Raw genomic sequence first — 128,327 nt, forward strand, 5'->3', positions numbered from 1 at the left:
TTGCTCACTATCCCCCTTCCCAGATAGATTCTGTACTCCAGAGCCTCACTTTTTTGTACTGGATAGAGCAGAGATGGGCAGCCTGTGACTATGGGTGGCATCCAGCCCCGAACCTTTAATCCAGCCCTCATGCTTCTGCTGTGGGGGAAGAATTTGGAGCAGGTCCCACTCCAATGCTCCAAATTGGGGAGCGAGGATCAAGGGCTTGGTTTTCCCTGCTCTGCACAGCTCCTGGAATCAGGAGCAACCAGGCGGCTCCGCACACTGCCCTTGACCCAAGTGCTGGCCAATGGGAGCTACGGGGTGGTACCTGTGGATGGAGCAGCATGCAGAGCCACATGGCCCCTTTCTGGGTGGGAGCTGGAGCAGGGGTAGATTACTGTTTCCTGCACCGCTGAGCATTCCCATGCCCAGGGGCGGCCCATGGCTATAGGCCGACTTGGCCGTCGCCTAGAGCGCCGCCTTCAATGGCACCCGATGATGACATCACGGGGCGTCTGGGGCGCCTGATGATGACATCACACCATTGACGGCCATGCAGGCGGGGGCGCTGATTGTGTGTTTGGCCTGGGGCACCAGCTGCCACAGCCGGCCTTGGGCCACTCCTGCCCATGCCCCAACCTCCTGCCCAGCCCTAATCCCCATCCTGCCCTCCAAGCCCGTTGATCCCAGTCCAGTGCTCCCTCCTTCATCCCCAAATCTCTCATCTCCTGACACCAGAGCTTGCACCCCCAGCTGGAGCTTCATCCTTCCTGTACAGCCCAATCGCCTGACCTACCCAGGAGACCTCTTGTGCCCTTTAAGCCCATTGGTTCCATTCCGGAGCACCATCCCACACTCTGAACTCCTCATTTCTGACCCTACCCTAAAGTTGGCATCCCCAGTCAGAGCCTTCATCCCCTCCTGCACTCCAACCCCCAATGTTGTAAGCACTCATGGTCCTCCATGCAATTTCCCTGCTGAGATGTGGCCCGCAGGCCTAAAAGTTTGCCTACCCCGGGTTAGAGGTACAGAAGGCCAGCCTAAGGATCCCACAGCCTGAGAGCCTCTCTGGGGGTATGAATTGCAAGAGAATATGTGATAGTAGCCAAAAGTTCCTGTATGTTCCAAGGCTTGAGAGAAATCTTAGGTCTGATTCTTCTCTCTATTTGTACATTGTAACTTCATGAATTAAATGAAGCCCCCAAAACAATGTAAAGAGATAATAATAGAGATGTAGCCGTGTTAGTCTGGTCTTGCTGAAACAAAAGACAGGACTATGCAGCACTTTAAAGACTTGTTAACATCTTGTTAGTCTGCTGCATAGTCCTGTCTTTTGTTTTGTAAAGGGATAATGATTCTGTAGTCTCTGTGTGCACATCTCATCACTGTATAGCTTTTGTGATATGCTCCAAACTGGTCAAGGCCTAGCAAAGGGGCTCGTTTAAAAAAATGCTAACATAATTGATTCATTTTCTTTCTACAGGCCAATCACCTTAACTCATAAAACAAGTCACCCACTTGGCTTGAGGTCTGCTAACCACTCTACAGTGATATTAATTTTGATGCTGAGGGCATGTGCATTTCTTTGAGACTATTTCTATCACATCAGTCTCTCTTACAGCTAAATTCTGCTTGGTGTATGAGGGCCACAGGTGGAGCTGGTTGCTCAGTTAACAATAAGCATACATTATTAAGGCTTTTCTGTGCCAAGTGCAAAACCTCAAAATTAATCTATTTTCTTACTGGCAACTGGTGCAGATTGCAATGTGGGCACTTGCCTCTCTGCCAAGGACACTTACAGTGTATTTCATCATCTGATAATGCACCGTCCTTTTTGTGCTTAATAATTTGGCCTTTTAGACTCTCTTGGTCACTGGACATACTTATTGTTCTGTCAAATGGCCACATTCAAAGCCCGTTGTTGGAGTGAACATTATACAAGAGTTACAAAGGCATAGCTACGCTGGGCAGTATCATAAAGTTCTGTATAATTCCTTAGCGAAAGGTTAATAGGAAGGACTGATAACAGATATGGCTCTCTAATGAGAACTGATCATATAGCTGCCATCCTGAAAATTCGCCAAATTTCTCCCCAGAAGTGTTTGGAAGAGTTGACAAGGCTGCTCCATCATAGATACCCAAAACAGCTGCAAAGTTAAGAGCAAAATGTCAGACTCTGGAATTAATGAGTCCTTATGCAAACACTCAAGAACGGCTTGGCGACCGATGGATTTTCAGGGCAGTCTGCAGAAGCCTATTATCAAATGCCCTCTGGCAGTGAAGACTGAGGCATCTGCAATTCCTGACCCTTTTTTCCTGCTGGCTTGGTAACTAGATAATTGATGAACCAATGTGGAAGCAAAATAGAGAGAGAGAGGCACCAAATTTCCATGAGCAAGAAATGCTGATGCACGAAGAGACACCTAGAAAGAATGGTAGTGTATTGCATACACTGGTTGCCTGGTATGCTGTTATTATTTAAGCGCCAAACTCTCTGGGTTGCTGCTAGAGTGATGTGAAAAGTGAAGGTTTCATTTTGCCATGCTGTATGCGAACCTTTATCTTGTTTTTATTTTGCATTTATTTGCATTCTTCTGGGGTGGCCAACCCGTGGCTTATGCGGCTCTTCTCCCCCATAAGTGCAGCTTGCGAAGCTGCTCCTGCGCCCATTCCCCCCTCCAATGGCCCCTGGCTCCCCTGTGCTCACCAGAGCGGCGATTAAAAATAGTGCCCAAGATGGTGGCCGTTGACCAAAAAGCCTAAGCTTGTTTCTTAAAGGGGCAGACTCCTTTTTTTTTTTTTTTTTTTTTTTTTTGCTTGACAATTCTGGTGTGGCCTTCGCATTTTTTCCGACGCTGTTTCGGCTCTCTTTGTTAAATGGGTTGGCCATCCCTGCTATAGTATATGCTTGAAAAAAATTCAAGTTAAAAGAAACCGAAAAGCAAATATCAAAACTCCATCAAAGCTGCCAAGTTTTCCTTGGTTAAACCATAAAACTCTCCTTGGCATCCTCTCCTCTGGCCTCAGCATAGAGGGAAGATCCCCACAATGCTGATCTCTGGACCAGGCTTTGCAACAGGATCTCTGATCTACAGAATTCAGCCTAATAGCCCTTCATTTTCTTCTGAGGTAGGAAATGCCCAATGGTCCTTATTTTTCCCACCCCCCATAGCTTCCCACACTCCCTGGGTCAGACAAGATGCCTTCTAAGTTTCCAGCACAGTAAAATGGAGGCAATAGTTAGCAGAATTGCTGGTGTGTGTGTGCACTTTTTTGTAAATGTGGACTGCAAGGGTGTGGATGCACCCTCCATAGTCTCCCCAAGTAAGTGAGGAAATCAGCCCCAGCCTTCCCCTGGCTGACCAGAGAATGGGAGAGGGAGGCTCAGGCAGTGCACCAGTGCTTTCCCCTGGCCAGCCGGAGCATGCTTACTTGGGGAACCATGGGTGGGTGCTTTCGCACTCTTCACAGCCCTTGCATACAGGCCTGGTTAGTATCTTGTTAGGTGTCTCTATAAACTGCATGACTCTAGCTATTATGGCGACACTTTATTTAGGAGTCTAACTTCAGGGACTCGTGTTTTTATAATGTATACTGCTGAATCCACGTGTAGACACTTAAATATAGGTAGCCTGACTTAAAAGTGCTGAATCTTCACACACTGCATTGAACTCAATGTAAGCTACAGGTGCGCAGAACATTTTAATATCAGGAAACTTATATTTAGCTGTCTAGATCTGGGTTTAAGAAGTTTTAACATTGGTTTGAAAATGTATCCTATATGCTATGTAATGGAATCTTGAAAGGAATCTAGCATGAAGGTGATCATGGAGTCTGAGCCAGAGTATATGAAGTAATGAGTCCTGCAGAAAGCAGTACCTACCTGCTCCTTTCCAAGGATCCAGACTTTTGAATTCATGATACATGCTGTCCTAAATTCTTTGTTTGTAAAGTGCTTTGAGAACCTCAGAGGGAAGGCACTATAGAAGTAAAAGAGATTCTGAGTTATTGCTAGTATTATTTTATTACCTTGGGCTTCTTTTTTCCAAACATAGAATCCCATCGACGGTTAATAATAAACAGCACTTAGGCCCCAGTTCAGGAAAGCATTTAAATACAGTATGTGCTTAAGTGCTTTCCTGGTTAGGGATGAACTTAAGCTCATGCTTAAGTGCTTTCCTTGATGACACACTTGTCTAGGACATTAGAACTTACTTTACAGACAAGGGGAATGTTGACTAAGCCCAGTGCTGTTTGAACAATATTGTCAAATAGTTTATTTGACCACTTTCTTCTGTATATTTTCAAATAAATCATTCGCAAATATTTTCTTCACGATTTGGCTAAGTTCAGATTGTTGAACAATATTTAGCAAACAAATTACTCATACATTTTTTTCTGTCAGTTAGCAAATAACATACTCAAAAACATTTTTATACACTACTTGGCTGGCTCTAGCCAGGACAAACCAAGGTAATTCCCTGTCCTTTTTATCAAATGCCAAGATGACTTTATCATTGATAGCTCAGTATAATGAGTCAGCTGAGTTTTTTCACAATCCTTTGTGAGCTGTTTTCTGTTCCCCATATTTTTATCTAGCTTGTGAGAGCACATGCATTTTTTCATCTAAATGGATACCCAAGCATTTTACAAAACTATAGAGTGTACAATATGTAGGAATCCACCACTGAAATGTAACAGCCTTTGGGGTGGAACATGGAAGCTATTTAATACACCATGGCAACATTATCTAACAATTTAGGACAGCAAGTGAAGATTATTTTACCAATTGAAACTACAAGGCAGAGGTGAAAGTAAGTGGGTGCACCCAAGTGGATAGTTCTGACAAGAGCTGGCTGAACTGCACCAAAAGCCAGCAGGGAGCTATTTAAAGAACGAGCAGGGACCTGGGTTGCAATAGGACAGTACCAGTAAGAAATTGTAAGTTACTTTCACTATTGCTACAAAGGGAACTGGAGGCTGAATGCGATCAATCATAATGGAATTTGGTTGGTCAGGTGGGGCTCACTCTTCCAGCTCTTGAGAAAAATGCCAAAGAATCTTTAATGATCATACATGGTCAAGACCAAGACAGCACTTTTACCTGTAATGTCTCCTTGTATAATGCTAGGGCACTGTTCAGTATGGAGTCTGTGTGAAGAGTGGCAACTAATAAATTGCTATCTCCACTTCCTATAGAACCCTGGATTTGCCACAGAGGTGTGTGCTAACAAAGACTTGGCCCTACCATGCTTAGGTGATGAGTAGCTTTTTTTTTTTTTTTTTTTAAAAGTCATCCTAAACTAGAGTAAAATGTTTCAAACAAATAGAAAAGCCCACCCAAAATATTAACTTTTTTTACAGGTTGCTTTCAAGAAAAATTGCATTTTGAAAGCAATTCCATCGACTACTCCATTAGTTGATAAAGGGGCACCTGCTATCCTGCTGCACCTCTCCCTTTGAAATGTACAAGAGCTGCCCATGAGACCCATGGCAGCTCTTGTACATTTCAAAGGGAGAAGTGCAGCAGAAGGGATGCCTTTTTCATCCCCCAGCACCAGCTTCTGCTCCCCCATACTTGCTGCCTGTCCATAAAGGCAGCAAGGAATGGAAGTGAAGCGACTAGTTGAGAGATTACTCACCTATGATAAGTTTATGCTTATCGGATAGTCGACTAGTCACTTACATCCCCACTCTGGAACAGAATTTTTGAGCTGCCTGGCTGGAAGGTTCTTATCACTTTCATGGGCTGACTGCTGCTGTAGCCTCAGACCATTAGGGGGAGGGTAAGAGCCAGCAAGGCACCAACCAGGAAAGCTTTTGTCAATTTCTCTCAAGTAAAATTGACAGGACCCTTCAAGTTAGATAGTTGAACTGCCATTTTTATTTTCCCAGCTGAAACTTTCCTGTAGAAAATTTTAGTTTTGCAATAAGTGTATTTTTGTTAGAAAATCATTTTGACAAAAAAAAAATAGTATTGAGCTCCAAAAGGTTTATGCTGAGGTAATAGACTAGTGGGCACTTACTGTGGGCAATAGCTCCTTCATTTTTATTTTTTTACTTGAGTTGCCTCTATGAGCTCCTACCGAAAGGAGATTCCAGGGAGAGGGAGTTGTTCCTATGTCACTGAAGGTGAATGAGTGCTGTTTCTGCTAGCTGGGAGTACAAAGGGCTTGGCTTAAAGTGCAGTACTGCATTCAAAAACCATGAGTCAGACCCTAAGACGTCATGAGGCTTGCTTACAAATCATAAGACTTTTTATTTGTTCTCTGAGGCCCTGATCCTCAATTGGAATTAGGTGCCTACCTACCTTGGAGGACCTGGGCCTGAACCTTTAGGCTATGTCTACTGATTGGTACATGGATTTAATTACATCTAATTTTCCTACCTATTTCATTTTGCAGCATCTTAAGGTTCAGTCCTGAGTGCCAGATTGATATCTAGTAGGTGATGCTACACTTGCCAACCCCCACCAGGGGGTTGGGCTGGGCTGAGGCCATGGCAGGGGACACCTCACGGCTCCCGGATCCTCCCTCACCCCCCACACACACCTTGGAGCCTCAAACAAACTCAGTCTCTACCCTCTCACATGCAACATTTTGGGGAGTCAAATGATAACATAAGTAAGTGTTTAGCCCTTCTGGTTGTGGAGAAAAGTTAGAAAACATGACTCAAATGCCCTCCAAGGCTGTGTCTACACTGACGCGATCTTGCGCCAGAGCTATGCAAGTGAGGATAAGCGAGGAATATCACCGAGCCTCATTTGTATCTCTAATGAGCCACCATTTTTGCGGAAGAGGCTCTTGCGCCAGAAGGAGCTGTCTACACTGCCCCTTCTTGCGCAAGAAAAACCCTCTTGTGCAATGCTGTTATTCCTGAAAATAATCAGCGTAGTGGCATTGCGCAAGAGGGTTTTTCTTGCGCAAGAAGGGGCAGTGTAGACAGCTCCTTCTGGCGCAAGAGCCTCTTCTGCAAAAATGGCGGCTCATTAGATACGCAAATGAGGCTCAGTGATATTCCACGCTTATCCTCATTTGCATAGCTCTGGCGCAAGATCGCGTCAGTGTAGACACAGCCTTGGAGGGCATTTGAGTCATGTTTTCTAACTTTTCTCCACAACCAGAAGGGCTAAACACTTACTTATGTTATCATTTGACTCCCCAAAATGTTGCATGTGAGAGGGTAGAGACTGAGTTTGTTTGAGGCTCCAAGGTGTGTGTGTGGGGGGGGGGGGTGAGGGAAGATCCGGGAGCCGTGAGGTGTCCCCTGCCATGGCCTCAGCCCAGCCCAACCCCCTGGCGGGGGTTGGCAAGTGTAGCACCACCTACTAGATATCAATCTGGCACTCAGGACTGAACCTTAAGATGCTGCAAAATGAAATAGGTAGGAAAATTAGATGTAATTAAATCCATGTACCAATCCATCATAAGAACATACTGGGTCAGACCAAAGGTCAATCTAGCCCAGTATCTTGTCTTCCAACAGTGGCCAATGCCGGATGTAAATCATGAATTGATGCCCTCCTGTCATCCATTTCCAGCCTCTGACAGAGACTAGTGACACCATTCCTACCCATCCTGGCTAAGAGCCATAAATGTGAGAGAAAAATAAACAAGCAAACAATCTTTCAAGAATGAAAGAATAAACCAGGGAAAAACAACCTCAGCCACGCTCTTTGCAATGTGTACATCAATGAATTATCAACCTCATGGAAACAGTTTCCAAATTCAGGGTTCCCACTAAATGCAAAATTAAAGGAACTGCATCTTCAATGTCTTGCACCTGGTGCAGTCTTTTACACCTATGCAACATGAATGCAATATACTAATATCAGAATGGTAGTGTTTTCACTTCCTTTGCACTGGTGTCCATGACTACACAAGAGATAGGGCAGTTCTGAGTTGGGCCATTGTATCTGGGCCTTATAATGTATGCCTTTTGAAGCTTCAGACTAACTCACTTGGAAAAGCTATTCAGGCCTCCCATGACATAATGAAACTACAAGTCCAATAAAACTACTTTTAAAACTATTCAGCAGTTATGAATTCAAGTTACAAATCAGTGTTCATCAGCTAGAGATAGAAACAGACACAAAGTGCCATGCAAACTGAGATTCTGATCCTGCAGATACCGGCACAGGAAAGTAATGCTATGCACATGGCAAATCTCATTGAATCAGTGTGACTGCACATGCAAATAAAGTTAAGCACATGGGTAAGTACTTGCAGGACTGATGCATGAGAGAGGAACACATGTTAAACCAATGTGACAGAGGACTGTAGTGGTGGTAGAGAGATTTTCTAGTGTTTTCCAAATTACAGGAGTCCACAAATTAAAAAATAACCCTGAGAGAAATGATAGCTAGAACAGAGCTAGCAGGAGCAGGCAGAAATGACAGATGATCATGAGATAATAGCTTAAACATCTTGTGAAGTCCTATCCTGGAGAGCCCTTCTTCAGACAGATGTTTGCGGCTTCTGTCTGATTTACACTTTGAAGCACTGGTTTAGCTTGTCATGTCAATGAAGCAATGTCCAGTTGTACTGAAAAATTCTCTTACACAGACACAAAGTCTGGAGCCCAACTTTGCCAAGCAAATTCTCTAACTGGCACTAAAAGTTTGACAGAAATTGGACATGTACCATTCTGAAAATAAAATCTGCATGTGTGGAAGCACCCAAGTGATGCTGGTGGCAGGGAAGAAACAGGAGAATTCCCTTTCCTAATCAGTTTAACAAGAACCCATTTCAGCCAAGACAGCAAATGCTCCTTTCACTGCAAAGCACTAGGATTAAAAATGAATCCAAACTACAACAAAATCCATTCCTATAATAACACCTAGGTATTAACTTCCCCAGCAGAGAAACACCCTGCCACCAAATGAAAGAATGCTCAAATCCTAAAACACCTATTTATTCTACAAATCACCTGGAAGAAAAGAGCAACCCCAACAAGCTAGGCTCCTGGAGATCTTTGCACTGTAAAACTTGCAAACCAGAGGTAGGTTCTTACCAAACAAATGATAATCAGTTTGGGAGACACAAAGCAAGAAACTAGAAGAGAGAAACAACTTGTAACGTGGCAAAGGAACTGAAACAGAAGATTGTGTCCAAAATACCTAGAGTCCAAGAAAATTTTTTCTCAGTTAGGTTTCCTCAATCATCCAAAATGATTGGTGGTTTTTCATATACAAACAAAACCAAAACAAACGTTTGAAAAGAAGTGAGCTAGCACTAGGCTATGCAAAAGCCTGCCTATCAAACTCCCAAAAGATTGTAGAAGCTCATCCTGGAGAAATGCTTGGTGTGCTGCATGGTGTTGGGGAATAACCCTCTCCCCCACCTCCCAACAGCGCCTGTGACGCCCTATGGCGGGCAGATTCTTGACAACCCCGACAGAGAGCTGAGATTTCCTGGCGGGGACACTTCCTGTGACTCAAGTATTGTGGAAGGGACCTGAATTGTTTCCGATACGGCCATGTACTGCGAGAGAAGAGCGGATGGGGATCCCCTGTGAGACTAGCGGGTGCCACGGGGGTAGTGTGCCTTGGGAAGAGGAGGGAAGCAAGTCTCCCAGAGAAGCAGGGGGAGGAGGAGTGTTTTCCACTGACCAAGGTACACTGTGCACACACCATGTGAGAGACCCAGGGGTCCCTCTCCTCTGTGCCTGTCCCTTACATGGGAGACCCCCCCCCATTATGTTACAGGATGTGGGGCGGGGGGGGGGGATTTCCCTTCCAATGGAGCAGGGTTTCCCTTCCGCTCACTGTGACCTGGGCATCTCCCTAGGCAGGGATGATCCCAGGCTGGGAATCTCCTGCCTGGCCAGGGCATCCCCTCCTCAGGGCAGGCTCCGGGTGTGTGTGTGGGGGGGGGGGGAGGTCTGTTGTGAGCGGGCAGTCGCAGGGCAGGCCGGTGGCCGTCTGTCTCCTCCCCTTTGCAGAGGCGGGGCCGGAGCCCAGCGCCTCCCCCTCGGTACCTGCGGGAGGGGGAGCGAGGCGGGGGCTGGCAAAGTTTGTGTCTGTGGTTGGCTGCGCCGCGCGGCCGGGCGGCTCCCAGCCAGGGCAGCGAGCGGGCGGGCGCCGGGGCTGCTGGTGCGCGGCTCTCCCGGGGCGGCGGCGGGTCCGGCACCTTCCCGGCGCTGGGCGGGGGCTCCGGCTCGGAGCAGCATCGTGCGCCCCGCACGCAGCCCGGCCAGCATGGGGCACTGCGCGGGGAGCGCGCCCCTCCTGCTGCTGCTGCTGCTGCTGGGTGAGCCCTGCGCGGGGGAGCGGGGTTGCTGGGGCGGGAGGGGGCGGTGGGAATATTGCGCCTCTCTCCCGTCACCCCGCCAGCGGCTGGGGAGGGGGCGCCCAGCCTGGGGAACCCCACTCCTGGCTGTGGCCCTGCCCGGGCTCCGGGGTGCGAGGCAGCCCATTGGCAGCGCGGAGGCGCTTGCTGCTCGCCGCTGCCTCCTCCCCTGGCCAGACCAGCGCCCGGCCCGGAGAAGTGAATCCAGCCTCACTTTGTGTGGAGCCCTGGGACTGCTGAGCGCGCCGCTCGCTTCCTCGCCTGCTTGGCTTGGGGCCGGGAAGCTCACCTCGAGCCGCCCGCTTGGGGCTGGGCGCCTGGCACAGGTACCCCCCCCCCTCCAGCTGCTCAGAGGGGCGTTTGTGGCTCTTGGACGGGGGTGGGGTGTGTGCTAGGGAGCCGCTGAACTTCCCACTCGCTTGCGAGTCTCAGCCTTGCAGTGCAAAGTAAAGCTGCCGCGTTCCGTGCCCTGTGCACATGGCTGTGACTCAGCCCGCCTAAGCCCTGCCAGGTTCCCCCCTCGCAGTGCTCGGTTAGTGACTCTGCCGTGGCAATGTCCCCGGTTCTTGGTTTTACGCCGCGTTCTTTGCTGTGACAGCTGGACTAGCAGAAGTGCAGGATCCTTCCATTGGGACCGGTCAAGGTAACAGGAGTGGAGGACAGATTCCAGCTCCCACCCTGGCATTCAGAGGCTCTCTGGCACTTATCTGAAGCTTGTTCACAACCATTCTGCGTCTGCCACAGTGATTAACGCTTGGCACGTCTCCAGTGACTTACTAAAGTATAAATCTGCTGAGTAGCTGTGGTAGGTATGGGTGATAGTGCTAGACAAGACAGGAGGTGTACTCTGTGTTTGTGCCCTGATCTCTAAATGCTGTGCGGTTTTTACCCTGTAGATTTGACATCTTTTTAATTGCCAAGGTGTGTGAGAGCAAATAACCCCAGAGCAATTAACTGGGGTCAGTAATCTCTAGCTGTATTGGCATTTTAAAGACTAGACAAAATGTTCCCTATGACTCTGACAACTTCAATAAAAATAACTGAGGCGCAACATACTGCTCCCCACCTTCTTTTTAAAAAGAGAATGTGAAATACTACTTCACACAGTGTAGAGTCAGCTTGTGAAATTCATTTCCATAGGACGGAAGGGGCATAGCATGTAGCTGAATTTATAAGGAGGTAGGATTATTTTGACATAAGAGTAATACTTACCAACTCTCCTAGGCCTTATAACAGCATTATCTGTTTAAGATAAGGGTAATGAAATCTTGTACTTCAATGTCAGGAAGAGATTTCTCTCATGTATAAGTACAGCTGGCAAGGAAGATTTCTAGGTTTGTTTAGAGTCCTTGGAAATATTGGGTACTGGACACTATCAGAGCCAGAATAATGGACTTGACAGTCCAGAGGTTTTCTCTGATACATTACAGATAAACACAGGAACATATGTAACAACATATGAGCTGCCTGGGTAATTGGTTAACTTACATTTTGTAGTACAGTACTGTTTATTTTTTGACCGTCTATCACTGACAATGGGCAAAAATGAAGATAATTCCTGCCTTGAAGCACATACAATCTAAAAGCATTTTTCTGCAGATGTATTAAATATGTATTTTGCAGCTGACAGTAGATTGGAGTAGGAATATATTTAAATGGAGAGCGAAGATGGTTCAAGTCAGAACAGAATGGCATGCAATATTTAAATGATGCATTATATGCATTTAATTGGATAGTGGTACTAGAAGTGTTGCTGCATTGTTATAGGCAAGGCTTGAGGAGGCTACTTTATTAATTGCTAGTGGCAGATGGGTGCTAAACTATCATTTTTTAACAGAATTTGACCTTTCATTTAAACATAACAAATGTTCTAGCCTTTGTGGTTGCTGAGTTAACCTCCTGAATGTTAGCTTTTAATTTCATCTTCCTGAGGGTGCAGACAGAGTACCCTGTGACTTACAAGCAGATGAGTGTGAGCTGTGCTTCTCGGCAGGTTATTGTTTGGGGGCCCCATGAGGTCCAGAATCTTGGGTGGGTGGGTGGGAGGGGGAATATTGCTTGATGGAGTCTGTTTTTTAAAAAATCCTGGTGTGTAGCACTGAATTTACATTGTGCTTTTGAAACTAAATCTTAGGTTAAGACAAGCCCCAAAGGCTTTCTAAGGGTAGTGCTATCCTTGTACAAGATAAAAGGTGACTGAAACTTCTCTTTAAAGTATGACACAGTAGGCAGCAAGCTGTCTAGGAATCTTTGTTTGTAGCATGGTTTGTTTGAGTGAGTACTCTTTGTGGTCATAGTTGTCTCTTGATCTTTCCCCTTTATGTGAGAGTGGACTAGAAATGCTGCTGTTACCCAGAAGTTCCTGAGCCTACCAGCATTGCCTGGTGAAAGGGGTATAAATGTTTAGCCTTGGTTTTCCTGTGGTGTAAACTTCTCAGACCGGAGGTACCTTTTAAAACAACCTAAAATCTGTTGTGCAGAGGGAGGCTTCACTTGGGGAAGTATTTCTCTTCTTACTGGAATGAAAGTCTTTGCTTTCATGAACCAGTGGTGCATTTTCAATCAGTTAAATGTGTAACAAATGCAGGTAACAGAATCTTTCTCCTGCACCAATCATCTGCACCAATCATCACCATTTTTAAAAACCATTTTTTGGCTTTCAGTTTTTTCAGTGAGAGTTTTTGTCTAAGTGGGATGAGGAAATGATTTTGGGGCTTAGAAAAGTTGTTCTTTGTTCATGTGCCTTCCATAGATGTTTGTGCTATGCACAGCAGCATGGTGTAGCTCAAGATGCATGTGGCTGAAGCACTTGTCTACCAGAGTGGGAATAACTTTTACTTTCTTAGCAGAGCCAATGAAAACAACCACCATCACAGCTGCCAGCAAGGGACCTATTAGTGTCAGTCTCAAAAGAAATGTTGAGAGGTCTGAACTCTCCTCTCACCTGGCTAAGGTCTCTCTGGGACAGTGTGAGGGGAAACTTGCTTTGGTGTTGCCCAGGTCTTCAGTCCATCTGGCTATCTGTGTCAACATCTGTAGTCAGTATGAAAATCACTTGGAAAACAAAAAACATCCAGGACAGTGCTCTGTTTTAAAAGAATGATGTTGTGATTATTGTATTATTGCTGGCATTTGGTGTGTGTTTAATCAGCAAGCTGAATAACTGCCAGCTTTTTCATACCTAATTAAAAGAATCACATAAGATATTTAAACTTAAATTTAAAAAAACAAAAAACAAAGCTTTCTCTTATTTGTTTGAGAAGGAACTTTGGGTAAACAGAGGGAGACACTAATGTGGTCCCATTACTGACACATCTGTTCTGCCCCTAAGTGTATGATGTTCTTCATTGCCAAGGAAGCCCTTGCAACAACTCCCCTCCTCCATAATTCCAGAGCTCTGTCCAGCGTTACTGATCCTGACAGAAACCTTTGATATGGACTTTTTGGGTTATTTGTTATTACTTTCATCTGTTGTTATGGTTTCTCAGATGCTCCGGCAATTAATAATTTGAATAAAGGTTTAATTCAAACATGGCTATTAAAAGCTTCCAGTTAGTTGCTTGTGTATTGTTATAATTGTCACACGTTTTCTATTCATTCTTGGCAACTGCAGTTATATTACAGATAGGATCAGAAACAAAACAGAGACTGGTGGAGTCTTGACGTTCTAGGAGATGGGATGGCAGAAATAAGAGAGATTCGGTGGGGTGAGGCTTACCAGAACTAGTACAGTGAAACCAGCCCTGAGCTCCCTAATTCTCTTCCACTTGAATGGTACACTTCTGTTGGCAGGCCTTGCATTCTCCCAATTGGTGCAAGAAAGGGAGAAGAGCTGTCTGTTCACTGATGTTTGGAGGGGTTGGAGACATTGGTTCAGTTTTCTTTTCTTTTTTTCCCAGAAATAGATGAAAACCCCACCAGGAGGGGAATATCCAGACCAGTTCTGTCATTTTTCGGAAGGGGAAGTATTTTCTACACAATCTTGTCAGTCTGATTTATATTCTTGGAGGGTGCAGTTAGGGAAGCAGAGATGGAAGAGGTGGGAGGCACAGCTGCTTATTCTCATCCCCCTTCCACAAGCTGCCCCTGCCATGATTGTAAAATGTTTCTTCCCCTACATTTCAGGCTGACTTTCACCGGGGAGACCCGCTCTCTCCCATATCTGTTTGTACCCTTCTACTCCCCTCCTCTGACACACTGGCAACTTGTAGGTTAGCCTCATCCTTTCTTCAGCACTTTTCTGTCTTTGGTGTGATGTTTCAGAAGCCTGTGCAAAATTTCCCCAGGGAAGTAGGTAGCACAGGTATTTTGTTTCTAAAATTCTGCCCCCCAACCCCATCCCATCCTCACTTGATTGCTGCTCTTTGAAGCAGCGCACTGTGGTTGGCCCAGTCCCCTGTCGCTGATGTATAAGCCTGCCTGAGCAGAGTGTGGCATAAAAAATGAGGGTCAGTTTAAAAAAAATTGCAGCCATACCAGTCTAAACAGAGAGGAACCACTTTAAAAAGGGGTTATTACAAAACCTCCATTTTTTGTGATGATTTCTTTAATGGATTTACAGAACTCTGTAAATACTGTTGCAATGCTATACTTACTTCAGTACCACCTTAAGGTTCATTGACGGAGATTCTGAAGGTTTCAGATCTAATATCTCTATTTTTTCCCCTCTGAAATCAAATCAAATAGTCCTGTTCCAGACTACTTGTTAACTACTAATGTATGAAACAAATTTGGGAGTTATCCTTCAGCGATAATTACAAGTTCTGATTGTTAGAAAGTGGAAAATTCAGTAGTCTTTACAGTCTTTGAGAAGTCTTTTAGTGCTTTTGATAAAATCACATGTTGGGGAAGGGAACAGATTATTTGCAAATGTGAGATTATTCTGATATGTCCAACAATTAGATATTAGAAATTCCAGGCAGAAAGGACTTTATTAAGCTAGCCGGGTGAGAATCATGTTTATAATGGAGTATTTCACAGTCTTAAGAGCGACTACTTCTGGCTCAATAATTCCCCTCCAAAACCAAAAGGGTAACCCCCCCCAAACTAAACAACCCAACCTCATCCATTAAGATGGAGTTAAATTACTGCTACATATCCCTAGTCTTAAGGATAAAAAAAATCGAGGGGGCTCCACCAGTGTGGAGGTGATGTCTGATGCATCACCTTCACAGAGGTACACATAACAAAATTCAGGTGACAGGAGTGGGACCCATGTATTCGGAGTGTGGGAGGGCTGAGGATGAGGGTGTTGGGGTGCCAAAGAGTGCTCTGGGCTAAGGGGCTCACAGTGGGGCAGGGAGCTGGGGATTGTGCTTATCTGGGCAGCTCCCTGCTGGGGCTGGCATTGAGGGGCTCCCCTCTGCCAGGGGCAGCAGCTCTCTGCCAGGGTTGGCAGGGAGAGGCTCCTCCCCACCATCCCAGGCAGGTTCAGGGCTTGGGGAGAGAAATCTTTCACCACTACAGCCCTGATCCCCTGCGCAGGGAGAAATGGGAAGCTGCACAACCCCAGAGTTTATGGGGCACGTAGGTTGTCTTCTACACTTTATCACCATTCCAGCAGTACCAGGCCTTTTGCCAATATGTGTGGCACAGTTCTAGTCCTGAAGAAAATACACTTACAGAAAGACACACCAGAATCAACTTCTTGGATATTACAATCAGCTTCAACAATGGAACTTTACAGATAACTATATATAACAGTGGTCCCCAACCTTTTTATGCCCAAAATCACTTTCAGAATTTCAGTGCAACCCAAGATCTATCCTTCCCCAAGGCCCTTCCCTGCTCATTTCCCCACCCCTCCCCCCCGTCCCCAGTCACTCCCTCTCCTCTCTCACTTTTACTGGGTTGGGGCAGTGCTGGAGGTCATGGGCAGTGGGTGAAAGCCCAGGTGGGGAAGGCAAGTCCCAGCCCACCTCTGGAACCAAGTCCCGCCCACCCCAGCCTGATGCTTCCTGGTCACATGGAGAGCCAGGGCTGTTGTGCCATGGACCCAGCCTTCTCTGGTGGCCGGAGGAAGCTGGGTTGCCATGCCATGGCCCCAGCCTTCGACGCTCGAAGTTTTGGGAAGGCTGTGCCTTCCCTTGCCTACATTACCTACCAACCAACCAACCATGCTGGGGGTACAGCCAAACGGCCAGGAGGAGCTGCCAGGGAGGGATGCTGGCTCCTGGGAGTGGTGTAAGCATGTTCCTCTCCATTGGCCACAGGGGCTCTTGAGCAGATACCCTCAGTCGGTGAGTAGACATTTGTATCTGTGCAGGGCGCCACATGCTGCTCCCAGAACGGGGCAACACACCCCCATGTGGCCCCAGGAACTAGGAAGAGGGGGGCACATGGCTCTGTGTGCTCTCCATGTCTGCCGGCACTGCTCCCGTCAACACCTAATGGCCACAGTTTCCTATTCCCAGCCAATGGGAGCTGCGGGAAGCAGTGCTTGCTGGCAGGAGCAACATGTCAAGATTCCTGCCCGCCTTCCCCCTCTTTCCCAGTGGTGGGAGCCTGCCTATTGCAATCAACTAGGAGATTCTTCAGGCTTGACTGGTTGGTGACCACTGATGTATAAGAAACCCAGGGATCACCACACTTATTTATTTCAGAAGTCTAGCAACCACTCCAGACATAGTGGTTCTCCACTATTCCAGACTACTGTATCCCTTTTAGGAGTCTGATTTGTGTTGCATATCCTCAAGTTTCATCTCCCTTAAACTACTTTCTTACAAAACTGGCCATTAAAATAAAGTGTCTAAGGCACATTATTACTGCGAAATTGCTTACTTTTTCACTTTTACCATATAGTTACAAAATAAACCAATTAGAATTATACTTACTTTTCAGGCTGTATAGAGACACAATGACTTGTTTATTGCTACTCTAAAATTTTAGTTTGTACTGACTTTGCTAGTTTTGTTTTATGTAGCCTCTTGTAAAACTAGGCATATATCTAGATGAGTTAATTTCTATTCCCCAGAAGAACTGTGTTCCTTCCCATCCCCCCAGGGATATGCGTATCCCTGTTTGAGAACCACTGAAGTATGCATGGGCACTCAGAAACCATGTAATATGTTCTAAGGAGAAAGTCTGGTATTCATGTTTAAAACACTCACCAAACAAGCCTGCTTCACTGGAGAAGTAGATCACATCATGGAACGAAAGAACCCACTTCAAGTATAGAAATAAAATCCACTTCTACTGCTTCCCTGCTGCTTGTCACCTATGTCCCCACCTTGGAACCTATATGGAGAATCATTAAACAGTTAAATTCCAGGCATAATGGGGGCCACAAACAGTAAGAATTCTGTCTCCATACCTCTCTTCTAATAATTCCCCCCACCTCACCAATCTCACCATCAAAAGCAAGCTCCCTGCAGACTAGGACCCTCAACTCAAAGCAGCACCAATCCTTGCCACAACAACAGATGCAGAATCTGCAGACACCTCTCCATTGGTACAATGATTAATATTTCCTACAACATACCTTTCAAGATCCATGGGTTCTACCCTGCCTATCACAGTATGTGGTGTACCTCAACCAGGGCATTAGATACCCCAGTAACAACTATGTGTGTGAAACGGGACAATCATTATGCTTTCAAATAGGGATATTAAATATTGTGTAATTGAGTAGTCATGTAACCACATGAAATCGTAGGGCTAGCACCCAGTGTGCTCCTGGCCCCACTCCTGGGGAGCCCCCTGCCAGCCCAGGCTGCTGCCTCTGATACCAGCTCCTTATTCAGACTGGCTCCTGCCTGCTGCCTCTGATAGAAGCAGCAGCCCCTGTCCGTGGAGGGTCTGAGCTCCATGCCCCCTCCTTTCAGAGCACAAGGTATTTGCCCATATTGGTGTTCACTAACAAGTTATTTCAGTCCCAAAGTTCCAAGTTTTCAGACACCTCCTGAGGTTCATATATTTGCAGAGAATAACTCTAAAGGAAAGCCTGGATGCATCAGGTTATGTTGAGGTCAACAGAGTAAAACAAACTATTAGTTTCTAGACAAAAATTCCTTTTGAGATAGGATTTTCTAAATAACAATGCGAGGCCACCTAGAACCTTGGATACATAGCTATCTCTTATCAATCTTAAAAGATAAACATTCAGATATTTGAAAAATGAGAAATTGCTGTGTTTTAGAAGTTCTATATCTCAAAGCTTCATTAATTCTACTTGGACTTATTTTTTTAATCTTCTCTGATCTGAGTAAGCAGGACAATCAGACAGGATAGAACTGTTTACAGAGTTACACGAGGTTTCAAAATGTGGACTTGTACTGGAAATCATTTCACAACTTTAAGTGTGGAGTCACTACCATGGTGCTATAATTAAGTTTAATATTCCTTAAAGAAGATTTGACTAAGAGGTGGGGCAATGGCACTAAACTTCAAGAAGGTGCTATTTTTTAAAAAGATAGGTAGTCCATCAGAGCCAGAAAAGGGATGTTAGTAAATCAGAATCAATATAGTTATCACGAAGGCTACCTAAGACATATTGTAGAGCATCGTGGAAGATGTTCCAGAACATAAAAAGGAAACAAATGGCAGGAAGAATCCTACCATGGTAGTGTTAATGAATAGGAGTTTGTTGAGATCCTAAAATGTTCCTTTAACAGATGGAGTAATTCTAATAGAACAGAATAATTGTTCTATATGCAGTGTTGTAACCCAATTGGTCCCACAATATTAGAAAGATTAGCTGTCGAGGTGGTATTTTTACTGGACCTATTTCTTTTGATGAGAGAAGCTTTCAAGATCAAGAAGAGTTATGTTTGGAAGCTTATCTCTTTCACTGCGGAAGCTGGTTCAGTAAAAGATATTACTACTCCCACCTTGTCCTCCAGAATAACTGTTGACAAATTAACTGGTGATGAATAATTAGGGATGTTAAAAAGCATTTTGTGTGGGTTTGTTTTTATAAACATGCAACTACTGACATTTTCAGCGGTCACACATTTACATGCAGCTCCATAAGAGCCAGTGTGCTTGGGGAACCGGCTCTCTGTGAGCACCAGCTCTCATGGAGCCTGCCCCCGTGCTGCTGCCTCTGATACAGAGGCAATCTCAGTACAAATTAAAATTTCATACAAACACTTGTTTATACTGCTCTACATACTATACACTGAAATGCAAGTATAATATTTATATTTAATTGATTTATTTTATAGTTACATAGTAACAATGAGACAGTAAGCAATTTTCAATAGTGTGCTGCACCACTTTTGTATTTTTATGACTGATTTTGTAAGCAAGTAGTTTTTAAGTGAGGTAAAACTGGGCGGTACCCAAGACAAATCAGACTCCTGAAAGGTACGGTAGTCTCAAGAGGTTGAAAGCCACTGGACCCTTGTGGTCTCTTCTATCCCTATGATTTTATGTTTTAGTTGTTTATAACTATGCTTGGTAGAATTTGATTTTTCAGTTTTTTCATAATTTTGATGGATAATATCTACATTTTAAGCATTCCTTTAGATTTGTATCAATTTAAATTTTCACAGTTGTGGGAAATTATGAAAGGGAGAGTCAGAATATTTAATGACAGTAAATGTTGAGATTTATAAAGCTTTAACATTTCACTATTAGAACACAAGTGATCAAAGACACATGTCAAAATATAAAAGTAAATATTCTCAAGTTCTCAAAGTATATATCCTCAACCTGTAAGTTCTCAAGCAGCATTTTTTGTATTTTACTTTTCTGTATTTTCAGTGATTATAGAGGGAAAGATCCTTTTTGTTTGGCTGTGTATAGAGAAATTGAGTTTATTGATTATCAGTCCACCCTGTAGTGTAGTCAAGCCCTAAACTGAGAAGTAGTGTACCTTCATGCTTTGGAGCAAGGGCTTGAAATTTGGCTCAAGAATTATCTTTGTGTCAAAAAAGTGCCATTTGCCTTTGCTGAAAAAAATGCCCCAGTTGGCCAAATGTATAAGCCTTAGAAATATCATTTCACACATGCTCAGTAGAGACTTATTAGAATTTGTTAGCAGTTAGAATTCTGTGGCAGAGCCAAGAATGTAATCCAGTTCTCCATGTTGGCATTCCCCCTCCTTAACCCTGAGACTATCCTTTCTCCTCCTGCAACCTCATGCCTCATATACTAAAGACCTCCCACCTTTTGCACTAAAGGGAGCTGGCTGGGGTCCTTTGGACAACAGCCTCCTTTATGACACAACCCTTCTCAACTCCCAGAAAAGGTCCATCCCCTGAACTGAATGAGATGGGTCATGTGGAAAAATAGCCTGTAATTGTACATAATGCATACACACAGAGTGAGCCAAATTAAGTTTGCTCATGCAGTTTGAATCTGGCAGTTCCTGGATTTTGAATGCTTGACAATACAACCTTAACATCCTTAACTTTTGTGTGTTTTGCTAAGATGAGTTGTGCTATCTAACTTCTTAGGTATTAAAGGGGTAAGTAAAGGAAAGCAATTGGACATGCTTTTAGGCTTTTGCAGGAGTTTCTATAAAAACTTGGTAAGCATGAAGTTAGTGGTAAAGTCCTGTCACGGGGTGGAGATGCTTCTCAAGAAGTGAGATGTAGAAAGGGGAGACGAGTGGCTAATTTTTTAGGAAGAGGATCAGTTTTGCGGATGTTGACATAGTCCTCTTGCAAGCTATCAGTGAAGGATGTGAATAATGAGCAGTTGAAACTTGATTAAAATAAATGCGTCAAAACTAGAAAATACTTTGAGGGATTCTGAAAGAATGTAGCAAAAGTAGGAAATTGGGGAACAGGTGGTGATGTGCTTAAAGCTTTTATGACACTGGCTTAGGTACTGAAGCATTGACTCATCAGTTAGTCTCCCCATTTTACAAGGAAAGAAACACAAACACAGGAAGACAACGTGCATGACTTATCCAAGCCAACAGTGAGAATCTGGGCTGGGTATCTCTGCTGGATCTAGACTTTTGGCCTTATGATTGTTCTTCCATAGCATGCTGCCTCTGAATGAAGACACATAAAGAGCTTTCCATTGGCTGTGTTGCAAGTGGAGACTGAAAGGAGCATTACAAACTAATTTTAGACAATGATGCATTCTGAATTAGTTGTAAATCTTTAGGGAAAAGAACTTAGTGTCAGTGTGACCAACTCAATGAAGAAGTATGTGGCATCCAGGCACGTTGAAGATGTAAAACTTTTGAGAAGGAATAGAGAATAATATGAAATATTATGTCACTTATATACATCCATGTTCTTTCCTTAAAACTTCCTTTCAGGTTTAGGCTTTTTGAATAAAAGAATTTCAAAAAGTGATTAATAACGGTGGGTGCCCATCCGGAGACTCCTTAAAGGAGTCTGATTTTTAGAAAGTACTAAGTACCCAGCATTTGAAAATCAGGCTCCCTTAAAAATGTCAAGTTGATGACCCAAAATCACTAGTCACATTTGAAGATATTGATGATCTTCTCTAAAAAAATACATCGGAATCAGGTCCATGGAATATTTTGGAAGTTTTGTGCAGGGAAGATTCAGTATGAGGAGAAATGAAGCTTGGAACTACTTGATTAATTTTTCAGTCTATGTTAGACATATAGTAAATTAATGAATGCTATAGACAAGGCTAACCGACCATTCCTGTTTATTCTTTCCTATAAGCATAAAAGGACAATGAGGGTGAAAAGGGTGAAATTAAAAGACAATGTGCTTAAAGCAGAGACAAGCAAATAATTATGCTCTATGAAATTAACAAGGACATCTACAAACCTATTATTGAGTCAAATGGCTTGGTAAAACTTTAAAAAAGTACACAATGAAATATGCATGGAAGAGCATCTTGATCTGGCTACTGAAATATCTTCAGTAATCACTTAATGAATTCCCATTATGAAGTAAAATGTGTATCCTTTAAAGCCATGTTTCTCAAACTGTGGGTTCCGACCCCCTAGGGAGTTGCGAGCAACTTAGAAGAGAGTTGCGGTATCACAAGTTTGAGAACCCCTGCTTTAAAGACTACTAGCGCTAAGTTAGTTGATTTTAATTTCTCCCTTTGATGGTTGCAATAGGACATGTTTTTTTGGTGGTGGATATGTAATCTCCATTTAAACTAGCTAGAGTAGCTATAGAAGGTCTTACCAGTTCTTATGCTTTAAGGCAGTGGTTCTCAAACTTTTTGGTGTATGGCCCACCCTGTTCAACACAGACCTTTCCACAGACCATCAGCCACCAACCCATGATGATGATCATGATCATAATAATAAAATTAATAATAATCACACTTATCTACATTTGCCAGAGTGCGTTACTTTTTGCAGCACTCAGCAACTCCTAATCTTGTTGTTCAGAGATGAAAAAATAAGGGACAACCCTTGTAATGAGGAACTGTTGGAAACCACACTTAGGACCATCCATAACCCAGCTGCCTTGGCGGGAGGAGCTTCGCTTATAGACAAGCTAGCTCTTGCTAACTTTGCCTGTCTCAAAAGATCAGTCAGTAAAGTAGACGGCCTAAAGCAGACTGAGTGTACATTCCACTCTTGGCTCAAACTGCGGGGATATAGCTTACTGGTTACCCATTTGCATCCCTAGCCCAAACTTTGGCCAGTAGAAGACTGCAGTGGCAACTTACAGGAGCGTTACAAGTTCTCCAGAACCACATAACACGGAACACATGCAATTCAGATATATTGTTGTGGTCCATGGAGACTATGGGTTCCTACCTATAACTGTCACTTGGATCAAGGTTGCATGTTGAGATCTGTTTCTCTAGATCATTGTATGGCTGTACTTCAGCAGCCTCTGCAATAAATGCTTCAGAGTGTGGCTCTGCTCTAGTCTGGTTGTACTGAAATTGCTGTACTGTTTGTGAAAAAGATGTTACAAGTGTGCTGAACTTGAGTTTATAAAGAGCTGAAAATGCCTACTGAAAAATTTGAATAGCTTTCTATTTAGAGTGATAATTTTGCTTATCTGGCACATATAGTCTGTCTTTTGGAAACTTCATCTGTTTCCTCTTTGTTATTAGCCGCTTGTAGGGAAAATGGTATCTCATCTGGCTTTTTTAGAATTTATCTATTTCTACATTTGAAATCATAATCCTCTTGTCTTTTCTGGTTTTCCTTTCTTTCTCCCATTGATTCTATTGCTTCCGTCCAAAGTGTTTTCTTCACAATGTCAGAATTGCGAAGGTGAGGGGGTCTGACACTTATTGGCCTCTTTTTGGTGCGACTTATTGGCCTCTTTTTCTCCTGAGAAATTGCTATGGGCAGCAGAGTTATAGGCTGACTTGAAAGCACGAGAGGTGAGAAATCATGAGATGCCCACAGTCCTGTGCTGAATTTAAACTGCCTACTGGATGGAGGTTTGATACACCATGTCTTTTGTACTGTCTCACCAGACTTTAATTTCGCCATAATTATGTTTTGATTAGCATGATAATTTTTGCCATATACTTGTCAAAATAGCACATAGAAGTGTCTCCGGAAACCAGTAAACTCAAAACCAGAGTTTTTAAATGTAATTAGCCATGAAAAAGGGTAATATTACAAGTATAACTTTTATTTATTTTGATATGCAGTTTGCTCAAAATCTCCATATTTAGAATATCTCAATTTAATGCTTGAGTTTTCAATCTGTGGCATAAATTTGTATTTCTGATGTGAACTCCAGAAGCTGATGATGGAGGTGAAGGCTTTGGTTGAGAGGGGGCGGTTGACACCCAAGAAGGGATTGGGTAATGCATGGGATGCTGCCATGAGGGTTGCCAACAGTTGCTTATTTTTTTCATCTATTCACAACAGGGTCAGGAGTTGCTGAGTACTGCAAAAAGCAGCAAGAGATACCCCAGGCAAATGTAGGGACGTGCTGCTTGTTTTTGTTTTGTTTTATTTAGTAATAATATAAATATCAAGGGAGGAGTGGGGCAGGGTGCTAAGAAAACAGTCCCTTATTTTGGAAAACCAGTGGTAGCCACCCTACTGCCATCCAGGTTCAGCTAAGGCTTGTGGCACTGGGAGGTCGCTCCTCCTGCTCCGTCCCTCTTTCTCCGTCCCTCTTTCTGGGCAAAGGTGGGAGTTCAATTTCCCTTCAGAACTTCCCCATTCCCTGTTCTAGCAACCTTTGATCCCATCCAGCTACTTCACTCCACTCTTACATCTGCATCTCACAAAAGCAAATAAGTGCACTTGTTGGATATTTCTGCTAAAGCTAGCAATGAAATAATTGACTGCGGGGATACTATGTCTGCCATCTTCAGCCTTAGTATTCAGATCCACTAGAACTGACTGAGGCTCAGATCTGTTGCCACTGGCTATGCACAGGTTTAGGACTGAATTGGTTTACATTAGGTCTATATTCGGGAGGTATTCTCACCAACCAGAGGAAGTGAAATATTAACTAGACTCTGGAGCATAGTTCTGTCAGAGGGTGGATCCTGTAATAATTCTGCAGCTGCATAAACATTGGAATCAGATTATCACTTCAAGTTGAGAATCAACCCTGTAAGCTACTTCATTAAGGCCAAAGATCTTTTCTTACAAACTGTTTATAAGTAGTGGCAACCAGATCCAGTCACAATTAGGGCCCTGGTGTGCTCAACACTGCACAAATGCATAGAAGCATGTAGTTCTTGCTATAAAGGACTAATAAACTTGAGTGGAAAGTGTAGTTGGTGACTCACAAACATTTAAACACAGCCTGTTCTGAAGATCTTATAGTCTAACTCTGACTAATGCAGTGTGATATTAGCTTTATTAGAGACTTATAAACACTCATAACCATGGGAGAGAGGCTGATATATCTGCTAGATAGAGCACTAACAAGTGAATTCATTACATGTATATGGGGGTTTCCTGATTTAGAGCAGAGCTAGGGCAAGTCAGGCAGAGCTGGGAAGCTCTAGTCAGGCAAGCGCCCAGGCTGTAGGGCCTGAAGCAAGGCCTCAGGGTACTAGGGCTGCAGGGAAGCAGCCAGGATAGGCAAAAGCAGCAGGTTCACACCTCTTTGCCAATGATGAGTGGCCATTTCAGCCGGCAGTTTTCTCGAGGCAGGGGCTAGATGAAGACTGGTAATGGGACATTGAGGCAAGGTGGGTATGGGGGGGTTGAGGGTCTCCAGACGGGGAGGACTCGAGTGCAGGGGCAGTGCCCTGGTTGGAGGACGCTATGGTCTGGGAGAGACATGGGTCCTGGCCTAGAGTAATGGAGAATAACAGTAACCGTGGGTGAGACATCAGCCAGAAGGGGGCGTTCCAGCACCAAAACTGCTAATTCCCCGAGTGACCAGCAGGAGGCGCCCTTGGTGGTGCAGCCTGCCCTGTTACACGGTTCTGTAGGAAAGTGCAGCTCTTGACCATTTACCAAAATCTTGGAGTGGCGCCACCATAAAAAATTATTGCCCACCCCTGCTATATATGGACTGCATCTTCTGTAATGCATCCACCAATATGATGAAATGATTTAGGACAGTGCAGAAAGTGATGAATATCCTAACCAAATGAAACTATAGGCAATTGCACTTGTAATCTGAATAAACACAAACTGTGTGTCTTGACAGGCTAAAGAGTCATTTTAAAAAAGTTTAATGATGTTTTAAGCTAACACGATTGAAATACATCCTCCCTCCCCCCCTTTGTCTGTCAGTGCAGGACTAAGGGGGAGCACTTTTACTCTTTAGATGCAATGAACACATATTTAGTATACAGATTTAGTTAAACCTGCCCACTAGTAAATTGCAAAGTGTGCAACTTGCATAAAATATTTTACATTATGAGGCCTGCATTTAAGTTCTTTGAAATGCCTTAATCTGATGGCAGTATTATCTCCTGGGATATGTTGTTCAGATCATTTATCTTTTTTTTTAATTCAATTCCTTTTGCTGAGAAATTAGGGAATAAAAAATGGCTTGTTAATTAGGACCCCACAAATATAGCTCTTCTGCAGGTTCTCAAGTGGCAAGATAAGTGCCCATTAGTTACTTTTTTTGGTTGCTCTTATAAGAGTAATAACTGATTACTGTTTAATAATTAACTAAACAAACTTTATTGCAAGGGAGTGCTGTTAACATGTCAGATTCTGGTTTACAAACATGGAGATGAGATAAGATAGAATAAAAAAATCATTTACCAGAGGAAATGAACAGAAATCTTACTTTCAAACTTCAAAGCAGAAATTGCAAACAATGAAGAATTAGTAAATATCTGTTTGTAATAGGTTTACATAGGAAGGACCTGTCAGCCTTTTAGTTGAGGCTTTTGAATCTATCAACATGCATCTTGTTTTCTTAGACATCTTGGCTTAGATGCAAAGTTGGCTTTTTGAAAACATCTTTATTTTTAAACAATGTTCTAAAGACTGTGATAACATCATAGTTTTTCTGTTGCTGCTGTTTCTAAGAGATAAAGAAATCATAGCTTCTTACTCTCAAAATCCAGCAAGCAGTAGGAATCTCGGACACTATCATGGGACATGAGTGAGGGGGCCATTTTCTCAAATCATGTGGATTTCAGTGCCTCTCTTTTTTTTTTTCTTAATCTTTTTTTTTTCTTAATCTTTTTTTTTTTTGTTAATGTTTTTGGTCAGAGCTTTCAACTCTTTGCATGGGAGGTCAAAGGATAAGAAGCAACTAGGAAACTCTTGGGTTTAAGTTGGTGCTGCACAAACACTATGGCAAATCAGTATTCTTTTTCCTTTTTTTGCAGGATGGGAGGTTGTTTGTCTCATGTTTTGAAAGGCAAGTTAACTCCTCTTCTCTTTGTCACAAAGACCAGAGTGGGAATTTCTGACTTGGTACAACTGTTACAATATTCTGATAAGGAACTGAAACGAGCCCTGGGATTTGATAGTACTGATGCATGCTTTCGTTTAATCAAAAACACCTTTCTGAAACACCTGGCTCCAATAGAACTGTGCAACTCCTTTGTAACCTGAGCACTACCCATAGTCAGATTGGCCGGCTTGAAGAGCTGATTATAATGGCTGTATATTGGCTTTTTAGATTGCATCTTTCATTCAGAAGGGTCTCAAAGAGCTTTACAGTGTATATATTTTAAAATTTTCATAGTATCTTTTATAAGAGTAGGATCATTAAAATAAATTTGGGGCCCTAGGTCATTGGGTGCCCTGTCTCCCTCCCATTTCACTTTATTTTTATAGAGGGCTCTGAGGGCTCCAGTTTATTTTCCCCTCTTTTATTTCTTCTTTTTTTGTTTTTGTTTTGTTAATGTTTTCGGTAACAGCTTTCAACCCTTTCTGCATAGAAGGTCAAGGGATAACAAGCAACTAGGCAATTCTTGGGTTTATTTTTCCCTCCTTCTGCTTTTCTCATAAATTCTGGTGTGTTTGGGGGGTGGAGATGGTTCTAATCTTGATATCCTTTTCAAATTCTGCTATAAATACAGCAGAAAAAGACTCCGCCACACATACACTCTTTCTGTCTTGAGCTACTGTTAGTGTTGTGGTACACTGTAAAGCAGCTGCCACGCTGGCCAGAAGTGACTGCTTTTCAGTGATGGATGAAGTGATTCCTTTATAGAAATGTATATAGTGATTAGCATAAAGCTGCTATGGTCAGAAATATTCACAGCTCACACCCTCGTAGGGGTGATGAGACAGACTGTCGTTGATTTTTCTTAATTTTTAGGCAAATGAGGTGCATCCCTTCTAAGAATGTAAAATCCCGTTTAATGAGTTAACCAGTTAAACATAACCTCTTAAATGGGGGTAGGGCGCTCAGGCCTGGCTGTGCTGGAGCGGCTTCCCTGCCCATGGTGTACAGTAGGGCCATCTGGGCTGAAGCAACCCCCTGCCCGTTAACCATAACTGGTAAGCATCATCTGGTAAGTTTGATACTTATCGGTTAACCATTCACATCCCTTATCCCTTCAGGCTCATGCACAGTTGGTAGTAGGGATGTTAAAATGTGTGTAATTGAGTAATCGTGTAACTGGTGAAAACTTCAGTAGTTACATGTGGGGGCCCCCAGGAGCCACTGCATGCTGGGAGCCGGCTTTTAAACTGGCTCCCTGTGCATACCGGCTCCTACCTACTGCTCCATACTGCTGCCTCTGATACAGAAGGGGGGCAACAGGTGGCTTTCCAGGAGCCGGCTTTTAAGTCGACTCCCAGCGTGCATTGTCTCCCTCCTGCCACCCCCCTATTGCCACACGCTGCAGCAATGTGAGGTGGCATCTGGCTCCCCAGGAGCAGGGCTGGAGCCTGTGTGTAACCATGAATGTTAGTCATCAGCCCAGGCTTATCGGTTAACCATTTACACCAGTAGTCACCAGCCAGTAGATCAGATCTACTGGTAGATCTTGGAACCTTTGACAGGTGATCCTGAGAGGTTTGGCCCAGAGGCTGTCAAGTGCTGGCACTTCATCTGCACCTCTCAGCACTGCTGTGCTGCTCCTGCCCTCTGCCTTGGAAATGCCCCTCATCCCTGGGAGCCTCCTGCTTGCTGTGCAGGGCACAGGAAGAAGAGGAAGGGACGTGCTGATGTTAGGGTGCTCCTCCCCCCACTCTATACCCCATCTCCACAGAGCAGAGGGGGGCAGGGATGAAGAGAGTTTGTTGGCTGCTTTTGGGACTGATACAGGGCCAGGATAGGGGTGAGCCTGCCTTAGCCCCCTGCACCACTACCTGGAAGCTTCCCATGGTAAGTGGTGCCCAGCTGGAGCCTGCATTCCAAACCCCGGCCCCAGTCCTGCACCCCAAACCCCTTCCCCCTGCCTGATAAAAATGATTGAGGACTGTTTGGGCTAGTGTATCAAGCCTAGTTAGGTTTGATCTCTTTCCATGTCTAAATAAAGTAATGATCACGTTTTAAGACATTGAGTCATACATTTTAACCAATGTGATTTTACAAAGGACTCTGCACTTACCATAGAGCAGGGAAGTTACATTTAGAAACAAATGAGCTGGCAACCCCTGGCTCTCCCATTACCCAATCTATTCTGTGTTTAAGGTATCAAACAGTAGAATCTAATAGTTGTGAACTGGCCAGTGAACTACATCCCTTACCTGGAACGGGAAGAATGCAATCAGGCAAACAGCAGAAACAGAAAAAGCAATTACAATACTGTGTTAAACTACTAAAAAATTAAGGAAAAGCAGCGTTTTTCTTCTGCATAGTAAAGTTTCAAAGCTGTATTAAGTCAATGTTCAGCTGTAAACTTTTAAAAGAACAACCGTAATGTTTTGTTCAGTTATGAGCTTGTCAGAATTTTGAACAATCTCCATTCCTGAGGTGTTCATAATTCTGAGTGTCTACCGTAAAGTTATGCTAATGAAAATGTGTCAGCTAACATGTTGGGGGGGGGGGGGGGGAAATACTACCCATTTTCTTGGCCTAGGCATGCCCATAATCTCACCTTCCCCCTTTTCTTTTTTAATAAGATTGCAATCCTCTTTTGAAAAAACATTCATAATTAAGTCTCTTCTAGCAGGCTGCACTGTGGGTGACAGATATTGGCATTATAACAAAACAGAACCATCCAGCAGAGCCAGAGTATTGGCAACAGCAGCCACGACACAGTGCCACCTAAAACATGCATGTTAGGCTCTAACCTTTCCAGTGCACCTTGCATCCTGATTCTCTTGAGCAGCACTTTCTTCTCCAATCATCACCACAGATTATGTAAATGGGGGGTGGTGATAGACTGGGCAATGAGGCTGGTGGAGGACACAGTGGCTACGTCTAGACTACAAGCCTCTTTTGAAAGAGGCTTTTTCAAAAGAATCTTTAGAAAAAGCTTCTTTAGAAAGAGCGTCTAGATTGCAACCACTTATTTCAACAAAGCAAGCTGCTTTTTTGAAAGAGAGCACCCAGGCAGTCTGGATGCTCTCTTTTGAAAAAACCCTGTTGGCATTCAAGAACGCCTTTTTTTGAAAGAGCACTTTCGAAAAAAGGCGTTATTCCTCATTAAAATGAGGTTTACCGCGGTCGAAAAAATCATTGTGTTCTTTTGATTTAATTTCGAAAGAACACTGTGGCAGTCTAGACGCAGGGGAAGTTTTTTCAAAGAAGGCCACTTTTTTCAAAAAACCCTGTAGTTTAGACACACCCGAAGTGAGACAGATGGTGCAGGACCACCCCCATACCAAATTTGACAGTGCACTTGCAAACTATTTTCCATGCGGCAAAACTGTAGGGACAAGCTGGTGCTGAACTAGCATGCAGATCATAAATTTCTAGAAAAGATTTTATTGTCTAAGGTTCCATCTTCACTGAATTATTTAGGGGTCCATTTTCAATGAAAAAACAACCATGCTAAGATCCAAGTTAAGGCACAAACAATGAAATCAGAGCATGGCTCTTATGGCATGATAAAAATTTCCTGAGCCATCTCCCCACAAGCAGTTCAGTACCGGTTCAGATACACCATTACTAACAACTGATACAGTATGGATATTTTGCTACCCAGAGATATTAACTGACTTGCTTAAGGCCATGTAATAAATCAGTGACAGCCTGGAACAGGAAACAAGAAATTCCAGTGTTTATTCCACCACATCATGCTGCTTCTTCACAGACCAAGAAGAGGCCTGAAAGCCAGGCATTCTGTCAAAGAAAGAAGCAAAATGTTTTATCCCTAATTTTAGTTTAGCTCTTATCAGATGACGTTCCTGTAATTTAATAGCCCTTATTGAAAGGCATTTGGGCATCTTCCTAGTGGAAAGCAACGTGCCACCCACCTGTGTGTGTGACAAGCCTGAAAAACCAATGAAAGACCACTGGTTTCAAATACATTCTCTCACAACCAGTGGAACCTAATCAGCACTCAAGAGCCAATTTCAGGTCATGCAGAGCGAAGCAACACTACTTAGTATGCTAATCTCCACAGTCTGGATGTCAGGAGCACAGATAACTCTCTTTGTCCCCCAACTCCAGGCACCACAGAATCAATCTCAATCTCTCTCTCTCTCTCACACACACACACATACACACAGAGAGCATGATTTGAGAGACATGCTCGAGCTCTTACTGCTTTAATCTAAAAAAACTTTAAAAACAATGAATGGGCCATTAGTTGTCCACAGACTAACATGGCTACCCCCTGAGTGCTTTAATCTCAGATTTACATAGGCATTCTGTAATTGAAAAGGGGGGAGCAAGATATTTACCATCATCTTTGCCAAGCCTTTCATTTTTGATATGATTTTGACCAGAAAAGGAACCCTCTCTGTCCCAGTATGGATGCCTAGGTCAGTCTCTGGGAAAACGGATACTAAAGTACCACCAGATGTTTTTGCAAACCAGCCTGTTTTAGGCTGACTATACCTCAATATTCTTTGGCGTGCTCAAAGGACATGGGAACACAACATTAACTCAGAGAGATAGAACAGAGTTCTCGGTGACCCACCCAAACCCCAGGTAAACAAAAGCTTGGTTCAGTCTGGTTGGTTGTGTTAGATTACTAAAGCTTGAGAGTAAAGCTATTTAAATCAATGGGTATACGTTAACCCAAGACAACATTCTTCCTTACCTCCCTACAGGACCAGAAATAGAAGTCTTTCACCTTTATGCACAAGATGTGACTCGCTAGTGTATTATTTATGGAGGCTTAATGATTCAGGCTCACATTTTAACTCTAGAAACATGGATTAACATGTAAATTCTTTCTTAAATCACAAAGGTGAGTTTAGTCCTGAGGGGGCTATATGTCCACATCACAAAATTCACCATGCAGTTGGGTATAATTAGCCCTCTCTTTCCAAGAAACTGTATGACTAAGTGAAAGTGTGCTGGCATACAAAGCCTCCAAAGCTTATAGCCAACATAGATTTATTGTTAACTGCCTCCATACCTGAATTAAACTGATGGAAGGCTGGACCAATGGTCAAAAGGAATGCCTGGCGTGAGCTGTTAATTTATTAAAACAGACAGAAAGAAGAATCGGGAGACATGGAAAATGCACAAGTCCTGGAAGACGGTGCTAAAGTTTAAATGCATAATTCTTACATGTAGCACACTCCAGCTCACTGCAATTTCAGTTTGGGAAACAAAAATACCAATATGCACAGGGCCAGAGTTTCAAAAATGAATGACTAGTGATTTAAGACTACACAACCTGAGACACCACAAGGCCTGATTTTCAGAAAAAACTGAACACTAATCCTCTCAAAAATTAGGCTTTTTTAAAGATGTCAGATCGAGCACTCAAAATCATTAGTGCTTTGTTATATTTTATCTGTACTAATGTATTTTTTATGTCAGGATTAATGCTCGCTCTCTCACACTCTCTCTCACACTTGCAGATATTACACATGATTATATGTGTTGTTGAGAAAAAACTATGTATGAGAAAAACAGTAAAGGACAGGGGTGGGCAATAATTTTTGGCCGATGGCCACTTAAAAAATTTCTGATGGCTCCTGGGCTGCCTGTAAGGGGCGGGGCCTAAACTGAAAGAGGCAGGGCCAATATGCTTCTGGGCTATGCCACCAACAGACTGATTGGTCTGGGGGTGGGGAAGCCCCTTTGCCCCCCCCTTCCCACTAGGCACCCACGCTGGGCCCTGCTGCGTGCTCCTCGCAGGGCGGGGGTAGGGCTGGAGGAGGCTTTGGGTGCTCCCCTAGCCCCCAGGCTAATCAGGGCCTGGGGTCAGGGGAGTTCTACAAAGTTTCCTTTGCCCTGCCCCTGCCCTGCATGAGCGTACGGCATTTTGAATTTCCGTGCACTCCTTGCGGGGGAGAGAGGGTGGGTGGAGGAAATCAGGGCTTGGGGGCGGGGGAGCGTGCAACGTTTCCACCTGCCTTGCAAGGAGCGCGTAGCACTTTGAAGTGCAGCATGCTCCTCGCAGAGCGGGAGGAAGTTTTGCATGCTCTCCCTCCCTCGGACCCCAATTGGCTTGGGGTTGGGAGCACGACAGGGCCTCTGCGGGCTGGATCAACCCGCTTGGCAGGCCCCCACAGAGGCCCTTTTGCCCACCCCTGGTATGGGACCGGGGCTTAGTAAAAGTTGGATGTTCTACTTTATATTAGTAAAGTGTCAACTTGTGTGCTTAAATATGCAGCACCTGGTGGTCTTAAAGTTATATATCCAAGTTGGATTTCTCTCAACCTATTTTGGCAACTTAGCCCATTATTCCCTGAAGGTAGGTAGACTGGGTGCCATGCAAATTGCTATGTGAGGGTCTTTCAGATAGGAAAACAAAGTTATTTTTTTGAATTGTACAGAGTTCTTCACCACTTTCTACAGCCCTTTATTACCTTTAACTATTAGTGGCAATGAAAGGAAATACAAAGCCAACGCTTAATAGGGTTGTATTTGATGCTATGAGAAAACTAAAGGCACAACCTTCAGTGCTGTAAACATCTAATAGTCCGTGATCTGTTTAGAACAAGAGCTGCTTTAACAATTTATAATAAACTACAGTTGTCTTCTCCCTTGTGAATTCATCTTTAATATGAGGTCTACTATCTTCCTCTGATATGTTTTGTGCAGTGAACAAGACAGGCCCATATGCAGGAATTTCTGTGGGGGGTGCATTAATTTTTTTTAAATGTGGACTGCAAGGATGTGAATGGTGCCCCAAGTAAGCGTGGGAAATCAGCTCCAGCCTTCCACCGGCCGGCCAGAGCATTGGGGGTAGGTGGCTCGGGCAGCATGTTGCTCATACCTTTCCCTGACCAGCTGGAGCATGCTTACTTGAGGGACTGGGGGGGGGGGGGGGGGAGGGTGCTTTCGCACCCTTTGCACCCACCTGCAAGATGCTGCACTTTGGGACCTGTGCTCTCATCAGGCTGTGATACAAAACACTGAGCCATACATGGTGTTCCATTTTACAAACTCCCACTTAGCTTACCAGATGTGATGAAATGGGGATTGTATGCACTCTGTTTGCTTTATGTTGCATGTGTATGTGTGTGCACGCGCGCGTGCCGCAGTTTCCCTGGACACTGAATAGGTGCCGGTATGGGAATTTCAGGTGTGACTCTTGCTGAGGGACCTCTGCCATAGCCCAGCACATACACACTGGCCCAGGCTCTCTGTAACCTGAGCCGGGTGTGTGTATAATCAGGTGACACCTTTTGACCAGGAAGCTGGACAAAGGAGGAGGCGGGGCTTCCTGCAGGGCTGGGACTGGTTGCTGAGTGTGAGAGTTAATCTCAGCTGGTTTAGGATACAAGGAGGGAGTCCAGGGCCCTGGCTCTGGATCCCACTCCAAGATGGGTTGTACTGACTGCTTCTGGTTCCTTTGCTAACAAGTCTGTTCTACACTGTATCCCTGTGAACTAATAAACCTTCTGTTCTACCTGCTGGCTTACTCACATCTGGCTGTGGATGGGGGCGCAGGGCCTGGAGGCTCCCCAAACCTCGGTGACACCAGTCTTTGCTTCTTGATTGATGCAAGAAGCATACTTCCTATTTCTGTTCCTCCAAGTCTTGATCTTCTCCATCCTCCATGCACGTCTCAGATGGTGGCAGCATACAGGCACTTGTATGGGACAGGTGGAACTCTGTTTCCTGTGGAAAGGCACTTTCCACTTTCTCCAGGTATTAATATTGGGGCCCAATAGTTCTCCTGATCTGAATTTTTTCTCGGGACCTCAAGTCTCTTATTGCCTACTTAAGAGGAGCTGGGTTACAAGTTGCTTAGGTGAGTTGAAACTTCATTGCTGGGAAGGGGAGATGGATGAGATAACAAGTCAATGTTGTATAGAAAGAAAAGAGGGATTTTTACTCCTTGGTTGCCTATTATGTAGAGCAGGACATTAGAGCTTCTGGGTGGAGCATGGATTGGGGCACTTGGAGTGGAGTCCTTGGGCGTTTTCTGCATGCTGAGCAGAGGGGACTTGCAAGTCTCTGTTCTGATCTCGGTAACATCCGGTTACCCAAAAATCTAATGCAGTTAGTCTCTGATCACATGTTTTGAGGCTGCCCTTAAGATGCAATATGCATTGCCTCAGCCCAATGGAGATAATGGGTTTTAAGCAATTACACCCAGGCTTAATTCCTTTAAATAAGCTCTCTGCATTATCTAAAAAAAGAACCCCAACAGACTGGGAAAGAACAATACATGTGTGTCTCTTGTGCACTCTCCCAGTCACTCCGTACTGATGTCTTGAGATGATAATGCTGCACATCTGTAGAGTCATAACAATCTGCATGTTACACTTTATCTCGATGGTTCCACAATCAGGGAGGTATAACGGGGCTGTTAGGATACCTGGTATAGAGCTCTGCATGTTTCAGACACACTAGTGCTTGTAGGATGATTACAGCTTAGCCATAAAGACTCACATTTGGTCTCCCTGTGGTCTCTGATGATGAGCTGGCAGGTGCTCTACTGATCAGAGCAGTCAGAGTGTTGTCGCTTAGAAAGAGTGATGAGTGCCTACCATTTCATTGAGTATAAACCCCCAGCTCTCCAGCCCTTTGTGTACATCTGCATTAGGGAGAAGGGTCTGGTGTTGGGGTGAGTGGGAGTGCGAATGAAAGAGATTTCCCTTAATTAGATATAAGCTGAGTAAAGTAATTTATTTAAAGTAGCTAGCTGAATTTCTGACACTCAGAGAAATTCCTTTCAATCTGCCTAACCTACTTCTTGCCAGACTGCAAAGCACAGTATGAGATAAAGGTTATAATTGGATGGATCTTTTAAAAAAAAATTACAGTGTTGGTGTAAACATGTCACTTTTAGAGACGTATTATAAAATAAAATGTATGTAGCAGCAATAATATCAGAGGATTTTGACACAAGTATGGATGCATTCAGGTTTTTTTCCCTTTCCTTCTCTTACTAGAGGTGGTTCTGTCATTCAGTGCATTTGTTTCTTGGTTGAAGCTGTGTAATGGCAATCCAGCATGCAGGGATCAGAGACAAGGACCAAATTCTTCCACTCCTTGAGGAGGGAGATCTGTAGCGCGACTGAGGCGAGCCAATAGAGGAATCTCCTGTCTCTTCAGTCAGTGTTCCTTCCCCAGATGACAGGCAGGTGAATAGTTTCTGACAGTGGTCTGACCAGCCTTCCTCCGGAAGAAAGGCTGTTCTGATGTCTTTGTATGGGTGTTTCCTTGGCAGTGCAAAAGGGATGTATGGAACAGGACTTTTTACCACTGTGTGCGGCACTGTTATGCACATCACAAGGTTAGTGCATTTTCAGTGTAGCATGGAAACGGGAGATCTGTCTCTGCTAGAAATAGGAGACACGTCAGCAGGTGGAAGTAATTCCTGGATGTTTGGAGCTGATGACACATTGGCACATTGAGGAGACTCTTGCCCTTGATACAATACTCCACTGAATCACAATCCAGATTGCAGCTGTGGTAATGATTCTTCCATCTTAAATACCTCCATTCATTTTCATAGTTGGCTGCCCTGTTCTTCCTGTCATAAATTGTTGTTCTCTGTTAAAGAGATGCTTTGTTCCACCCCAGACATGGTTGCATTTTATTGGCAAATCCAGCTTTCGTTGTGTATCTGCTTGAAAGGTACTTTAGTGTGTTCATCCCTGAAGGATCTCAGACATGTATCATTGTATCATATGGCTGCCTTAGTTGAAAGAAATCACCTGGATGTTTCAACTGTCCTTGCTTTTCTGGGGCATAGACATACGGTGCTTAGTCTCAACCAATTTGCTCACCTTTCAGTTCTCCTTTTCAGCTATTGAATGGCTCTCTAATTGGCATCCCGCTGCTTATCACATCACACTTACCTTTGAGCAGCTGACATGGAGAGTTGACCTTCTCCCTCCTGCCTGTTGAAACCATGTGCTCTTACTTTTATTAGGTGAATGTGTGTAGACCACAGAAGGAACTTCATGCCAGAGAATGGTCTCCAAAACAGTGGTCTGTTCTGATGTGACTCTACAAGGGGCAAGCTTTAAAAGTCTCAACAGCAAGACATGAATGGATTAGCTAGGTGGTAGGAAAGCTAAAAAAGATTCCCTTATTGCCTTTACCACATACGTTTTCACCCTCAGAGTAATATGCAACATTACAGCAGCTTCATCCTCATCTGGAAACTGACATTAGTGTACAGTCCCATGGTGCTAGCAAACTAGAGTGCTCTCCCAGTGGGGTCTGTTGTGCTCTAGAAATAAATACACTCTGCCTGTGTCATAAGAGAGAGGACTATTTACAGAATTCCAGGTTTCTGTGCCTTGTAGGTGATTCTACAGATTTTCTGCTTTCTTCTCCTATACGTAAAGCATGAGCAATCAAGAAGTATCTAAAATATTTTAGTATCAGGTGCTCATCACTTCCTACCACAGGACTTTCCTATTGATTGAGGCAAGAGCTGCAAACTGGAAGGGATAATTGGATTGGGAATTTCCTTCCTTATTTGTGGTGGTGCGTACTTTATCACTAAGAATAAATGTGTACAAAATTTATAAGGCATGATACTTTTAAAACTTCACTTCATCTGTCCCTCACCACCCTAAAACAGTGAGCAGCTCTGCAGCTAATATGGTTAACATCGGCCTGTCCAAACTCTTTCCTCTCCCCCGCCTCTCTTTCTTCCCTTTGCCTCCTGTCTCCACTCTGGCATTTGTTTAATCATCGGATATTCCATAAACAGCATATACAGGTGACTAAGAAAAAGGCCAGAGGCGCAGGTAAATGTGTGTATTGTGTGTGTATAGCAGAAACAGGGAAGAGAGCAGTAATGGGAACCATGCAACTATGGATTAGAGTGGGGGAATAGGCACTAGTCTAGGGGTGGCCAAAATGAGTGCTTAAACATAGCAATGAGGCTTGTGGAGTCTACCCATTTCAATAGGCAGCATTGCATCTGGATGCAAGCTGCTTGCCATGCAGATGAAAATGAAGCATTTGTATGCTGGGACTTACGGATTCCAAGCGGATTATAAAGTGTGGGCAACTGAAATGTGCTCCATTTAAATGTTTCTGATAAGCGGTTAACATGGTTCTTTGGTTTTCCTCCATTCTCGCATGTAATCCCCCTAGAGTGAAGGGAGCACTGGTATTATTATTTGTATCACAAGGCTGAGCAATGTTTACATGTATCTATTGTACATGTGTTGACCTCACTACAGAGATCCTATTGTTTTTGTTTTGAAAAGTAACCCCAGTTCTTCCGTGTGTGGCTTGGTATGCTTTGAAAGGAGGCAGCATTTATGCAGTTTCATTTCAACCATGTTCAGTGTCTTAATTCTAGTTTTTTATATAAGGCCACACTACATAAACATTGTTGGTGGTCTTTAATAGTATAAAATACTAAACTTAAAGTATCCTTCCAGCTTTTCTGCCACTAGCATATACAGTGTCTTGCCTTCTCCCCCATCTGTTTCTACAATTAAATGGGATTCAAGTGAATTCGTTATGAACATGCCATCCTGCATTAATGATGAAATATATTAGATGTCTTGGGAGACAAATGATGCCAGTAAACCCAACAGTGTGCGTTGGTACATCACAAAATTTGAACTCTGGCTACTCTGGGGAATTAGGGATGTGTATGACCACTTCACTAGTCAACTTATCAAGTAGTTGCATCATTACTTGACTACTTGCCCCCCCCCCCCCCCGCTGTGTCTGTATCAGAGGCATCAAAGTGGGGGAGCAGCATCCAGTTCCCCCCAGCACTATCTCCAGTGCCAGGAGAGGGGAATGGGGGGACAGAACTGCAGTGGTCCTGGAGCCAGAGCGAGCCAGGACTGCTGGAGCCGGAGCGAGCCAGGACGGCTTAGTCCTGGCTTTCGCTGTCCCCTGGAGCTAAACCTGCTGCAGCTCTGCAGCTTAAATATAGTAGAAGCTGAGCTGCCTGCACACCTGGCTCCTACTACATTTAAACTGCAGAGCCACAGTGGGGTAGCAAATGACCCCCCCCCCCCCAACTAATTAAGTAATCAATAGAAATTCCATTTAATACTTGATTAGCTAATTAACCACTGTTTAACATCTCTAATGGGAATGGGGGAAATATGGGTTTTTAATAGGGACGTTAAAATGTTTATTCAAGTAAACATGTAACTGCTGAAAACTTCATCGGTTACATGCGGGGGACAGATGACTTTGTGGGAGCCAGTTTGCCTGCTATCCCCTTTGCCTCTGATACACACAACCCCCTGCTCTGCTGCCTCTGATACAGACAGTGGTGTGTGTGTGCGGGGGGGAGGGAGGGAGCCGAGGCGAGGCAGGTGGGAGCTGGTATGCACAGGGAACTGGCTTTTAAGAACCCTAAATTCAAGGGGTCACCTGTAACATCCCGGAATGTGATCTGTCACAGGAGTCACCCAGTAATGGGTATCTTGGGCAGCGTGAGCCACATCAAATGCCCCGATGAGGTGAAGCTGTGCTCTAGTGTGATAGCTGGTCAGAAAATGAGGTTAAAATCCCCAGACTGAGAGTCTCAATTTATATGCTTCAGAGGAGTAGCCGAGTTAGTCTGTACCAGGAAAAATTTAAAAAACAACAAATAGACTAGTAGAACCTTAAAGACTAACAAAACATGTACATTTGAAGAAGTGCGCTGTGCCCACAAAAGCTCATGGTACCATCTACATGTTTTGTTAGTCTTTAAGGTGCTACTAGTCTATTTGTTGTTTTTTAAATTTTTCCCGGTACAGACTAACTCGACTGCAGTGGTCCTGGAGCCGGAGGGGCTTTTTCAATATGAGCAGCCACAAATGGTGTTTTCAGAAAATAAACCTGTAGAAAATTCGCACAGGCTATTTCTCCTCCAGGTCTTTTCTACCCTCTCTCCTCCTCCTTCCTCTCCTCCCTGCCCGCAGTAAGAATGAAACAATTCCCTGTTGCCAGAACTGGGCCTGAAAGAGGGGAGGGTTGTTCAGGATGCATGTCCAACAAATTCAGCAGAGTGCTTTAGACCTGTTTTTTCAGAGGTGCTAAATGTCTATGTCTTCAGTGCAAGTTGGTGGGATCTGTGGTGACTGGAAAAATGAGGATGTGAGCTGGCTTTGTCTATCCCAGTGTAAATGGGTAGACCTCCCCACATTAGTTATGCCTTTGTCACCACTAGATTGGGTTGCTACAGTACATATGTGGAGCTACACCTGAAGACTAGTGGAGAAGATGAGTACTCATTTATTTAGGCCATATCTACGTTAAGTTTTTAACGTAGTACGTATCCCAGTGTGCCAAGTACTGCTATGTGAGGCAATGCATTCGGGGGCATTTCTGTAATTTTTTTTTAATAATAATGAGGTGCCTAGAGGTTGCTCAGAGCTAGAGGTCATTTTCCCAGGAGGTCACTTTCTCCATCCCATAATGACATCTATATCCCATAATTTTCACGCCTTAAGCCACATGGTACTTAGTCTGCAGTCTCTGATTGAAGCAGAGGTTTTCATGGAGGTTGCAAATACAAGGCACGTGACTGTCCTGAATTTGCAGACTAACAGGAAGTAATGCAACAACAGAGGACAGAAGGCTAAATATGCTCTAAACCACCAAACTAGTCCCTCTAGCTTCTTCTGTCTTTGGAAATCTGTAAGAGCACATCTTCATGCTTACATTCATTTCCTTCCTTACATTGCAGACAGTAAACTCTGCCTCTCACTGGGTGGGCTCCTGCATTAAAACTGAATTAGAGAAAATGGAAGAAATATATCTGAGTGGTGCAAAAGAAGTCCAGTTTCCTTAACAGCTAAGTGACTTGATCTATCACAATTGTATGTCTCCCTGCTGTTATTTCATCTGGTTTGTTATAGTGCTTTTTTTCCTTAAAGGTGTTAAAAGTAAAAAACCTACATTTAATGAAGCACTAAGGTTGGAAACTTAATAGCATGAAAGTCAGGAAATTAGCGAGGCTTACTACAGTGTTAACTTTGCTGTATGAGGCATATGCCCAGTTGAAATTATTGTATTTCAAAATGAAGAGCTGAATCTGGGCTGTGATTCTGTGGGAAAATACACAATCAGAGTTAACAGCCAGGGTGATGAAGACCACCTATCAAAGCTTCGTTCATTTGTTAACTAAATTGCTATGGGAAAATCATGCTGCCTATAATCAGAAAACAAAAAACAATCATATCAGATCATTTACTTTAATGTTCGTGGCACAAAACTGTTTAAAATGATTGTGGAAGCTTTATTTGTTACTTGCAGAAATACCCAGTGTCGCCCGGGGAAAATATAGTAAAAGATGTGATGAATGAACTACATCAATGACATTAAGAGAGCATATTTTATTGGAAATAATTTTCTCTCATATATTACTGTAAGAAATTAACATAGCTCGTACTTTCTCTGTTATCATAGGGAAAGGATCTCATAGTTGCAGTTTGTGACACGCTTCAAAGAAGAGTCCAGCAAATGCCTATGATCAGGTGCTACTAAAAGCTATTTAGTGACACAAGGCTCTGGGGGCCCAATTGGGGTTCTGGGGGAACCGATTTTGATATATAAGCAATCCAGTGATTGAAGTTAGGAAATCAGGAGTATCTGTGCAAAATTTTGTGTTTCTATGATCAGGTGCTACTAAAAGCTAATTATCAGTGGGCCCAGTTGGGGCTATGGGGGAATCAGGGAACCTATTCCAAGATCTGAACAATCCAGTTATTGAAGTTAGGAAATCAGTAGTATCCATGCAAAATTTGGTGTTTGTAGCTCTTACTGTTTCGTGAGATCTTTTGGGACAAACAAACTTTCAGAAATATAAGAATAATTAATGTTGTACTGAAGTAAGTACTCATGTGGCCAACTGGTGCAGGCTGTGGGAAAGAAGTGTGGATGGATAAGACAAGTGTGATGTGGGGCCCCTCCCTGAGAGAGAAGTTCCTGTTGATGGATCCTGGTATTTTTGGTAATTCTATAGCTAAATTTGGATATGACCCGAATCTCACGTTAGGCCTCCTAGATCTGATGTAATTAATTGATCTGCAGATAGAGATATAATTGAATATAATGGATCTTTTCACTATTGAATCCTGTTCTCAGACAAATAAGTTGTTTTTCAAGGTCTATAACAGGTGGCTTCCGTTGTATGGATGGTGAAGCACAGTGGTTAAAAGTTGTTAAACTTTATTTTGTAAATCTGAGCTGAGAGTTCCCATGTGAGTGCTCTCCAAGGACTCTGGATATTAGCTCCACTACCTTGCTTTGTGGTCTTAGAAACCAGGGTGGTCTCGGGAAGACAGATCCTTTCAGCATCCTGGCTGCCCTTCGGCATTCCCAAGCACTATCCCAATATGTCTTGTGATGGATGTATAGGTTGGGGTGATGGAGCAGGACTGCAGATTTCTGTAAGTGATTTCGTTGAAAGACTGAATCTGAAAGATTTGCGTCGGTTGCTGAAGAAGTATTTTCCTTTCATGGAAAGGCTGGGGTTGTGAATGAAGGCAGCACTCATTTTCTCTTGGGAAGTGTGCTAACCTGCCAAAGCCAGCCTGCAGCTGCAGACATTATTCTCTCAGCAACAGAGCCAAACCCACCGGAAAAGTCTCTGTGCTGTTTCTTTGCCAGGTCATCTGGCTAAATTGAGCAGTTTGCATTTGGTCCTAGCATAATGTATTGCTTCTCCAGTCTTCCGCAGGGAATTAACTTTGCCTGCATGGTCAAGGGGTTTAAGGAATACTGTCTGGCACCGTGTCTTTCTCTGTCTTCTGCACAACTCTGAGCACTCTTGGTTTTCCAATAAATAGTTGTAATATTATCCAGACTTCTGGTACATCACCATCTGGTGGTACAGGAATTACTAGCTATCAACCTAAAGCATTCGTGCCATGGTATTCACTGGGGGTGTGTCTAGACTACATGCCTCCTTCGACGGAGGCATGTAGATTAGCCAGATCGGAAGAGGGAAATGAAGCCGCGATTAAAATAATCGCGGCTTCATTTAAATTTAAATGGCTGCCCCGATCTGCCGATCAGCTGTTTGTCGGCAGATCGGGGGAGTCTGGACGCGATGCCCCGACAAAGAAGCCTTTCTTCATCGACACAGGTAAGCCTGGTTTCACGAGGCTTACCTGTGTCGATGAAGAAAGGCTTCTTTGTCGGGGCATCGCGTCCAGACTCCCCCGATCTGCCGACAAACAGCTGATCGGCAGATCGGGGCAGCCATTTAAATTTAAATGAAGCCGCGATTATTTTAATCGCGGCTTCATTTCCCTCTTCCGATCTGGCTAATCTACATGCCTCCGTCGAAGGAGGCATGTAGTCTAGACACACCCTGGGTTTTGGAGTGTCGGGTGCGGAATGAATTCTGAGTTCTATGCTTGTATTTTATGCTGCTGTTTTTTCCTGAACTGTAGGCTCTTCCTTTTATTTGTTTTGGAATTTGTCAGTCAGCAGTTCAGGCTGGACAGTTCAATCTTGATCACTCTTTTTCTTCTGATGTAGAAAGGAAAGACAACATTCTTTGCTGAACTGCTCTGTGGCAGTAATGGGGTAGAGCCCAAACTTATTTTTAAAATGCAGTGGACAAGGAGAGACAGGACCTTGCTCTTTGGAACCTTAAATGTGTGACTGCTTGGCCAGCAAATGATGACCCATGCCGATTTTCTACAGACTGGCTAGAGAAATTAAATGTGTACAAAAGATTTGCAAGATGCACGCTTTTTATATTGCACTAAATGCCGTTTTACTACAATTGTAGCATGTGTTGCCTATCATGGATAGAAACCTTGGCATATCAGGGTTTCTAACAGAAGACGTTCGAGGAGGAATGAGTAGTCAATAAGTGGTCTTAACATGTGCTCCAGAAGTGGGAGAAGTTGGGGATCTTTCGAGTAAATAAAAAGTTTGTTTCATTTAAATTTTATTGTGGGAAGAAGGAATGCATGGGGTTACAGAAGGTTTAGAATCATTAGCCTTTAGAGCAGGGATGCTGAATTCCCAAAGGGGGCTCTTGTACATTTCAAAAGCAAAGCACGCACAGAGAGCATGGGGCAGAGGCGGCCTTATGGACTAATTGAATAGTTGATGCAAATTGCATTGACTGTTTGATTAGTTGATCTAAATTTAATATCCTTAGTTAGCTGTGGACTTTCACTTTGGGATGGCTGGGCCAAATACTCTTTTCTCTTGTGCAGTCACCCCACTGTCTTCATACAAACTGTTGTGTCTTAATTGAAATTCTCAGAAGGTGGAACCATTATGGCAATAAGAATGGATGGAAAAGTAGAAACATCTAATTCTTGGTTCAGTTCTTAGTCATGTTATGTAAAGCCATTGTGTCTAGTCTAGTGGAAAAGGGGACTGGGAAAAATCTAAGTTTGAAAGAAATGGATTTGGTGGGATACCTTTATCTGATCTTAATGAACAAACCTCAGTTGGCACCCGAGAGGAAGGTAGAAACTCCCTTAATAGACAGTATGTCACTAAGCAAACAATGCTAGAATGAATACAGAATGGGATGGGAAATAATGCTCAAAATATTACCAAGTGTTTATGTAAAGCAGTGATGCAACCCGACCTGGAACACTGTGACTTATGGCCAGCCTATCTCAAATATTTTATCAGGCATGGAAACAGTGGGTGACAAATGACTAGAGACATGAGAAGACTTCCAGTCTTTTCAGAATCTCTTCATACAGAGCTGTTAGAAAGAGGAGTGAATGAGAAAATATACTAATGGCAAACTTCATGGGTAGAAAAGGTAAATAGAGTACATGGGGACATTCAATGAAAATAGAAAGGCAACAAACTTCATTTTTTTTACACAACAGATAGTGAACATGCAGAACTTGTTTTCAGTAATGTCTTGTGATAGCTTTGGAGGGTTCAAAGGAATAGAGATTTATGTGGCTCTTCATGATCCATAGTTCTATTAGACAGGGAAAGCAGATAGAGGGAAAAGCACTTGGGGTGCAGGACAGAGTGCAATTGACATGGGTTAGAAGGAAAACTTGTAAGGTCAGGGGATTCTATAATTTTCCATCTCTCCACTTCTCATGCCACGCCCTGTAGCGTTTGATACTTGGCACAGTCGGAAGATAAATACTGGCCTAGCTGGACATTGGATCCAGCATGGTATTTCCTATGTTAATTGTCTGTTTTCTCTTCTCTCATCTAGCTCTTTGCAAAGGGCGAATCGTGAGGGTGCCCAAAAGCCCACTCATTCGAGTTGAAGGTACAGAGACGGTGATCCCCTGCAATGTTACTGACTATGATGGACCCAGCGAACAGAACTTTGACTGGGAATTTTCCCAGGGAACTGACTTTGTGCGTATAGTGAGCACCTGGGACTTGTCATTCACCTCCCAGCAATACCAGAAGAGGGTTGATGATAAGGAAATTGTGCTGAGGCGGAGCAGTAATAATGCTGTGGAACTCCTGATCAGAAATATCCAGCCAGTTGACCAAGGAGAATACAAGTGCATCACCCCTAGCACAGATGCCACTGTTCAGGGAAATTATGATGCTACGGTCCAAGTGAAAGGTATGACCACAGGGTGGGGGTGGGGGGTGTTCATAATCCATACAAAACATTGTTGTGCATCTGTACCAGGGGCGGGCAAACTTTTTGGCCCAAGGGCCACAGCAGGGTATGGAAATTGTATGGGGGAGCCTTGAGTACTCCAAAATGGGGGTTGGGGTGAAAGGGTGGGGGGGTAAGGGCTCTGGCTGCGGGGATGAGTTCTTGCGTGGAGCTAGAAATTCGGTGATCAGGGTGTGTGTGGGGCTCTGGGTTGGGATAGGGGGCTGGAGTGCAGGGGGGTTGTGGGTTCAGGCTGGGATTGCAGGCTCTGGAGTAGGACTGGGGATGAGAAGTTTGAGGTGCAGGAGAAGCCACCGGACTGGGACAGAGGGATTCAGAGGGCAGGAGGGGTTGGGATGCTGGGAGGGCATGCTCTCAGGGGTCCCAGCCTCTGGCCTGCACTTAACCTCCTCACGCAGCTCATGGGAGCAGCAGCATGTCCCCCTTCTGGCTGGCTCCTATACAGAGGCATAGCCAGCAGGCTCTGTGTGCTGCTTCACATCTGTATGTGCCTCCCCTGCAGCTCCCATTGGTCATGGTTCCAAACCAATGGGAGTTGTGTGGGGGCGTTGGGGTTGAGACAGCATCACATGGAGCCTTGTGGCTGCCCCATGCATAGGAGCTGGAGGTAGGGATGTTAGATATCGTGTAATTCAATAGTCGTGTAACTGTGTGAAATCTTATCAGTTACATGACTATTCGATAAACTCTGGGGGAAGGGCTGGCAGCCAGTGCACTTCGGCCCCACTCTCGGGGAGCCCCCTGCCACCCCACACTGTTACCTCTGTATCAGAAGCCTCTGTATCAGAGGCAGCAGCGTGGGGTGGCAGGCGGGAGCCAGTCTTCCAGGAGAGCCTGTTTAAAAACCAGCTGGTCCCACACTGCTGCTTCTGTATCAGAAGCAGCAGTGTGGAGTGACAGCAGCCCCTGTCTGCAGAAGGGCTGAGCTCCCTGTGAGGAGAGGCTGCTCCGTGGGATGCTGCCATGGATCAGCCTGTGTCTGCGTCAAGCCTGGGTTGCTGCGGACAGAGGCTGCTTTGCAGCAGCCTCCCCTGACCCTCTTCCCCCCACCACGCTGCTGCTCATAGACACAGCAGCGTGGTGGAGGTGTGGGGGAGGGAGCGCAGGCGGCACCGTAGAGCTTGTGCTGGAGGAACTGGTTTTTAAGCGTGTAGTAAGTTGAGAGTCTGTAACATAATATCAGCAGGCCTAAAATCTAGTGAGCAAGACTTTGGCTCAGTGAAACTGCAGGCAGGAAAGAGGCTTGGCTAAAGAGAAATAATATAAGCCAGGTCAAGCATAAAGAACTCCAAAAGGTACCAGGTACAGGATGCAAGCACATGCCAGAGGGGTTGTAACAGAGCACCTTGCTGAGAAACATTTTGGTACCAACTGCTACTCCACAAATAACGTACATAATGACCTAAGTTCAGGACCGGGTTGAAGTTGACAGCATGATGAATAGTAAGTAAACTCTACTTCTGCAAGGTAAGGGAAGGTAACTAAATAACAGAGGATGGCAACCTGATATATCAGTAATGTGTAACTTGTTTGTGCCTGTGTATAAAAGTGCATCCCACAGGGTGATCACTGACTGACCGCGGGAGGGTGGGGTGGGGCTGGAAATCCAGGGCACTTAATGGGTGTTAGTCCATTGCCACGGCTTACATAAGGTGTAGTGGTGCAGCGGTGAGTCTGTTCACTGACAGACAGCTATTATTGTTTGTTTGGCAATGAACCTGCTCAGGTGATTTCAATCTTTATCAGATTTGTGGTCTCTGGGGGCTCTCTCGGGAGTCTGTCAAGTTGACTCATTGTACACGGGTAACGTGCTAGACAGGAGCAAACGCATGCATGCAGCTGAAAGTTTATCATCGACGGAGTACAGGACCTGTCAGGAACCCATTGGGACTAACCCTGAAACCTGACTGATGACAAAGCTGGCTCTTCCCAGCACCGGCTCCTGCCTGCCCCTTTCACTGCCTCTGTAGTAAGCAGAGGGGGTGGTGATGGGAGGAGAGGGCCGGTGGGTTCGTTGAGCCAACGTGCACAGGGAGCCTGATTGAAAGCTGGCTCCCTGCGTGTATCAACTCCAGCCTGCCCCTTTCACTCTCTGCACTGCTGCGCCTCTATCAGAGGCTGCAGCACGGCAGAAGGGGTGCGGGGGGACGACAGAGCCAGTGCTTCTGGGGAGCTCAAAGCCAGCTCCTCATGGGTGCTAGCTTTCGCTCCCCTCCTCCCTTGCTGCCTATGGCGAGTGGGAGTGCGTGTAGTCAACACATGTAGCCCAGGCTTATCGGTTAATCAGGTAGTCGACAACACATTGACTTCCATAGCTGGAGAGTGGACATGCTGCTGCTTCTAGGAGCCACATAGAGCCATGGCATACGCAGAGCAGGGCAAACCTCTGAACTTGCTTCCCAGCAGGACCTTGAAGCCTGAATTAAAACTGCTTGATGGGCCAGATGCTATTCAAGGTCCATAGTTTGCCCCACTCTGGTCTGGCCTGAAAATAAGCATATCCCCATTTTTTTCCTGAATTCCTGTTACTGGTTATCTCTGTCATCCCTCTTCCCCCAAATCCTTTCCTAAAGCCTCCCTTCAAAAATATGCTCTTCAAAGGGTGGCAACGGCAGAGGGAAGTGAGATAAGAAGGTGAAGGAGGCACGTTATTGTAAATATTACCGAAGTTGTCATGTTACCAACTGCCAAAACTAATAACAAACTACAAATTGTTTGTTCTTAAGAGTCCAGGGAGCTGCAAATTTACAGCCTTTCCAGGACCATTGTGGTTGTTTAGTCTGATCACCTGTACAAAACGAGCCAGAGGACTTCTCTAAAATAATTCCTAGAGCAGAGCTTTTAGAACATCCTATCCTGCTTTTAAAGTTCAGTGGAGGAGAATCCACCACAACCCTTGGTAAAATATCAAATGCTATTGAGGCAGAGAGGATAGGAGAGGGAGAACTGGAATAAAAGAGGGGAGGCAGAGAATGTTTTGTAGCTAAGGTCATGTCACCTAGGGGTTTCCCGGTGAGGTAGGAATAGTTTCCCGCTTTCTAGACAGCATCATCATCCTGGTTTATTTTCTTTGATTACAAAAAAGAATCTTTTTTCCCTTGGTGTTGCTTCTCTGAATACCATAGAAACAGGTCCCTCCCTGCAGGCATAGAGTAGGCTGGAATGGGGTTGCCTTGGTCTTGCCCTCGATAGCAGAACTAGAGAAAAAGGGGTGAGGAATAAAATAAAGGACTTCATTCCACTTTCCTGAAGTGAGTGATTCACTTTGATAAAACACCTGGGTTTAATGTGACTTTTTTTTGGAGGGAACTGGAAGGTTGTGGAGGAGATGAGCATTGTTCCCTCTGATTTTTCCCTGCCCTGAGTGGAATGAATTTTGCTATGTGCACCAATATGGAGAGCCCAGCAAATCTGTGGATATCTGCTTTATGTTCATGGATTTCCACATCTGCATGCAGAGATCCACAGTTCATTTTTGCGGATACAGATGTGGATGCGGACACAGATTTTGTATCCACGCAGACCTCTAGTAATATGGAGGTGATGTGTGACACATCATCATCTTCCTATTGGTGCACCTGACAAAATTCATGTGGCGGAGTAGTGTCCAGGTGTTCTGAGTGTGGGAGAGGGCTCAGATCTGGAACAGAACATTGGGTGTGAAGGCTCTGGCTGGGAGTGCAGGCTTTGGGGTGGAGCTCTGGAGTGGACCAGGGATGAGGGTACTGTGGCTGGGGCAGAGGGTTAGGGTGCAGGGCTGTGAGGGTTCTGGAGGGGGGATGCAGGCTATAGGTTGGGGCTGAGTTGAGGGATTTGGAGTGAAGGAGGAGGGTGCTCCGGGGCTCCTACTTCTAGCTCTCTCCCCTTGCAGCAGTACCTGCTCTGGGAAAGGCAAGGCATCTCCCTCTCCACAGTGGCAGCTCTGGGCTTGCTGCGGCAGGACAGGCACCCTTACAGGTTTCAGCCGGGTTCTGGCTGGGTTGGAGCTGGGGGAGGGCTGTCATGGCTGCGGCACAGACCCAGGGCTGGGCCACGCAGGCCATGGCTGGGTTGGGGCCAGGGGAGAGGTGCCAGGTTCAGGCCATCCCTCCCTTGGCCATAGCAGGCTAGTGACACGTCTAAGTTGGGGCCGGGGAAGGGGTTCCCAGCTATGGCTATGGGGGTCCTGGGTGAGGTCCTTGAGTGCCTGTGTGGCAGTAAATAGGCAGCTGTGCAGCTTATAGAGAACTTAGGAGATGAGGGAGTATCTAAGCCCAGCTGTGGGAAGTCAGTGTGATTGCCCGGTTGATTTTCAGCCAGCTACATTTCCCATCTCTCTACCATTTCCATAAACTCACGTGCATTACTCTGTGTTTCTTCTTTCAATAGTGATTGCCGATGGCTTAACTGTGCGTGGTTCTAAAGCCCGGTCCTCAATCTCTCGCAAACTCTCTGAGGGAGACTCGTTTGAATTGTACTGCTCTGCATCCACCACCTCCTCAGAACACACTCACCTGCAAGTTACCTGGGAGCTCAAGAATGGCACAGCCTGGCAGGAGATCCTCTCTCTGACGCACGAGGGCAAGTTCTGGTCCAGCCCAGAGTATGAAGAGCGCTACCTGAGCGGAGAAGTGCGCTTGGACACTGTGGGGAATGACACTTACCGACTGTCTGTCTCCCAGGCGCTGCCAATGGATGGGGGCAACTACAGGTGTCTTGTGAGTGAGTGGGTGAAAGGTGCCGATAGTTCCTGGCAGAAGATCCAGGAGAAGAATGTGGAAGTAGCAAGCGTGGTAGTTCAGCAGACGGGTGAGTTTCAGGTGCAGAAGTCTCCTACTTTACCACTTGCAGAAATGCCACATCTAAGCCCTGGCAACTTGTGAGAGCAGATGTGAAGCAGGGATAGGCTGCATCCGTACCCCTGGGAGAATCGAGAGTGCTGCAGGAGGTGATACTGATGGCTCTCTTCTCAGTGATGAGACAGGACCTCAGCATAGTGCTGGGGAGAGATGTGCTGTTGAGGGCTCTGTCCTCTAAAAGAAGTGTAAAATCCAGGTTCAGCTCATTTACCCAGCTAACTTGGGTTCATAGGGCTGTCAAATTATGTGGACATTTGGGCTTGGGTTGGCACCTAGATTCTAGGTTCTTTCTCCTTCTTGGGGTCCCAGAGCTTAGGCCCAAATATCTGCACAGCAGTTTTTAGCCCTGTATGCTAAGCCCAATGAGCCTGAGCCTGCTGACCTGAGCCAGCTGTTGCTTTGCCGCAGTTTTTTTATGCCATTGGAGACGTACCCTTATGGTCATTTTATTTCCTATCACACCTCCCAAGAGTAGGATTGTTACTTTGTGTTGGTGACGTTCCTACTTGGGTACTTGTATTTATTTCTCCCCAAATTCCTCTCTCCTTTTACTCTGTGTTCTGTCCTTTGGTGTTAAAACAGCTGCCCCATTCCTCCCCAGAGGTACCTGTGCTTCCGTGGCAAGTGTGTAATGTTTGCTGTGTGTAGCTTTTCAGGACAAAGAGAGAGAGAATTTCAAAGTGTCATAATTTAGCTCTGTTTTTGTTCATTTTGATGCCCCCTGCCCATTGAACTGCTTGCTCTATCACAGGGGTGGGGAACCTAAGGCCCGGGGACCAGATGTGGCACCCAGCTTGCCAGGATCCAACCCCTGAGGCTCAGGGCTCCCCCGCCATGGGCCATGTTAGTGAGAATTTGGTTGCTTCTCATTTGTGTGCGCCCCCCCCCCCCCCGCAACTGATTTTTCTGTGGGTCAGCGGCCTCCAACCCAAAAAAAGTTTCCCCACCCCTGCTCTATCATGTTGGCAGCTGTTTAGGGAAAGAGCTCTTTAAGCACTGTGGCACACCTGAATAAGACCCTAAAAATTATATGTGCTTAGGAAACAAAATTACTCCCAGTGTTGGGTTATGAGTATCCAGATCTCTTACCCACAGACTTCATGAGCAGATAAACTGAACATATAATTGTGCTAGCCCTGCCAAAATGTGGAGTGGGGTATTGTAATAGTGGTGCCATCTTATCATGTAGTTGGCAGAAGAACATGTATAATGTCCCTTCAGAAATATGAGAGTGATAGTATTTTAGGGCGTGTGAGAGACAGACTAACAGTGTCCTGAACAAACTTTATAAAATTAAGACAAACTTCACTGTATTAAGTTAAAGCTTATTGAATTGGGTTTGGGGCGTTTGGGTTGGGGAGGGGTATTGTATTGAAGATGCAACTATTTGTTACACTGTAGAATTGTATGTAACATTTCTAGAGTCTTGACCAATGTAAATGTTAGGAACTTCAAAAGACTTTTCTGGACAAGGCATGTAAAGTAGACGATAGAAAATGTGTGGCAGGAAAGGAAAAGTGACAGTGTGAAGAGAATGCAAATTACCCTTGTGAATCCTCTCTTTTGAAGCTTCACCCGGGGGAGGAAACCCATTGTCTGCTAATGATCTGCCTCTGGAAATCCTAGTTCTAAGACCCATGAACCATATAAAGGATGGATTAAATCTGTTATGAGGGTGCTGATTGTGAGCTGAAGCTGAGATGGACTTGTGACCATAAAGGAGATCTGGACAGGGTGTGGAAAGACTGCACCTGGTAGAGGTTATGTTACATGGGAGAGTCTCCGGTGTGCACTCTTAGTGTTTTCTCTGTAGTGCTTTCTACCTTAAGAATAAAATAAGCTTGCATAATGGTATGGTCATTGATATCTCTGTTCTCAGTCTCTGAAGAGAAAACAAATAGGTGAGTTTGGGTAGCCTGTTTATGCTGGGAATAACATTGTCAGATGGAAGTGAGAGGTGTGTCTCCACCCAAGAAAGGCAACAGCTGGAAAGCTGGAAGCCTGAGAGTGGGTGACCTTTCTGGATTGCTGAGAGAAAATACAGGTGCAGATGCCCTGAACTGTGGTGGTGTGTTCAGAGACAATAAAAGCATCAGCCATTTGAAATCCTCGAGTCACAGGCACAACCCAGAACTTTGGTCTTTGGTTAGATAAGTAATTCTGACTGATAGGGGCTTAGACATGAGCTCTGCTGGATCAGTCTGCTCCCTTGGAAAGGTCTCAGATGCTCTCCCCAGAGTCGGGGTACTAAGTGAGGGCTCTAATTCTGGCATTGCCTTGTCAAGCTTTTAAATTTTTGAGAAACTGACTCATGTAGATGGGGCTTTAATCAGTGACCGAATGAAGGAGGGAATCCTAGGGACCAGCAACGGGGGCTAAAGTTGTGATGATTTTTATTTTGTTATAGGCTTCTAAATTCAGCCTAATCACCTCTTCCTCCCCATATACAAAATGGAGTGTGTGGCCTGTACGTGCTGTGTATACCGTCATGCAACATGGCCTGACTGCTTGCCCTTCTGGAGAGCAGTGTGTGCTGGGTCCTGTCGGCTCTGTACGTTGTGCCTCTCTATTAAAGGCAAAGGTGTACACAACATATTTTAGCCATCCAAGGTGCTACAGCCTTATGTAGTACCATTGCTTTGTACATAGGCTAGCTATATAACTTAATGAACTTGTTAATTTTGTCCTCTTGCTACCTTCCATTCTGCTGTTTGTCAGATTTGCTTGCCTTGTGTTGAATTTGATTGCAAAATCTTCTTGTACCCAAGGACTTTTTTTTCTTACTATGGTTTAGTGCACAGCCTAGCATGATGGGCCTGTAATCCTGAATGGGGGGCTCAGGCGCTTTGGTGATAATAGGAGAAAAGAAGCTTAGGAATTTGGGGATGGGTGAGATTCTTACAAAAATATCTCTTGGTTTATAAATCCAGTATTTGAGTTCCCTTTGCTTGAAGATATTTGTTTCTTGGAGGATCTCTTAGCCTTCACCTTGTAGTGGAGTTATAATCTTCTGTTAATGCCAATTTATTACAGCCCTGCAGAATTACGCTGAAGGCTTTAGCCCTCTTTACCCATAAAATTATTATCATTACAGGAAAAATCGATGAGGCTTTAGTCAACTGTGGGGAGGTCCTTGGGACATGTAGTTGACTGAAATGCTGCAAGTATGGTGTACCGTGGTGTATTACCTCTTTCTGACTTTTCTGTGCTGTGAGATGCAATGGTGAGAGAGAGAAGTACTTCTTGGTTTGCAAGGCAACAGCTTTGATAATTGTGAAGAAATGTATAGAGTCTTGCATTTATATAGTACTTTTCCCAAAAGTTCTTTACTAACTTATAGACAATGTATACAGGAATGAGCATATAGAGAGAAATTACTTCACTTACCAGAGAAATGCCCAGCCACCTTCTAAAGTGAGCACATGGTCACTGTTAAGGAGCAACCCTGTTTGTATAGTGTCTTGTAGAATTGGGCTCTCATCTTTTATTGTGGTCCTTGGTATCCTCCGGTGCCTGGGGATGCCAGTCAGGGAATAGAGCCAGTTCTACCAGACAGTATACAAATAGCTCAAACAGTTTTGGACAATGTTTATGCACAATGCAGGTAAACAAATTGGCAAATGAAAGAGAAGGGGATAAGGTAACAGGCACCTGACCTGTTTTGCAGCTGGAGGTAATTGTAGGAGACAAAAAGTGTGGGTTTTTTTTTGTCTGATTATAATACAAAAAAATTGAATATGGAAGTGTCTCCTAATAAACACTTTTTAATTATTTCAGCTAACATAATTATTTAAACTAATCTAAATTGATGTCAACTGCTTTGCAAACTACTGCTCGTAAAGGTCCTTTCTGAATGCTGGCTGTGGCCATGTGTTCTGTGAATTGAGTACAACCACTAGGGATGTCTCTGTGTTATTCACTACACGATTAAACAGTATGCCTGGGCTTATTGGTTAATCCTGTCATCTACATGCACTTCCCTTCCCCTTCACCCAAGGCTGCCTCTGTATCAGAGGCAGCAAGCAGGGAGAGGCAGGAGCCCGTGCCTGTGGGGAGCTGGCTTAAAAGCCAGCCCCCCATAAGCACTGGATCCCACAGAGCTGCCTGCCACCCACACTCCTGTGCTGCTGCCTCTCTATTAGAGGCAGCAGTGGGAGGCGGTGGGACAAGGGAGGCTGCCGCGGTACAGCCTTTGTCCACAGTGGGCCAGCTTGCCACGGACAGAGGCCTTCTGTAGCTCCTGCCGCTGCTGCTTGTGTGTCGGGGGGGGGGGCGGGGGGGGGGGGAGAAGGGTGTTGCATAGGAGCTCAAAATTCTTTAGACAAAGACCAAATTTAGCTGTGATATAAATGGGTGCATGCCAGTAGAAGTTCTACCTTTTGTGAATTAGGTTCTAAATGTCTCGGTGCCACTGTAAAATGAAATATTATCCCTGTTTTTCTCATGGGGGAAATCAGTGCAGAGGCAATTACTTGCCTAGACACACACAGGAGGTCTGTGGCAAAGCTGGGAATAAAACCCTCTAATCTTGAGTCTCCGTCCCATGTTCTGACTGCTACACACACTTGTAGTTTGTAACAAACCTGTAGTCAAATCATTAAACAACCAAGCACTGAAAGTAAAGGGCTGAAATTACTTGAACTTGCAGTCACAGAGCAGCAAGCACTAAATAGTTTGTGACAAACTCTTGAAAATAACATTTTTTTTTGGTCCTGTTTTTGAATTTCCAAGCTCTGGATGTGCTTATTACCACGAGCAACATGTCTGTGACTGAAAGGGACTCCCTGGACCTCACCTGCAACATCACAACAGACAGAAATGGCATCTTCCAAGCTGAGGTTACGTGGTATTTCAGTCAATCACCTGATACTACATTGTTGGATGCCAAGGTTTTGTTGAGTGTGGACCATGATTCATTGGTCAGTGACTCTTCCCTCATCAGCCTGAGTTACATGGATAGCAAGTCCTACCGCATGTTGGTGCGAGATGTGGGTGTGGACGAATCTGGCTACTATTTCTGCCGAGCAGCTGTCTGGGCACCACAGAACAATAGAGGCTGGCACAAGGTGGTGGAAAAGACATCTTCCCCCGTCAACGTGGTGGTGACAACATTAGGTGAGTGTCTCCATCCTGAGGTTGTAGAGGTAATGAGTCATTTTTTCCCAATGTTCAGTTCCGCCATAGAATATTCAGGACAAAGACATTGGAGTCTGAACAAGGGCCCCCATCTATCCCATTTAGTACAGCCATGGAGAAATGTTCTTTTACCAGGCTCTTTTGATCCATGTCCCTTGGGATACAGATCCACTTGTGCCCGCTCTTCTGGCTTCTGTTGTCAGTATATAGTTTAGAGGAGAGAGACATGCTGGAAACTTGCCAGGAGCCTAAGGGCCTTGTACTACACCCTGTGTAAACTGGTGAAGTTTGGAATTTCTATACCTGGGATAGCCTGATGACAGTCCCAGTGGGACTCTTGTATTTATTCTTTTATGTCTGGTTGTTGCAAAAGTCTGATTTAGTAATCTATTCTCTAAAGGTTTTTAAATCTGCACTCACTGAATGCCTCAAAATTAAGACCGAAGGTATTTATTTGCAGGTGACCGTTAATGTAAGTTTACCTGGACTCGCAGAATTTTCCGTTCACTGTAAATGTTTTAAAATGTTGGAAATCAGTGACTTTTTCTAATTTAACCTTACAAATACTGTATACAAAATGTCTGTTTGCTGTGCATAGACTATCAAGCCAGGCAGTCTTAGTACAGTAACATTTCATGGCTCCACTCACTAACCATGAGTGTCTGATCCAGTGGTAATTTTACTGACCTTGTATTTACTTTTTAGTAGCCTCCCCTTTGTTACGTTATGAAGAGATCTTTAATACCGTATGACCTCAAAGGACTTGTTTTACAAGTTAAGGGTCATGTTATATGTCACTATAAAACTTAGGAATATGTCATGTCCTCCAGTTCATATGGTATGTTAAAAATCCATAAATTACATATGTGGTATCAGTTTACTCTTGTGTACAGGGCTATGATGTAGAATTATAGAAGATGGAGACCGAATAGACTTAGTAGACTCATCTAGCCCACCTTAGCTGCAAGAGCAGGATAGCTTTCTCCCCACACTGAGAAGTGAATGTGTTACTGGATTGCTATTCCATTGTGTCTTGTCTACACCAAAGATTGTGAGTTAACCAGCTTTTGCTCTGCATTACCCTGGCTGAACTCTTAAGCTATAAAGATCCTGTTTTCATGCAAATATCTTGAGACTCAAACAGTCACACCGGGTGATCCAGAAAATCAAACCTAAGCAGAATTTCTCAAGAGCTGTATTTTTTTAGTTTGCCGTGACATGTCAGCCTCTCTCAAAGAACGATTAAAACAATTTCTTTATTTGACTTCTGCATTTAAGAGCTAAATTACTTTTGACAGCATTTCAAATCTGAGGGGCAGAGAAGGACATTACTTCCCACTCTCTATGCTAAAATACAGAAAGTACTGATTATCTTTTAGAGCTGGCGGAGCCTATTACCAGTTTAGTGCCTAGGTTGGTGTGCAAGGTACCCCCTGCCCCATGCACTCAGTTGTGGCTTGGCACCTTCTCTACTATTCCAGTTCAGAATCTCTCCTGCTCAGACACTGGCAGTAATGCCACACTGGTGGTGGTAGTCTGAGGATTAGAACGGAGGCCAAACCTAAGTTACTTAGAAGTGAATGGACAAGCCATTAAGTTGAATGTCCCACTTACACCCCTTTAGATTACTCTTTTCTCCCCCATATGCGTTGTAGGACAAATAGATGCACTTTATTTCCTTCTCCAAGACAGTAAATGGCCATTAACATTTTAAATGATGTTCCCTGTATGCTTTACGGGATGGAGGCCTTTGCTGTCCCGTGCTGGTCCTCTTCTTCCTTCCAGACCATCATCTGGCCATTCCAATTGCCTGTTATGTTTCTGGGCTTGAAAATCTGAGGAAATGGATCTGGCCCACAAAAGCCCATCACCTAATAAACCATCTTGTTAGTCTTTAAAGTGCTGCATGCTCCTGTCTTTTGTTTCAGCTAGACCAGACTAACACAGCTGCATCTCTATCACTGTCTGCAGTAGGTCACCTGGTTGCTGCTTTGGAGCATCCCTTATGATGCTAGTGAAATTTCTGGTCCTTTTTCTCACCAGTTGGCTGAGGTGCAGGAATGTATAAAAGCTACTCTTCCGATGAGTGTTGCCTGGGGCTGTGAGGGAATGGGAAAAGAGTTCTCAGCATGTGAGGTTACAAACTGCATCCTAAATTCACCACTAACCCCCTCCTCCTTGAAGTTCAGTGTTAACATGGTATTAAGTCATTGAACTGTCAGTGAGACTGTTCGTTGACAGCTGACAGAGTGGAGGAATGAGGCTTATCCAGGGAACCTTTTATTCCTTTTAAATCCTCTGTCTGAGTGTGTCTGTCAGTGTGACGTGTCTAGCTGGAGTGATACTTTCAAAGTCAAAACTCCCCCTAGCAATCCTTCCTCCTCCCCAATATTACTACTACTACTAATAAACCCAAAGTGATTAGTAGAAAACTTGTTTTCTTTCAGCTCTTTTCTCAGTCTGAGAAGAACTTCAACCTTCAAATGCTCCCATGCTTGTACCAAGATGCTAAAGCAGTCACAGGACAGCATCTTTTGTAACTACCACTCTTGAATGTTAACACCTCTGGGTTTGGGAGGGGTCAGAATAATGCAGTATTTTGCTTTGAGTAACTTGTCCTTTGGTTTCAAGTCTTAAAGACTGTGGCTGTGTCTAAAAGAGAGGTGAGGCATATTATTGCTGTCTAGGATCTGTTGTAATTTAGTTCTCATGAGGATTGTGGTGTTGATTCCTGTGGTCTCCCATGTAGACCTGTTACTTGGCTGTGGAATTCTGTGCATTTTTTTAGGTCTTGTTTCTACTGGAAATGTTAGGGAAATTTCTCACTGTTACCAGCGCTAGCAACCACTGAAACCATAGTGTAAACTAGCTTCTTTCATTTTTACCCTTGTCATCTATTCCTGTAAAAAACAATGATTAAAGCCACTGAAGTCTAGTCTACACCTAGCGATTTGTAGCTCTGATGAAGTTGTGCCAATGACAGCAATTGCAAGAAATTCCCTTAAAATTGCCAAAGTAGGTATAGCCAGATTAAGTTGAATTGTGCTACTAAATGTACTCCGAGACTGTTAGTGTACCTAGAGAGAAAAAGGGCTAGGGTTTACCTCTCAGTATTTCCACTAAAATATTCTAGTGCCATGTGTCAGAGGCGGTTTCTATTTTACACTTGCATTTCCTTCTGTCTCTATAGACAATCAGTGTTTGAGATTAGTGCATCAGCCACAAGATAAAGGGATAAGGAATTGAAAACATGAGCAAAATGTTGGGGTATTTAGTCATAAAACCATAGGGAGTTCAGTGGTGTTTTTCAAATAATTAAAATAATACAGAAAAAATAAGTTTTATCCATGATAGGCAAGCACTTATTTCCATAACCAAATTTTAGTGCTGAGAGAGACTTATCATAACTACTTTGTTCATAAGTCTGTAGTCGGCTGTCTCTGAAATCTAACAGAGTTCAAAGTCCTGCAACCTCTCATTTCCTGGATCAGCTATTCCAACCTCAGTTTCAGCTGCTCAGCTCTGAAACTGTGAACCTTGAGAGATTCCAGTTCTACACAGGTAGTACCACTTCAAAATTCAAACCCAATGGGCTTTTGATATGTGCATCCTTGGTTGTCATGTTAACCAGCTAAACATTTGGTGATGCTTTGTTGACACAGTGTTGGAGTTGTCCAGGGCCAAAGCAGAAGCTGGTACTGGAGGTCGGTGAGGTGTAGAACAGTAAGTGGGAAAGGATGGTGTCTGGGGATGGCCCTTTTTATCTGTCAGAGGAGATAGGGTGACACTAACTAGAGTTTCAACTGATCTGTTTGAAACTTCAGAAAACGAATGTCAAGCTGTACATTCATCCTGAGTACTCTAGAGATGATTTAAAATCTGACACTGCACATTTGGATGTCAGAGAATAGGCCAGGGAAAAAACCCTTTATTTCTCAGATGCTTTGTCATCTTGAGAGGCTTTAGAGCTGATTTTCTTAAGCGTGGGACTCTGGTAACTCCAGCTACAGTCCGTGACCACTGAAAATCAAGCTCAGTAAGCTGGGTGTCTAAAATAAAAGGTCACTTATGAAAATTTTGGTCTCTGGGACTTCCCAGTCTCTTGGTTTTACAAGTCCTCTATATTTAGCCCATATGCTTTTATGTGTAATGTTGGATAGTTCCAGATGCTAGGCCTACATTTGGTTTCACTGTTACTTTGGTGTTTGCTTTTTACTTGCCACTTTTAACATGTTCTCCTGGCTTTCTTCCCACTTTCCCAATTCCCTTGCAGAGCTGGACTACCAGGTATTTCTGAGTGCTTCAAAAATGCCTACATTTTCAGATGACCCCACAGAACTGGAATGCAGGATTACGAATGTGCAGAACACAGAAGCAAACACACGTTTTACAGTCTCCTGGTACTACAGAATGCTCCTGCTCAGCGATGATGTTGCAACGGACCAACTTCTTGCCACGATGGATGCAGACTGGACGTTGATGGTTGGGAATAGGAGCAGACAGAGGACCCAGAATGGGGAAATAATTTTCTTTAAACAGGCCATGGATATTTTCAGTTTACGAATCCAGTCGACCTCTGAAGCAGACAAAGGGGATTATTACTGTGTTGTCTCTGCCTGGAGAAGGCACCACAACAACAGCTGGGTAAAGAGCAAAGATGTGACTTCCATTCCTGTCAGAGTTTTCTGGGAGAATCAAGGTAGGGGCTTCACACTTACCTCATGTTTAAACCTCATGTTGCTGATGGCTGCTGATTTCATAGCTTTCTCTTCTATAGCACCTGTCAGCCAGAAATATTGCAAAGAATTATAGCCCCTTCTAGAGTGAAAGGAAGCAACTACATAATGATACTAACAAGTATGCAGTGTTTTGGAAAGGAAGTAAAGAATAACAGTATATCCATCAAATTGCAGAGGGAATTTAGGGAGGTAGAATGCAACTTTCGAAGCTGGAATCAAACCAGGACATTGAGGTTATTGTGCCTCCTATTAAGAAAAATGTCATGGTACACAAAGCACAAATAGTCAGGATCTCTCTCCCCCACGTAAGGACTTTTCCAGGATGCATCTCGTTGCCAACAACTGGGACGTTCTCTCTGCCTCTGTAATGCTTTTATTGTTCAGCAAGTAACCTGTACTTGGTACTTCGCAAGGCCCACAATGAAGTCAGTCCAGGCCCCGATAAGTTTACAACCTGGAAGCTGTAGTCTCCCTCCCATGCTGTAAACGCTGGCTTTAAGAAGGCATCACAGGGACTTGCAAGCGTGCAAGGAACTCAGCCAATTCTTAAAACTAGTTTTAAATAGGTTCCGACTGATTCAGTCTAGCTGGGTACTTTTGAGCCACTCCACAATATGTTTAAAACAGTTGAACAGTGTTCCAATTTAGATGCAGGGTCACTGAGTTGGGAGATAGAACATAGCATTTAGGCAAAAGACTTCATATATTTTTTTTTTTGGTTTAATGTGTGCATCTTCCAAAATAAAACCCAGCTAGCTGTTTTAAACTGCTCCCATTATAGCATCAGAGTAGAGAGGGACGAAAGGGAATCCCTCCCATGATTCAGCTCCAGCAGAGAGAGGATCTGTAAGAAACATGCATAACGTTCAAAGCGGCCTGTCTCTGTAATGTGGCCTGGGAATGACGTTTTAGCCCTGCAAGATCAAACAAGTTACAGGTTGTACCTCCCTTAACTAGGACTCCCTGGTCCGGCAACATCCGTGGTCTGGCGGGGTCCACGGATGTTCCTGGACCACAGAGCCCAGGTACAAGGAGGTCTGGCAGCGGGGCAGGGGCACTTGAGGGGGCACCGGCAACTCAGCCGAGAGCTCCATGTGGTAGTGGGTGTTGGCGGGGGAAAAGGAGGACAACGGCACAGTAGAGAGTTCTAGCCCCAGCAACAGCCAGGGAGCTCCGGCCCAGCTGTGGAGTTCTGGCCGAGGTGCTCCAGCCCTGGGGGACTGGAGCCCTAATGCATGGGAGCATGGGCCAAGAGATGAGGGACCTCCCCAGTCCAGCAAATCCTCTCGTTCGGGGAAAGTCCACTCCCAAGAGTGCCAGACCAGCAAGGTCCAGCCTATATCACGTTTCTGTGCAGCGTGCTTTTCCTGCAGCAATGTGATCTCACTCATAGGGTAGATCTCACACGACAGTCCAGTTGCTAATACAGTAGGCACTCACCCTGATCACTAGTAGGTGCAAACAGAGGTACCTAGCACCATGTTACTAGAAACTAGGCCTGCCGACCAGGGGGCACAGGGGGAAAGGGACAAAGGGGGCCTGGTGGAATTAAGGGGGCCTGGTGCTGCAACCCTGATTCGGTCCTTTTAAACAGTACTGCTGTTGTAGCAGGGCAGCAGCTGTAAGGAGCCCTGGAGCTTGGATTGCGAAGCAGTAGGGTGGAAGTGGGGGCAAAAGGTCCCTGCAGCTTTAAGCCCTGTGCTCAGAGTGATAGCGGCAGTGTGTTGGCAGGGGACAGGAGGTTCCTACCTCTTTGAACCCCTGCCCAGGTCTGTGGAGCGGCAGGGCAGGTGGAGGAGGTCAGAATGAGTGGGGTGTGGAGAGCTGGGTTGAGAACGGAGTAAGGGAGCCAAGCTGAGAAGAGGAGGAAGGAGATGAGTTCTGGGGGTAGAGCCAGGTACAGGACTGCAGAAAGCGAGGGCCAAGAAGGGGTGGAGGAACCAGCTTGAGAAGACACAAGAGCAGAGGGATGCAAGCAGGGGTAGACCGGGATGACTGGGAGAAAAGAGCTAAGGGGGGCGGGGAGCGGGGGGCACAGGAATGTTGGGATGCAGAGTTGGGTTGGGGGGGCGGAGAGGGGAAGAAGGGCAGGAGGGGCACTGCAGGGCAGGTGACAGGGCAGTGATCCACCAGAGGGTCCTCTATTTAAGAGGTGGTGCTCAGAGTTTCTCTGAGTGGGGAGGCAAGTGGCTTGTGGCTCCTTCCAAGGGAGGAGGATGGGGGCCCATTGATATGTTGTCCTGGGGCCCAGAATTCCTGTCAGCAGCCCTGCTAGAAACGTCTGATGGAAAGAACCTGTGGATGTTACAAGTGATGTTGCCCCTAGGAAACAAAGCTGTATGCCACAACATGCAGGGTTATGCCTGACATGTGTAACCGGCTTCTTTGCAGCTGGTACAAACTGCACAGATGACACATATTTGCCCATGTTTACTGCTGTGGAAAAAGTGGTGACATGCGAATATTCCTGTTTCTGGTACTCTTCTAAAATGTGTGGTTGTTTCACTACATTAATTTATATGCAACTGTAAATATTATAGCCCCAGTGCCAGAGGGTATTCTAAGAGACATGGACTGGAAAGGAGCAGAGCACTTTCCTGACACAAAAGGCAAACCTCTCTCTCTTTCTCTCCCTCCCTCCCCTCACCTGCCCCTGTGGTCAGAAGTTGAGGAATGTGATGTGAACGTACTAGGACCAACTTAAGTCCTTCCACACTTTCTTTCAGCAATTTGGCTAAAAGTTTTTTATCCTCTTTCTCCACCCAGTCAGCTTTGCAAGTGGCGAGGTTCTCCTAATTTCCCTACCCCAAAGCTTCAGGACCTGGTGTGTACCAAAATTGCAGCCAGCAGCCATGAAAGAGTTAAATTGCTGCCAGCTTTTCTGTTGCTTGTGATTATTGGGTTAACAAGAGTCTCTCTGGGTGATTTCAGTTACTCACTGCTCCCAACCCTAATAAAAAAAAAAGGCAGGCAGCCTCCCACATGCTTGTTTATGGAGAGAATCTTTTGCATGTCCTCTTGGAAGCCAAAAGTTTTCCTCAGAGTCTCTCCCTGTTAACAATACTATGCAGGTCCTAGTACAACATTGGGAGAATTTGACAGAAACCTCCATTTGGGCAAAGCCGGTATCCAACCAGGCTTCACAGAGAAGCGATACAATTTTGTATTGTATTCATTGCTCCACTAGGATACATAGGTATTCAGGTCTTTGCTTGAAGTGTAAATGCCACATGAAGAGATTGAGAACTCTTCTTTTGGCTTCTATTACTTAGTAACTGTATTCTTTGTCCATTAATGCGAGACTGTTAATCTACCTTGTTCATTCTCAGGAGACCAATGTAGCTTGAAGACTTTTCTGCTTGCTCAGCCAATCATTAAGATACTTCACAACTGAGTTCTGACATAGTGGCTGTGTCTACATTGGCACCCCTTTCCGGAAAAGGGATGCTAATGAGACCAGTCGGAATTGCAAATGCCGTGGGGGATGTAAATATCCCCCGCGGCATTTGCATGAACATGGCTGCAGTTTTTTTCCGGCTTGGGGTTTTGCCGGAGAAAAGTCCCAGTCTAGACGGGATCTTGCGGAAAATAAGCCCTTTCAAGTAGGAATAAGGGATCTTCCAGAAAAGGGCTTATTTTCTGCAAGATCCCGTCTAGACTGGCGCTTTTCTCTGGCAAAACCCTGAGCCAGAAAAAAGCGGCAGCCATGTTCATGCAAATGCCGCGGGGGATATTTAAATCCCCCGCGGCATTTGCAATTCCGACTGGTCTCATTAGCATCCCTTTTCCGGAAAGGGGTGCCAGTGTAGACACAGCCAGTCTGTATAAAGTTACTCTGTTCTTTGAAGGTATCTTGGCTTGATCTGACCTCACTTTTTTTTTTTTTTTTCATTAAGACACTTAACATAACTTTTATGTAAAACAAACAAAAGTGCTGTTGATGTTATCTGAGAAGATGTAATACCAAAACATTTGACCGTCTGCTTTATTACTTTCACCGCTAATGCTTGTGTAACAGTTGTTCACTTCCATAGAGATGTCACTCTGGTTTGGGACTCATGCCTGACTCAGTACTGCTGAATTTGGGTTTGCAGCACTGCATAGGAATGTTTGAATAAGAGAGAACTTCTCCTTTCACTTACTTACTTTGTTTTTCAGACATCCATCAATTTTATAAACACTATCAGACTTTGTAAAACTCCCCATTTCTCTTACAAAATCTAAAACTTTGGCCTGAGGTTAGTTGACGTTCACTTGGCCTGAAGTCCTGTATGGTTATTATCCTGCCTTTTAATTGTACGAAGAAGCTGCAAGATCGTTGTGCTTCAGAAATAACTGAAATTAGAAGAGAAAAGAAATTGTGACCCTTTCATAATTCTTCTTGACACGTGCTAGTGCAGGACAGATTCATGAGAATTCAGAGTTGGTACTCTTCACTTGGACACTATCCATTGGGAATGCTTGGATAATGGTTATGCTTACTCTTAACGTTCCAATTTGCCTTACATAATATTACCTTGGGGTTTGCAGCCCTTCTTTAGAAAGAGATGGTGCAAATATTGAGTTAGTGCTACTTTAAGGCAACTGAAAAGATTTTTAAAGATAACTGCACAAACTGCCATTCCTCTCAGAACATCCATTCTAGACACAATTTCCCTTTTTCTGTTTTTTGCAGGTTGGGGATTGGTGGAAAAGTGCATTTTTTTCTTTGTTTCTAAATTCTCCCTCTTTTATAACCTCTGTTCAGTGCTAGTCATTCTGGCCACATCTTGACTCATTTTGAATAGCTAATTCAATTTGAAAACTTTAGTCTCCTGTCATTTCCCAAAAGTATATTCTGCACTGATTGCCATGGTCTTGGAAAAGTATACAGTAAATGGAAGAGGAGCAAGAGAAGAGTATTGTAACTCAGCGTGTGTCTACACAGCTTATCCCAAAATAGTTACCCCACATCTTAACAAGCCACCTGTTATTTAGAATATTTTTCGAAATAACGGGCATGCTATTTTGGCATCCCTATAACCCTCATTCCATGAGGGTTAAGGGATGTCTCGAAATAGTGCATTATTTCGAAATTTGGGGCTGTGTAGACGTGCTTAATTTTGAAATAGAATCTCTTTATTTCGAGTTTAGGGTGCTGTGAAACACACCTCTAGGGCAGTGTTTCCCAAATGGTGTTCCGAGGAGCCCCACGGTTCCGCGAAGTAAAAATAAGGGTTCTGCCAGAAAATTCCATTACACTAACATTTTATGATTTTAAAAAAAATAATTAATATTATGTTATTTTTTTTAAATATGTGCAATTAAACTAAATGTTGATCTCAGGACCTTGTTTAACATTAGTTTATTATTAACCTTCCTTATTTGTGGTCTACTTTTTCAGCTCCATATATTAGACTGTTGTTAGGGGTTCCACAAAGTTCTTTCGAGTTTAAAAGGGTTCTGTGGCCAAATAAAATTGGGAAACACTGCTCTAGAGAATTGAAAAAGTCAGTCACATAAGTCAGGAAGTACTGCAAGGATCCAGACTACAATTTGTCATATAAGACTGACAGAATAATTTGGCTCACATTTCTTTTTGTCTTTGGCCTTGGTCTATTTAGAGTAACACCCAGACTGGCAGTAAGCTGGGGGTGTATCTTTGTGATTTCCTACTTGGATCTTATCTGTTTTATTTTTTTTCTGCTGCCAACATAAGCTGTATCAATTGTGCCCTTTTGTATATGTAGATATTGGGTGGATTGCTGTTACACTTTTGACCCTTTTTATTAATGAAAGGTTGTAGGAGTCTGAGTGTCTCCAAGGCTGAGTTTGTGGGGCTACTGTAAATGGGAGGAGATGCATTCCTGAGAAGAATTCAAGTTGCAGTCCCTGAAGAAAGTTCCTCATTTTTTCAACCTCTCTGGCCAATCTTTCCTTAAAAGTTGCACTGTTGTTCGGTATTAGAAAATGTGAAGAAATGTTCCCCCCATTTTGTTCTCTCCTTAGAAAAAGCTCCAGTGCTTCAGAAATTTAAGCAGCACACAATCTTTGATTTTGTTCTGTAATCTGCATAACAACCCCTGGCTGACCAGTGCAGAGGGAAATGTTGATAGTTCTGCTGCTCTAGCTTGTGTGCAGTCAGAAAGAAGAGCAGTATTTCACAGGTCAGATGAATAGGGCCCTCTGCTTTTTCCTCAGTAGCAATTGATGAAGAGTCGTTTTTGAGTGAGCTTTCTGTTTGATCACTAAGAACATAAGACTGCACATGATGGTCAAACCGATGGGCCATCCTCTCTTCTGACAGTGGGCAGGGGTCAGATGCATCAGAGGGAATGAGCAGAATAGGGCAATTTTTCAGTGATAAAGCTTCTGGCATTCAGAATAGGGCAATCTGAGCCCTATTATAGCCTAAATCCATACCTACTTACATGAACGATTCCAGCTACGGTAATGAATGGAGCACAGTTATCTGCATAAATTCGTGCCAAAAATATTGAAGTCGTCTCTTAAGAATGTAGAAATGTTTAGTCTTTTCCCTTACGTGACCTTTCCTAGCTCCTGTTCAGCAATGGCTGTCTAAGCACATGTATGTTTCCTGGTGATTCTTGATGTGCTTTCTTTTCCTCTTTTTCTTCTGAAGCAGTTGTCTAAGCTTGGATGAATCAAAAAGTGGGGAAAATATGGCTAGATTGAGAATACTGGCTTCGTCCGTCCCCCTTGCTTCCCTCATAGGGCAGCTAGGAAGAGGAGCTAGAGAAAGACCAAACAGTGCTGTCATCTTAATGTTAAATCTAATTGGAATATTTCCTGGGTGGGGGAAAGGGAAATGTCTGTGTTGGAGTCCTGGGGAGAACTGAATCATTCCAGTTGGAGAGATTCTTTCCCACCCTTTCCTCATCACTTCTGGGATCAGAGCATCATTATAGGAATTGATTTTACAATGGTCTTGTTCTGAGCGGCTCAGATGTGCTCTTGAAGAGGATTTTTCATAGACAAAGGGGTTCTATATTAAATTACCAAAACTTTCTGATTTATATTGCCGGTGTATATTGTACTTACTGGCACTTTGGGCATGTGAAAAAAACCTCTATGCATTAAGTCCTAGAATTGACACGTTAGAATCCGCAAAAGCAAAATAAAAAGCTTCCTGTCCAGCTTTGAAAATCAGTTCCTCCCACTCTATCCCATGTGTGCAAAAGCCTGATTGAAAATGTGGAATTTGCAGCATGTCCTGACTGTTAGCCAACTCCAGCTCTATCAGATGAAGAACTTAATGTAAGTGTAAGGCCTTGTGCTGAAAAATGTTTTCCCACAGTAAACCCTCAATACATAAAGTCTGGATTGTCAATTTGAGTCTTCCACCTGATTTCAGTCCCCAGCATGAAGCATTTATAAAACAGCTAGGACCCAAAACATACTAAGCTGCAGTGCTTTTTTTTTTTTTTTTTTTTTTTTTTTTTTTTTTAAAGGTGCCAGTACTCCAGAGGAAAAGTTGTTGACCTCTGACTAGAGGTGCTGGTACTGCATACCGGGCAGTACCGTCACAAAAAAAGCACTGCTAAGCTGTATAGTTTAAACTCAAAATCTTGTATTGCACCCAAAAACTAGTTGAAAATCAGCACAAGTGTAATATGCTCCATGCATGAGAAAATTAAAGTTGTGTAGCCCCAAGAATAGCTCACCGCAGCAATATAATGTGAAGATAAAAAAAATATGGATAGCTGTAACAATGTGCTTATGAAGTGCAGATGGATAAGAGCACACTCAAATACAACTGTTTCTTGGAGGTCCAGAAGTAACTCAGGGTTCGGTTAGGATCAGCAGGCTGAGAACATTAATAAAAAAGCAAGTGTATCCCCTCACTCCTGAGACTCAATATTGTCTCTGCCATCATCTATCTGAGTGCTTCCCTCAGCACATGGGCATCACTTCTGCCTTATCTGGACTGAGTCACAACCAATTAGCTCTGATTCAGGCCCATGTTTCAGACAGGCATTGGGAAAGTCTAGAGAGAACACCGTTTGGGGGCAGTGAAAAAAGGAGATAAGGAACTAGCTGAGCAATATCCACAAATAACAGTAATTCCCCTGTGTTGTGCATATACATCATGATAGTCCCTAATTACATGATCACAAGTGATAGAATTTCTCAAATTAAATTTAAAACAAGAACCATTTTTCGTATGAACATTACAGATCTATAGGGGCCATCTTCCAATACTCTGTTCTCTTCAGTGTATGCCAGTTATTCTAGGTTGGCCATGAACATTGGGAACAAGAAGCATTACACCTCTCATTACATAAGAGTAACTATATAAAATAGAAAAGATTTCTAGCCAAGTTCCTCACAAAAAGAAATAAATAAGGTGGAAGACAAAAATATTTCAAGTATGTATAAACTTTCAAAAATGTTAGTGTTAAACAAGTAGGAAATTAAGAATTAAGGAAATAATTCTGCAATTAACTGCAGCTACCTAAAACATCATTCGCAATCTTCATTCTATCCTGGTTGAGCCAACAAATGCCAAAACTCCAACTGGGGAGGTATAAGGGAGGGAGAGGAAGCCTTTAAGTACCACGACAGTGATGTCAAGAACCTCATCTGAACAGAATGCTCCATTACTGTAACCAGTCCTCAGCTGGTGCTCATAACTGGCAGCTATAATGCTGCAGTAGTAACTGACTTATTTCAAAATGTTCTGCATTGTAGACATTCTGCATTGAAATTACTAAGTTTATTTATTATGATTCTGTATTCACTACTCTGGTGAGAGCATTTTAAATTCAAATATGTGCTCTGTACCTCTTGAAAGAGGAAGGAGCTGAAATGAGGATGTATGATATATTAAATTACATACACTTTATGTAATGTATCTAAAAATACCTTACATGATTTGTATTCATAAATGTTTGTATGAAGCCATACATCAAGGTGGAAATAAACAAGGGTGCTGTTTCTCAGATTATTACATTCGTGGGCTGCAGATGTTTTTGTGGTTGTATTTATTGACAGAAAACTACTTACGAACAGTTAGAGCAGTCGAGATGTTTGTGGGCAACAGTTGGACAGTTGGTCCATAAATTAAGCTGTCAGCTGTCACCAGCACTCTTAACTGAGTTCTTAATTGAATAAGTTCAGCTGAATGCATAATTTCTAGAAATGAACTGTTTCAAAAGCTAGAAAACTTTAACATTTGTGCATTACTTTTAGATCAACCTGAAAATACAGAATAGTGGCAACTCCACCGGGATAGCCTAAACTCTGGGGTTTTTTAATAGTTTGTTCTTGATCTATGCAGTCAGTCAAAATCCTGATGATATACCAGTAACTTCATCTTTAGTGAAAAATATATTTTGGAATTATATTTGGTAGGCCCTAAGTTCTGCTGGACAGGAGCTCTGTCCCTGTAAGTCCTAGAAGCTTTACAAAGAGAGGCGTTCTAATCAAGCAGTCATTAATGGGATGGATTGACTTTAAGCAAGATGATTTAAAGAACTGATTTAAATCAAAGCAATTTAAATCTCACACACACAAAATCAAGTAACCAAGAAAGCCAAGACTGGCTGTATTTAGTGTGCAATTAATATTTGAGTAAGCCCCATTGAACTCACTGGCACTTCTGTTTTTTGAGAAAAGTATAGAATGTGCTTCTCTTAGAAAAGCTGAGTGCTGAAGTAAAATAGGGGAATAGACTTATGGCATCACCTTTATGGTCTGTGGCCATAATGTTCCAAAATAAGGGGCATGTGTTACATGTTATGTAATACGTATTTTAAAAAAGTGACTTTCAATGGCAAATGGCAATTCCAAATTTCTCTTATTACAGATTTCTATATTGTGTATACTTAGGTGATAGATTCCAAACCTAGTTACCTAATTAAACAAGCCATAAAGATTAGCTAAGCTAAACTTTTTTTTTCTAGCAACATCCAACACAACAAACAGCTCGGGTTACCAGATGGTTTAAAAAAAAATGCCTGGCGCACTTGATCTCAGATCGGGGTGAGGGGGACGGACCAGCTGTGGGAGATGGGGGAAGCAGGGCTGGCTGGGAGAGATCGGGGGGGAAGAGGGAGAACCGGCCGGTGGGAAGCAGGGCTGGCTAGGAGGGAGTTGGGGGGGAACGGGGCTGGCTGGAGGAGATTGGGGGCGGGGGAGAACTGGCTGGCTGGGGGCGGGAACTGGCTGCCAGGGAGCTGGGCTGAGCGGGTGAGGGGCGAGGGGGGGCTGGCCAGGGTGCACGCAGATCCCCCCCCACCCCCAGCCGCCTTCTCTACTGTGTAATTGCGTACTGCCTGGCTGGTAGACTCGTTCCTTTCCAAAACTCTCTCCCTTACCCCAAGCTCCCTTCTGCACCCAGCCTTCATTCCAGACCTCCACATCTCCTTCATTAATATCATGGAAGAGTTTGGCCCTTGTCCGCTTTCCAAATTCTTGGAGTGGTTCCCCATCAAAAATTATTGCCCACCCCTGAACTAGGCCCTACATCATCTTCTTGTACTGCTTACAATTGACATGGTTTCCTTTTTTTAACCAGGGAATGAATTCCATTAGAATATTCCCTGATAGGATCTCTCTTATGTCCAGAAGCCATGACAGTTTTTCTGTGGCAAAAGTGTGGAGGAATATAGAAAGCTCTATGTGCGTGTTGAATAATGTCTCCCCTTTTTCTTTCCAGTCTACTCCATTGTTGCTTTCTGTGCTGCCTCCATCTTTTCCTATGTATTGTGTGTCTGTCTTAAAACTGTGTCTTAACTAACTCTTCTGCTGTGTTTGGCCAAAGTCAATCACAAGGTAAGTATTGAACAAAAACAATCCTATCCAGCCTGTGTCTTTTTTTGCATATGTTACCTTTTAGTCTGTGGAGAAACTGAAATTGGAAGCCCAGAACTTTCAAGAAGCAATTAATTCATTTTTATGAGACAATAAGTGTATGTGTAGCATATTTGTGATGAGATTGAATTGTAACTGTTATTTTTAAATAATACGGTTAGTTAGTATTTTATTCATGAGTTTTAAAAAAATTAGACATCTGACTTTTAAAAAAAACCACCCTTTTTTATTTAAAAAAAAAATCTATTTTTATTCACGCTGGTCTTTAAGAGGAGGTCATTGCAGGCATATGTGAAATGATCAGTGACTGGCCTTAAATCGTGGTGCATAAAGACTATGGTCAGCAGATGCTTTGGAAATGTGTCCTAGTGCTATGAACCATGGCCTGCCAAAAGGAGTCCCCGTTTCTATGAAACCTCGGTATATCCTAAGGATCAGGGATCCCTCTCCTAAAAAGCCTAGGAGAGGAGCCATGCTCCCATCAATTTCTTAAAATCCACTGGGCTAACGCTGTCCTAATATCCACAGGAAAGGGAGATGCATGGGGCTTGCAAGAGACTTGAAGGTAATCAGAATCCAGTGGAAAAATGTCTTCCTACTCTGCCTCTTGCTCTTGTCTGATATCTCTGGAGCAGATCACGTGAGGATCTTCTCCCTCACTCTCCTTGCTGTTTTCTATTCTTCCATAGATCTCTGGGCTCTGTCTCCTTTCTCTGTGATTCTTCCTCCCCTCCCCCCCCCCCCCCCCCCAACAAGTCTTGCTTCTCAGCCACCTGACAACTCTCAGGAAGGAGATGGTGGTTGATGTGTCTTAAGTGGGCTCAGTGGAGGGGTTCAGTAAGGACTTTTAGGGTGGATAGTGTCACTCCAGGGCAATGAAGAACCTCTTCCGTGATGCCCCCTACTCTTCTCTGAACGCAGTGCAAGGGCTAGGGGAGCAGAACTGTAGATCTTTGTTCCTGGTGGCCAAGAGAACAAGGTGAGGACTGGGGCAGGAAGGGAGGCAAGAAAAAGGATGGTTCAGGCTCCCTGTTTGAAGCACAGGAAGTGGCAAGGAGATGATAATCCCCTTTATGCTGCTTCCCCTTCCTCCTCCGAGCTCCTAAAACTCCTTGAATAGACCATATACTAGCAGAGATACTCAGTCCACAGTGGTTCAGAAGCAAAATTAGCCATCTACATTATCCCAAAAGGCCACAGTATAGTAAATGAAACAATCATTTCACTCTAGTATTACTCCGATTTAAAATCAACGAGCAGTCCTGTGGCACTTTAGAGACTAACAAATGCATTAGGTCATGAATGATTAGGTGATTCCTCAGTTTATATGACAGGAAATACCTGGTTTTAGAGCTATATTTTTATATAATTTTATTCCCAAAGCAAGTTGATAACATAATTGGTTAATCGCTTAGTAAAACAATCTTGATTGGTTAAAACACGGTGTGATTTAATTATTCATATCATGTGCTGCAAAGAGTACCAGGAGACACATTGAAGAGTCACTTGCAAGCCACATTGTGAATATCACTGCCTTATAGGAGGGAACTGTGCAAGCACAGAGAACCTGGGGGCAGCATTGCTAAGGGGCAGCCCCTATCCCCCGTCTTGCTATGTCTCCTGCAAATAAGGAGACAAGCAAGTGGGCAAACTTTGCCTTGTCCTCTCCCAGCCTGACTCTTGCTGTTTTCATGTTTGGTCTGTTGAACTTCAACTTTGCTGTGCTACTTTGGGCTCAGCTGATGTGCCATTTACCATTATTACTGAGTCACTTAACCAGGTCCTGGGCACTAGATCTAAACCAGCTGAGTCCAGCAAGCTAGGTTTTCTCTTCTTTCCTTTTTCTGGCTACAGAGAGGTGAAATAGTTAGATTCTTATTCATCTTCAACTCTGAATGTATCAACTTACATTTGTGAGAATACTTCTACGCATTTCAGATGTAACCTGCCAAAATTGGTCTTACAATGGAAACTCAATTTAAACTTAAACTCTGGCATGCCCACTTCTGCATAATATAAACATTCAGAATCCAGTTGCACCAGTGTAACTATTTTAATTACTACATTACTGTCCATTGGATTTCATTATATCCCCTTTTACTGTTAACAAGTTGTTACTGCTTAATGTGATCACATACTTCACACTTTGAAACGATGACAAGTTAAATGTCAGTTTATGGAAAAATTCAGCTTTCCAGCCTGCACTCTTCTAATTAGGAATATCAGCGGTCAAATCAGTGACATATAAATAAAAGCATTGTAAATTCATTTTTTCATAGCACATCCTATATTTGGAGAAATATCATTTTAATTTTATTAAGCTTAAAATAGTTTGACTGGGCCCATAAAAACTGCAAAGGAGATGCAGCTCTACTAAAACAACATTTTAAAAAAACCCAATAAAAGGCACTTAATGCAACTCTGCATGTGCTCCTGTCAGATCCCAAAGAGACGTCTTAGACCGGGTGTGTCTAGACTACAGGGTTTTTTTCGAAAAAAGTGGCCTTTTTTCGAAAAAACTTCCCCTGTGTCTAGACTGCTGCCACGCTCTTTCGAAATTAAATTGAAAGAACGCAGCTGTTTTTTTCGACCACGGCAAACCTCATTTTACGAGGAAGAACGCTTTTACGAGGAAGTGACTGCCTGGGTGTACTCTTTCAAAAAAGTGGCTCACTTTTTCGAAAGAAATGGTTGCTGTCTAGATGTTCTTTCAAAAGATCCTTTTGAGAAAGCCTCTTTCGAAAGAGACTTGTAGTCTAGATGTACCCATAGTGTATGTTAGGGATGTGAAGGACTAGTCGACTATCCGATAAGCAAATGCTTATTGGATAGTCAATATGCTAATCAACTAATTGCTCCCTCCCCCCCACCCTCCCTTGCTGCCTCTATCAGAAAGAGGCAGCAAGGTTGGGGGGAAAAGGAGGGTGTACTTTAAAGCAGCAGCGCCGCATTGTGCCCAGGGTCAGTTGAGGACTCCCCCACTGACTCTGAGCTTCCATTCAGTGCTGCTGCTTTGAAGCGCTGCAGGGAGCCCAGCATCAGGCTGCACGCAGTGTTTCAAAGAGGCAGTGCTGCGTGGAGCCCAGGATCAGCTGGAGTTTTGAGCTAATCCCAGTCTCCGCACGTGCTTTTGCCTTTGAAGGCAGAAATCACTCTTCAAAGGAAGAATTGCCTTATTGACTTCACTAATCGAATAGTCAATGCCAAATGCAGCAACTATTCAATTAGTCAATATTTAATATCCTAAGTGTATGTAGCTGAGCACCTCTTGCCAGAGTCCAGGTGCTTTCAGCTCTCCTTGGGCTTCATCCTGCTCCCGTTGAAGTCAGTGACCAAATTCTGGTTGATTTCAATACAAGTAGAATTGAACACATGGACTTCAGTGGGAGCTGAGGATGCTCAGCTGTATTGGATCATTATGACAACAAAGTTAATGTAAGTATAAATGAAGTCAAATTCAATTCTTATGCAATTAATATATTGTCTTTAGCTTATAAAGTCTTTGGGGCAGGAACTGTCCTTTACTAAGTTTAAGTGCCTAGCACAATGGCTTACTCACGGCTCATAGGCACTACATCACTATCAATAAGGTAGTGTAGCAAAGCCTATAGTAACAGTGATATGCAAAAATAGAATGTGATTGTATTTGAATGTGAATATATAAGGGGGCAGAGACTTCATTGTGTGTGCACCAATTTTGTCATCTCCTGACGTTCGAACACGTAACTATGCAACTCTTAATTTTCTCAAAATGTATTGTATGGAATGTATAATTCCATGCTCACCCTGGTCACTGCTAGCACCATATTCCTTTTCTGTTCTTCCTGATGCTTCATGTAGCATTGCACAGTGATCTGCTTTGTACAGTGCTGATTTCAAGTTGCCTTACCCAGTTTCTCATTTTGTGGACTGTTTACTCATTGGTACAACTGATGCTTCAAGGCAAAACACTGCAAAATGTAATCATGACTAGTATTATGTTGCTCTCCTGGGGAAGGCAGAAATATTTATTTCAATTTTGGGGGGGCATGTGTTGCAGACTTACTCTAGCTTATTTCCCTGTTGCCCTGTAAAGTTTTGCCTTGCACAGCGTGGCTGAGTTTGTGTTTAATATGCAGTCATTTTCATTACAGGAAGAAAATGCACTGTAGCAAAAACAGTACTGAATGCTGAGCTGGCTTCAGTGTACTATTTGTGCTTCTGTGTGTTTGTGTATGCCATAATAACCAATAGATACCTTGACTTGTGAGCTGACTGAAAAGTCAAATAAACTGGCAGGGTGTAGTGCAGGCAAAGCTTGGAAAGAATGCATGCTCACCCCAACCTCATTAATATGGTCTCCCAAATGGTTCAGAGAGCTAAGCTTTAAGGGGCAATCTTGCTTTTTTTTAGAGGGACTGGGTTTTTTCAACTTGTAATACATGGGAGTTGGGTGGTATGCTGTATTCTCTACACTGGAAGGCATGGCTCTGGAGATACATGGAGGAGCCATCCCAGCAATCAGAGTTGGAAAGATGTTATTGGGATCAGCCTTTTCCACCCACTTTGACCAACCTCGGACACTGTTGGAGGAAGGGATGTGAATTGGAGCCTTCATTGCTTTTTGTCTCATAGCTTGGCCACAAGGCCTTCAAGTAACTTCTTTGCTCTTTGAAATGTAGCTAATAAAAAGTTCTTGTCTAAACCTGGACATTTTGTCAGTTTATCTAAACTTGTTTGTAAAATTTATTGATGGAAGCCAGACTGACAGTTGTAAATTGATACATCTGTACCTCTATTTAACTGACTTTTAAACTGATTTTGGTGAAACCAATGCAACCTCTGTGTGCAAACCAGGCCCCAGATATGATGATGTTTGGTGTGTTAAGTGCTTCTCTAAGTAGGACTCTTCTCAAGTGTGCAGTCTTTCCCAGTAGTAAACAATATACTTAAGTTTGCAACTCACCTTTGCCTACCTCTGATTTTTGTGTTTTGCCTATAACTTTTCTGATTCTTTGCTCTTGAGCCCAAACTTTCTGTGTTTGGGGACTCTGCTCCCTTTCTAGTTTCAGAATTTTCCAAAATCCTGTTAAGCCGTATTTAGGATTCAGTCTCTCACAGACTTGAGGAGGAACAGGGAAACGTAGGGCAAGTCCTCTGCTCTTTTTTTAAAAACAATTGTAGTTAATTATGTAAAATATGCAACTTCTAACATTCCAATATTAGTAATGACTGATTTAGACAAATAGGTAGAGTATAGGTGAGAAGGCTTCAGGTGGAGGAAAATATATCCTGGATTTTTTCCCCCTACATGTTTATTCATGTGGTGGGGGGGACTGTCGTGGTTTTGCAACCAAATCTCCTTATGGCCTGATCCCAGCTGATCTAGCAAGCAAAGCCAAATGAGACTATGATACTACTTGAATAGATCTTCAAGGTAAACCCACAGTGTCGTGAGAAGTGGCATTGATCTAATAGGCTGCCATTTTCATTTTGAGTTGCTGATGCTGAACCACTTTGATCTAAAATGGCACTTCCGGTAGCAAAGTAAAACTGAGGCCCTGATCCCTTTGCAGCTATGTTTGAATAAATTCCACTGTCCGTGATGTTCTGGCCACATCTAACTTGATATCACAAGTTCCCCTCTCGTGGTTTCTCTGCGTATCTACCAGTATAATGTTCTTTACATCCTAGCCTAAGCAGTTTATGTAACACTATGGGCTGCTAAATAGCAACCTGTATGCTACGCCAGCAATAGGTGAAGTGTTCTAAGACTGTGTCTACTAATTAGCGAAGTATTTGGAAAATCTGCTGGGTTGAAAGGTGCTACATAAATGCTTATTATTTCCTTCCCTCTTTCAGACTATACACTAACAGTGGAGGCTGTGAAACTGAAGCCATTCTTCGTGGCAGGTCACACCTTTGAGATGACATGCAAGGTATCTTCCCAAAACATCAAGACACCACGTTACTCTGTTCTCATTACAGCAGAGAAGTCGCTGACAGGCCAATCAAACCTTAATGGGACCACTCGCATAATCTCCTTGAACCAAGATTCGGTGGTAAGACTAGAAGACTGGACAGACCAGGCCCGAGTGGATGGTGTGGTCCTGGAGAAAGTTCGGGAGAATGAGTTCCGCTATAGGATGTACCAGACACAGATATCTGACGCTGGTCTGTACCGCTGTGTGGTGACCGCTTGGTCCCCTGGTGGCGGTGGCATGTGGCGAGAGGCAGTGAATGGCTTCTCCAATCCCATCCAGATAGACTTCCATACCTCAGGTGAGTACAGAATTAAGTGTGTACATGTAAGTGCTTTGGGGGTGGGGAAGCTGAGTGCTGTACAGTGTTTGTGCCAGTGTCCCCAATCTTAGAGGTCATTGCTGCTATTCCTTTGCTCAGTCTGAGACCGTCTCCACACTGAGATGGGTACTTTGCTAGAATGTTGCATATCTATACTTCACTGGCACTACTTTGCTGTTCACTGTGTCTGTCTGTATCTTGGAATACTTTACATTAACTGGCTCTAACCTTGGAGCTCTGGCACGCATTTCTTCCTTCACTAGGTTTTAAGGTCTCTTATGGTATGACCTATCTCTGAGCGCAGAATGGCTACTGTGCTTGCCAGCTCAGTCCCTATATTGCTGGTATATAATGATTGCTTTGGGAGAGCTTTAACACTAAAAAGCCATGGAGAATCCTATTTTTGTTCTAAAGCAAACTTAATTAGTTTGGAGTAAAATTGCCCAAGTGCATTTCCAATCAATATAATTGCAAAAAATCCAGGGAATTGCCAGTTAAGTCAACGTTAACATTGCAGTAGCCTCTGCTTGCATGCCCCACTACCCAAACATCTTAAAACCCAATCATACTTGGACTCCAGAGAGTGACATCGTATTTTGAATTTCGGCAAAAGCACAGTTGCATGCCTCTGTGTCTCAGAATTGCTCTCACTCTTCAGCTGCACTATCAACAAGATGAAGCAGTTTCCTATAGACAGATGTTGCCTGTAGATGGGTATGATGTCCAAATGTGTGTATGACTGTGGCTGAAGCATCAGGTAGGTGCGTGTCAGATTTATTATATGTTGCATTCAGTAACATTTTTATGGTGCTGAGGAGTCTGGGAGGGTATAGAATGGCTATACAAGAGCTGAAGCTGCTCTGGATGGTAATGTTAGTTTAACTCCTGATTTCTTGGATTTTTAGTGATTACGTATTTTCACATTCCTCAAGAGCATTTCCATCAAAGTTAACAGCTCCATGGGCAAATGGACCCTGGTTTTTTTTAATGCGTCAATGCAGTTGGCAACTTCATTTTTATCTATTCCTGTTCCCCACATGCTTCTTCCCCTTGTGCTTTCTCACTCTCTCTGTGACTCCATGCACAGCTTAGTCACATTATGTACAAGAGATGTTAAAATGGTTAACTGGTTATATGGTAGCACTTAAGTGGTTAACCAGTTTAACTTGGGTCCTGCTGCCTCACCGCGGCCATGTGGTCCTGTTGCCCGGCCTACCCGCCCCACCACAGCTGCCACTGCCAAAGTTAACAGGCAAGGGTCAGTAAGCTGGTGCGTGTACCAGTAAGCCTGATGCTTACCGCTTATAACTGGTTAACTTCTCTATTATGTACATGGTATCTGAAGCTTTGGCAGGGAGAGAAGTTCTAGATTTGGTGAGAGGACAGAGGTTTGCAGAAACTAGGGTCTGTTAATTTACTGTTGCACAAATAGTAATGAAATGATCATCGACCAGTCATTGCATTGAAACATCATCTCACAACTACCGGGGGGCCAGGACCACAGGCTAAGCCTTAGGTAGTGATTATAAAGTAACACCCATCCACTGCAGTGGTGCAGGGCGCTCATGCTATCATAAACTAGCCCTGCTGAAACTGCACCTGACCTTAAAGAACCTGGACAATGTGGAGAACTGAACTTCCAGATGAATTTCACTATTCAGCTTTACTCATCACTTCCTCTTCTCTTTTTACTTATAACCCTAAAACAATCATTCTAAAATGGTACATTCCCTGTGCTCTAAGGATGTTACATCCTGATTAATCAGTCAGCTGGTTAAACATTAGGTTAACCTAACGTTTAACTGAATGAGTGGGATCCTGGGCAGGGGATCACTCCAGCCCAGCTTGAACAGCCTCCAGCCTGCAGGGCTCCCCCACACAGCCACACGTGAGGCTGGCTGCAAGCTCCCAGCCTTGCTTCAAGGCCCTCCCCCTTTCAAAAGAGAGTCTTACTTCCCTTTTCAGTCCTTCCAAAAGAGAAGAAAAGGCTGTTTCCCAAAATAAGTCTGGCTAATAGCAAAGGCTGATCTAAAATGTTCACATTCGCAGTTAACGTTTCATGGCACGTGACCAAATTTCACAATTTCATTCTGGTTGTAATATCATCTGCATTGGCTTTCCCAGTCCCGCCCGAGTGGTAGCTTTTCTAATAGCTCTCTTGCATCTCGACCTGCTACTACACCTCCCGACTGAGCTATTAACTGACATTTTAAACTCCTGTTTGTCTGTAGGTTATCTGGGAGCTTGTCTTGAGCTGTCTTAATACAGTTGGGATGGGAAATGCTGATGCTGCCAGGCTGAAGCATCTCTGGAGAAAAAGGAACTTGTCAAGCTCAATTATCTTCAGAAACGGGGGCACATGGGAGAATGCATACCACACTTCCCCTTCCTCTAGTCCCATTCCTACCACTTTTCCTTTTTGTTCTGTGCCAGGATTCAGACAGACAAGTGAAATTTAGGAGAATGATTACAGGCAGATACAATGCATCTGGCCTTCTGGGGAAGTGAATGTCTATGGTTGGGTTTACATGGAAGATGGATTAAAATACAACTTAAATTCAGGACACAGTTTGCATTGATGTCATAGTTACACAGATAAATAGCAAAAGTAGGGAGAAATTAAAAAGCATAGAAATGTTTCCACTAAGATTTGAAGATACCCCACCAGTCTGAGACAGAAGGTGCCCAATAATGGTAAAAGTGTTTGTGATTTAATTTATCCTTGTATCTCTTCCATGTCATACAGAAGGTGGTACCCTTGTTTTTAATGAGAAAATGCACAGAGGCAGGATGCTGCAGCAATTTTGAGAGGGGTAGGGGTGCAGAGAGCCATTGAACTATAAACATGTACAGGTTGGAACTCCCTGAACTGAGTGGAGGCCTGGCAGGGGAACTCTGACTTGCTCCTAATGGTGTTTCCATCTTCAGTAATAGCACTGCCTCACCACCTGGAATTCCTCTCCATATTTAGAATGGTCACTGCAGACCAGTAAGATATTTTAACTTCTGCTGATGCATTAGGTTACTTTTCTAAACAACTAGCACCTGTAGTGTTCCAATCTTCTGCAATTTGACAAGTGCAAACTATAACAGTATCTGGAGTCCACACACTGGGGGGGAGATCGCAGGAGGTGTGGGGGTGGGATCAATAAGAAAATAGAGGAACTCTCTCAGCAAAGGAACAGTCCTTAATGAGTTTACATGAAAGCTTTTAGTGCTTGTCGGAATATCTTTCTGTGTCTATTGATTTTTGTTTGGTGCCTGGGGACTTGTTGGATAGGAAGTCCTTTGCTCAAACCTGGCTTCCTCCCAGATCTGTTTTGTCTGAGCTTGGGTGTGTTTCCAGGAAAGCTTTTTTTTATTGTGCATACACCTTGTGAAATGTGACCTGTTTGAACTGCAGGGGACCTGTAAGATTTTTATATACAAGCTGGAGACTGCGCACACAAACTCCAGTATTTCCCACAAGAATAATCTTGAAATGTGGCATTGTTCTGAAAGGTTTTTCCATGAATATCTGTGAGGAAAAGGTCACCCTCCAGATTCTTTCTAGTGGTAGCAGGACTTGCTGGCTGCGTGCAGAGGACACCTCATCCTTGTTTCTTTGCTTAGCACTGTATAATGGTAAATTTACTCCAGTAAATTCATAATCTGAAGCTTAAAGTAAAATCCTCCTTGAAATTTCATTAATTGAAAGATATGATCTAATTTATGTAATTCTGAAATATAGATTGTAAGTAGGGGCAGGGAAACTTCAAGGTATAGTCTGTGTATTCATAAGAACATAAGAATGGCCATACTTGGTCAGACCAAAGATCCATCGAGGCCAGTATCCTGCCTGCTGACCGTGGCCGATGCCAGATGCTGCAGAGGGAGTGAACACAACAGGTAATCATCATGTGATCCCTCTTCTGTCATCCATTTCCAGACAGAGTCTGGGGACAGCATTCCTACCCATCCTGGATAATAGCCATTGATGGACCTAACCCCCATAAATTTATCTAGCTCTTTTTTGAACTCTGTTAAACAAAGTCCTAGTCTTCACAACATCCTCTGGCAAGGAGTTCCACAAGTTGACTATGTGCTGCATGAAGAAAAACATACTTCTGTTTGTTTTAAACTTGCTGCCTATTAATTTTATTTGGTGACCCCCTAGTTCTTATATTATGGGAACAAGTAAATAACTTTTCCTTATTCACTTTTTCCACACCAGTCATGATTTTATAGACCTCTATCATATCCCCCCCTTAGTCTCCTCTTTTCTAAGCTGAAAAGACCCAGTCTTTTTAATATCCCTTCATATGGGACCCATTCCAAACTCCTAATAATTTTTGTTGCCCTTTTCTGAACCTTTTCCAATGCCAATAAATCTTTTTTGAGATGAGATGGTCACATCCATATGCAATATTCAAGATGTGGGCGTACCGTGGTTTTATATAGAGGCAATAAGACATTCTCTGTCTTATTCTCTATCCCTTTTTTAATGATTCCTAACATTCTATTTGCTTTTTTGACGGCCACTGCACACTGAGTGGTGAACTATCCACAATGATGCCAAGATCTTTCTCTTGAGTAGTTGTAGGCAAATTAGTCTCTGTCGTATTGTATGTATAATTGACAAAACTACAGGCAACCCCCACATTTACGACCTAATTGGTTCCTGGAGAACCGTCGTAAGTCAAGCCGTCATAAGTCAAACCCTTATTTCCCATAGGTGCAATGTTATAAATGGCAGTTCCATTCCTGGAAACCCATTTCATACCCTAAAAATACCAAAATTGACTACGGAAATGGAGGAAAACTAAACTAAATAGTTCAAATAATGCATAAAAATAACTAAAAAGTGAAGATCAATGTGGTGGAGCCGTGTGCTATTCTAGAAGCAGCTGCAGACTGGTGAGTCTGACTGACCATGTGCATTTCCTGTTTTGGGATGACGCATGGAATCTGCGTCGAACGCTGTTGTACACGTGAGCTGTGGACGTAAATTGGGAGGTTTTGGGAGCAATCTCACATGAAAAAAATGGTCATAAATGCAGGCGGTCGTAAGTTGGGGGTTGCCTGTAGTCCCAAATTCTGGGTCATTTGGAGAGTGTGCAGCTAGTGTGTAACTTCATCGATTTTTATGGCCGGAATGGACCATTGTGATCATCCAGTTTAACTTTCTGCATAACCTGCCACAGGACTTGTTTTAATTCCTGCAGCTGTAAGTCCCAATTGGTGTGATTGAGTTAAAGTATATCTTCTAGAAAAACGTCCTGTCTCAATTTAAAAATGTTAGTAATTCCTCTTTGAGTGATTGCTTATGTGCAATCCAGTATGCGTGTGCATGTGCTGTGTTCATGGCCCTCAGAAGATTTTCCCCAGTGGTACCCAATCATTAGAGCTTCTGACCTCTTGCTTTGCAAGTCATTAGTCCCTAGTGCATGGCTGGCATTGATACTTCAAGCCTTCTTGGGACCCTCTTGATGAGCTGGTCACACTAACTCAGACAATCCTGGACTCACTCCACTGGTGGTTCCAGCCTCAAGTAGTGTTTGCAGGAGTCCCCTTTTCACTCTGGTCCTAGATATGTCAGACACAGAGTAAGGTCTGTGGTCACAGTTGAAACTTCACTGCATAGCAACGTCAAGGAGATCAGAGCGATTTACCTAGCTTGCCAGGTTTCCTGCATCACCTGAAGGGCAAGTACATCCACAGACAACATTCAACGATGTTTTATATCAGTCAGCAGAATGGTGCTTAATCTTCTCCCATATTTCAGGAAGCCCTTAGCTTATGGGACATCAGCATCCAACACAACATACAGCTTCAAGCCTTCCCTCTACCCAGAACAGCCTTGTGGATTATCTCAGCCACTCATTCCGGTCTCATGAGTGGTCTCTCCAGACCAAGGTGGCCCTCACCATCTTCCACAACTGGAGTCATCCCTAGGTGCATCTGTTTGTGACCCACCACAACAGGAAGTGTGGCTGATTCTGTTCATTCCAGGGCCACAGTCGAGGGTACATAGCAGATGCTGTCTGTCTATCATGGGTTGGGCAGTTCCTGTATATATTTCTCCCTCCCCCCTGTTCCCACTTATACACAGGTTCCTTCTCAAGATTCACCAGGACAAAGCAACAGTCAGCGGCGGATTTAGGGCAGGGCGAGCGGGGACGGCTGCCCCGGCCCCCGCGCTTCCTGAGGCCCCGCGCATGCGCCTTGGCACCACGGCGCATGCGCTGTGTCAAAGGAGGAGCCCCGCGAAATTTTGCAGCCCGGGGCCACCCCGGGGCACTCTCATCCGCCCCCGGCAACAGTCATACCAGTAGCGCCTGCGTGGCCCGGGCAACATTGGTTTACCATGCTCCTGTCACTGTTGGTAGCTAGGCCATTGATACTTCCCTTGCTCCCAGACCTCTTAACGCAGGACCACGTCCGACTATGGCGCTCAAACCTAGAAATGCTGCACCTGGCAGCGTGGAAGCTCCATGGTTAAACCACCTTGAGCTGCAGTGTTCAGTCTGTCAGGAAGGTTTTATTGGGCAGCCGTAAGCCCTCAACTCGGATCACTCACCTCACACAGTGGCAGAGGTTCTCCCTTGGCTGCCTCTCTAAGGGCACGCTCCCACAGCAGGCCACTGTGCCCTTACTTTTGGACTACCTCCTTCACCTGAAACACCAAGGTCTAGCTGTGTTGTCCATTAAAGGTCACCTGGCTGCAATTTCACTGTTCATCCAGGCTCAGGGGCAGAGTTCCTTTTTGGGGATCCTGTGCTGGGTCGTTTCCTTACGGACCTAGATGGGCTGTACCGACAGGTGTGGCCTCCTATTCCACCATGAGACCTGAACTTAGTCCTCTCAAGGGTTGTGGCACCCCCGTTTGAGCCTTTAGTTACCTGCTCCCTATTCTGCCTCTCATACAAAGTGGGCTTCCTGATACCTATTACTTCTGCCAGGTGGGTATTGGAGTTGCAGGGCCCTTCCCTCAGAGCCTCCATATACTGTCTTTTATAAAGATAAGATGCAGTTTCTCCTGCATTCCTGCCCAAAGGTGGTATCCTCATGCCACATCAGTCAGGACATTTTTCTCCCCGTCTTCTTCCCGAAGCCCCGTGCTATTGACACAGACAGGGTGTTACACTGTTTGGATGTATGGCATGCCTTGGCCTTTCATATCGAGCATACCAAACCATTCCACAAATCGCTGCAGCTTTTCATCACTATAGGGAGTGCTTGCAGGAGGAACTCCTGATTATGTCTCAATGCCTCTCATCCTGGATCACATCACATATTAAGCTTTGCTATGACCTAGCCATGGTACTTGCTTTGCCTCTCACAGCACACACAGCTAGAGCGCAGACCTCTTTGGCAGCATTTCTAGCACAGGTACCTATTCCCAGGGCTCGACAAATAATGCAATCTACTTGCCCGTGGCGAGTAGATTGCAACCCGGAAGAGCCGGGTTTGGGTGATCTGCACATGCGCAGATCGCCGGACAGCACGGCTGGCGAGCCCTGCCTATTCCTGACGTCTGCTACGTGGCAATGTGGTCCTCCATCCACACCTTTACGATGCATTATGCCATCACACAGCAGGCACAGAATAATGCAACATTCGGGAGAGCTGTCCAACGATCTTCTACATGCTGAGGTCTGATATTGGAATGCACATGAGCAATCATTTGAAATAGGAAAAAATGGTTACTTAACCTTTCGTAATTATTGTTCCTTGGGGTGTGTTGCTCATGCCCATTCCAGACCTGCCCACCTCCCATCTGTAGGACTGTTTTGGCAAGAAGGAACTTGAGCAGGCATCAGGTCTGTAGGGTGTGTGTGTGGGGGGGGGGAGGGGAGCGGGCAGGCAGTTGTGGAGGCACAACTCCAGGGTGCTCCACACCCGACCCAACAGGCACTGCTAGGGAAAATTTTCTGACAGCCAAGCATGTGGTACGCACATACGCATGCGCGCACACACACTGGAATGGACATGAGCAATACATTTAGAACAAGAGTTACAAAGGTAAATAACCATTTTTCTCCAGTGCTGTGTTCCAGTCCAGTGTTCCCTCTCAGCTGTGCAGCAGCACAACTTCACAGGTGTGAAGCCTTGCCCAGTCAGAGGCTCATGGCATTTTAGAGGAAGTACTGTGCCGGTCTACTTGGAAATGTCTTCTGAAATGAAAGATCTGTCATATCTCCAATCTAATTCTCACTGTTAGCAAATATTTCTTGCTATTCTGCCTGACATCTCCTTCTCTTAATTTCATGCCATTAGTCCTAGTGACACCTCCTGGCACAATTCTAAGCAGTTTTTCTCCCTCCTAGTACCTGCACTCTTCAGATATGTTCTCTCTTAATCTGGCCAAACTGTGTATCTGTTTAGTTCTTCTAACTTGACACAAGATAATCCCTTTCATAGTGCATGCTCCTCCAACCCAAAGCTCATGATCCTTCCTAGCCCTTCTTCGGACCCTGGCTTCTTGCAAAATTAGAACTACTTGTAATGTTTTGAATGCTTTCTATCTCAGGATATAAATCGTGTATGTTAGATGTTGCTGCTCCTTCCTACAGTGAAACACCAAAGCTGCCTCTTGCTAGACCAGGGCCCCAATTCTCTCTAACCTAAAGGACCTATTAGCCCATTTGGAGAAATTCTTCAAGTCCTTTGAGGGCAAAGGTCTATTTAGCAACTGAAAGGTGTTAAATCAACAACCTTGGAAACTGGTGATTACTTAGACTCTGAGCAGTGCTAATATCTTATTCCACAATATTTCTTTTCATTACACTCTCAGGGGATCACCAGTAAAAGAGGGGGGTATTCGCTTTCCCATAGCCTTTTTTGTCCTCTTGCTGAGCAGGGTAACAAGCCCGTAATTGTGTATGTGCTTTTTGTGGCAGGGACCCCTACCTGGTAGGCCTCACGCTGGAACTAAAACATTCATTTTACACAGGTCATTGCACAGCCCTCAGATAGTAATGTTTTCATTTTCTTCCTAGCTGGACCGTAGTCAAATTAGTGAGCTTGGTGTGAAAAGCTTCCTACTTGTGTACCCAGAAGCACCCGGTCACCCTGAAATTCAGGTGACTTCTCCCATAGCGTTAATTTTTTTGCCATCACCTAACCCCACTAACGGGGAGGACAAAGGGGGGCAGTTGTCCTGGGGCCTAGCGATCCTAAAGGGCCTGGGGCTCCTGGCTGTCACTCCCACAGCCCTGGACCCTTTAAATCACCATCAGAGCACCATGTGGCATACTCTGGGTAGTGCTAAGGGCTGGGGGAGGGGTGTGGCACACTGTGGGCTGCACTGAGGGCTAGCTGCTCCAGCCCCACCCTTCTGCCTGAGACCCCATCTCTTCCAGTAGCGCAGAGCCCCTCCCCTCCCTTCCCACACACACCTTGCCTAGGGGCCTAGTAATTCTGTCGGTCCCCTTGCCATTACCTCCCTACTCCCAGCTAGTATTTAGACTGACTTCTCCCACAGTGTGTTACACAGAGACCCAGTAGAGTATTTCTCTTCCACAGTAGTGATTTGGTGGGGAGGGGGTTGCATCTTATTTTACAGAAGCACATTCTGTGAGAGAGAACAATCAAGCTTGGCTTCACTATGCTGGCTGCCCTCAGAGGCACCCCCGCAAAGGGTGAAAGCTGCAGAGAGTCACAAACAAAAGAGAATTTAAGAAGCTTCTTGATGTAATTTTCAACTCTGGATGATGTCTGTGTATGAGCTCATTACACAGTAATGTTTTATCACATGTTTTGGAAGTAGTAAAGATAAACCAAGAACTGTTGAAAGAGGAGCTATTTGTTGTTAAACTTGTGATTAAAATAAAACTGTGCCCCCTGCTGACCCAGAGATCTGACAACTTCTCTCTTCCCTTCTTTCCCTCTGTCCCTCACTCCATCAAATATATTTGTCTAAAACAGAGAATGTAATGAAGAGCAATATAGCAGAAAATCCTTGGCAAGAAAGCCCTGTATTTTCTACTTTTATTAGTGGGTAGAAGTATGCTTAGTCGTCATAGATTTTTTTCCTCTCGTCAATTTGTAGTTGGAAACGTAAACCACATATTGAAATACAGAGGGTTCTTTCCAGTAATAACTATTTTGAAATTTGGGATGGTGCTGGTTAGGGAAAAATTGGTAGAGAGAATAAAGACAGTGGGGGAGGTTGAGAGAGGAAGGAGTTTATTACTTGGAGAAGAGAAGATTATAGTATCTTTAGTGCAATAGGGGATGGCTTGGCGCCAGAGCAGTTCTGAGTAATATTTTTGAATAGAGAGAATTTGCAGATTGCATCAGTTTTTCCTCAGATGTTTTATGGCACTGCCTGATTTCAAGTAGAAAAGGCACATTACCCAGTGATTGCTGTCTGGCTGTTGAAGAAAATATGACCGAATTCCTTGCTTTTACTAGTGATGTAAAATCCCATTTAATCAGTTAAACATTATCTTTAACTTGTAAACCACTTAAATGGGCAGGGCTGGAGTGGTCCACTTCCTGCAGTGGTTATGGGGGCTGTTCCATCCACTGCCAGTTAACCCTAACCAGTAAGTATAATTGATAAGGGTGATGTTTACCAGTAAACCATTTACATCCCTAGTTTGCTTTTTTGATTGAGTCACTGTTACCTTGGGCAAGTCACTTAACCTCTCTGTGTCACACTGTTCCCATCTATAAAATAGGGGTAACACTTGCCTGCATAAAGCTAAATTTGATTTTTATATAGTGCTTTGAGAACGCAGTTTCAAATGCAATATAAAAGGCCAGAAGTATCGCCACCTTTTATTATAGATCCCTTTTTCCATTGCTTTTAACTTTCTGAAACATTTATTTGTGAATGAAATTTTCTGCACTTTACTTTATCTTGACCCAGCAATCTAGAAAGACTGATGTCAAGTCAGCTGTTTTTATTTTAAATTCTATATATGAATCTTTAAAAATAAAAGGAAAACCATCCTTATACTCAGAGGTTTTATGCAAGTATAACTCAATCAACCAAGACAACTTTGTTCAAGCCTGATTTCTTGTGTACAGATCTGAGCTCTAAAGAATAAACTTTGATGGTGTTTGAACCCCATTAGCTTTTTTCAGTATATGCAGAGAGAAGAAATTGCTTTCACTTTTTTTTTTAAAACATCTAAGTCAGTTCAAACAGTGGGCACTGAGTTATACTCTGTTTTTTGAGCAGAACTAAACTCTGGCCCAGAATTTGGGCCAGAAGATTTAATCAACAGTAGAGTTCAGAAGAAATTAAACCACATAGATCTTGGTTCTAGAAGTTACAAATTCCCATTTAGCAACTTTTACAAACAACATGGCTGTTTTTTAATTATCTTAACCTCATTCCTCCCTAATAGCCAAGTTCCAAAATCAAGATGGTGTAATGTTGGATTTGAATAATCAAGCTTTCAAAAATGAAGGTTGAAACTATTTTAACTTTGCCAATATTATGCTTATGGCGTTTTAATATAACCACTTTTTAATCTTTTCAACTATAATATAGTAGAATTAAAAACAAGTGTTTCTTATATTACCTTAGTACATACCATAGCTTGCTGTCTGACTTTGATATTGGTTTGATTTTTAAATTTCAATTAGATTTACAAAATGTCAACTTAATTTCAAAACTAGGGAACCAGTTTTCCTCTCAAATGCTTGTCTGTACAGTGGATGTTTAGACTTTTTCATTGAATTTCTTAGCTTGAGTCAAACCTAAATCAGCCTAAACATAGGATTGATTTCCTAACTCAAGGAAACTCAATTCAGTTTTAAATGTACCAGATTTAAACCTGCTGAATAATAATTTCAAACTTGGCTTGATTTGGGTCTTGATGAGATCTATAAAACAAGTCGTGTTTTTTGTCTGCACTGTAATGGAAATTTCAGTTTGTAGCTCATAATAGTGACTGTTACTATTTTAAAGTATTAAATGGAGGCAACAAGATTAAGCTGAAGCAACGAGTGGAAGGACAACCCAACCTGATTTGCCTAGTGTCCCAGAAGTTGCACGTTTCTCTTTGGTGCCCTGTGTGAAGAGGCATTCTTGAAAGCAGCATGTTGTTGCTCTGAGCTTTTCTTAGAGCCCTTGGAAGGAAAATGCCCTGCTACAGGGTTGGGGCCGGGGGGGGGGGGGAGGGGGTAGGTTGGTGGTGGTGGCTGTTTTTGTTTGGTTTGGTTTGGTTTGGCTGGTTTGTGGGTTTTTTTTGTTTTGTTTTTTTGCTATGTATGCTTTAGCTGAGAGATCACAACATTACTTCTTTCTGTGGGAGTGGTTCACTGCTCATTCCTGCTAATATCTTCTGATAAGCATTAGCTGAACTCAGGGCAACTGATTTAAACAGGGAAACATAAATCAGGGCAGTAGTATTTGGCCTTCAACTGCTTTTTAAATAAAAAAGGACTGGAGAGTTGGTGGCTACAGCAGACTGGTAGGGAGTTAGCGAGCACTTCATATCTAGGCCACTGATACAAATCCTGCCCCTGTTTGGTAGGTGACCAAAACTTGGTACCTTTTGATGGTGTATGCAAGGCCTATGTGAAATACGGTTGGCCATCTGCATCCAATTCCCAGTTAAGTGCCCACATCACAAACAACTGTGACCATGAGCACTGATTGCCCCCAGGGACTTGCAACTTCTGCAGAAGGACAAAGAATTGAGTGAGCCATGAGCTTATCCCTGAAGGTGTCTCCTCAAGCCAGGGGTGAGGCACATTGGTGTAAGCAGTGGGATGATGCCTCACTGACACACTTGTCTCCACCTTGAGACCGTAATTGTGTGAATAGTTTCCAGGATTGTGAACCTAGTAGTTTTTTATTACACCAAAACTTACTTAAGAGTGTTTAACAGAAGCAACCCCAAGTGTTTTTTTATTCTGTTGGATGAAGGGAGAAGATGGTGGCCCCTGAAATGTTTCAGGGCTATCCGTTGAAGTCCAGCACTTTTAATATAGGATGGTAGTATTCTTCTTTCCCCTCTCCCAAAACTTTTTGTGCTCCAAGGACAGTTTTCCCCAGAGTGGAGATTATTTGCAGGAGTTGTGTACTCTGGAAGGGGACTAATGATTTCCCTCTGGTTACTGTGGCTTACCCACAGGAACATGGGATCATTAAATGATGGGTGTAGAGAAGAAGAAGATCTATTTGTTGCTTCGGTATTGCCCTAGAAACTTGGGCATGCTGGTGACAAGCTCCTGGTCTGAAAGCAGAAAAAAAAAGAGATTAAAAATGTTTATCTGATTATGACCTCAGCGCTTTTAAACTCCTGCTTTAAAGTTATTTTATGATAAAGATGCTCAGATTCTGTCCAGCTGAGAAGCTGCACTAGTAACTTGATGGCTGCAATCTATGTTCATAAAATGGTGTGGATCCCAGATGACCTCATCTTTAATATACAGATGTGACCTGCAGAAATGACAAGTCACAGCATGTGATGTTCCAAGTTGATAAGTCTCCCTTTCACCTACACAGAGTATCAAGGCTGTGCTTCTGAAACACTCAGCAGGGCAAAGTGACATTGACAAGGATCAGACAGTTCTTATCTCTCACTCTGTCTGATGGTCTCTAGGGAAGAATGTAACAAGAATGCAAGCTTGATTCTCTTCTCCCTTCCAATATAATAGCAAAATCTGTGGAAATAGTGATTCCCACATGACCTGATGTGGGAGTCCACTTGCTGATGCCAAAATCCTGTAGTTATTTATTGTAAAATGGGGTGCATATAAAACAGGAGTCAATTATTATGGAGCCGTTCACGTTCAGTCTACACTGCAGCACATTTGACTCTGGGAGGGCAGTGACACTGTAGCAAACATAAAAAACAACTAATAGTCCTATAGCTCCTTAAAGCAGCAGTGGGCAATAATTTTTGGCCGGGTCTTAAACCAGAATGGGTGGGGCGAGGATGCATCTGGGCTACCCCACCCACAGACCATGATTGGTCTGGGAGTGGGGGAGTGCCTCCTTCCTTCCCACTAGGCACCCATGCCACTTGTGCTGTGCCCTGCCCCGTGCTCCTCACATGGGGGTAGGGCAGGAGGAGGCTTCGGGCGCTTCCCCCGCCCCCAAGCCAATTGGAGCCTGGGGCAGGGGAGCATGTGAAACTTCCTCCTGCCCTGTGAAGATCATGCTGCATTTCAAAGTGCAATGAACTCCTCGCAGGGCCGGGGCAGGGCGAAGGAAGCTTCATGTAGCTCCTCCGCACCCAGACCATGATTGGCCTGGGGGCGGGGGGTGCACCTGAAGCCTCCTCCTGCCCTACCCCTGCCCTGCGAGGAGCGTGCAGCAATTCATAGTGCCATGTGCTCCTTGCAAGCTTCCTTTGCCCTGCCCCCGCCCTGCACGAATGTACAGCACTTTGAAGTGCTGTGCGATCCTCGCAGGGCAGGGGGAGGGGCGAAGGGAGGAGGAAATTTCACGCGCTCCTCCTGCCCCTGGCCAATCAGGGCTTGGGGGTGGGGGAGTGCGTGATGTCTCCTCCTGTCCTGTGAGGAGTTCGTAGCACTTTGAAGTGCAGTGTGCTCTTCACAGGGCAGGAGGAAGTTGCTTGCACTCTCCTGCCCCCAGGCCCAAATGTCTTGGGGGCGGGGGAGCAGCAGGGCCTCCACGGGCTGGATCAACCCACTTGGAGGGCTGAATTCGGCCCATGGAGGCCCTTTTGCCCACCCCTGCCTTAGAGACTAACCAAAGATGTAGATGGCTTCATGAATTTTCGTGGGCACAGCTCACTTCTTCAGATGAAAGCAAACATAGCAATCTCATACACTGAGACTTTGATGTTGTATACATCTAAGTAAAATCAAACGAAGGGATGCTGACCTGAACATGGAACTTAACATTCATTTTGTAACAAGTGCATTAGCATCTTTAGTTTCTAGCTGCATAGCTCACTGAAGACTGACAGGAAATAACTTAATTTGTTTTATTAAAAAGATAACATCTCTAATGGAAACAACTTGTATTTTCATAGAAGGATCTTGGACAGAGTCTGAAGAAGAGGTCATGCTAATAGTCCTTTCTTTTTTCTTACAGGGGTGGGGCAGGAGGGGTTCAACATGTTAACTTTTTAAATGTGTGTGTAATATAATGCATTTGTAGGGCACCCATCACCATAGTATTTGAATGTCATAATATTTTGGGTCTCTTATTTCTGTAAAAATATGGTCTATAAGACTATTTAAGTCTCAACTGATAGTTCATACAACTTCTAATGCTTCATTGCTGTTCATGTCTCTCCATGTTTTCAGGGACGTTTACACTTTTATATAATGCCTTTTATGAGAAAGTGGTTTCATAAATTTACTTAAGTTGATGTTGCTTCATCACTGCTGAAATGCAGCCATTTTGGGGGGCCGGGGTAGAGGAATGATGGGAAAGTTAACTGCACTATAGTTTAACAGAAAGTAAAGAAAATTATACCCATTTGAAATGAAGGCGGGGGGGGGGGGGGGGAATTTAGGAAGCCTCAAAGTCGTTGCTTCATGTTCATTGGAATTTTGGCTCTTGTAATAAGTGTTCTGTAATCTCTGCGGACTACCAATAATCAGCCCCTGTGGTATTCAGTAAATTAACCAAAAAGCTACACTGCCAGTGGCACGATGCCCTAATTCCACCACAGAGCATTGGTGCAGTAGTGACTAGCAGAAAAAGCACAATCTACGTAGTTCCTAATACAGCTTTTTGCAGAAACTTGGATCTTCCTAAGAGGTTTCCCGTTCAAAACCTGATGGGAGTCTTCAAGAGTTATGAAGATTGTTGGATTTAAAGTAGGGACTAGACCACAGATGATAATGGAAAGAACTGTAGACTATACTGTCTGGTTTCTCATCTCTTTGTTAGGCGAACCCTTTTTTTAATGGAGGACTCATATTATGGGATAGTCAGATATTTGTCCTTCTGTCTTCTGCTTACAAAAGAGGTAGAGTACTAGTAATGTGAAGTGCCATGACTCTGTCATTAATCTTGCACCATGGATTTCGTATTGGTCAGAAGTGTGTGGTGCACATCTCGGTAGTAGCTAAGCACCTTACTACTGTCCAGTGAGGGTATAACCATATTACCATCATTGTGCAGCTGAAGGAATTCTGACACACATGTTTTGACTTGCCTACGATCATAGAAGAAATCATGTATGTTAGAGCCAGGACCCTTCCCTTATAATAACCATATGGAATTGTGGCCATATAATAAAAATGTATGTGCTCTGAGAGGTAAGTTGGTCTTTCTTCAGTTCCTAACAGAAATGCTCATATCTCACACGTCAGGGGCTCTTGCAATCTAACTGGAAGAGGATCAAGACCCAACAGATGAAGGACACCAAATTCATTTTTGGGCTCAATAGGGGGCAGCCTCTAGGACAGGCGGGAGACAAGTTGGCAGAGAACAGTGTGGGGTAAACTCCTGCAGCCATACTGTAGCTGAATCAATAGAGGATTTCAGAGCTGGTAATTGGTACTTTATACTGATGACGAACAGGAAATTCAATGTCCTAAAAAATGTGTAAGTGATGTCACATGACTAATCTGCTGTCTGAATAAATGTTAAATTGTTATCTTTTAGGTCCCGTGTTTAATGTCTCAGTGCATTCGGACTACCCGACGATTTACCAGGGTGAGCTGGCGGATCTGCTCTGCATTGTCACCATCGAAGGAGCGGCACTCGAGCCAGGTACCTTATTGATCTTCATTTTGTTTTTGTTTTTGGAAACAATTCAATTACCTTCACTGACCCGTACAACACTAGCAACGGGGATACTATTTAAATAGTTCTAGAAATCAAGAAACACCACAAAGCCCCACGATGCTAAGCAAAGCAATGGAGGATATGGAAGATATAGGCCAAACTGTTATCTGTGTAAATATAAAACAAACTGGTAGGGTCTCATTTCATATCCTAGTGAAGGGATGTCCTCATCACAAACCTCCATTTCTGTTTGCCCTAACTGACCCCATTGCTGGCAGTCTCAGCAAAAAGTCAAAAGATCAAATAGGCTTTGGGCCCAGACACCCTTAGGATTGAGGTTTGTTAGCAGGGCAGTGTGGGAAAAACTCTCTCTTCTGTGGATAGTCATTAAATCTCCACATGTCAATTTAGCACTCTTTGCCCAACACTAAACTTACTTTCAAATTGTAAAAACAAGATATAAAGTTTAGCCAAGATGATAAAGACCCTCTCTCATTACTGATCTCTTTAATGATGAGCCAGCTTCTGGTTCAGGAGCTTTTGTATGAAATGCCAAGAAATAATGTACTCTCTTCGTTACTAATGTGGCAGGAAGTATATACTGAACGCATCCCTAGAAAAGCGGCAAGGTTCAGAGAAGCATCCCGAATTCAGATGTTTGCTTGGCACTAGCTTGGCTCCTCTGGTTTGGGGCAAAAATACTATGAGAGTGGCTTTAAACTATTTATATCTGCTTTGAGAACTCAGACAGGTTAAAAAAACAGGTTTAGTGCAGTTTTTGGTGAAGGTTTTGCTTGGTTTCTTTTCTCTTTCATTTGTTCCTATTTGTTATCTAAACTGGCATGTGATACCCATGATCTCTGTAAGCATGATGCTTCTCCAAAATGAAGAATAAATTTATTAGTTGAGAAGTATGGGACATGGCATTCCAAAAGCTAGTCAATCCCAGAGACAGGCAATAAGTTTCCCATCAGCTGTACAGGGTTTGCCATGGCAGGCCACCAGATGCTTTATTTACCTGAGTGTCTGCAGTATGTATGGCTTCTCATAGCGCTCAGTGGCTGTGGTTCACTGTTCCTTGCCAATGGGAGCTGCGGAAAGTGGCACGGGCTGAACCACTGCTTGACACAGCTCCCATTGACCAGAAACAGCAAACTGCAGCCAATGAGATCTGCAAATGGCCATACCTCTGGGAGTGCCCGTAAATAAAGCATCTGGTGGCCCACCAGTGGTGAACCACATTTGGCTCATGGGCCATTTATTGCCCACCCCCGATCAAGACCCTGTCACCTTATAAAGTTCCAGGCTAGCCAGGTATTTATGAATAAAGAAGCAAATGCAGTGGGGAAGCAGTCTGCTGAATTACTGCTCTGTGGTGCCTGCAAAAATGAGTGAAAACTGTAGTGGGAATTGTGGATGCCTGGTTTGAGTGATTTATTTGAAGTGATTGATGGGGGAGAAAGTTGAACAAACTTTCATGTTGACAAGATTGATAGCTCTGGAGAATGGGCATGGCCTTTAGCAATTTAATTGTGTTCTTTTTGTGCCCCATCTGTCCTTACTGTGCTATGCAGCAGCCCTAGGTGTCAGTGAACACTATAGTCTCCATGGCTCATTTTCAATCCATCATGCCCCTGAGATTTCCAATAAGGAGGCCAGTCCATGTCTGTTGTAGTGAAGTTTAATTTATGATTGTTTGGGGGGTACATGGAGAATAGGAGATTAGAGGCATCCAGACATGGATGGTAGAGAGCAGAGTTTTAGTGACCTCTTCTCTATGGCCAAGCTATGAACAGTGCAGTCTCGTTGCAGGTTGCGATGCTTATTGGGTAGGTGGCAGTGCTGAGAACTAGAAATGTCCTTGTCACCGGGAGCAATCAGTGCAGAATTTCTAGTATCTGAACACTGAAGATCTTTGTAACCGATCCTACTTTTGGGAGTCGTCTCGTTGTACTTGGCAATGCTCTGTTTCCAGAGTTCCTTATGTCTTTAACAACTGGGCAAACAGATCTGTATTCAACTTGTACAGTAGGGAATGACTCAGTGTGGAATTGAGACAGGTGTCCAAGTGACTTAGTCAGTGGTCTGTGCATATCTCTTTTGGGATTCAAACCAATCCCCATCTGCATCATGGAAAAGCCACATCTGGGCCTTTCAGAAATGTTTGAGAAACCGGTGCCTCTTCAGGCCTCTGATGGACTTGTGGATGGGAGTCTAATACATTTTGGCCTATAGGTGGTCTGTCCTGTCTTTAGGGAGATATATGCATATTGCAAAATTAATAACTGGAATTAATAACCTAGTCTTAGCAGAGATGCATAGACTGTGAAATGGGGATGCCCTCCAAACTAGTGGGGATGCCTTCCAAATTAGAACTAACATGCAATCTGGGGAAAACCAGCATTAAGTACATGTAGCAAGAGTTGATGTATTCCCTGGGTTGACGAGGGGGAGAGTTTGAGTTTCCTTGAGATAAATGGAAAACATAGTACAGGTCTTCCTCTGCTCCCCATGATGTGGGAATTTAAATGAAAGTGGAACAGACATCACCACTCCACCAGCTGTCAGTTTAACATGCACATCACCCATAGCCAACCAGTATCTACTGGGATATCATAGAAATCAGTTCTCAATCATAAATACTTGCTGTTTTAGTCTCTGAGGTTGCAGAATTGTTCGTTCTATGTTATCTCTTATGAACACAGAAGGGCCAGTGGATTTCAGAGGATTTTTTTAAGGGGGCAGGCATGTTGATGTGGGCGTTAAGCCCAGATTTGTGCTGAACTATTTTTATTTGAGCTTTGCAGCTCTCTTTCATTATGTGTACAATTCTAATAGATGTTTATATTTCGCTGGGTAAAGGAGAGAAACATCAGAGGTGATCTATTCACATAGTCCTGAATTCTCATAGCCACCTGTGCAAAGTACTTACAGGAAGATTTTGAAATACTTGCCGTGCTGAGAGAAGCTGGTGCCTTTCACTTTATCTGTCAGTCTGTCCTCCTTTGGTAACACCCAGGCTCAATTAGAGAATTATAATACTACTGGTTCTAAGTCAGACTTACCTGGGGCAGTGTCACTTCTCTTAACTAGCTGAAAGCTTAGTCGTCATTAAAGGCACTTGTGGATATGCCCCTCAGTGCTGTGCTCTGGTTGCAATACTATTTAAAGAAGTACTGCAACTGCTTTGATCCCTCTCATGGAGCGTATATTGTGGAGAGCTGGGAGACTGGAACATCTGTCCCTTTTAGAGTCTTCATTTGGGAGAGCGATTCTGTGAGTTTAATAGCTGTGGTTGGTGCACTGAATTCAAATGAAAGATTTTTTTTTATTACTTTCTGTAAGGTAGTGCCTGCCGTGCCCCAACAGTGAAGTCTCTTCTATTAGTTCTGTACAAATTCTCAATCTTACCAGATAACCGATGTCTCCCAAATGACTCCTTCGTGGGCCTGTGTTCTCAGGTACTTGAGAGTGTTATGGCCTCTCCTTGAAAGAGTAGTTTTATGTGCTTCAGAAAGACCTAGTGAGTGGCCTGGAAAATTAACAAAGGCAGCTTGTTTCTCTGTCTTGAAGTGGTACTCTCAACTCTCTAGGAAGCTCTATTCAACCTCATTTGAATTTAGTAAACAAAAAGGGTTTCAAAATTGCGATCCAGCACAATCACAAGATGCTAAAAGAGCTCCATTCTATCAAGTGGAAGTGCATGGTGCCTAGTAGTTGAGCTTAGGAATAGGATTCACTGTCCTGAGAACTGATTGGCCAGGAAAGTAGCTTAAAACCCAGACAGCTTAGTCCTGTGTGTCAAATTGGAATATGCATAAAGATGTGCCTTACATGTTGATTATTCTAGCCAGCCTGGAGAGAGAAAGCAGGACACCCCCACATCAGTAGACCTATAAAAAGGACCTGAGAGTTTCGTCTCCCAGAGGGATCAGCAGCCTCCTGGATTTGCCTCTGAGGTGTTATATTTCTCCTGCATAATATCTCAGGGAGCTTTTACCTTCTTTCTTCCTGGTGCCGGATATCAACTATTATAAGTCTGGATGGTAGATGTGGGAAGAATGACAGTGAATTTGGGGTGATGATAATCTGTTCCATTGATCCAAAAATGGAGATGCTTTTTGTTCCCTAATTAAAATTGATAGTAAATATGAACAAATGACATAAGAACGGAAGAAAGATTTTCTTGCTTTTGGGGATGCCAGTGTATAACCAAATATTTCAATTAAACAGCATATTTATTAGATCCTGGGAGCAGCTGGACATATTTGCCACTAATCTTTAGAGAGCAAATTCATGTCCTGCTGTTGCTAAATTGCTCAATATTTTGTAATGTGAAAAATCACACAGAACTTAGGAATAAAGCAAATGACTTTGGCACAGAGCCCCTTCAAGGGATATAGTAACAAGGAAATCTCGCAGGCAGCCAAACTCGCCCTCTGATTCTCTGTGTGTGTCAGTACCGAGTCACTAATTGCGCACTGTGTATACTGATTAATAAGATATGTTGGCATAATACTATTATGTCATGGTGTAATTGCAAAAGATAGATCTCACATTCTCAAAATGACGGTAAGATCTTGTAACTTTCAGCTCATTATCTCTGCATGGAAGAAAAAAGAGACCCTCAAATTAACAGTATATTTTTAAACAGAAAACAATTCTTCAAGGATATGAACTTGCCTGAGATGGTAAAAGAATGAGTTTGTTTAAATCTTATTCAGCAAGAGTAACCATGTGAGATTGGGGGGAAGGCAGTGAGTCAGAGCTATGTCATTTTTTTATATAATTTATCCTGGAGAATGTCCAGGTGTTCATACCATATAACTGGATCACGCTTGTCTGTATGTGGAGGTAAGAGGAATTTATGGGTATGTCTTTAGGGACTGGGTGCAGGATATGTGGACGTGTTATCTTGGGTCTCAGTTTCAAACTCAACCCAGCTTGGTGGAGGCAAAAATAAAAAAGCAGATGGCTGTCTTAATGATCTTTGAAATGAGTGGGTGCTTCTCAGTTTGGCTACTTGTAGACCAGTGCCCGTTACCACTTTTGAAATTAACAGGCTCCCTTTTTAGTAGTCTTTGCAGAGGTCAAGAACTGACTGGGCTGTGGAGATGCAACTCTTACCCTAAATGTGGTCACTTCAGGTGCAGAATGAGGGGCGCACTGGTGGTGAAGGGAGCAGGCAAGACAGAGGGTGAAATCCTCACCCTATTGATACAAATGTGAATTTTGCATTTCATTTCAGGGGAGCCAAGAGGCTACCCTGAGAAACTACAAGTAGCTTCTACAGTTACAGGAAGTAGAAGTAATCTACAAGGACTATCTGCCAACAATCGTGCTTCAGAGCATAAACTAATCCCCAATTTGGGTTGGGTAATGTTTTCCTTCTGCAATACATGCCGGGGACTTTTATGGAGTTCCTGGCCATCTTCTGGTATTCAACACTATTGCAATCAGTATATTGAATTCACTGTGTGAATGAACTATTGGAGATGCCAGTGTCTGTGTTGCTTATATAGTGTGCCATTATTGCTGCCTTTCCCTTGTTTCTGGGACATTTTATTCCATAGCATTTATCTGCTCCTGCTACTTATTTCAACCCAGCTTATGGGTACTTCCAGGGCAATTAATCATATTAAACAAATGTTATGGGACCACAGGAAACTTGGCCACACCCATGAAAAGTGGATATCTGGCTAACTAAAATCATTCTGGACGATTGATGTTTCTGGACAAGAGAGTTCTGGATTAGAGAGGTTCAACCTGTAGGGATGTAAGCGAATAGTCAAGTGACTACTTAAAAACTCACTTCCCTTCATCCCTGCTGCCTCTATATCAGAGGCAGCAGGAGAGGGGAAGCAGGAGCCCATGCTTGGGGGGAGGCGGGCTTAAAAGCTGGTTCCTCCCAACACCATCTCCACGATGTGGGGGCAGGGCAGGGGAGGCAGAGCTGCAGTGGTCCCAGAGCCAGCACAAGCCGGGATTGTTCAGTTCCAGCTTGCACTGGCCCTGAGAGTTAACTCCACTTCGGCTCTGAACATTAAATGTAGTAAGAGCCTGGTGGATCTTACTACCTTTAAACTTCAGAGCCACAGCAGGGGTAGCTAGCACCCCCTCTTATCGACTAGTCAAGTAGTTGAGAGGAATTTCATCAACTACTCGAATAGCTAATTAACCATTATTTAACATCCCTACTCATTGCACTCAAAGCCATGCTAGCCAACACATTGCACTCAAAGCCATGCTAGCCAACACTGCGTCTGAGGCATTTGTGTGGTAAGAAGAATTCACACCGTTTTCCTCTGACAGTGTGGGCTATTGATTGCTTAGATAAGAAGAGTATTGTATGTGTGCTGTGTATTGTCTAGAGCACACAGGCTAGCACACCTCAGGGTAAAGTCCCTGACATTGGTGATCAAGGAAATGGCATTAGACCCCCTCCTGCTTATCTTTCTGACATTGTGGATAGGTCAGGTAGAGGATAATCTATCCCACTCCTATCATCCCTGTACACAGATTGAGACTATCTAGTTATTGCTGTCAGATGGGATCCATCTTCAGCAGGGGCTTTAGGCAAACTTGTGTTCAATCATGGTTTTTTATAGCCTCTTTCTTTAGGAGCTTTCTCTGTATTACTCACATAATAGCAGCCATGCTGGTTTTCTAACCTGCTGGGCCATTAACATAGAGGTTGTTGAAGTGATTAAACTGCATCCTCAGCTTCCAGCCTAATAGGGTTAAAAGTACGGAACTGCTAACTGGATCAGTATGATCTTGTATGAGCACAGAAAGGGAGGGTTGTACTGATGGACTCTGACTACCTGTCAACCAGTGTTAGAGGTGGAAGTCACTACAAAGTCACTTGGTAGATTATCTCCTTGCAAGAACGACATGTGCAAGACATAGTCCCTGATGACACATAATTAAAGTAAAACTGTGGAAGAAACATGGGCTAGATCATGGGCAGGTTATGAAGGCAAATATTTTGTGATATCGTAAGTTTTTAAGAGCGAGTCTAACATATCCATCACTGTAGTACCTGAAAACCTCTCTTTTTATGTTGAGCACACTAACTACCATTGGGAGGCTGTCATTTTAGAGGAGAGACTTCTGGCTGCTCTGCAAGCATGAGGAATGAGTCAAAGTCAACGACATTGTTTGAAAACCGTTGCCCACTAGCAAACTTCTAGCATTCTACTCCTCAGCCCTTGTGCTTGAGTTTAATCATGTGGGAGATACAGATGTCTTGCCCAGCTACACGGCTTGCTTGGCAAAAACTCCGTTGTGAAATAAAATTTGAGATTTCAATTTAAGATTGTGGGGGAAAAGACAAAATCGAAAAATCTACAGTAACCCTGCTCCTCTCCCAACTATCCATAACCTTCCTATAGTTGTACCCCAACCCGACTTCATGACTCCCTTATCCTCCCAACAATTACTTGCACAATGTATCCTCTCTCCCTTAGTTGCTAAGCCTGTGTGTTGACCATATTTTAATCCAATTTCTCTTCAGCTGCTAAATGCACATATGCTACTCTGTATTAGAGCACCCCAGTCAGACTCTTCCGTCTGCCAGCCACTTCTGTCCCCAAGTAGACACCCTATCAGTACCCTTCCAATGGTCCAACTGACAGCCCTTCCCAGTTGCTAACAATCTCTTGCTGCCACCCCTGAAAAAAGCCCCACCCTCTCCACCAGTGTCCTAACACTTGACTCCTCTCTTTTTGCTACTCCTACTAGAGTAAGTGCCCAGGACTCCTGCCATCTCCATGTTGTAATTAGATAGCATTCTCAGGATAAATGCCAAATATTGATTCCAGCCTTTTTAGAGCTTCCTGCAGTAATAGTCTTCCTTGTGTGTGTGGTCAGTTCAGAAAAGAAGATAACTGTTTTGGAATTCATACAGTCATGATACCACCTGCATTGCAGTTCTTCTGTCAGGAGTGGGGAACCTTTTCTGGGTCAGGGGCCACTCACCCATGGAAAAAATCTGTCAGGGGCTTCACACAAGTGAAAAGAAAAAAACCACACAAAACAAAAATGTGCCCCTCACTGATGTGGCCCCTGACTGAGGAGAGAGACACTCACCACATTCCCCTTGCCCACTAGAGGTGGGGGGGGGGGGGCATCCTAGTAGATTTGTGTGTTCCAGTCCTGCGGTAGGGCAGCGGGGGCAGTGGAGCACCAGTGCAGGCTCCCCAATGCTGGGGGGAGGGCCCTGAGCCTCGGGGGCCAGATCCAGGCAAACCGAGGGCTGCATCTGGCCCCTAGGCCTGAGGTTCCCCACCCCTGTCTTATGCGATTTACTCAGTCTGTGCTGGAGTGGTGAGTGCGCAAAGAGCAGAGTGTACAAGGAAAAAAAATCAGTGCTGTATTTTCAGTCATTTGTGTATAATGCTCCTTTATGGTCAGAGACACTGCACTATGCCCCTTTGCTGACTAAGTGCCACTGTAAATATCCTTCAGAGCTCACTGTATTTGACAAATCCTGTTTGTCTTCCAACTCAGATGATTTGGCCTTTGACGTCTCCTGGTTTGCTGTGCACTCCTTTGCATTAGACAGACCCCCTGTCTTGCTAGCTTCATTGGATCGGCAAGGAATCGTATCCCAGGCCAGGAGGAACTGGAGCAGTGATGTCAGCCTAGAGAGGATTAGCCCCATGGAGTTCCGGCTGCGGGTGCATGGCTCTGAGGACCAGGACTTTGGCAACCATTACTGCTCAGTAACCCCTTGGGTACGCTCAGCCACCGGTGTTTGGCAGCGGGAACCAGAGATCAAATCCAAGCCCATATTCATATCTGTGAAAATGGATGGTAAGAATTTTAGAGATTTTTTTTCCATGTTGTGACTGGGGAATGTACTTGCTACACCCCTCTTGGAACCCTGAGGGACCAGCTGTTCCCCATTCTACACCTGCCACACACATTGGAGGCCCTTGCATGATAACCTCCTCCTTTTTGCAGCAGATGGCTGCACAGGGCATATCATAGTCCATCTATATACTTGGGGATGGAAGGTATCAGTAATAGCAGTTACTATTACTGCTATTTACCCAATACTGATGATAAAACATGTGTAATCCCAAGTACTTAATGTGTGTTGATATAGAACTAGAAAACCTTGTAAGTGCTCTGCAACTGCCTCTAAATATGAAAAGTACCCAGTTCGCTTTATATTTTACATTTGCTGTTACATGTTACATTTTTAATTCCTGATCTTACAATGTGTTCAGGCCCAAATGTCTCCTGGTTGTAAAAGCGAAGCTTTGCCGTTTCCAAATCCATTGAGAAGCCAGATACTTTGCACATCTCTAGCCTGTTTTAATCAAGTCACTCAACATGCTTTACAGTGTAAACTAGCCCTGTTGCTGACCATGCATAGGAAATATTAGGCCATGTCTACACTACAAACTTTGGTTCCATCCAAGTAAAGACACCACAGTTAGTATGTGCCTTGTGCGTACATGGCTGCTTATGTTGGTGCTGTGCGCACAGCACCAGGAGAGCTTGTATTGATGCAAAATGTGGTGCCCCAGAGGTAGGTATCCCTGTGTACTATGCACTGCATTCTGGCACAGTGCCTTTAAGGGAATTTTCATGATTAACTGTGGGGCACACACGTGAGGAACCAGGCAAAAGATCTAGTTCCCATCATTCGACTTTCTCATCCCATGATGTCATCTCTAGTGCATCAGTTTTGTGTTGTTTAAAAACAAATCTTACAAACCCACACAGCCCTTGTAAGTATTGGCCATCTTTGACAGAACCATGGAGCCTGCACAGCCATGGACTAATGTCACAAATACAGAATGAACGATCCTCTGGTATTTGCAAAGCTGCAGGAAATACTGCAACGACGGGGGACAGGAAGACTTCTTTGAGGGCAGGTTACTAAGGGGCACGGCAAAAAAAAAAAATCTCAGGGTTGCTGGGGGCATTCACAGAGCAGGTACATATGGTGGAGTGCTGCTTCTGAGCTTGAAAGCCAAGCTTTTGCTAGCGGGATCACATCATAATGAAGATTTGGGTCGATGAGCCAAGTTTGCTGAACTTTCAGATGGGACAGGCTATGTTCCTGCACCTGTGCACTGAGCTGGCGCCCACAATCCAGTGTCGGGACACCAGAATGAGAGCTGCATTGACAGTTGAGAAGTGAGTGGTGATAACACTATGGGGACTTGCAGTGCCAAGTTGCTGCCAATCTGTGGGAACTAATTTTGGGACTGGAAAATCCGCAGTGGGGAGGCCACTTTCATGCAAGTCTGTAGAACCATCAATTGTATCCTGGTTTGCAGGACGGTGTGACTCTGGGCAACGTGCAGAACACCATGGATGGATTTCCAGTTATGGGTTTGTGGACTTCAACATAAATATCCCAATTTTGGCTCCAGCCCTTCCTTCTTGGCACAAAGTACATGGACAGAAAGGGCTAACTTTTCTATAATTCATGCAAGCATTTGTGGATTTCTGGAGATGCTTCACTCGTATCCATTTGGGCTGGCTAGGGAACATTCATGATTCTTCTGTCTTTAAAAACACAGGATTATTCAGAAAGATGCAACAGGGACACTTTTTCCAGACAGGCAGATTGACCTTTCAGCATTGTCAAATGGTAATAGTGATTTCAGGGGACCCAGCCCACCCTTTGCTCCTCGGCTCTTGAAGGTGTATGCTGTCCACTTTGACAGGTCCAAAGAAAGACTGCCAGCTCAGCAGGCGCAGAGTGACAGTTAAATGAGCCTTTGGCAGATGGAAAGGATGTTGGCAGTGTTTACTCTCTAAATTGGAAAAAAAATCTCTATGATTATAGCTGCCTGCTATCTCCTGCATAATACCTATGAGACGGGACGGGGGGGGGGGGGGAAATTGCTGCTGGGATGGAAGACTGAGAGAGAGCAGCTATTGGCTGACTCTGAACATCCAGGCACAAGCACCAGTGGAAGAGGTCAGTGTGGAGCTATGTAGCTGAGGGAAGCCTTGAAAGAGCATTTTAACCATCAGGCATAGCAGTGTGGTCATCTGTGCTCTGCCTGGCCCTGACCTTTTGGCTGCTGTCAGGAATTGTGTGGCGCTTGGTATACCTTTGTATTAATCTTATTCTGAACTGATGAATTATGTGATATAAATTATACTTCTATAATTATTACATTGGGTGTTTCACACAACTTATTAAATCTGTGACTCTGGTATGTGCTTTGAGTGCCACTGGACAGTACTGCAGAACGTGATGAAGTAACAAAGATTAATTATACTGCCAAGAAATAAAAATGTGTTGTATACCCAAAACATGGCCAAACAATAACGTGAAATTATAAAATAAAACTAACAAAGAGAACTTTGAAATTAGAATGGTGGAAACATTCATGTCCATGCCTGGCAATCAATGCTGGCTTTCACACAGAGGTCAGTGTATGTGAAACTGTGGTTTTCCTTATTGTCCCCTGTTGTGGAGGGGTAGGGATGTAGCTACTGATGCAAGATGGAATTTTGGAAGCTGCTGAAATGAAGGTCTCCACTGTGTGTAAAGAAAAGTGAGCCCATGATCGTTGGATCTGTAGGCTAACAAGAGTCTGCAGCATTTGTTTGCTAGCTGAGAATTTCCAGTATGTCCCAGTGAAAATCTTTTCTTTTCCTGCTGGGACTCCTGTGTCTTTCTCCTGCCTACTCGTTCCTTCTCCAAGCTGTTTGCAATATTCACCCTCCAGGCCCTCTGTTCGTGGTCTGCTGCACCACTAACTTTCATGATCTCTGAATGTGTCCTCCTTAGTCCTCTTCTTTCTCTCTTCCTCATCAGGGCTGGTGTGGAGGGGGAACCCAGTAAACGTCTCAGCTACAGATAAAACAGTGATATCACATTGTACAGCCACAACGAAAAGGAAAAGATCTCAGAATTCCCCTCCCTTATTCTCTGGAACACCTCTGGAGAGCACTGCTCTCCAGAAGCAGCCAGGTTGACTGTGGACCACTAAGGGGGAAGGTGTGGGAATCAGAGTACAGGGCAATGGCACTGAGTAATGGCACTAACTCCCCCAGGTGGCAGTGATTATAGTGGATACCTTGCTCTTGAGGATCACAGAGGCCCAGAAAATGCATCAGCTAGCTAGTATCCTGAAGTCCTGGAGACCCATATTCCGTTAGCCTGATTACTGCAATGGTGCCTGCCAAAGTCATCATGGAGTGACAGGGGAGAGTGTCCTACCATGGACAAAATAAGGCAGACGCCTCAAAAACCATAGGGAGAAGATTCAAGAGTTACCCCTTGGAAGTTTCATCAAGCTCTCTCAGGAAGATAAAAAATGTCCCTGTGTACTACACAAACTACTTTTCACCATGCATGCCCCCCACTGCCTCATTCTACAGGAGACGGAAAAGCACATAACACTGCATCTGTGTGTTGTACCTTGTCGGGGGGCTCGCCCCTGTCGTACTGCTGTTGCCAGGTCCGCAGCCACCTCCTCTGTCTCTGGGGCCCTCTCTGCCCTGGTCTACCAACCCCCTTTGCCAGCCCCTCTGCCCAGGGGCGGGGTCGCGTGCCCACGTTCTCCACCATGTGTCGGGGGGCTCGCCCCTGTCTCGGGGTTGCCACCCCCATCCGGGGCCTAACTCGGCCCGTCTGGGTCTAGCCCTCAAAGTACACTGCCCCCCTCTTAGGGGAAATACGGCCCAGTGGCCTAGTCCTCAGTTCAGGGTTTGTTACCCTGCTCCCCACTTGCCAGGGTCTCGGGCCGCAGGGGTAGGGGGGTCCGGGCCCTCCCTCTCCACCGGACCCCGACCAAGGGCCCTAGTAGTTTCGGGTGGTTCCCACCACTGGCTCGGCGGGGCCTCCTCCCCGCAACGCCCCGAGCCCTCAGGGGCTTCTACAGCTCCCTGCCCTGGGTCGCTTCCTACCCCCTGCTCGCAGCCTGCCGCGGTCCCACCTGTCGGCGTCGGTCGACGGGCTGTAGTGGTCCTCCCCCTGGCAGCTGCAGAGTTGGCGGAGTCCGGTCCGGCACTCGGGTCGCGGGTGGTCGGTCGGCGGCTCCGGCGTTGGGGCCGAGCCCGGCGGAGGTCCCGGCAGCAGCATGCTCGGCTCCCTCGGCGACTCCCTCTCTGGCCAGTGGTCGCTAGCTCCTGCTCGGGCCGCAGTCTGCCCTTTCTGAGCAGGTCAGCAGCCTTTTGTACCTCTGCTCCCTTTGGAGCATGCCCAGTAGGGCTGTGTGGTTGGGGCCTTCTCCGCCCCTGGCCCCAGGTGGTTTCCCTGGGCTTGAGTGCGGGGCGGGGCCACCCCGTCACATACCTCTTCCTCTTCTTGTTCAAGTAGAACAGTGAAAGGGAGACACCTGTGTCCTGCTATCTTGGGTTTGGGCCAGGTGCCATCTCCGCGTTGAAACACGTGAAAGGAGAATGTGTGCACTACTTTACCCTCAGGTTCCTTCTATTGGATCAGCCTCATTTGTGCTTGGCTGGTGGGACTGGCCAGCTGATGGTGGCATCTCCAAGATCCTGGTTCGTGGCACAGCAGAGCCTCCTGCTTCATCTCCCTCCTCCCCACTGTTCACAGCCAGGGTCTCTGTCTGGGTATTCATGGTGATCTGCAGGATGTGTGTGGAGACTTGGCTAAACATGGCCTGCAGCTCATTGTAAAAGCGGAATATCTGCTGCCTGGTCACATTATATACCTACTACAGTTCCATTGCTTCCGTGCGGCACCGCTACTGATCCGTCATACTCCTTCATCTGCATCCCCTGTGCAGTCTTTTCATAGATGTCCACATTTCTATGAGTGGTCCAAAGCTGTGTCTGTACAGCCTCTTTTCTCCACAGGCCCAGAAGATCCAGTGTCTCCTGTTTACTCCAAGAAGGCGCATGTCTAGAACTGGAATAGTTGGCTGGGCATCTGGGTACAGCAGTGGAGACCTGCTAGGTGTGCTTGGCCAAGCTGAATAATCAAGAAAAGGCATTACAAAAGTGTGTATGGGTTTTACAGGAAAGGGGCTGGCATCTGCTGTTGAGGCAGTAGAGTTCACAGCTGTGACCAGAGCAGCCACTGTCTGGCATTGTGGGATAGCTACTGGAGGACTGTTAAGTTTGACAGGGCACAGTGTCTATGCTGTCACTGACCACAGTATGTAACCTTTCAGAGAGGTGCCATTGCTGTCAATAAAGAACTAAGTTGCCTTAACTTTATGTTGTACACCAGGCCTTAGCCACATTTTTCAGATGGGTACCTGAGGCACGATGAACTATCATGCAATTCATATCAAAATCAATAACAGAACCCAGGAATCTGACTCAAATCCCCTGCTGTCAATACAAGGTATTCTGCTCCCTGTGCTCATGGCTCTTGACCTATGTTTCAGCCCTTTCTGGAAGTTGCACACAACTCTTGAGTCAGCTAACCTGTGAGAAACTAATTTTGGTAACTGCTGCATGTACTTTAACATAAGATGCTTACATCCAGCATATAGTTAAACTGTAGTGAGTGATAGTCTAAGAAGCATTGCATGCAAAGCACTTACCAAAGTGGCTTCCTTCCCAGAAACTGAAGAAACATCTGTGAGCCCCAAAGAACATGAAAAGAAGCATAAGTCTTTATTCTGCCCTCCATGCAGATAGTTACCCAGGGGACAAATTGTCCTTTTCAAATGCCCCACATGGTGGAGCTAATTCTACAATTCATATTGCTTGGCCATACCCAACCGTAGAACGAGCTTCAATTGAGTCAGAATCTGCATGAGCTTCCTGGAGCAGTGTGCCTCTTGGGTTGATTTATATAATTCACTGAAAATTCTCATTCCAAGCCATCCATTTCACTAAACGGCAGGGCATTCAGAACTTCTGAAAAGCCAGTTACCTCTTTGAGCACCTGAATATGGACTTAACTGGAAACTACTGGGTGGCTAGCGTGAAATTGCTTCTTAAGCAGCTCTAAATCTATGTACACAGTCCTTCAAAAAGTCAGAACCCTTGCTTTGTCACTTGGAAGCTTTATTTAAAAAATGGGTTTCCATCCGGCTTTGTTTAAATGTTTGGTGGATGAATTTGGTTCGAACAAGCATCCAAAATGTTGATGCTGCTCAGAACTAGCTTAACCTTTGGAATCTGTCCTATTGGAGCTGTTAATCTCACAGTGAGATAAGACATGCCTTTATGAGATTTTGCATCCTGCTCTTTCTGTTTCATTTTGGATGTGAGAATTATGGAGGCAAAACAGAGGAGGAGGTGAGAGCTTTCAGAACCTTCATAATGAGGAGGGGGAACTAGACTTGCTTTTTGAATGGTTTCATCTGTCCCTGGCTGACGTGCATTTTACCTTTCTTAGGCAAAGCAATCATGTTTGGCATTTGTACACTGTATTTAATCATTTTTATTTTTATTTTTTCCCTCCTCCCTTTCTAGTGCTGAATGCTTTGAAGTACCCACTGTTGATAGGCATTGGTCTAGCCACCATCATCGGACTCTTATCCTGCCTCATTGGCTACTGCAGTTCCCAATGGTGTTGCAAAAAGGAAGTTCAAGAAACCCGACGGGAGCGACGCCGGCTAATGTCTATGGAGATGGACTGAGTGTGGGAATGACATTATGCACGTTTCGGGACAGATTGGGGGAGATGGCCTGAGGCTGAGGTGTGTGACACACAAACATCCAATGGACAGTATCTCTTTCTCTGATCTAAGCCAGGACCTAAAGCTTCTCCTATCCACATGCTAAGTTCTGAGAGCACAGGCCGTGTGTACCAGCACAGAGCTCTTCTTCCAGGGACATTTACTGTGGGGATATTTTCTTCTGACACGCAAACTGTTCAGCAGCCTTCAGACAAGATTCACTGTTTAAATCCTTTTGTCTTGTTTTTAGGATCTCTCTTTGTGTGTTAACGTTGTTGGGAGGGGTGTGTATTGTGATGGGCTGAGCTTGGAAGAAATATTTTGCCTTTTATACAATTAGCTGACCTGTTCCTAGAGTTTTGTTCACATGTCCAGTGCTGGGAAGGACGCTAGTACTTGTCCGGTGAGAGTGCTGTAGTCAAGAGCAGGTTTTTGGTTGTCAAGGTGCCCTCTCTTCCCCGATTTTCAGGGGGGTTGCCTTTCTCAGCAGAGTTACACGTATATTGATGTGTCTGCTTGAGAGAATTTTTTTAATCATTTTCTTTTTTATAAAAAAAAAAAAACCAAACCTTTTAAGTTGGTATTTTGTTCTAGTGAAAAGGGTGAGCTTGGCAGCCCTAGAGACTGAATGCTCAGACCAAGTACTTCATAGTGCAGGCCTTCCTTCCCACCACAACCCCTCCCACCCTGCCTCAACTCTGACCCACAGGAAGCACTGCTCTCCTTGAGTGGTGAGTTCCATCTCCATGGCCTCTCTGCTGAGACTGCCAGCAAAGCATTAGTTCACAGTCATGGCGGTGGCAATGGGCTTTAGGAAGAAGGTGGAGATTTTTTCAGGTGTGTGGAGGTATGTGGCCAATGGGTGTTTGGCTGGAAAGGATGTAGGAAACAGCTGTTACTTATACACAGCAAGTTCTAAAGTCATTTCCATTTTGTTTCCTTCCTAACACAAATCTCTGCAATATCCAGTTTGGCTGCAGAGAGTCTGTTATTGACAGTAGCCAAATGGTGACTCAGCACGGGTACGAAATCAGGCCATCGTGGGGGAGGGAGTTTGTATTTTACAAACCTCTGTCTTTTTGTACATTCAGTGATCCCTGTCTTTCAATGGGTTCTCTCCATTGCTGGCCACTGCATGGGGGTGGATCTCTCCAGGGGGCTGTTGAGGCATATTCATAGGTGCTATAGTATGAAAGCCCAGCCCAGGTCTTCCACGTTCCCCTGGCATGGCTCCTAAGGAGCTGCTCTCAGCTATCCGGGCAGCTCTGTTCTCCTAGCACAGCTGGTGTTTTTAAGCAATAAAAGTCAAATGTGTACAAAAGAAATATTCTGATACCATATCCAGGGTTTGGCTAATATCAACAAAGATGGGAAATTGAATAATGGCCAGTGCTCCATCCTGCTCCATTATGCTTTAGGAAAAAAGAACCAGTGATAGATTAAACCCTCTGTAAAAGTTAGAGGCCCTGCTGTACTGTTAACCATCTAGGCTTTCAGTATTTTCTAGGTAATCTCTCTGACTAGTAGCTCTGTCCTTGTTATTAACATGACTTCATTTCACAACTGTCCCAGTGAAGTCTTTGACTTGGTTTTATTGTAATCACTGCAAACTGCATTGATTGAAGATGTTCACATTCATTTACCTTTGTCTTGATTTTTTCCCCCAGTATTGGCACAAGATGTTTTCCCTAAGAGGGACTGCGGCTAAGATTTTTTCACCTGTGACTGTTTATTTTGGGTGGGTGTGTTTCAGAAACAGCCCAACTTTACAAAGAGTGAATGCGCAGCACTTTTTTTTTTTTAATTTGGCCCCCTTATGGTGTCTGACATGGTCATCCAGAAATGGAGGCCCTAAAATCACTGGTCACCACTGGGAAATCTTGGCCTGAATCTTCTCAGAAGCCTTCCCAATAGATAGTTTTTTTTTTTTTTTTTTTTGCAACTACGCAACATGCTTCAGTGCCCTTGCTGAATCTGAAGGCAGGTGCAGTGAGAAGCTGTCTGGGGAGGGATGCACAGCCATCAAGGCACATGAATTCCCTGTGTGTACATTGTACGAACTTGCCTTTATGCTCTTCAGAAAGAAGAAAGCCCAGGAGCCAATTTGCTAAAGCAGGATCCCTTCCTCTTCTGGAACCACCACAGAATGTATGTTCTCTCCTGCTCTGCTTTACCGCTGAGGCATTGCTTGCTGGGCATGTGAAGCACCGAGTTTGCATTGATGCTCTTTCCCATACACAGCTGAATAACTCATCTTTCCTGCTATTTAATATTTGCTTTCCTCACATCTTTGCCATTTCTTTTAGCATGTGTGTCTGCTGCGGGGGGGACTGGGGGGGGAGATCAGTTAGTTAAAGCACAAGTCACTCGCTCTCCTTTCAGGTTTAACCCTCATCTCCATTGCTGTCAGTTATGTTTGGGGGAAACGGAATTGGCTTGGAATGCAGTAATATGGAATGAACAAGCAGGGAATGGCAGCTTCTCTGAAGCATACGCTTCATATTGGCATTTTCTCCCTGCAGAAAGAAACTCAGGGTTATTTTGACTGGGGGGTTAGGAGGATTTGCTTGCCTGTTAGTGAGGGGGGTCTCCATGTCCTTAGCTATCATCAACCTCTTTCTTCAAGTAGTGTCACTGTGGGTGCTCCATTGTGTGTGTTTGTGAGACTCTCATGAGCCATGTTCAATCCGGTATTGAGATCCTTTTGCCCCGCAACCAATCTGTATCAGGCTACACAAATGAACCAGCCCCTCCATTCTTTCTGAGCTGCATTGGCACCATGGTGTTAGCATATCCGCCTCTTGCCTAACTCATCGGTTACAGAGTTTCTCTCTAGTTGGCTGGTTTTGGTTTTAGTAGTAGTTAGATAAGTATTTTAATTTTTTAAAAAAGAATGTTTTTCATTATAGAGGATGGAGTCCAATCTTAGGACTTTTCTGTTTGCTCACCCCACACTTGTGAGAGTCATGAAAAACCTGGGGATCCTCTTCCCGCAGGTCTTGTGTGGGGCCTGAACTTAGTTCCCAAAAGCCTCCCACAGCTCCCTTTTGAACCAAGGGTGACCTGCTCCTGATTGAATTTATTGAGGAAAAAGAGCCTTCCTAGTAGCTACCATTACCTCAGCTTGCAGAGTCAGAGTTATTGGGGCCTTAATAGCAGATGCCTGCCCCTCGCCCCTCCCCCCCATAATGTTCCACAAGGATAAGGTGTCCTTATGGCCACATCTCAGGTTTCTGCCTAAAATAACCTGTGAATTTCACCTGAATTCCACCTGAATCAGAGCATACACCTATCAGGGTTTTTTTTTCCAAGCCATATACTTCCAATGGGGGAATGTTCTCCATGCTCTGGATGTCAGGAGGGCACTATCCTTCTGTCTGAACAGAACTACGCCATTTTGCAAATCTAATAGGCTGTTTTTAACCTGTCTGCATCTGAAATAGAGTGCTGCCAATTTCTACCTGGAGATGCTCTCTAAATCTATTTCTGCGGGTTGACATTCCACTGCCATTGGCATGTTGCTGCATTTGACTAAATTGCTATCTACATCTCTGGCTCACCTTAACAATGTTCCCTTTTCAGAAATCTACAGAGCTGTCACATGGTCTTCAGTTATATAGCTTCTCTAGGTACAGATGCAGCTATTTGCAGTGCAGTTCTGTCTTCAGTGATGGATTCCAATTCTAAGCTCCCTGTGCTAGGGAGGGGATACTGCTCAGGAGTGACCAAAAGCGGAGAACCCCTATGGAGACTACTCAAAGACAAGATTACTCACCCTGTGGTAGTAACTTTGCTTCTTTGAGATGTGTGTCCCTATGAGTGCTCCTCTACCACCCTCCTTCCCTTCTGTGTCAATTTCCTCTGAGATTCAGTAGCGCAGAAGACACTGATGGGGCAGTTCATCCGTGTAGCCTGATACAGCCTCAGCGCAGGGCTGAACGGACACTGCTCATGTAAATCTCCATATGGGGCACACCTCAGTGAAGGATCCATAGAGACTTAAACCCTGAAGAACTACAGGTACTGCACAAGGTGAGCAACCTCTTCCATCATAGATCATAACACATCTCCTTGCTGTTCCTAGTAAGAGGAGTTGGCCACTAGATTGCATGGCTGCTAGGCCTATGGGAGGTGGTGCTCCATCCCCTTTAACCCTTGTTGTTGCTGTATTTTTGAAGGCTGCAATCCTTGGGACAGTAGTTTCCCAGCAGGCTTCCTTCCAAGTGTGCCAATTTTGTATTCTCCTTTCTTTTTATATAATAGGAATCTCCTCCCTAGCTAGAAAAATTGTGTGTCTTAGTCACTTTTTTGTCATGATTTTTTTTAACTCCGTGTGACAACTTGTGTGTGTTAGGAGTGGTCGGTAGCAGAGGGTGTTAAGGATTAAGCCACATGGGGCTTGGATGACTTCAGTACCATCGAAGCTGCACCTCCTGGGATTGAAACCAGTAGCCAAGTATGCTAAGGGCTCCGGCCGATCTTACTCTGTTTCCTTTGCCACATGTTTTTTACTCAGTTACAGTAAGGAAATTCTGCTGGGCTCTGAACCAGGCATTGCTTGAAAATCACTTAATGAAATGGACAGGAATTTGTAGAAGGTATGAAATAAGGTGTTTGGCACAATTCTGGAATGCAGGAATGGAGTGGTTCTAATGATGCTATGTCATGTTTCTTTTTATGTTAAAAAAATAAAGAGCGAATCTTTTGATAACCATTCTGTGGTCAGAATGTTCAAACCGCCGGTGGCTCTTCCTATCTACTTTGTTCTCACAGCTCCTCTCAGACATCAGATTTGAGCTTTGAAACCTTCTGTTTCTCCCCTCCCCTACCAAGTTAGTAGGTGTTATCCCCATTTTATGGAAAGGTTTGGATGACTTGGTGTGTCATACAGTCAGAGGTAAGTCAAAAATGAGGAGTCTCAAATTTGGTTTCCTGCTCTACCCATAAGAACAGAAGAACGGCCAGACTGGGTCAGACCACAGATCCATCTAGCCCAGGATCCTGTCTTCCCACAATGGCCAATGCCAGATGCTCCAGAGGGAAGGAACAGAACAGGGAATCATCAAGCAATCCCTCTCCTGTCACCCGTTCTCAGCCACTGACAGAGGCTAGGGACACTATTCCTACCCATCCTGGCTAATAGCTGTTGATGGACCTAGCCTCCATGAATTTATCTAGCTCTTTCCATTGTACAACAGGCCTTCTCGATAGCAGCAACTTTCTCATCCTGTCCATGTGGAAACAGATTCCTTGTTGTACAAGGGCCATGAGTTAATGCCTGTTGTATAGGATAAAACACATGCATCAGTCCTGGCAGGCTCTCCTGACTCTTCCAAACAGTCATCAGGAGAATCAGTGATACTGTTGTTGAAAATCTGTTTTTCTCCTCTACGTGCCAATGTCTGACTTTTTTTTTTTTTTTCCCCTCCTGTCACGGTAACATCAACAACTCCTACAGCACTGCAAAGAGGACACCGCTCTGCTCTGCTACAGTAAGGATGGCAATTTGTCTTTCTGTAGGTATGTAAGTCTACTCATGCAGAAGCAGCTGGGAAGCCCTGTGCCCATTCTTTGGCAAGGCCAGCTTTCAGGTCACTCACGCTATCCTGCTGGACAGCAGTACCCAAGCCACCCCACGGCGGCACATAGTGCTGCTGAGTGATTAATTGTGTGGCAGCTCCCACACAAAGCATAGGCCTTGGTTTATTTTCCTCCCTAGCTCCGGTTTGGCAGACAGGACTGTGAAAGAAAAGATCTGACCTTCAGTGTGGAGTTTTCAGTTGTACGATTTCCCAGATTACAAGTTGTAAGCTCTTTGGGGCAGAGACTCTCTGAAATAAGTGTTGGTAGTGTCTTAGCTGAGATGGTTGTGCTGTCCCTCTGAGTGCTCCTCTATCCACCCTCCTTCCCTTCTGTGTCCCTTTCCTCTGCTGCTTTGAGAGCCTTAGGTGCTACCCTGACACACAAAGTAAGATACCTGGGAATGGGGTGGTGGCCCATCAGCATTTAGCCTGTGCTGCTGCTGTGCTGGCAGAATGCCTACTAGGCTTGTGTTTTCCCCAGAAGTTGCCTTGCACCACATGTTACTTACTGAAATCACTGCCACTTGTAGAACCTGAGAGAAGTGCTAGTGTTGCTACCCTGTCTCCGGCTCTCTTTACCACCACACCATTTTACTGTCTGCGAATGGTGTTGGTTGTCAGGGTGCTGAACAGATTTAGTCAGTGTAAATGAAAATATCTACTCGCTGAATAGACCCTCCAGGGAACTTCTCTATAGGCATTAAGCTGCCTAGTGTGACGAAGGCAACTTCAAAGAGATTTTCTTCACAATACCTGAATACAGAACTGCTTCTGCAACCTCAGACTGAAACACCCACATCTCTATCACTGTAGCAGAGCAGGAAGCTGCTTTGGCTACCCCACAAAGTGCAATCACGGGTAGCTGACACCATTTGTCTTGTTCTCTGCTGCCCATTACAACATGCTCGGCATTGTTCTCTAACTCCATTGTTGGCAGCTGTGTTCAGACAAGGTGAAATTCCATATCCTAGAGCAGCCTGGAGCTTAATTTATCACTCTGATGAATGATGCACAGTAGAGAAGAGTCCCTGGTCGAGCTGAGGCATGGGAATGGGAGAGGTGGCGTCTCCATCTCTAGCTTGGATTCACTGTGCAGAGTTGAGGCCTGACCTTGCAATTTTGAAGAGATGGTTCCCATGGTCTTAAACAGAGTTTGCTGCCTGTGTGGGAACTGTGGGGTTGAGCCCATGGCATCTCAGGTGACCTGCCGTGATACAACTAGTAGTCTGGCAAGAATTGTCAGTGACACTGGAGTCAAGCTGCACCTTTTAATCTGAGGATGAAATTGATGTACAGCCCATGGCTTATAAGGTAAATACAAAAAGTATTGAAGTGCTTGGGTCTTGCTTTGGGCAACCCTGTAGCTGGGATGCCAATGCTTTTAGCTCTGTCTTGCAGGGAGGACTGGATTAGGATATAGTCTGTTGGTTATGGGTAATTGGTCATTAGATTCCCAAATCCCATTGGAATTCAAATGGAATTTGGGCACCTCATTCCCTTTTGGAGGTACAGAAATGTAGTATTTCCCCCTGTGGTTTAAGCAACACCACCCCCTTTCATTGCTGGAAATATAAGCATTCTTGTGTTTCTCCTATTCTGTCCAAGGACTAGAAGAGACACATCCTTGCTCCTCCACTGCAAACTTTGCAAAAACAAGCTAATAATGTGCTTTATTTTGTTCACTGTGGGTTTTGTATGTTTTCAGTTGTCCATGTCTTAGACTGGCCTACAAACATGGTGCAGTGATTTACTGGATTTAAAAAAAAAATGTAAAACTCCCAGTGGGACTTTACCCTAAGTATCTAGTTCCTATTTCTTTCATTTTGCTGTGTGCTTGCATTTCACTTTTTGCCACATCTGCTCAGGAGTGTGGTGTCTGGCCCATTGCTTAGTCACTTCTACTAGGCCTATACCAGATATCCAATTCCTTTGCTCCTCCTCTCTGGAAATGGTATTTGAATTGCAGCCACATAAGCCAGATGGGGATTAAGGGTGCAAATATAATTCTCCTAACATTAAAACTCTTTCCATCTTTTGTCTCCAAATGCTTTTTCTGTCTTCACTTGCCTTTTTCAGTGCCCGCTCCCCCTTTCCCACCATCTCTCCTAGGCTCCATCCCCCTCTCTCTTCCCCTGAAGTGTCTCTTAACCTTCCTGCCCTGTGTCTGTAGTTCTCTCACTTACTTGTTCTCTTTCTTCCTCCTTGCCTCCCCCAAAGCACATAGAGGGTGTGTCTAGATTACAGTGATTTTTCGAAAAAAGTGGCTTCTTTTTGAAAAATCTTTACTTACGTCTAGACTGCAGCTGCGTTCTTTCAAAAGTAAATCAAAAGAACGTGGCAGGTTTTTTTGACCGCGGAAAGCCTCATTTTACGCTATGTAATGCAAACTGCTTTTTCGAAAGAGAGCATTCAGATTGCCTGGGTGCTTTTTTGAAAGTACTGGTTGTAGTTTAGATGGTCTTTTTCGAAAGAGGCTTTTTTGAAAGATACTTTCGAAAAAGCCTCTTTTGAAAGAGGCTTGCAGTCTAGACATAGCCAGAGTATGTCCATCTGCCTGCAAGTGAGCGCTGCATTGTCTGACCTTGAATAGCTTGCTGCTAGGCAGTCCACGCTAGCCGGTGGGAAATCTCCCACCCATGCATTAGCTTTGGTGGAGCTGTGCTGGTGGTAGTAATGGCAGGAAACTACTTTAGGCAAGACCTGGGGAGTCTTTCGCCATTAGTTATCATCCAACTCTGCTCTGAGCAGGTTCAGATGACGTGATGCTACTCTCTTGCTGGAGCTGAGCTCAGTGCAGTGCAATGATGAGAGATTTCCAAAAAAGGCTTTGGCTAGGCTCAGTACAACAGTGATGGGCAACTTGTGGCCCTTTGGGGTTCTATGTGTGGCCTGCAAGACCTTTTGTTTACCGTTGCCCAAGCGCAGGGTTGCCTGATTCTACTGGGTTCCATCCACATAGGTTTTTTCCTACCAGTATTAATAAAGTCATCATCATGGCCTCCATACGTCTTGAAAGACGGTGGGATGCAGCATTAAACGGGTCGCTTTTTGCAATGTTTTGTGTGGCTCAATAAACCAATACGAAAAAGGCATGTTCGGCTGCAGTAGGTACAGCTCCATGTATCTAATGACAAGTTGCTAGTTATGGTTGAACCTAAGTAGCAGAACTTCAGAACGACTTCCAGAGGGTTGTTATTTAGCATTGTAGAAGCAAAGACTTTACTTAGTTTACGCGGCTAAACACAGTTTTATTGGCCAATAAAAGCAAAGTGAGCCAAATGTGGTCCCAGCAAAGCCGGGGCCAGAGAGGCTGGCTAATACAATTAATTCTAGTATTTTTATACCCTTAACCAAACAGTTTGATGTTAGGGCATCCAATTACAGAAATAATTAATTAAACTAGGAAAAACAAAGCCTTATTAACAAGATGGCGGACAGGTACAAGGGAGTACCTCTTCTGTTTAAACCAGCCCAATTAACACATTTTAATAGCACATATGTTTTGGCCTGGCACATGGGGTGATAGAAAGTTTACTTTGGTTTACGTGCAAAGGCTAAAAGCTGAAATGGTTTCTGTTATACAAGATGGCTTCTAGCTAAACATAAAATGGTTTCTGCAGTTTCTACAGCATAATACATGGTGGAGTCATGTTACTTTGTGCAAGAACCACAGTTTTCATCTTTTTTTTCCTCTTCATTCTTTTCTTGTTCTGGTTTTCTGCTAAAGCCGTGGTCCCCAACCTGGTGCCCGCGGGCGCCATGGCACCCGCCGGGATCTTTACATGCGCCCGCGGAGCAATCTGGGCTGGCCCTGCCCCTGGGCGTGCGGCAGGTGCCAGCCCCGGGCACATGGCTGGTCCCGGCTGTGCCGCGTGTGCCCTGGCCCCAGCACCGGCCCTGGCCTTGGCCCCACCCCTGGGCGCGCGGTGCTTACGGGGGGGGCGCGCCGGCCCCGGGCGCGTGGCTATGGAGGGGGCCCCGCCCCCGGGCATTCAGCTGGGGGGGCCCCGCCCCCGGGCGGGCGAGTGTCCCTGCCCCCTGGCGCCCGGCGGGTGAACAGCCACGCCCCCTGGCGCCTGACAACCTGAAAAGGTTGGGGACCACTGTGCTAAAGTCTGGTCATATTGCTTTTGTCCTTGGTGGAAGTGTTGACGCCAGGTATTTCCAACTATCAATGTCTATCTGAAACTTTACCAAAGCAGCTTTGCAGTAGTCCTTGGAATGGAGTTTAAGGCATCCTTTTGGTCTTGTTCCCTCTGCCAGTTCTCTGTACAAAATGTTCTTTGGGATGCGGTTATCGTCCATTCGCTTCACGTGACCCAGCCTCCGTAGCCTTCTGTTATGCAGAATGGCTCCCATGCATGACATTCCAGCTCTAATACTTTCTCATTCGGGACTTTATCTTGCCATTTGATCAAAATTTTGCATAAGCAACGGAGATGGAAAGAGCTAAGTTGTTTTTCTTGGCTTGCATAGTTGGTCCACGTTTCTGATCCATAGAGAAGAATGCTCAGCACACATGCCAGATAAATAAGTATCTTTGTTCTAATTGTGAGCTTTGAGTTTGCCCATGCATGTTTTGTTAGTCTGCTGAATGTAGTAGCTGCCTTTCCAATATGAATGTTAATTTCTGCATCTAATGACAAGTTGCTAGTTATGGTTGAACCTAAGTTGCAGAACTTCAGAACTACTTCCAGAGGATTGTTATTTAGCATAATATATGGTGGAGTCATGTTACCTTGTGCAAGGACCACAGTTTTCCAAATTGACAGGTTCTTGACATTTAGGCTATAAGATCCTGGAGTTGTGTTTCATTATAAGCTACAATAGCAGCAGCAGCAAAGAACAGTTCTCTGATAAGCACACATTAATAAAGTGTCATGCGCATAAACAAGGGCACATGAAGTGAGATATGTGCTGATTGCATGCAACATTGACATGGAGGGGCAGGGCCCTGCAGTGTTTCTGGGGCAGGCCCAGACCTTGCCCTGTGTCAGAGCTCAGTGCAATCTCAATTCTGAGCCCGTGTCTGGGACAAGAGCTACACAGTGATCTCCCACCTCCTTGCAGCCAGGGGCCTCTGCTCCCCAGTCCTGGAGCCTCCACATTTATTTGGTAAATAGCAGTTGCAGAATTTTTAAATATTGCGTGAAGAATGTTTTTAAGCCTTAGGGAGTAATATAGCACAGTGCCAAAGCAGAAGGGGCAGACTCCACCCTCTAAAGAAATAGGATTAATTAGTGTCACTGCTGGTTACTCAGCAGTCAGTGCTCATGCTGATTGGTATTACATGCCCTGACTGAAACTGTGGCCAGGTGGTACCAGACGCTGTATATAATACCTATACTAAGATGGTTCCTTTCCCAAAGTGCCTAAGTCTAAACAAGCAAAGATAACAAGTGGTCCTGTGTCACCTTAGAGATGAATAAATATATAAAACCATGAGCTTTTGTGGGTAATATCCACTTCTTCAGATGAGTTGGAGTGATGAAGTGGGCCTTATCCTCGAAAGCTGATGGTTCTATATATATTTGTTAGTCTCAAAGGTGCTGCAGGACTCCTTGTTGTTTTGAAAGTTACAGATTAACATGGCCACCCCTTTGAGACTTTTCAGGCAAAGATAGGAATTGAGTCTCAGATCGTGACTCTTAAATAACCAGTGAGGTTGTCTGAGGTGCTGTACTTTCATCAGTGCCATATAGATACTGAGCACTGGGTGCTGCGTTGTGTGATGGTTATTCATAACCTGGGTTCCTCACCCAATTGCAGTGTGCAGGTGGCTGTGGTTACCTCTCTAAGACCACAGCTGGTCCCACGGCATATGGCATTCACTCCCTGTCCTCCTGAGTAGTACTGCCATGTGCTGTTAAACTTGCCACTTCCCACGCAAATGGTGGCTGCAAGTCCTTTGTGGAAGGTGTTTCTCTTGTGCCTTGTGCGATAAGTATAGTGCTTGGGGGTCCTTTGGATAAAAAGTGCTGTGCAAATGTCAGCTCAATCTCCCCACGCTCTCGTGTTGGCCCTGGTGGATCTTTTAAAAGATCACTCCTCATCTGGTAGCCATTTGTCCCCAGGGGTGTATAACAAGGGGGAAGGCTGCTTGCTCTCAGGGCCAGGCACAAGATGACAGGAGAGGTAAGACCGTCTGTAGTTTCTCCAGCTCCTGCGGGAATGTGTCTGTCACGAGCACTGCATGTCCCAGAAGTTGCTGATCCGTAGCCCGGCCTGCTTTTAGGAGAAAAGGGTTGACGTGGCATAACCAGGGTTTCTTTCTAAGTCAAGGTAGTAACCACGAAAAGTCCTAGAGCAGCCTCTCGACACAAAAATGGCAGAGCATTGGTGGCTGCAGTACCAGCATGCTACGCTGCCCCGCGATGGGACCGTGGGGGCCCACCTGGGCAGGGGAGAGCAGTTCAGCCTAGCTCAGCTGAAACGGGCGCGACAGAGGTGGGAGGGCCCAAACTGTAGTGGTCTGAATAGCAGGGACCATAGCTCACTGCACCCGGCCACGCAGTAGGTAGCTCTTCAGTTACTGCCAATCAGTGCTGTATTCAGACTGAAGTGGAAGGTTCTCCCCTCTCCCCGTTCTCTGCTGAACCATGCTTGGCTCCGGGTTCGCAGATATAAATCACCACAAAGCAGGTTGGAGGCTCTAGGAGCCTGCAGTAAGCCAGAGTTTGCAGCTCCAGACTTTCAGCTGGGCCCACTTTGCCTCAAGTGAAATCTGAGCAGCTTCTGTGGACATTGCCTTTCTGACCTGCGCAATTTCACGGGGCAGGGGAAAGACTCGGTTTCTGTTCACTGTGGAGTGTCCCTGGCCATGCTCAAAGACGTTGCTCATGGGTGACTGACTTGTAGCTGATGAGAGTGAGGCGCTACAGGCCTGGGGAGAATCAGACACCGCTGGGGGTTCAGGAACTGGGGGCTCACCAGAGCTCTGCCAGTACCTCTTGGTGTGGCCTTGCGACCCCCTGTGATTACAGTGCTGAAGCCTGGTTTCCTCATAGGGTATTTTCATGGCAGTCCATTCCAGGGCCCCAACCTCTCCGGAGGGGAGGGAGGGTGGTTTACAAATGCAAGTGCCCAGCAGCTGCCTGCTTGCATTGCAGCCTGGTGGCTTAGCCCTGCTGTGCAGCTGCTACTCACCCAGTATCAGAGCTGCTCAGCCAGAGCTGCTAACAAGCCGCCATCAGTGGTTATGAGCCAGGCTGTCTCAACTACAAAGCTCAGGGGTTTGGGTGACTAGGCTGGCACAGGGGAGCAGAAGCCCAGTTGTAGGCAGCCAGCTTTGAAAATGTGTGGTTGGAGTCAGCGTTCACCCGGCAGCTGGCATCAGATCAGTCAGCCACTGCTCAGGAAAGTCCAGCACTCCAGACTGGGACTGAAATCTGCCTGTCTGGGTTTCAGCACGGGCAGCAAACATCAGTGGTGAGCTCACGCCAAGAGTCCCGGCTCCCTCCGGCCTTGGCTGAAAGGTTTCAGCAGAACCCGCGTGTTTCTCTGGGCGGATTCAGCTCACGCACACCCAGAGGAGACAAGGAAAAATAATCCTGAGTTCAAGTCCTAGCAATCTGGAGGGAGGGGGGAGCACAACGCTACCACAATTATCTCAGTGTCTTGGGGGATACCAGCAGCTTTCAGATAATCAGGGGAGCTGGCGCAGCAGACTTTGAAGTCTGCTGTCAGGTTTTCTCAGCCCTGATCGCAGACTTCAAAGCCTGCCGGTTAGTTCCCCTAATTACAGAGTGCGAGCTGCCTGCCTGCCTGCCCTAAGGCCAGCCAGATCAGCTAGGCTCCCGCGTGCGTATCCGTGGGCTGAAAGCTCACTCTGGGGCACAAATACCTGAACCCACCCGTCCTTGCATGGCCCAAACTCCACATTCACTTCAGTGGAGTGGCTGGCCTGTCATCACTTAGCCTCTTGCCTGCAGTTCTAATGGAGTAAAATAAGATTTGTGCGGATAAAGGCTTGTGCTGGAGTGCCACAAAGCCAGCCCGCCTTGGGGAAGCCAGCTGGCCCTGACTGGGGTGGGGGGAGGGCACGCAAGGGAAATGAAACAACCATTCCTCCTGCAGGGAGCAGCTGCCCAGGGGAGCTCTGAGTGCAGCCACTATTATCTGAGCCTCACTTGTCTAATGCCCCCTTGGGCTGTGACCTGGTTTCAAACAAGAGGAGGGGTGCAGTTAAAGGAGGGGTAGTGATGAACCCCCCCTGGGTAGCTTTGATATAGAAAGGCAGGTGTCAGAGTCAGGGTTGTGCAGAAAGGAGGTTACTGATTCCCCGGCTTAAAACCCCACTGCCTTTTACATTTACAAATTAAAGTAATCTGGGGAGTGCATGGAGGTAGAAGGGGACAGAGAAAATCCTGGAGGATGCTGTCACCACCTTGGACCTAGACTGCAAGCGTGATAGGCAGAACAAATAGTGTTACCGGGACTCAGATGTTAGTCGGTGAATCATGTGTTCACAGTTTTGCTGCTATTCCCTGAGCGCGTTATTTAGGGAATAGCCTGCATCAGCTGAGATCAATTGCTGTTCAAATAAGATTGGAACCATGATGAATAACGGCACCATCAGGCACTTCCGTCATTGATCTCTGGATCACAAACTGTTTCTGAAAGGAGGGTAAATATCATTATGCCAGTTTTACTCGCAGGGAAACAGAGGCATGGGGAGATTGTGACTTGCCTAAGTTTGCAGTGTATGTGGCTGTGGCAGAGACTCCATGTCTCCTAGCCCTGTGCCCTGTCCCACTAACTAAGGCTTCCAACCTCTCAACCTTTTACTCTGCTACTGATGAAATGGTGGGGGAGGGTGGACAATGGGGCTTGGCTCCCAATTATTTTTGGACATATTGTGAATCGTGGGCCTAGTGGTATAGGGGTTTTCTCCCCTTCCTGCCTGCACATCCTTCAGCTCTGGGGCTTCTCTGCTGTAAGGACCCACGAAGCCTACCCCACTGCCCCTTGAAGCACACTTCTGCTGCCCTGGGTGGGAAGAGAAGGGGAGAACAAAAGTAGCAGCAGCAGGGAGGGCAAAAAGAAAGCTGCTTTTGTGCCCTGCCTGGACAACTGCTGGTACAAGCAGGGGATTGGTCTCTTGTCTCAAGCAATAGGGTGCAATCCCACAGCTGGCTCTTCACAACTCAGTCTTAGGAGGAGCATCTGGTACCTCTATTCCAGCATAGGCAGGGCATCCTTTTGGTACCAACCAGTTGACAAAAACTGGTGATTGACTCAGTCTTATTTGTTGCTGGACCTGCTTAGCTCAGCCATAGCGTGACATTATAAACTGTTACATAATGTAGTTAAACCTTGTCCGCAGTGGGATTTGAAGATACTTTTTAGCCTGATTTTAGCAATAGTGAAACCTGGTTCAAACTGCCTGATGAACAGAATGACAGAGGGGATGCACCTAGCGCCTCACCTGCCTTTCCCCGACCTGACACACGCTGTTAAGGCAATTGCTGGGGGTGGGAGGAGGATGGAAATAAAAATTTCAGCTGAATATTGTTTAATGAGAACTTCTGTTTTGGAATTGGGAAAAAATAAGCAGTAAGTGTTTGGGAAAGAAGCCGGGTTTTAATGTTAATCTGCTTATTGAGGTCTCCAAGTACTGGAGATACAGTATTTCAAAACTAATTAGATTGACAGAGGCTTGGATTCGATTACAGGATTTCCAGCGGCCGAGGGTTTTTTAAAATTAAATGGCTACATTTGAAATGGTAGAGAGAATTAAACAGCCGTGGCTGCCGCCAATTATTAAACCTCTCAAATTGCTGCGAAAAATGATAATACTGACAACTGAAAAGTCTTCACTGCCCCTTTCAGCCTACGCTGCACCAGGCCCTGAGAGTTAGGAGATAGCAGAGTTGACTCTAGTCCCACAACTTGAATTCAAGTCCGACTTAAGTTGCCTAGGTGACTCAACTTGAGACTCGACTCGGGTTCATTGTTTGTGACTCGAGACTCGACTTGAGACTTGCTAATTTTGTTAAATCGACTTGGTGAAAAAATTGTCCAAAAATGCCGATATTGATGGCTTGTACAAAAGTGACTTGACATTTTTTAAATTAAGACTTGAGACTCAACTTGGGACTTGAACTGTAGTGACTTGAGACTCGACTTGGACTTGACGATGACGACTTGAAGACAACACTAGGAGATACGATCTACTTGCCCAACCATCTTGACGAACAAATGCATTAGATAAGAACATAAGAATGGCCGTACTGGGTCAGACCAACGGTCCATCCAGCCCAGTAGCCTGTCTGCCGACAGTGGCCAGCACCAGGTGCCCCAGAGGGGGTGGACCAAAGTCAATGATCAAGCGATTTGTCATGTGCCATCCATCTCCTGCCTCTGACAAACAGAGGCCAGGGACGCCATTTTTATCCTCTGGCTAATAGCCTTTTATGGACCTAACCTCCATGAAATTATCTAGCTTTTCTTTAAACTCTGTTAAAGTATATCTACACTAGCCACCCTAGTTCGAACTAGGGTGGCTAATGTAGTCATTCGAACTTGCAAATGAAGCCCGGGATTAAAATATCCTGGGCTTTATTTGCATGTTCCCGGGCGCCGCCATTTTTAAATCCCCGGTAGTTCGGACTCCCTGCTTGCGGCTACATGCGGCACGGGCTAGGTAGTTCGAACTAAAGCCCCTAATTGCAATGAGGAGTAACGGTAGTCTGAATTAGGGGCTTTAGTTCGAACTACCTAGCCCGTGCCGCGTGTAGCCGCAAGCAGGGAGTCCGAACTACCGGGGATTTAAAAATGGCGGCGCCCGGGAACATGCAAATAAAGCCCAGGATATTTTAATCCCGGGCTTCATTTGCAAGTTCAAATGACTACATTAGCCACCCTAGTTCGAACTAGGGTGGCTAGTGTAGACATACCCTTATAGGCCTAGCCTTCACAGCTTCCTCTGGCAAAGAGTTCCACAGGTTGACTACGCTGTGTGTGAAGAAGAACTTTCTTTTATTAGTTTTAAACCTGCTACCCATTAATTTCATTTGGTGTCCTCTAGTTCTTCTATTATGGGAACTAATAAATAACTTTTCTTTATTCACCCTCTCCACACCACTCGTGATTTTATAGACCTCTATCATATCCCCCCTTAGTCTCCTCTTTTCTAAACTGAAAAGTCCCAGTCGCTTTAGCCTCTCTTCATATGGGACCCGTTCCAAACCCCTAATTATTTTAGTTGTGAGGGACAGGGTTTGCTGCAGCCCTAGAAGCCAAGTGGGAGTGGGGCCTGCCCTTGCTTTTCTCTCAACGGCCAGGGAGGTGCCGTCCCTCACAGATACTCACCTGGACAAGGGCTCCTGTAGTACATGTAACCGGGGACGTATACAGGTGGGAGGAGGAGGGCTTGGAAACCAATGGCCCAATTTTAAAAATTATTCTACCCCCCTTAAAACAGTGACCGAACACAGATCCTTTTGCCTCAGCTTGAACGGTCTCTTTTTTGCACTTTGAAAGATACATCTCTGCTTTTCCTACCTCTCCTATCACACGGGAGAGGCCCCTGCCTCTCATAAGGTACAAGCTAATTAAGGCATCAGCTTGGATGACCATCCCAAAGGACTTGTAAAATGTTGACCATAATTGGAGAGTTATATAAATTGTCCTCTGTCGGCAAGTTTACTATTTCTAGGCACAGCTGGTAGCACCACATAGTAAAGCAGCCCTGATGTGACTCATCAGACCCTACTTTCAGTTGCTTAGAACTTTACCTGCTCAGGCTGCTGAACTTTCTCTGACTAATTTTTGCTGGAAAGTTTGAGTCAAAACAGTTCAGCCATTTCCAAGATGCAGAATAAGGAGGCGCCACTGGCAGGGACCTAGAGGGAAAAAGAAAAGTATTGTGATCATGTGATTAATAAACTGTATCATGATGCATGTGCACAAGGGGGGCGAATGAAGATTTTAGCAGCAACTGTTATTGTGGCAACATCAAACACTCAAGTTAGAATATGAAACCTTAATGTTCCTTTACCATATTGTTTGTGTGTGCCTAGAGATAAAAACAAACGTCTCCACTATTCCAGTTCTTCCATTGATTGGGCTTCACCTGAGAAAGCAGTGAGAGGTAACATTTGCCCCCAGAGGGCGCTAAAGTAACACAGGTAACACATCTGTCAAGATACAACTAAGTTCTGTACGTACTTGTGCTCCAATTTTTCCCCGCTCTAATTTCATATCTAATCAAGCTAGTGCATAACTAGTCTATAGGATATCCAGCTTTTCATTGAGTTTAATTCATTTTCTGCTTTCTTTCTCTATTCCCCTCTTCCCATACAGGGAAGATAGAATTACTAAATCTCTCTCCACTCATCTGGCTTTGCTGGAATGATTTTTAACAGAATTGGCAACTTTTAACCATCTTTGTAGAGGACTCTGATCCTTTCCCTTCTTTCTGCTTTGTGCCTTTGCTGGCCATCTCATATGTTTGTTCTAGCATTTTCCCTTGGAGGAGGAATGTTTTTAAAAACTCACAAGTCCCTCTGGGCTGGGAGCTGTTGTTTCCCTTTGTTTAGAGAGCTCTGGGGATGGGTAAAGCATATTTATCCTCTTTTTTTTTCTTTTGCAAATGCAAAGGTCAGTTAACACATCATTTGACTTACAGACTCAAAGCCAAAGTGTCTGCATTATTTCCACACTGGCTGCAGGAAATGCAGTGAGACTGACCACCGCGTTTCCTTTCCATTGCTCTCTTGAGGCAACAATGGCAGTTTGCTTTCCCACAGACCCAGCAGGGGACTGGCCTGCGATCTTCATGTGAGAGAGGCTAGAGTCATCCACGGGGGTCCATGGCGGTAGAGCACTCCCAGAACGCTCCTTAACCTCTGCCTGAAGGGGGCTTTACACTGCGGTGGAGGAACTATGGCAAGTTAAAGCAGCCGGGGTAAGCACTGACTTAGTCCAGGAACAACGCCATGGGCTGCAGTCACATATTTGACACCCTCCCAACACGCCTTTCACAGTAGTCTCCCATGATGCTTTATCTCAATGGAGGGGGCTTTTGCAGGTTTGTGGAGGAGGGCAAGTGGGAGAACATCCCAGAGCTGACCCACTTCTCCTATTTACATACACCAATAGGAA

At 44.6% G+C, this 128,327-nt stretch overlaps 1 protein-coding gene across 1 annotated transcript; it reads left to right on the top strand.

Moving 5' to 3' along the window:
* The first annotated feature begins 9,987 nt into the window (after nucleotides 1-9,987).
* On the top strand, nucleotides 9,988-114,352 carry PTGFRN (prostaglandin F2 receptor inhibitor). The gene is made up of 9 exons (XM_075909226.2): nucleotides 9,988-10,232; nucleotides 45,153-45,518; nucleotides 49,947-50,366; nucleotides 55,148-55,531; nucleotides 59,826-60,251; nucleotides 76,948-77,367; nucleotides 93,929-94,036; nucleotides 102,563-102,868; nucleotides 109,433-114,352. Exons 1-9 carry the CDS (start codon nucleotides 10,181-10,183, stop codon nucleotides 109,597-109,599), a joined length of 2,649 nt encoding a protein of 882 aa, XP_075765341.2. The 5' UTR covers nucleotides 9,988-10,180; the 3' UTR covers nucleotides 109,600-114,352.
* The last annotated feature ends 13,975 nt before the right edge of the window (nucleotides 114,353-128,327 follow it).

This window comes from Pelodiscus sinensis, chromosome 1 (assembly GCF_052426305.1).
Source record: "Pelodiscus sinensis isolate ZL-2025 chromosome 1, ASM5242630v1, whole genome shotgun sequence".
In the NCBI taxonomy this organism is placed as follows: Eukaryota; Metazoa; Chordata; order Testudines; family Trionychidae; genus Pelodiscus; species Pelodiscus sinensis.

Coding starts and splice junctions, on each gene's coding strand:
- PTGFRN (XM_075909226.2), top strand. CDS start 10,181: ATGGGGCACTGCGCGGGGAGCGCGCCCCTCCTGCTGCTGCTGCTGCTG. Junction 10,233..45,152: donor GCTGCTGCTGCTGCTGCTGG/GTGAGCCCTGCG, acceptor TCTCTCATCTAG/CTCTTTGCAAAGGGCGAATC. Junction 94,037..102,562: donor AGGAGCGGCACTCGAGCCAG/GTACCTTATTGA, acceptor CTTCCAACTCAG/ATGATTTGGCCTTTGACGTC.